The sequence below is a fragment of the Trichoderma breve genome, chromosome 3 (assembly GCF_028502605.1).
Source record: "Trichoderma breve strain T069 chromosome 3, whole genome shotgun sequence".
Classification (NCBI taxonomy): Eukaryota; Fungi; Ascomycota; class Sordariomycetes; order Hypocreales; family Hypocreaceae; genus Trichoderma; species Trichoderma breve.
Window position 1 is genome coordinate 483302 of NC_079234.1, and position 136098 is coordinate 619399.

The 136098-nt window shown below is 50.9% G+C and overlaps 28 protein-coding genes across 28 annotated transcripts; 8 read left to right on the forward strand and 20 right to left on the reverse strand.

Moving 5' to 3' along the window:
* Positions 1–5728: 5728 nt before the first annotated feature.
* T069G_04584 (uncharacterized protein) lies at positions 5729–8665 on the forward strand (the record flags this gene model as incomplete). The annotated part of the gene is made up of 3 exons (XM_056171794.1): positions 5729–6121; positions 6570–7272; positions 7344–8665. 3 exons carry the CDS (start codon positions 5729–5731, stop codon positions 8663–8665), a joined length of 2418 nt encoding a protein of 805 aa, XP_056028652.1.
* Positions 8666–13256: 4591 nt separating this feature from the next.
* On the forward strand, positions 13257–15030 carry T069G_04585 (carboxylesterase family domain-containing protein; the record flags this gene model as incomplete). Its single annotated transcript, XM_056171795.1, has 4 exons — positions 13257–13376; positions 13428–13799; positions 13855–14178; positions 14242–15030. The coding sequence occupies 4 exons, from the start codon at positions 13257–13259 to the stop codon at positions 15028–15030; spliced, it is 1605 nt and encodes a 534-aa protein (XP_056028653.1).
* Positions 15031–15316: 286 nt separating this feature from the next.
* On the reverse strand, positions 15317–16310 carry T069G_04586 (uncharacterized protein; the record flags this gene model as incomplete). The annotated part of the gene is made up of 3 exons (XM_056171796.1): positions 15317–15684; positions 15746–16094; positions 16155–16310. The coding sequence occupies 3 exons, from the start codon at positions 16308–16310 to the stop codon at positions 15317–15319; spliced, it is 873 nt and encodes a 290-aa protein (XP_056028654.1).
* A 1330-nt stretch (positions 16311–17640) lies between these two features.
* On the reverse strand, positions 17641–18533 carry T069G_04587 (uncharacterized protein; the record flags this gene model as incomplete). Its single annotated transcript, XM_056171797.1, has 4 exons — positions 17641–17644; positions 17704–17767; positions 17827–18207; positions 18269–18533. 4 exons carry the CDS (start codon positions 18531–18533, stop codon positions 17641–17643), a joined length of 714 nt encoding a protein of 237 aa, XP_056028655.1.
* A 1910-nt stretch (positions 18534–20443) lies between these two features.
* T069G_04588 (uncharacterized protein) lies at positions 20444–21379 on the reverse strand (the record flags this gene model as incomplete). Its single annotated transcript, XM_056171798.1, has 1 exon — positions 20444–21379. The coding sequence occupies one exon, from the start codon at positions 21377–21379 to the stop codon at positions 20444–20446; it is 936 nt and encodes a 311-aa protein (XP_056028656.1).
* Positions 21380–24722: 3343 nt separating this feature from the next.
* T069G_04589 (uncharacterized protein) lies at positions 24723–26831 on the forward strand (the record flags this gene model as incomplete). The annotated part of the gene is made up of 3 exons (XM_056171799.1): positions 24723–25475; positions 25559–26186; positions 26245–26831. The coding sequence occupies 3 exons, from the start codon at positions 24723–24725 to the stop codon at positions 26829–26831; spliced, it is 1968 nt and encodes a 655-aa protein (XP_056028657.1).
* Positions 26832–27434: 603 nt separating this feature from the next.
* T069G_04590 (NAD dependent epimerase/dehydratase family domain-containing protein) lies at positions 27435–28599 on the forward strand (the record flags this gene model as incomplete). The annotated part of the gene is made up of 3 exons (XM_056171800.1): positions 27435–27478; positions 27528–27825; positions 27883–28599. 3 exons carry the CDS (start codon positions 27435–27437, stop codon positions 28597–28599), a joined length of 1059 nt encoding a protein of 352 aa, XP_056028658.1.
* A 71-nt stretch (positions 28600–28670) lies between these two features.
* On the reverse strand, positions 28671–29699 carry T069G_04591 (short chain dehydrogenase domain-containing protein; the record flags this gene model as incomplete). Its single annotated transcript, XM_056171801.1, has 2 exons — positions 28671–29337; positions 29413–29699. 2 exons carry the CDS (start codon positions 29697–29699, stop codon positions 28671–28673), a joined length of 954 nt encoding a protein of 317 aa, XP_056028659.1.
* A 1561-nt stretch (positions 29700–31260) lies between these two features.
* Positions 31261–32190, forward strand: T069G_04592 (uncharacterized protein; the record flags this gene model as incomplete). Its single annotated transcript, XM_056171802.1, has 1 exon — positions 31261–32190. One exon carries the CDS (start codon positions 31261–31263, stop codon positions 32188–32190), a length of 930 nt encoding a protein of 309 aa, XP_056028660.1.
* Positions 32191–32683: 493 nt separating this feature from the next.
* Positions 32684–33259, reverse strand: T069G_04593 (uncharacterized protein; the record flags this gene model as incomplete). The annotated part of the gene is made up of 2 exons (XM_056171803.1): positions 32684–32784; positions 32854–33259. 2 exons carry the CDS (start codon positions 33257–33259, stop codon positions 32684–32686), a joined length of 507 nt encoding a protein of 168 aa, XP_056028661.1.
* A 3415-nt stretch (positions 33260–36674) lies between these two features.
* On the reverse strand, positions 36675–37478 carry T069G_04594 (phage lysozyme domain-containing protein; the record flags this gene model as incomplete). Its single annotated transcript, XM_056171804.1, has 1 exon — positions 36675–37478. One exon carries the CDS (start codon positions 37476–37478, stop codon positions 36675–36677), a length of 804 nt encoding a protein of 267 aa, XP_056028662.1.
* A 1230-nt stretch (positions 37479–38708) lies between these two features.
* On the reverse strand, positions 38709–40366 carry T069G_04595 (fungal zn(2)-Cys(6) binuclear cluster domain-containing protein; the record flags this gene model as incomplete). The annotated part of the gene is made up of 5 exons (XM_056171805.1): positions 38709–39347; positions 39399–39435; positions 39565–39792; positions 39864–40154; positions 40242–40366. The coding sequence occupies 5 exons, from the start codon at positions 40364–40366 to the stop codon at positions 38709–38711; spliced, it is 1320 nt and encodes a 439-aa protein (XP_056028663.1).
* Positions 40367–41124: 758 nt separating this feature from the next.
* Positions 41125–42159, reverse strand: T069G_04596 (alpha/beta hydrolase fold domain-containing protein; the record flags this gene model as incomplete). The annotated part of the gene is made up of 1 exon (XM_056171806.1): positions 41125–42159. The coding sequence occupies one exon, from the start codon at positions 42157–42159 to the stop codon at positions 41125–41127; it is 1035 nt and encodes a 344-aa protein (XP_056028664.1).
* A 1680-nt stretch (positions 42160–43839) lies between these two features.
* T069G_04597 (subtilase family domain-containing protein) lies at positions 43840–46778 on the reverse strand (the record flags this gene model as incomplete). The annotated part of the gene is made up of 5 exons (XM_056171807.1): positions 43840–44055; positions 44128–45855; positions 45913–45995; positions 46088–46177; positions 46226–46778. The coding sequence occupies 5 exons, from the start codon at positions 46776–46778 to the stop codon at positions 43840–43842; spliced, it is 2670 nt and encodes an 889-aa protein (XP_056028665.1).
* Positions 46779–48427: 1649 nt separating this feature from the next.
* On the reverse strand, positions 48428–50838 carry T069G_04598 (HMGL-like domain-containing protein; the record flags this gene model as incomplete). The annotated part of the gene is made up of 18 exons (XM_056171808.1): positions 48428–48551; positions 48605–48701; positions 48761–48804; positions 48887–48900; positions 48960–49036; positions 49088–49222; positions 49283–49309; positions 49409–49452; positions 49584–49664; positions 49720–49767; positions 49901–49942; positions 49998–50127; positions 50179–50211; positions 50281–50296; positions 50353–50461; positions 50521–50536; positions 50593–50648; positions 50702–50838. The coding sequence occupies 18 exons, from the start codon at positions 50836–50838 to the stop codon at positions 48428–48430; spliced, it is 1230 nt and encodes a 409-aa protein (XP_056028666.1).
* Positions 50839–51379: 541 nt separating this feature from the next.
* On the reverse strand, positions 51380–52899 carry T069G_04599 (alpha/beta hydrolase fold domain-containing protein; the record flags this gene model as incomplete). Its single annotated transcript, XM_056171809.1, has 6 exons — positions 51380–51471; positions 51544–51798; positions 51886–51961; positions 52046–52568; positions 52619–52770; positions 52816–52899. 6 exons carry the CDS (start codon positions 52897–52899, stop codon positions 51380–51382), a joined length of 1182 nt encoding a protein of 393 aa, XP_056028667.1.
* Positions 52900–56981: 4082 nt separating this feature from the next.
* Positions 56982–57281, reverse strand: T069G_04600 (uncharacterized protein; the record flags this gene model as incomplete). Its single annotated transcript, XM_056171810.1, has 1 exon — positions 56982–57281. The coding sequence occupies one exon, from the start codon at positions 57279–57281 to the stop codon at positions 56982–56984; it is 300 nt and encodes a 99-aa protein (XP_056028668.1).
* Positions 57282–63440: 6159 nt separating this feature from the next.
* On the reverse strand, positions 63441–64550 carry T069G_04601 (2OG-Fe(II) oxygenase superfamily domain-containing protein; the record flags this gene model as incomplete). The annotated part of the gene is made up of 2 exons (XM_056171811.1): positions 63441–63841; positions 63890–64550. 2 exons carry the CDS (start codon positions 64548–64550, stop codon positions 63441–63443), a joined length of 1062 nt encoding a protein of 353 aa, XP_056028669.1.
* Positions 64551–65124: 574 nt separating this feature from the next.
* T069G_04602 (uncharacterized protein) lies at positions 65125–69337 on the reverse strand (the record flags this gene model as incomplete). The annotated part of the gene is made up of 3 exons (XM_056171812.1): positions 65125–68657; positions 68745–69058; positions 69285–69337. 3 exons carry the CDS (start codon positions 69335–69337, stop codon positions 65125–65127), a joined length of 3900 nt encoding a protein of 1299 aa, XP_056028670.1.
* A 1098-nt stretch (positions 69338–70435) lies between these two features.
* On the forward strand, positions 70436–71077 carry T069G_04603 (snf7 domain-containing protein; the record flags this gene model as incomplete). The annotated part of the gene is made up of 1 exon (XM_056171813.1): positions 70436–71077. One exon carries the CDS (start codon positions 70436–70438, stop codon positions 71075–71077), a length of 642 nt encoding a protein of 213 aa, XP_056028671.1.
* A 628-nt stretch (positions 71078–71705) lies between these two features.
* T069G_04604 (f-box-like domain-containing protein) lies at positions 71706–74760 on the reverse strand (the record flags this gene model as incomplete). The annotated part of the gene is made up of 3 exons (XM_056171814.1): positions 71706–74199; positions 74254–74518; positions 74589–74760. The coding sequence occupies 3 exons, from the start codon at positions 74758–74760 to the stop codon at positions 71706–71708; spliced, it is 2931 nt and encodes a 976-aa protein (XP_056028672.1).
* A 4991-nt stretch (positions 74761–79751) lies between these two features.
* On the forward strand, positions 79752–83226 carry T069G_04605 (pleckstrin homology domain-containing protein; the record flags this gene model as incomplete). The annotated part of the gene is made up of 5 exons (XM_056171815.1): positions 79752–80333; positions 80462–81007; positions 81074–81316; positions 81378–81564; positions 81626–83226. 5 exons carry the CDS (start codon positions 79752–79754, stop codon positions 83224–83226), a joined length of 3159 nt encoding a protein of 1052 aa, XP_056028673.1.
* A 1679-nt stretch (positions 83227–84905) lies between these two features.
* T069G_04606 (uncharacterized protein) lies at positions 84906–85260 on the reverse strand (the record flags this gene model as incomplete). Its single annotated transcript, XM_056171816.1, has 2 exons — positions 84906–85072; positions 85149–85260. The coding sequence occupies 2 exons, from the start codon at positions 85258–85260 to the stop codon at positions 84906–84908; spliced, it is 279 nt and encodes a 92-aa protein (XP_056028674.1).
* Positions 85261–87282: 2022 nt separating this feature from the next.
* On the reverse strand, positions 87283–89053 carry T069G_04607 (uncharacterized protein; the record flags this gene model as incomplete). Its single annotated transcript, XM_056171817.1, has 3 exons — positions 87283–88526; positions 88595–88903; positions 88969–89053. The coding sequence occupies 3 exons, from the start codon at positions 89051–89053 to the stop codon at positions 87283–87285; spliced, it is 1638 nt and encodes a 545-aa protein (XP_056028675.1).
* Positions 89054–89406: 353 nt separating this feature from the next.
* On the forward strand, positions 89407–90172 carry T069G_04608 (AAA-ATPase vps4-associated protein 1 domain-containing protein; the record flags this gene model as incomplete). Its single annotated transcript, XM_056171818.1, has 4 exons — positions 89407–89523; positions 89580–89864; positions 89933–89994; positions 90052–90172. 4 exons carry the CDS (start codon positions 89407–89409, stop codon positions 90170–90172), a joined length of 585 nt encoding a protein of 194 aa, XP_056028676.1.
* Positions 90173–95406: 5234 nt separating this feature from the next.
* T069G_04609 (uncharacterized protein) lies at positions 95407–96777 on the reverse strand (the record flags this gene model as incomplete). The annotated part of the gene is made up of 3 exons (XM_056171819.1): positions 95407–96248; positions 96312–96571; positions 96731–96777. The coding sequence occupies 3 exons, from the start codon at positions 96775–96777 to the stop codon at positions 95407–95409; spliced, it is 1149 nt and encodes a 382-aa protein (XP_056028677.1).
* Positions 96778–103469: 6692 nt separating this feature from the next.
* T069G_04610 (uncharacterized protein) lies at positions 103470–105510 on the reverse strand (the record flags this gene model as incomplete). The annotated part of the gene is made up of 5 exons (XM_056171820.1): positions 103470–103658; positions 103713–103938; positions 104063–104791; positions 104840–105037; positions 105116–105510. The coding sequence occupies 5 exons, from the start codon at positions 105508–105510 to the stop codon at positions 103470–103472; spliced, it is 1737 nt and encodes a 578-aa protein (XP_056028678.1).
* Positions 105511–133326: 27816 nt separating this feature from the next.
* Positions 133327–134547, reverse strand: T069G_04611 (NMT1/THI5 like domain-containing protein; the record flags this gene model as incomplete). The annotated part of the gene is made up of 3 exons (XM_056171821.1): positions 133327–133953; positions 134026–134404; positions 134471–134547. The coding sequence occupies 3 exons, from the start codon at positions 134545–134547 to the stop codon at positions 133327–133329; spliced, it is 1083 nt and encodes a 360-aa protein (XP_056028679.1).
* Between the last annotated feature and the right edge of the window lie 1551 nt (positions 134548–136098).

A 136098-nucleotide genomic window follows, 5' to 3' on the forward strand; every position in this document is an offset into this window, starting at 1 on the left:
ATCCCCGCCAACTACGTGCTTTTGGGTGCTCCCACACTTTTCTTGGTATGTAGCAAAGACGTACTGCCAAGTATATATTTCTCGCAGAGGGGGAGATTATTGCTTCGTTTGGCAGAGTGTTACATGATTGGGGTTCAAGAAACCACAGCATGACGGCTCGGACCGGAATGACACAGCACTTTCGTTCCTCGGGGTGTGAGGGAAAAGGTGCAGCGAGTGGTACCGACAAATGCAGAAGAGGGCAACACAGCCCTTGCCAAGAAGGAGGGTAGGACAAGAGCCGGCATGTGCTTTCGGCTAGAGCTGCAGCTGTTCATCCCGGATGAGCAGAAAAGCCCCCTCAGTCCAAGGCAAGATAAGCATACAGATGGCTCTTGTGGGAAGAGCAGCCTGTCATCCAGACGACAACCCCCGAGCTGCATCTTTCAGACGATGTCTGCAGATTGTGGATGCAGCAAGTTAAGCCGTTCTAGCAACCCAATGGCACCCCAAAGAGTACATGGAGTCGTATAGACGACCAATCGGTTGTCCACGCACCAACTCGTCAACCTCGTCTCGAGCACGCCAGGCAACAGACGGTCTATCCAAGATCTAGACTGACTCTTTAAACGAGTCCACGCCACTGCAATGTTAGTAGTCATTGCAAGATGCTGCTAATGCCACTTCGTAGTGCTTCGCACCACAGGCAAAACTGTGGATTCTAGGCTGGTCAGAAGTCCCCCGTCCATCCGAGCAAATCCCCATCAAACTCCGTCCATGAATTCCCGCCACTTGCAAGGGCGTTATCAAAAAGTCCAGGCCATCTCACCACTAACCTCTTCGTACATATGCAAGAAAGAAACTAGGATTTTGACCAAGCGGTTAAACGGAGTCAAGAAGCCGAGCATGTTGTCCCCCGGAACTGACTTCTAGTTGTGGCTGTAGTCGTTTGAACAAAAGTAAACTACTCCGTAAACTCCAGGCACTAATAACAAGATCGAAAAGCCGCACGGCGCAAGCCAACGCAAAAAAGATACAAGTTTCTTCTTTAGCCCAGGTCGCGTGCGTGGAGACTGCCAAAAACGTGGCCCCGAGGGCTAGACAACCACAATCTTTTGACATCGAGGGCGCTAGACGCATTCAAAGGGCCCAAGTCAACCGCCTCAGTGGGGCCCGATGACAGAGAGGCGTATCGCTTGTTCAACTGACGTTTTTTGTTCAGATTCCCCTTTTGGAGCCATCATGAGTTAGGTAGTCAAGTGTTGTACGAGAAATGCAACCACTGGACGCTGTGCAAGTGCAAGTGCTTGAAGGGAGGTGATGGCGCTTGAATCTGGGGATTTCCCCTCGCGGGTAGGCTGTGCAACGAGATAGGCTGGGTTTACCCTGAAAGCATGTGAAAGGTTACCCGTGTTTGCGGTGGCGAGGATTTGTATCGTCGTTCGCAGTGGTGTCCGAATCCGGCCGGGTTCGAGGCGTAGTTACATGAATTTGGTATCTGGACTCGCACAAGCAAAGCAATATCGCCGATTGGAAACCTTGATGTTTCGTGCAGCCGGTGTACAAGGTTGATGAGGGTTGTGCGCCGAGCAAAACGTATCAAAGCTGTAATCGAAGTGGCACATTGCAATTTGGAAAAAATTGGAAAAAAACGAACATGGGCTCTGCCAACAGCATCTGCAATCGCCCAATGGCTAAATGCAATCCCCCGAGTGGCTTCAGTTCATCCAGACCTCTCGAGTCGAATAGCGTGCCAAGGTGATACAATTGTGCCATCCACCATCCATCTCGGAACCCGCCAGTGTGGTCGGGTCTAGGAAGAATGAATGAACCTGGCAACCTGGCAACATGGCAACCTGGCAACCTGGCGAGAGCCGTTGGTGGCCAAGCCCCAAAGATGCAAGGATTCGCGCTCCGGAGATGGCCTCCTGTTCCCAGTGCCGGGGGATGCGCTGACTAACCCCCTCTGGCTGGATCATCGGGACAAGGCAAGGTCTGGGATGCTACGGGGAGAGATATGATATAGAGTTCAGGTGGGATATCAGTAATGAGATGCCCGGTAGAAAAGACAAGATGACCTGCACAGAATACGCGTGTACAGGCGGAGCATTTGATTTCGTGCATTCAATCTCAGTCCTGTCGGTCATCATGGCACAATCCTGAGAGACGGAGCGATTTCTCCCGACTCAATGGCGTTGGTTGCTCTGCGTCCAAGAGTCAGAAAACTCCTATTGTTAGTAGCATACCAATCACTCGTCTGACAATGACATGATCCTTTTTCGCGACTCCTTTTTCTGGCTCTGTGAAATGCAACGTTGGCCGTTAATGGGAATGCTATATCGTCCTGTCTGGTCACCCCCCAGGAAGCCGCCAGACGAACTGCCGACCCTAGGCTGATCTGAAACAGCTGTGCATAGGGGAGGCGAAGAAAAAATTCAAGTCGGCGCAGCCGGGTTGTGCAGGGTTGAGAATAAAGGAGGCTGAAGAAGTTGCCAAACTTATCCCCCCCAAAGGCAGGCGAGGAAAGCATTAGGAAAAAAAACCTTTCAACCACCATGGAGCCCTGCTCGGGTTGAGCCGTGATCAGGTCGTGAGCCCCTCACTTCCCACCCTCCCCTGTTTCGAGTCTTCCGATTTTGCTTGGATGCCAGAGTCTAAAGGATTGGGCCTAGACAGAGGGCCCGATTGCGTTGGCACTGGGCGGCGGATCCAGCTCAAAGACCCTTGCAAACCCGCTCTTTGAATTCTTCTTTTCAAGCTCTTTGCTTTTTCTATCCTTCTTCTCAAGCTAAACCAGGGGGTCAAAGTACCGTACCAAATGGCGGGATACTTGCTCGAGTACTTTGCAAAAACACACCGGTCTGGCAAAGGTGCATCCGGGTAAGAGGCTCTTCGCATCCAGAGCGTGGCGCTAGGCCTTGATTCGGCATAGGGCTGCGAACACACTGAGATGTTGTTTGTGCTAATGCTGGAACAAGAAGCTTGATGGGTTTGGTACGGGTCCTCTGGATGTCACCGCCGCCGCCCTTTTCGCTCTGGAGAAACCACGTTGATGCTGTTGGAGAGCATCATGTACGAGATCGAGACGATGTGTAAGCCCGCATGTGGGAAACGAGACAAGAGCCCGGCGTAGTTGTTGTCACCTGAATAGCGAGCGATGCCGGCACAGGACCAGGCTCCATGTTAAAGCCAGGTTATGTCCATGCCACTTGTGTTGGCCCCAGCGCCCAGTGAGTTCGAGGCGAGGCGGAGGAGCCTCCCGCTGCTGTCCCCGAAATTCGTCCCCCCGATTTCCCCGGGGCTCAAGATTCTGCTTGCTCTGGATGACTGCTTTGCTTGACTCGGCCGCAGCCGTCGCCACGGCCGCCTCCTTGTCCCATATTTGCTTTGCTTTGCACAAGGCGGTGGGCGATGGGGGGTCGCGGTGTACACGAGTAGGCATTCTGCGTCTCTGGTTTGCGAGGTTGGCGCCATGTGTGTGACATTGGTCAATGTGAGCGATGCATGCCTTGCTCAACTGTACTTGCATCCGAGCACTTGCAGGCGGGTAGATGTACTTTGCAAGCGCTGTAGCATAGCAGGGTGTAACTCGTAGATGAGACAATGACAATTTTTAGCAAATCAAAAATAGAAGAAGAATCGAGTGGCCGGCAGTGAATGAGTGGTGTGGCCGTTTCGATTGGGCAGATGCTCGCCGTGATGCGCTGCCTCGGCGAGAGAGGGATTGGCAGTGGCAGGGATCGCCAGCAAAACGGCTTTTCGTTGCATTCGCACCACGTCAGAATGGCCCTCTGACCATTTCTGGCCCTCACGTGTAGGCCTAGGACTTTGAACTCTGTGCCAGCCCAAGCCTAAGCCCACCTCAGCATGGTCACTTGTCTCTTTTGCCGGGTCTTGTCTGATGATGCTGGTGTCAGTCAGTCAGTGCTGGCGTCTCGCTTCCCAACCGCCCCCAGATCGACCCTCTTGCCGCTGACTTGGCCGCGACTTTGTTGACTGGATTGATTCTGGCGGTGCTTTGCTGGCGCGCCCCAGCCTCGGCCTTTGGAGGGGCACCAGAGGGACAATTGGAGAGGGAAGACGGTCGTGAGCGAGGCCGGCCAAAGGGGGGGTCGATTGGAGCCAGACTCCAGACGGAAGACGGGGGTTGGCAGCCACCGCAAAGCGCAGAGAACCGCTGGCGCAGATGCGAAATCTGGATCTTGCTGACGAGTTGGGAGTAGAGCGAAAGCAAAAAAAGGCGCCTATTCTATTCCATCACCATGACCATGACCGGGTATGAGAAGCGGGCGGGGAGACGAAGAGGCGGCTGGACGGGCTGCATGCGTGCTTGAGAAGCTGCAGCTGCATCTGCATCCAGAGGCCACAGAGCAGAGCTCATCACACCGGGTTTCCAGCAGGCGCCCAATGTGAGCGCGGCAACACGTGGACGGGATGTTCCCCGGCTGTGCTGTTTTTTGTTGGATTATGCTTGTGCTTGCGCTTGCTACTCTGGTGGATGCTGTGGGATGACGGAGAGGAAGAGCGGTGATGGATGATGATGGCGGGCAGAAGTGAGGGGAAGAAGGGCAATGGAGCATGTACTCGTATGGATGATTCAACAGATGACCTTTACAGCTGGTTACGTGACGTAGTAGGTGGTTGTTTTTGGGGCCGAGAGGGATCAATTGATATCAGTTCAATGGCATTTCATGCTGGAAATCAAGATTAATCAATCAAACTAGTATACGAGGAGCATCAAGATGCAGTAGCTTAGTGTAGATACTGAGCAGCCAAGCTGATGACAGCTAGATGTGATGCCTCATCTGGATGGTGGCGGCGCAGACTTGCTGCTCGCTAGAGGGCCAGTGGCTTCAGCGCTGCACCTGTCACTAGACGCCCCGAAGGCGGCTGGGTACATGTACCTACGGTGCTTGTAGACGTCTGGATGCATGTACTCCATAGGCCTGGCATTATTCATCTGAGCATCACCCACACGCGCGCGCATATCGGCAGCAAACACATCGATAAACAAACAGCAAGCAAACACGCCACTGTTGGGCGCCTGGCCTCTCTCTTGCTCTATGCAGTTTGTCTATGTTGTCTTGCCATCGTCTAGAGGTGGGCGCTTAAGGCCGATCATCTTCAGCGCTCCGGGGCAAATGTTTCTTTTCTTAGCAGCTTGGCCGAGGTCTCGTGCGTCTTCGGCTTCTAGCGCCCTCAGTAATTTTTTTTTTTTTTTGCCGCTCAACTACGGAGTATGGACTGGATAGGTGTTTTCTCCCTCCCATCGCTGCTTACTAACTCCGGTCTCTAAGCTACGCCGCTGATTGCATGGAGCATGCATTTGATCCCAGCGAAGTTTTTCTCTTCTTTCGCCGCCCACTAGCATGGAGGAGCGCGAGGAGGACCGCTGACACTGAAAAAAAAGAAAAAAATGGCTGGCTGACCTGACCGATACAGCCTGGGCTGGGCTGCCATGGCCGGCCCGCAGGTGCGAAACATGGCGATGGGGTATCCGGTACAGCCCCGCCACGGCTGCGCTGGCAGTGCTTCCGGGTCCGTGGTACTTTGTGCAGACCGCCGGTAGCAGCGCCGCGGGACGTGCGCAGGCAGAGAGAAGATGCGTTGACGGCATGTGCTTGCAGGGAGAGTAGAGTAGAGGGGAAGAAGAGGCTGGCTGATGCTGCTATGGTGCATAATGTATTGCGTATTGTATATTGTGTACTGTACGGGCACGGAATTCTCTACATATTCTACTCCATATTGTATGGGCATCGGATATAGGCCTTGGAGGTCTTTGTCCCCGTCCAAGCACTCGGACTTGCAAGCCCAGCACAGATCAAGGACAACAGCAGAGCCCAGCAGAGCCCAGTCCGTCCCAGCCCAGCCATTGTTTGCCAGCCAGTTCAGTAGAGGCCCTTCACCCTGGCCTCGGCCGCAGGCAAAAGCGCAGACACGCCACTGCTTTCTAGCGCCTGAGCAGCCCAGCAAGCCCAGCCAAGGCCCGCTGCCGGAGAAGCTGGGAGACGAGAGCGAGAGACTGGACGCTGGAAGCCAAAAGAATCAGAGCAAGCCTAAGCCACTGGACAGAGACTGGCGGTACCGGTGCAGTGCAGGGCAGAAGACAGCCAGCCCAGAGACCCATACGGGGCTGTTTTGGGTACGTACCGTTGGGACCCAATTCAATCCATTCGACTCAGTCCAAGGCCAGTCCAAGTGCTACCCACCCACGCTAATGTCGCCTAACCAGCAGAGAGTCCTGTGTCCTGTGCTCTCTCTCAATGGGTCTGTCCCCCATGTCACCTTTGTCACCATGTATCGTTGTACCCAAGTATCTTTGTACACTCGCGCTAAAATGGGCTTTGTATCGTTGTATCTTTTGTAGCTTCTGATGCCGACCTAATCCCTGCTGGTGGGGTCCCCCCTGCTAGTTTTAGCAGAGGCCACTCGCTGTAACTTCAACTTGCTGCTACCACACGTCCGGAGCACCTTTTAGCCTTGCTGCCACACACACACAGGCAAAATCGTCGGTCTCCACTTCGTCTTTTCCATCCGTTGACTCTTTTTTACGTGCTTGTTCCCGCTTCCTTTCGTTCCCTCCCCTCAAGACCTCGATATCCTACATAGACCGTGTCGACCGCGATAGAGCCATTGTGTTTCTGCTCTTCAATTTCTTTGTCCTCGACGTCGACTGTCGCTATACCCCCCCGAACACCACCACTGACTTGACGCCCCGGTGCTCCGTACTCGCGCAAGACCAGCTTACAAACAAAGCAACCCGTCCTTCTATCTCACCAGACCTTGATTACCCCGTCTTACCCGCCTGCTACCGTTGCTGCTACGATATCCAATATCAGCTTCGACTTCGACAACCGACTCCGACCTCGACCTCGCCGCTGTGGGAGGGAGGCATGTCGCCCCAGATTAGAGACCTGCTGCTGCCGCAGTTGGCTCAGGATCGCAAGAGCGGCGCCATGGACGAGGGCGTCTCTCTCGAAGCATGTGACCTTTCATACGTCTACTATACTACGAATTCTTCGTCCTCCGACGTTGCCTCGCCCCTGACTCCCACCTTTTCCAATCGAGGCGTTCCCCTGCGCTACTCCAGCTCAACCTCCTCTCTCGAGTTGCCGCAGATCACCCCGCAAGAGGGGCCTGCTTCACCCGTGGCCCAGCATGCCACGGCCTCCAAATCCAGCATCCGCCAGCTGCCTGATGTCCAGGAAGAGCCTTTGGAACGAGAGGAGGAGCTGGAGGAAGAGGAGGAATCCGACGATGACCTGAGCGACAACCTTGGCATGTACTGTCTATGTAAGTGGTGCCCTCAAAGCCTATGCTGGTGGGCTTCCATGACTGACCAATCTGTTTTCCCCATTATGTAGGCGACCAGGCATGCGAACACACCAATACCTCCCAGGAGCTCCTGCACGGCGAGATGGCGGGCGAGCTCGACATTGACTACGATCTCGGCTTTCTCAGCGACAGCGATTTCTCCGGCGATTCCCAGTATCCCAAGAAGAAGCGTATCATGAGCGGCGAATCGACCTTTACTGCCATCACCTCTCGACTCGGCAACCGCTTCCCCAGCATTGCGCGATGGAAGTCTCAGCGAAAGGCAAACAGCATCACGGGCCTCATGACCTCGCCCACCACTGAGCGGAGCATGGAAAACGTCTTGTCTGGAGCCGCTTCCAGCCGCTCGTCCTCCATGTCCTCTCCCACTCGCCAGTTCCCCGTGCTTCTGGACGACTCGCCTATGCCCCCGCCGGCCATGCCATTCTACGAGACGTACGAGAGCACCGACAGCCTGGACATGCACTCGGGCGAGTTCAGCCGCGAGGAGCGGTCAGGCATCGAGCGCGACAGGGCCATGGCCACGACCCCCTTGCTGCCTCCGCTCATGACCGACCCGCTCGGAAAGCCTCCGCAGCCCTCTCCCCTCCAGTCGCCCAGCATTGCGCCGTCGTCGGCCGCCACGGAGGTCCACTCCCCTCGCGTTGTCCCGACTCCCCGGCAGTCTCTCGGCTCCAAGCCGTCCATGTCGTCTCTCCGCCACGTCTCGGTCATGACGGAGCTTCCACTGCCCCTGCCGCCGTCCATCCTACAAGACCAGGACGAGTGGTCCGACCGCCTGGGCCACGCCAACTTTACTATCACGCCCATGCCTTATGGCGTTGACGAGCTTACAGCCGAGTCTGTCACCAAGTTCTGCGACGACTGGGACGCCGCAAGGGTTGCTTACACCAAGCACCTGGTCCGCACCGGCGAGCACTACGGCCAGACGAGCAAGACGTACGGCATGACGGAGGCCAAGTGGGCCGAGATTGAGCGCAAGTGGAAGGGTTTCTACACAGACATTGTGCGCCGTACCCAGCCAATGACCACGGCCTCAGTCATGTCTCGCAGCCGCAGCCGAGGCCGCGGACGTGGCCGCTCCGAGAGCGCCAACCCGTCCAGCAAGGCCCAGAGCCAGAACCGCCACGACGACATCTACGCAGCCATGCAGTGGCGGGGCAGGAGGGGCTGTTTGCCCAGCGCCGTCCCGCAGATGCTGGAGGCCCTGGACGCCGAGGGCAAGTTCCCTGGCCGCGGTGACGAAGACATTGTCGGGCCCATGCAGCGGGATGCCTACATGGTGCGAGCCCGAAGCGAGGAGAAGACACCGCGATTCTGGAAGAACCTTGCGGAAAAGCTACGCCTCTGATTTTGTTTCACATTTTTTCTTCTTTTTCTTACCATCTGTTTGGATCTCACCGCATTTTCCAACAGAACGACTTTGCTATATTGATTGACCCACGACTTGACGACCAACCACCATAGAACATTGCAGCGCCGGCAAACAACCATGAACATTGTCTCACGCGAAACACTTTTTTTTCTACTTAACGCCTTATTACTTAATATGAACGAAATGATACCCGACTCTAGTCACTCCTTCCGACACTATCCACACACCACCACGAGATGCTTCATGTCTCGCAGCTCAACCTGTCCAGCAGCGACAACAAAACCTGGACCCGGCGAGCGAGGAAACCTCAGCATGGAGCCACCCGTCTCGCGCCCTTGTTTTCTCTACATGCTCTTTTCATCATGTTACATAGACCACACACCCACCTGTAGATAAGCGGGGGTCGGCGTTTGATCATGATTTGGGAGAAAAAAGCGTGCATAATTTTTGTTATTCTTCTTAGACACGACACGACACGACCACGCACACCTGCCATATACACTGCGCTACAACTTACACTAAAAAATTACAACCACCACACACACACACACACTACGCCCCGAATTCTGGGGCGGGGAAATGGGACATGCATAGCACCCTTGGAGTTATTTTTTTTTTTCCTTTGCAGCTTTCCCGGTTTCGGGACAGCAGTTTTCTCTAGTTAGTCATATGGCTACTGCGCCGTACGTCAGACCAGCTCTGATTAGTTGGGGCTGTTGGATTGAATGGCCACTAAAGAAACGAAAAGAGTTGGAATGATGCATCAACAAGATGTCATTGAAAGTATGCGAATGGAATGGCCCGAAAAGAGAAAAGAGAGACCTAATGATAGAAGGAGGAGGAGGGGAAGCAAGGATAAAAAGAGGAGATGCATTGGGATAAGCGAGCGATAGGATTTTTTTTTTACATCGTGTACAAAAACAAAATAAATTCAAACAGAGAGATTTTTTCTGTCAATCTAACCTTTGTCTTCTTCTTTTCGCAGTGCTTGACTTGATTGTGACGTGCGCGATGCTACATTGACGTGTGGGTGTGGGTTTTTTGCGGGTGGTGGGTTAGTATGACGCGAGAGCTGTTTTTGGGGTTCGTGGAAGCTTTGTTGCATTGGGGTTTCTTTTGTGCTGTACAGTAGCATGGGGGAATCGGTATCGTATCGTATCGCTGTGGTAGCACGCGAGTGACAGCATAGGCAGGTTGGAGGAGAGTTGGAGACGTTGTATGAACCGAGGACTACTACTAAGCTATGAGGGCTTTTTTAGGAAGTTTGTATAGCTACGTGGTATCTACGCCTATACGTTACTTGAGTTGGAATTGGTACTTTACCATCTTGATTGTATATTTCTAGATGGGAAATGACAATGTCCTATTTTCTTTACCCGGTTATTAAAGGTAGGACTGCGGATGAGCGGATAAGCGTGGATTCTCTCGGTGCCGGTACGCTGCTTTGCGTTGCTTCTGCTTACTTGCGTGGTGCGGGCGGGATGCAATGTACGGGTCCGTGGGCTTTGGGCGATGCGGTATGTAAGTAAGAGAATATGTATGTACGAATACGCACGCATTACTATCATTTGTTACGCATGTATGTATGTATGTGTCTCCCAGTAATGTGCGTTTACGGCGAGGCAGATGGAGTCTTGGGATGGAGTGATAGGACGGTGAGATTCACATTTTTGCGGGGAAACAAGACAAGCAGCCAGCATGTTGCAGTTTTTTATATGGGGATGGATGGAGGATGCTGGCGCTGTATTTTCCTAAAAAGAAGGTAGACGGGGACATGTGCATACATGGGTGAGAATTGTCACCAGGTTTTCTTTATTTTGTGTTGATGCTACTCCATATTTTTCTTTTTCTTTTCAGCTGGCCCGGGTTTTGGGTATCAGAACAATGACAAGGGCGATTTTCGCTGTACCCAAGTGGCAAAGTCGTGCCCAAGAGCCTGGGATTTCCTGTAAAGTTCGTATCCGAGGCCGCAGACGGACGGGGGTCCGCTTTGTGCCCAGTGGGTTGTGTATGTATGTACAGATACCTGGGAGGAGTATTTGATATGGAAGATGCAAGGGATTGTTTAATGGGGATTTCTCGGCGTCGATAAATACCTTACATGTCGATAGATAGAGAGGGCGGTTTTGTGGTCGTGATGAAACGTGCCCTGTATCTGTATGTTGTAATCTGTATAATCTAATGCAATACTGCTTGCTGCTACCTTGTCCTATTTTTTAATATGGGAATAGGACAATGCCCGGTCTTTACATGTACGCTCCGCACAATGCAACATCCACCCATTCCAGCAACCAAAACAGGACATATGTTAGATATCCATCTCCATGCAGACAGAAAATCCCACGTTTTTTAGCGAGCCAGTCGCACGGCATCGGGAGCGGGCGTCCGCCGAAGCGCCGTTTCGTTTCGTCTATATTCGCTTTTTTTATATTTGCGACGTATGCCATCTCCCGCGAGGGATCTTTTCTAGTTTCCTGTTATTGAGTTATTTTTAATTTATTTTTTTTCTTCTTCAACGGGTACGTGATTGTAATGTCGCTGGGAAGTGATTTGCTGGGGCTGGATGGGGAGGTGCCTCTAGAGGCTAGCCACGTGGCGGTGACATTTTGGTTGGGCTTGTTGTATGAGTGTCTAGTAGGTATAGTTAACTAGGCTTTGACATTCTTCTAGTTTTTCTTCTTATTCTTCTTTTTCACTAAAGAGGTGGGGTGATTTGGTGTTGTGGATTGTAGAGAACAAAGCATACTAAGTATCCTAAGGCGGCGATGTATACCTCGAGACAGCATCAACTGATCAATGTTGGACTACATGTAAGCCAGGCGTCAAACACAAAGGAAACAGCGCACACATATGTCGTAAGATCAATCAGTCGTGCTTGACTCTCCCAGCGATGGGGAAATCGGGTGACTATCCCGTGTATGAGTCAGAAAAGAGGGACATGACAGCTATCAACATCGAGACACCTCGTATGCATGCACCTCTCGAGCCTGTCAACGCTCGACGTATGTGCTATTCTGTTACATGACGCCAGTGATGCGCTCTACTATCCACACCAACTAGCTCGTGGGCTCAAGCCGGTCCACCTTTCCCTCCCGCTGTGGCTTTACTGCTGTGGTGGGCTTTTGTGTACTTTGACTTCGCTTCGCAGGTGAATGATTGGATGGCCATGATGGGAATGGGTGGGATGACACAGGCTCATGTTTGTGTCCGGGTAGATGCATCGGAATGGTATTGCATCGGTGATTTGTTTGATGGGGGGCATGTATGTAGCCGAGGGGAGATATTGGTTGGATCATTAGACGGGCTGTGTCACCGTGATGATGGTGGAGGTGGAGCGTTTATTGAGTTGTGGCTGATGCTGTGGTCATATTGGGTGCGTGCGTTGAGGGTTGCGCTTACACTGCTGGATGACTTGGTTTTTTCATTGGAGATGTCTTCTTGATGGAGGATTTGAGTTGAAAGGTAGTGTTACTTTGGGGGAGGTCATTTCTTGGAGGTACTTGATTCGTGGATAGCGTTTGGCTTGGCTGGATTTGTGGTTTCCGTTTCAAATGAGTGTAAGATTAGGAGTGAATAGACTTTTATCATACTGGTCTTGTAATACAGAAAGCCATGGTGATAAGATATTGTTCCTATCCTGATTATATGTGTATCTAACATGAGATAAGGACTGAAGGACGTATTTATAGGATGGACGAATGAGCAAGACACTTTCACCAGTATACCATCTATAGCAATTATCGATCAATCAGTATAATGCTAACAGTTTAACATTTCCTAAGCTGCTATACCCAATGATGAAACGTCAATACTAACCATTGCTGACAAATGCGTCAACTAGAGCAAGGCAATAGCGTCGTCATCACGACCACGAACCCTACATATTTTCCTTGAAACATATATTAAAAGACTACACTGTGTCGATACCTAGCTGTTTTCAACATCATTCGCTGCATTTAACACTATTATATAACGGACTGGATTGTCGGGCTATTCGAAGAGACCGACGCCGTCGGGGATCCGATCTAACCAATGCAGTCAAAGCTTTACATTCATCCACGAACCTCTGTTTTACCTGAAATGGCTTGGTTCGATGCTATTTCAGACTTAAATAGCCTCGTCCTTGTCCCGCAACGAACTGCCGGAGAACATTTGTAATGCCTATAGTCGTTTGAATAGTGGCATACCAAGGATCAGCTACCTGTCACGCTAATTAGGACCCATCGATAACCGAGGGCCGGAGAATAGTGAAACTTGGCTCCTCATTAGTCTTCGATATGCTTGTCAATATTCTCCTGCGTATGGCTGCCTATTGCAGATTTACCCATGCAGTGATTCGCTGTACCCCTGAACATGTATTGCCAGATTTGGAAATACCCAGCTATGAAACGGAGATGATTGTTGGTAATGTACTGCCGTTATAGGAAATATCTAGTCATCAAAGACAGAGACTGTGATCTACTCGTTGGATATAACAAAGTTCTCTACGTATATAAATGCCACAATCACTTGCCCTTCATATGCTCAAAGTCTTCACATCAGAGTCGGATCCGGAAGACGCCTCAAGATGCACAGATTCGATATTCTTCTGCTTTCCACCCTTGCATTGGGAGCTCATGCCACGAGCCATCCATCTCTGCCAATTGTTGATTTGGGATACCAAGTCCATCGTGCCATATCATACAATGTCCGTCCCTGTCACATATCCAGTCACTCCTTAGGCTAACCAACTCTCTAGGACACAATCAAGGCCTACAACTTCACCAACATCCCTTACGCTGAGCCACCGGTAGGATCTCTACGCTGGAGAGCTCCCATCCCACCCAAGGGCGTCAAAAAGACCATACAGGATGGCAGCATTGGCAAAATCTGCCCCCAAACTTCCCCTAACTGGACAATCACCGCGATACAGTTTGCAACTGCATGGGCAACGAACCAGCTTTCGTCTTTCAACTACACCGAGGCTGAGAAAATCGCCAACAGCACTCCTCAGACCACAGATCCGCGAACTACAGAAGACTGTTTGGTCTTAGATGTGATTGTTCCCAAAGCTGTCTTGGATAAAAAGAAGTCCCACGGTAAAAAAGCTCCTGTTCTAGTATGGATTTATGTAAGTAAATCTGACATCACATTTCTTGCTCAACAGCAGCTAACGACATAACCAGGGAGGAGGGTACGTAAGCGGATCAAAGGAGTCGTGGGGCAGTCCCAATCGTATCATCTCTGCTTCTCAAGAGGACGGAAGCGATGGAATTATCTGGGTCGCCATGAATTACCGCCTCGGCGCGTTTGGCTTTCTTGCAGGACCTACGATGCAAAAGGACGGCACAGCCAACGCAGGATTGTACGATCAGCGCCTTGCTCTGCAATGGGTGCAGGAGAATATTGCCAAGTTCGGTGGAGACCCTGACAACGTCACTGTCATGGGCGAATCAGCTGGTGCAGGATCCATCATGTTCCATCTCCTTGCCCAGGGAGGCAAACAACCCGTTCCATTCAAGAGAGCGATTGTACAGTCTATACCGCTGACCGTCTTGATTGACCCCGCGCAGCAAGAGAGCAGCTTTCAAAAGTTTCTGAAAATCCTCAATGTCAAGTCGTTGAAGGAAGCCAGACGACTGCCTTCGAGTGCCCTCATCGCCGCCAATGTCCAACAGATTGGAGCTGAGCCGTATAATGAGTTTGCCTTTAGCCCTTCTGTTGACAATGTCTACATTCCTGGTCCACCTGCCAAGTTGCTGCTTGAAGGTGCATTCGCCAAGGGCATTCCGTTGTTGTCCTCTCATACGAGCTTCGAGGGTACGTTATTCACTGATCCTCGGACTATTGGAAATGAAACGGCATTGGCAAACAGACTTCAAACTATTTATCCGCTCATGGAAGAAAAAGACCTCAACTACGTGCTCAACACTCTATATCCCGCCGTTTATGATGGCTCTCATCCGTACGCAACTAGTGTTGACAGAAACATCTTGATGGCGAACGAGATGTACTTTGCTACTGCCCACCAAGCCCTGCTTCAAACTACTATCCATCGTGGAACAGAAGTGCATGCATGGGAATTTTCAGTGCCGCCGGCTATCCATGGAAGCGACATTGCATATACATTCTATGACGGCGCTGCAGGTGTAGATCCTCATGTTGCTAGCATCATGCAGCATGCTATTGCTGGATTCGCAAAGTGCGGAGAGCCTGATGCCGGGCCGCTGGGATTCGCATTTCCTCGCTATGGAAAGCAGGCGACGACGGTCAATCTCAACATTAATTCCTCCGTCACTGTTTCCGACCCGACGTGGAATAACAGAACTTTGTGGCTGGCGCAGACCTCGTGGATTGGGTGAGCTTGTGAAGCAGAGACAGAAGCGTGTCCAAGTGTGAGACTGGAGACGGAGTTTACATGTACTGTTGTGGTTCATATTCAGACTGTATTAATTGTGGTGTAGGAGATGGCATAGATCTACCCTTCGTATTTTAGACTTCAATTTATGAACTTTATTCTGCTATACTGGGAACCATGGTTCTGAATTACATCATGAGGAAACCACCTCGTTAGAATCACAAGTTTAAACCACTAGGTAGAAAACTGAACAATCAAGCAACTCCTTGAGGTCGCATCTGCATTGCGCGTTACTTGGCCGCCGCAGCAGTATTCAGAAATAAAGCAGGATCCAGTCCCGCATTAGATACCTTCAAAGCCTCCGTGATTTGCTTCTTAAATGAAGGATGTTTCAACCCTGATTTGTACTGACATCCAGTACGTGTCGCATATTTGAACTTCTGCATTTTTTCCTTCAGTACTTGGCATGTAATATTTGCCCATAGCTCTGACGACTCTGATGCAGGAAGCTGGTGTAGAAGTAGGTTGTATTTGAGAAAACCAAAGTTCTGCGCTCTGCATTCCCAACAAAGGGTTTCGTCTTGCAGCTCCTTTTCCACGGTAAAGAGGTACTTTAATTGTTCCTTCATCAAAATTGTCCGCTTCTCTTCTATGGCATCTACCGTTTCTGTCAGTAATGAAACAAAATAGGAATGAACAATACAGCCCTAGGTACTTACGGAGGATCTGCTGAGGAACAGGGATACCGTAGCTGGACACTTTCTTTAAAGAGTGAATTATCGCAGCTTGTGTTAACCAAGAGAACTTGTCCTTCAACTGAAAGACTGAACATATGAAAATCTTCCTGGACAAATCGATCCATGTGTTCGATGCTGACCAAAAGTCGTTATTTGAACCCCACTGTTGAGCAAAATGTGCGATTGGGTCGCTGCATTGCAAATCATCGGCAATGATGGCAACTTGTGTCATCGTGGCGAGTGATAATTCCTTCGGGAGCTTGTGGAGTTGTGCGTGAACGATGCGCAGAACAATCTCAAAGGCGTCGGGATCGAACATGGGATCGAACTTCTAATGGCGAAGCCCATCTGATACTTGTGGTGTAGCCTCACTGAAGCATCCCTGCAGCACCTTCTTTGCACGAATAGATGCTAAAGTGAGATGCTTCATGGACGTTTTGAACGTCACTTGGGATGGCTCATTCTTGTCATCGCCTTCGGCCGTGATTCTGGGGAGAATAATCAGCGTGTCTCCATCTGGATCGATGTCAACGTGACGAGAAGTCATGGTTGCTGCAGTCGGTGGTGTTGCCAGAAAAGAAGCTTCAAGGAAAGAAGATGCTGAATTATGCGTTTGATGGAGTTGCACTTCAGCAATTAACTTGTGCTAGCTGCTCGCTGCCTGAGGCAGCTTTTCTTCTGCATTGATTAGTCATCCGCATTGTGCATGCATTTTTGGACTTGACAGCTGTTTGGCATTTCGTCCGATGTCTTTCTGTCAGAAGTCGTTGTCGTTGGAGGTTGTTCTTTGAAGCCAGACAATTGGTCTGCAACTGTTCCCAATTTAGCGCAATGTCAAACTACATTTTAGTCCCTGTATTCATATGGGACGCTAGTAATGACATAGACGTTAAATCTCCACTTGTTTCCGACGCCGTGGAAGGTACATACTTATCTACCATAAGAGCAATCAATACCAGACTTCACTGCTGTCATCACAGAAGGGAGTGCTTCCTTATCTAGTACCTCAACTCGAACATTTAGCAATACGGAGACTAAGTAGTACAGAAGATTCGTTGTAATGAGATGGAGAGAAAACAATGGTTACCTACCTGATTCTTCTATCTGGTTGCATCAGCTGCTGTTACTGCCTTCTTCTAGTACAGCTACTATCGTTACATTCTTCACATACCAAGCCATAGGTAGTATCTGCAACAATCACTACTTACCTGTAAACATAAAATACGTGATATGGCATAGCTACATAGGTAGCTTAGGACACTGAATCGCGGCTGCCTCCACGAAATTGATGTTAGATAGCGGTTTATGTTCTGTTGATCAATTTGCCTTTATTACTAGGTCCAATTATAGGTGCGTGATATCTACCTCATTACATTAATGTTGAATTCTCATCAATTTCGAGCATATGATCCTAAACGATGATATTTCTTAACCCAATGTCAGCATTTCTTTCGCTCATGATTGATGGCCCCATTGCATGCCAGAACTAATAAAGGCTGCTGATTGCTGAATTTCAAGTTTGACAGCATATTCAGCGAAGCTTTAATTTCGGAATGTTTGTGTAAAAGTGCTTTATGAAGTGATTGATATCTTCCTCCAAAGAGGGATGCAGTCCGTGTTGCTTGTGTGAAGCTTTACACAAGTCTCTGTAATCCACTTGTGGATAGGCAAAACATTTGACCTTTATATCAAGTTGCTTCAGAGATTCATTAGTCAGCTCTTTCGAAGAATCCATGGGAAGATTATTCGCATGCATGTTGACGTGCATTAACCCGAGGCTTCCAGCTCTGCATGAGAGACAGAGCCTAGGGTTTTTATACTTTTCGGCAATTGTTAGCAATCTTCTCAATCTCCTTCTCAATAAATCCTTGCGAGCATTATCTATGGCATCTTTCATCTTTGTTAGCTTTCAATTGCAATCTGTAATCGAAGATTCTCACCTAAGGCGTCGGGAGAAATGGGCAATCCAAAGACCGGCATGGAACCAGTTGAGCTGAGGATCGCCTGCAATGTCGAGCTTTCATAGAGCCCTTTCAACCCAAACACTGTACTTATCAAAATACACCTTGCCAAGTCTACGTTTATCTCTTCTGGTGGCTTGATTGCCAACTTTTTCGCCCACAACGAGGCGAAGAAGTCAACCGACTCTTGGCATTGCAAATCATCCACAATGGCTGCAATATTCGCTAACTGTTCGAGCGTTACCTCTTCAGGAACCTTTTTGTTCTGTGCATGAACTATTCGCATCACCGTCTCAAAAGCTGTTGGGTCAAAAATAGGTGCAAGCTGCCAGTGAAGAAGGCCATCGGATTCATGCGGCGTGGATTCTTTAAAGGGACCTTGTAAAACAGCCTTTGCACGAGGAGAGGCCAGTACCAGATGCCTCATCGAAACTCTGAAATGAAATATTTCTTGACTAGCTTCGGTGGTACCAGTCTCTGGCTCTATTGAGCTTTAGTATTCGAGGGTCCAGCGAGCTGGGTTACCCAAGCCGTTGACACTTACCTGCATGGGATCCATCTGATAACTTCAGTCTCTTTGCAGCGCGGATAGACTCATTTGCTGTTGTCCCAGTTTCCTGATTTGCGATAACTTTCAGGTCCGTGATAGTCTCAACATCTGCCCAATCTTTCTCGCCATCCACTACAGATTCTTCATCTACCACAGCTCCCACGTCAGACACGGAACCCCCTGTGTCTGAACCATCCCCAACTGGAATGATTATCAACGTGTCGCCGTCGGCAACGATATCAATGAGATTGTGAGACATGACTGTTTTAACTGGCGGCCTGTCAATGTCGAGATTGCGGAGACAGAAATGGCGGCAACGCGGATAAAAGGGGAGTAACTAGTTCTGTGGATTATTTCGCTCTCTTTGATTAGTCAGCCGTCATTAACCGGATCTCGGGATTCAAGATCATGAGTAATCTATAACTCTATCGTATTTCCAGCCCTCAATCTCCAAATTCCCCATCACGAATCTGCTTGCTTACGAGTTTCTATGTCTGTTGCAACATGTTATGTAAACAACATAAGTAAATATGCACTTGTCCTAAAATAGAGCCACTGCTAACTAAGGCGAATAACCACTAATACTAACAAGATTGCATTCGACCAGTCATATCTTCATATAAATCGCCACTCTTTACGAGTTACTATATTTGACTAAAAGCCAGTATTCAAGCCAATCAATGCCATGTCTCTACCATAAGAGAAACAGATATTCATGTCAAAACCCACTTTCCTCAAGCAGCAGACAGTCACGAGCCATTTCATCCATTCAGCTTCTCCAAGCTAGTGGCAAAACGGTAGTACTTCTGGCTGCCCTTGGTCTTGGCTGAAGACAATCTGCAGCAAGGACTCTGCTGGGTCCGGAGGTACCTCCGGTGCATCCTGACCAATAGAAACCAAAGAAATGCCACAACTTTCAACTTCAGATGACCGACTATCAGGGGGTATATGACCTCAATGATGCAATGGGCACTGCCTCATACTTTCTTAGGCCTTCTTGGTACCTCTCAGCCTTTGGTGACACAAGGGAGGCAAGAAGAACCCAAATCCCTCAGTCTCTGATATAACATATATCTTCCCAAAGCAGCAAGCCTGTGTCTCCGGAACCTGTCCGCAAATTGCTTTGCCTAAACTTCTTTCATATGAATTCCGCAACAAGGGGTGACTGGTGGGCAACCCTTATAGGCCTAAGACGACGCGTTCTCGTAAGATATCAAGTTACACATGGCTTAGCTTCTGTGTAACTATTCCAAGGGTCACCAATGGATATCCAGAGGTGAAGCATGATACGTGTCATGGCTGTAATAATGTGCCCACCCCTGACACACATGGCTCAAGGATGGGAATCCTAGAGGGGGGAGGGATATAAAATGGCCTCATCCCCCCCAGGAGGATGTTGAGAACTCTCTTCTTCAGCATCTCCTCTTGATATCCATCAGAGTCCAGAGGGCTTGGCAAACTACCCCCTGCTTTTTTACTATTTAGATTACCTGCCACATTTCAGTTATCTTTCTCTGTCATCTATTAATCATCTGAGAAGTCTCACATACCGCTGTTGACTTTATCGTCTACGCGCGTACGCCGCTCATCAAGTTGCTCAAAACGGGGCCACCCCCAGAATATGGTCACCATCCTGCCATCCATGGATCTTCACCCTTGTCCAGTTGCCAATAGTTTGTCTGTGGGCAAGGTATAAGTACGGATACTCCCTCCCTCCCTGGCTAACTTGACAATGTTCATTCTGCAGGCCTGACTGCCAGTTTTTGTGGATTGAGTCATTGACTCTTCACGAGTCTGCCTTGTCTTCACCAAGACAGAAATGTCACCAGGTTGGGCAGCAACCCTAATCACAGAGTCTCCATCTTCATCAAGGTCTTTGAGAGGAGCAGGTGAATATCATAAAAACGAAAATCAATTGAGTGACAATCTGACATCCTAGTTAAACTAATATCCTGAACAAAGGGAAAATAGGCACACAAATTTTCTTAGATTCCACACCAAATCAACCAAACATGAGGTTTGATTGTGCATCGAACCATTCAAAGCTCTCCAGAGCTGCAACCCCCGGTACTGATGCAGAAAGCATCCTTCTCCTCCTCCCTAACACCATTGTGGCCCTTGTGGCACACCATTTTGTATCGTGGCAGCCCTGGAATCGTGTCCCACGGCTTATTGGCCGGGATCGTTGCCATCACCGTAAGTGTAGTTGTTGGTGCCCGAGGACTCACCCTGCGAATAGTTGGGGAAGAGCATCGGGTCGAACATGAGCAGAGAGGGATCGATGTTCGTCAGGTCCCCCTGCCACGCATCATCCTGGAATTCTTGCTGAAATGGATCCTGGAAGCCACCTTGGGATACTTGAAAGCCATCCGGAGATATTTCTGGGTAGATATCCATCAAACCCTCTTCGAAGATGTCTGGATAGTCGTCTGGGAAGACACCCAGATAGGGGTTCTCGTAGGCGTCCACAGTGACGTCCTGGAAGATGTTTGGGTAATCTTGCATCTGAAGGGAGAGATCATTGAAGTTGAATTCAAGCCCATCTTCAGGGGGTGCAACCGTGGGTGGCAGAACAGGAGGAGCTGTGGTCGTGGCCGTGGCAGTGGCCGTGGCCGGGGCCTGATTCGCATGGCTGCTCTTTGATTTTTTGCGAGGGTCTACCTTGCACATGCCACATCTCACGATGAGCCAGATAACGTCTTGTCGAACGATGCCGCAGTATTTCTTGCTGACTCGTCTCCATGTTGCATCCCACCCCAGGTGGTCTTTGATGTGTACTGACTCCACAGTTCGGAGAATTTCATCCACTGTAACGACAATCCTGTCACTCTCCTTGCCATTTCGTGCCTTGGCCAGGAGTTGCTGACGATTTGCGTCCCATCGGTAGGTCTTGTGAGCGTAGTTGCGTCGGCTGTAATCCTTCTGACAGGTGGGCTTGACGCTGGGATCACTGAGCCACCTGACCAGATTATGCTTCTCAATGGCAGGAATACGTTTTTTATTCGGATTATTTTTGAGATACTCCGCGAACGACTCGGGTATCCCAGGCATTCTACTGAACGGGTAATAATCTTGTAGTTGAGATTTCTTCTTGATCCACTGCATTGCAAATCAAAGCTTTCTCCTTAATCGTAGCAAAACCATCCTCGATCTCATCCTCGATTCCCATCCTTTCTAAAGACTTTTCCAACTGTCTCAGAGCTCGAACAACCCATTGTGAACTCGAATCAACTTCAATTATTGACGGCGAGAGTACGCACCCCATAAAGCGGCGCCTCTCGACGGCGGGAGTACAAATGACCAATCAACGGCGTCCAAATTTCATGTCTGAGATTGTGATGCAAAAAGGAAAGCCACGCCAGGGCAGCCATGCTTAAATAGATTGATTTAATATCCTAGAACGTGTACTAGTGGTCCCAGAACCGATGAGACCTGGAAAATTGTCTCAAGATTGAAGAGATCTGGCGGTGCATGCGTACAAGACATCTTGTTAGCTGAAAAGAGGCCTTGTATGATATGTGATAGATCCACACACTCCTACAATTTAAGTTGAAAATAAAAATAAAAATAAAAATAATAAAATGATAAAATAATAGCAGGAATTTAATCAGACGTCATTAAATTTCGTAGATCCTTACGAGTACGTAGCAATTCCTTGAGAGGGGAGTGCGCAGAGTGGAAGCCGCCTCTCCGTTAATATTATCATCAACCAAATTACCATGACAGCACAAAGTATTAGCTTGGCCATAACTTTTCTACTTTTGGACGAACCGCTACATCAGACAACATATGCGATTCGATTGGCGTGATTCATGTCGTGGATTGCTTCCCGGCTTGGTTTAACGAGCAACAGACGATACATCTTTTACACCGCACTGAGGTGCTATTCTTTCTTTTTTCCCTTCTTTTTATTTTAATTTTTTATGTTTCACTTGTATGGGTAAACCATGTGCACACATGATGCTTTCTTTCCGCACCAGGCTTTATTTATACAGCACCGCGGTACAGCGGTGCTACTGCCCAAGCAAATATTGAGCGACTCTTGCGTAATTGAGCTTGATGAATACAGATTTTTTTTCCCTCTTGGCCATCTATAATGAAATTGAATTGAAGATTTTATTTGACCAGAACTCCAGGTGCAAGAGCACGTTTTGGCGGGAGAAAGCACACAAGCTTTATGCCCCTTGTAAAATCAGGGTCCACGGCCCGAAGAACAAGGGTTTACGATCTGCGTTTTTTGGAGTTTGTATCAATTTTTGCTTCTTCCACTAAATTGCGGCATTAATTTACAGAGAAAATGTCTTGGGTCCCTTTGGTTTGAAGTTTAGCAAGCAGAAGCATCTTGTCGGTGTGCATCTGATGCGAGGGATGAACGGGGAGACGGAAGAGCTTCAGAGCAGATGTCACATTACAGAGTGCTGCAGTTATTACCATTTTATAGGTGTACATACGATGTTCATAAAATATTAGTACCATGTAGTATAAACGTATAAACTGAAGCATCTTGTCAAGAGGAGCTGCACCGCATAGGGATTCAGCCCATAGCCACTATTCGCTTCACCGGCCAATGCTGCCCAACGAAGCTCTCGTATTTTATTCGCATCCAAAGCCCAGCCTCTCCTCTGCAGTCCTATTCCTAAACCAGCAAGGCGTCTAATTGTAGCTTAATTGTAACCTCAGACTCTACCATTTTTTGTTACTCTCGCCTTCGCTACTTCGCTGCTTCGCTACTTCGCTATCGTCGTTGCTTCGCTATCATCGTTTACCGTCCTCTTGGGAGTGTGTCATCTTAGCAACCGTGAAGCTTGTTTCACCTTAACCGATTTCCTGGATCCGGCGATTAATTTTACGGCGTCCGATCGCAGTGAGAGACAAGATCTATCAGGATCGCGAGACCATTTAGATCGCCCGTGTCCACAAAGAGTCTAGAATCCCGGCAATCATTACTCTTTGGTGAACCAACAAACCCACATAACATAACGTAACACTATTCAGACTTGTCGCGGGCTATCGCCAAGACTGGAATCCCAGAATCTCCCTTGGCGATCTGGTGATGCCCTGAATGCGGGGAACTGAGCCGTGGGCGAAACACCAGGTCTTACCGAAAGAATGACATCGGGTAGACAAGGCTCTACGCGTGGATCCGCGGTACGAGTATTGCTGGCGCGACTGCATCAAAGTACGAGTACCTATACGTTATTTTGGGGGCCAGCTTGGGCGCCTCTTACTCGGTGAAGCCTCATAGGTTTATGCGAGGTGAGTTGTTCACGCGTCGACCCTTGTTGTGTCTGACATTTGTCCACCACACTTATCAGCCGCTGCTCTATCGATTATTGGGTAAAGCGGGTTGAAAAATAAAAGGGACCGCAAAATGAAGACGAGTATGTGCATACATGAGGAGGACAAGAGCACCATTCTAGATGAGCTTAACATGGTGGGTATGTGCGGATAATCTGTCTCTGTATGCTGATCATTGGTCGACTCTCTCTCTCTTTCTCTTTTTTTTTTCTGATAGCTTGTGTGGGTGATTTTGGCGTCATATTCGTGAGTATTTTTACTTTGTTAATACGATCGCATGTAGATAATTTCCGTTGTAGGACCCCTCCAGGATGCGATTTTGGATCGCGGTTTTGTTACCCTGTATTACTTCTGAAGAGGACGTAGTCTAGCTAATACAAGCTTTTGCCTCAAGATATATAACAAAATGAAGAAGAATTCAACAGTAATTTGCCAAAGAGAAGCGTATCATTCATGTAAAGTAGTGACCATCGAATTTTTGGCTCCAATGGCTCCTAATTGGTACACCAGGACCGAGGGCACCAGCCCAAGAGCACTAGAAGTATCTGAGATCACCAGAGGGACACGGAGGAGGATGTTAGAAAATTTGGATGGAATTCTTTCTTAATTAAAGCCAACTATTTCAAACTTGGAGGTTAGTTTGTAGTAGTTTTGCGCCATGAGCGTTGGTGGCACCCATGTGCTATCCGCCCGCAATCCTCCACTTCCCTTGCGACGGTAAGCAGAAGCAATAGCTCCATCAACTCCATCTGGCAAAGTAATCAATCTGAAGCTGGCAGCTATTCTTTTATCTGTTCCTTTATCTATTCCTTCATCTTTCTATCATTTTATTGTCTTCGACTCTATTCCCCCTCTGCACGGCTTCATCGCGATTCATTCCGGCTGTGTAGGAGGAAAAAAGACGCCGATCATCGCCAATTCCGCCTAACCTGGACCAGAGTCAGTGACGTCAACGCTGCGATCCAGCTCCAAGCAATGATTCTGACGTCGGCGGCAAGATCAAGGCCCAGCTGAAAATGGATACCAGATACGAGTATATGGCTGCCATGATGGCATCTTTTCTTTATAGGTGAGAGAATATTCTTCAAAGTGCATCATTTTGCGTTAGCGATAGACTCTTAACACACATGGGACGTTCCTCCAGTTCGAAATGGACGCTCCAGACCAAAGCAGCAACCCGTCCTCTGTTGGACTCGGCAGCGAGCCCGAAATAATCGAAAGCTACGATGAACAAGTTCCAACTGCCAGCCATGCCCTCGCCGAGGAAAGCATCCAGACCGAGGTCGAAAACAAAGGCGCCAGCCAGATTGACCACGACGAGATCGAGGTGAAGAATATCGGCTGGAAAGAAAAGGCACAATGCGTCCCGCAGCCAGTGGTCGGCGGAATGAGAAACGAAGAGCTCTGGATCTTGATTAGACGCTTCAACAAGCAGGTCTTTGAGGTCAAGAGCATCGACACCGTTCCGCTGGCTGACCTGGATATGAATGTTGCGGATGACGATGCCTTCTCTCCAGACAAGCTGCGCGCGCAGTTGGAGCGCTTATACATGACGGTGGTAGTATCTATCGTTTCTCTTTGGAAACACATTGTACGCCTCCGCTCGTGGAGAGAGACGAAGAGAACAGCAGCATTCTTGGCCGTGTACGGCTTTGCGTGGCTGTTTGACCTGCTGATACCGGCCATCATCATGTTTCTCATCGTCTTGATTGCCTATCCCCCCGCGAGGACAATCTGCTTTCCTCCAGCACCACCGTCCATCGTCGACTCAAAGACGGGAGGCGTACAGAAACCGCCTTCTGGTGTCCTTGCTTCTGATACATCCATCACTGGTGCGCCGGAGAAACACGAAGGCGAGGGTGTTGAGCAAGAAGCACACAGTTTCGTCAACAGCATCGCGTCGGTATGTGCAGGCGTAAGATCCCGTGCCCCCTTTGCGGCGTCAATAAAAGAATTGTTGCTAACATCTTTCTTCTTCTTCTCTAGGTTGTCATAAGTACGAGCGCTGGGAAGCACCCGCAAGGTGATCCATACGACGATAACACTGCCCCCGATCCAACAAACATAACATCGGACATTTCGGCCGCCAAGGACGCGACAGACGGAAAAGAAACCTCTGTAGAGCATGACAGGACAAAGAAGCCCGTTTCCAACATCGTCTGGACCAAGACTGGGCCTGTCATGCACCTCATTTCGGAATTGGTCGATACTTGGGAGCGCTTTGGCAATGCCCTCAGCCCGACACCACCGTTCCCCGTCGAGCAGCCGAGATTGACGCTGTCTGCCTGTCTTTTGCCTCCACTGTTTCTTTCCTTTTGGGTTTCTTCGTATATGCTGCTCAAGGGTCTTGGGTTTGGCGTTGGATTTGTCCTCTTTGGCGATCCAATCATCACACCAGCCCTGCAGTTTGCCAACAGGACATACCCGCGCTGGGAGAAATTCATTGAGCTGCGAAACACCATCTTACGAGGCATTCCAACCAATGCACAACTTGTAGTCACGCTGCTGCGCATCGGCGAGAAGAACAAGACGCCAATTCCTCCGCCTCCATCATCTGATGCGCCACCACCTCCCAAGATTGATCCTGAAGCTGCACAGCAGGTCGACAATCTAGGTACATGTACTTGGTTTGCGCACTCCTACTTTGTTAACTACATACTAACGAGTTTTAGGTGTCACCGAAGAGGAAGCGAGGGAAGCACTTCAACCTGATTTAGATCACGCATCAGACGTCAAAGACGACGGCCAGCAGCGAAAGCCTAAACGGTCACATCGGATCCTCAATATGCTCAAAGGCACCGCCAAGGGTGGCGTGCATACGGCTCTCGCTGCCGACAAAGCCAAAGCTGCTGCTGGCGCTTATCACGCACGAAATCGCCTTGGTGTCGTGAATAAACCTTCCGACGCTGATTCAATGTCGGGTCCAATCTGTTTCCCTGCCCGGTGCCGTGGTAAAAAGGGCCATGCATACATCACGGCCACCGCCACGAGTCCCGCGTTGAGTTGGACCTCGGATATTGAGGACGTAAATCCAGCGTGGACAGTGGCTATTGAAGACATTGGCCAGCTGAAAAAAGTTGGAGGCTTGGGGTGGAAGACCAAAATTCTTGTTGGATGGGCTATGGAGAGAGAAGTTGTGGATGGATTGGTTGTGAGAACTAAAGACGGAACTGAGCATCACTTGACGGCCATCACAATGCGCGATGAGCTGTTTAACCGATTGATTGCGATGGGGCATCAAATGTGGGAAGCGTGTTGACGCAATTATTTCTCTAATAGACAGTAAAATTTGTAATGATATTGTGCTTTAATAATACATTCCAGTTCGTGTTGTTATTAATTGGGACTCAACAACTCCAAAGTTCCAGAAAACCTGATCAAAACTGGATGTCCCAACCCTTGAAAAGCTGGACTGAAGCAACTTTGGCCGCACTTTGGCCGCACTTGGTACGCAAGTACCTTAGCATGGGCTCTCTAACAAGATGTTCGATTGGTTCGAGAGTCTTTTGGATCTGCCGTTCCCGTCTTTTCATGTGGACCCAGCCAAAGCTAATCGGAACGGACAGCTCCACTGCGGCAGCCGTGGTGAGAAAGTATGGCCGCACCTGTTTTTGGACATTATTTCCAATTGGGTAGCTGAGTCTGATGAGAGGAGAGAGTTGCTGGGTGATGGGGATGAAGAGGTTGGCGAATTAGTAATTGGTGACGAGTTGCGTTGGAAACTTGTTGTCTTACTAGCATTTACGTGGTGTAGCTCTTTGTTATAAATGCAGGCTGTGGAACTGGTTTGTTTGCTCTAATCGGCACTTACAAATTACGCTTGATTAAAGACATCTTCAAATTTAACTTTAAGGAAGAAACAATGGCTCCGACAAAGGTACTCGTCACCGGCGCAACTGGCTACATGTAAGTCTAATCAAGTGATGCTCAATTGAAGAACTTCGGGCTAACACAGAACCAGCGGTGGCTCTATCCTCACTCGGCTCCTCAAATCAACCCATCCCGATATCAAAAATCTATCATATACTGTGTTGGTGCGAAAACCTGAACATGCAGAGTATTTCAAGTCCATTGGCATGACGCCAGTCATGTTCGAGAATCTCGACCAGGTAGACCTTTTGAAGAAGGCGGCGTCCGAGCATGACATTGTCATCAACTCGGCCAGTGCGTTCAGAGCCCTGGGCGCGAGGGCGTTGATTGAGGGATTGGCAGAAAGAAGAAACAAGACTGGCGAATCAGTTTGGTTTATTCACGTAAGTGACGATGACATGCTGTCCTAGTATGCCGTAAATACTGACTTATTGTTGTAGACATCTGGTACATCTAGTGTCGGCAATCGTCCTGTTAGCAAAATCTACACCGAAGAAGATGCCCCGTTCGAGTTCAACGACAAGACTCAAGATATTCACGCCTACGAACTGAAACGCGAAGCTCACGACTCGTATCCTCAGCGAGCATGTGATGTTGCCGTCGTTGCTGCAGGAGAAGAACTCAACGTGCCGACATACATCCTCATGGCGCCGACAATCTACGGTATCGGCTCAGGTCCGTTCAACAAGCGTTCAGTTCAAGTTCCCTTCTTGTCCCGACGGGCTTTGAAGAAGGGCTACGCAGAGTACATTGGCGAGGGAGCTGGCGTGTGGGATCACATTCACATCGACGATACCACAAAGATTTACGAGCTACTATTGGAGAAACTCTTTGCAAAGGCAGACGTGCCTTTTGGAAGAAAAGGCATTTACTTTGGCGGTAGTGGACGCCACTCGTGGAAGCAGGTCGCAGAAGGCATCGCCAGGGCTGGCTTTGCGGTTGGCGTCTTGGAGGCCGAGCCGCGGGCGATTGCGCTGGAAGATTTGGCGAGAGATACGCCTGGTGCGGTTGAGCAGTACTTGGAACTAGGATTTGCATCGAGGTCTTGTACAAATGCGGAGTTGACGAGGGAAGTGTTGGGATGGAAGCCGGAGATTGGAGAGGAGGCGTGGGAGAAGGGCTTTGCGGAAGAGCTTGAGGCGGCTTTGGCGCAGTAAATATTAGATTTGACATTTAAGCTGAGCAAGTACAAGAAGCTATAAGAATTCTACATCTAGGAATTGACATCTTACTCTTCAACTCCAGCGACGGCAATGTACTTCTCATACTCGGGCTTAAGCACAAACTTCCTCGCGTCGGTGCTTGCGCTCACATCCTTCCATTTCTGCAAGAGCTGAATCTCCTCCGTACGTCTTTTTGTCGCATAAACTAAGCTATCCGACCCCAAAACGACACGGACTGCCCAGGGCCGGCCCGCTGCAGGTCCTTCACGCTGAATAACTTGCACCATGGCGGATGCCGCCTTGTCGGGGTCGCCGGGGATAACCCACGAGTGATCAGGCATGAACAGGTTGAGATACTCCCCAAAAATTCCCGCATAGGGCTCAGAAACGGGAGCCTCAGGGATAGCCACGTCGTTTGGATTCACTGCGGCGCCGGCGGCGTCTTCGCCCTCGCGAGGCTGAGCCAGACGAGTTGGAAAGCCACCAATGTCAAATGCAACGCACTTGATGCCCATGTGAGATACTTCCTTATGCAGACTCTCGGCGAAGGAGCTCAATGCTGCCTTTGTCATGCAGTAGTGACCCAGGAAGGGGAGTGCTCCCCAGGCACAGCCGGAGGAAGTAAATGAGATGATGCCGTGGCCTTGGGCGCGGAAGAAGGGTAGGATGGCTTGAGACATGTGCAACTGGCCGAAGACGTTGACTTGGAACATGGTGTTGATGTAGTCGTCGCTATTCAGAAGTTGTGATTAGAACTACCTATCGTGGGTCTGACGTTGTAGAGAAAGGAGTATAAGCAATACTTACTCGGCATCTTCAATAGTCTTCATAGCAGACATGCCAGCATTGTTGATCAAAACATCAATGTGTCCGAAAATCTCCCACGCCTTCTTCACCTGCGCTTCCACGACGGACTTCCCAGCTGCAACATCGAGTTCCAGAAGAGCCACGTTTTCGGACTTGAGGTGACCGAGTTTCTTTTCCACACTTCTGCCAGAGGCGATGACTTTGTCGCCGCGGGAGATGATGTGGTTGACCAAGGAGGCACCGATGCCAGAGGTGGTACCGGTGACGAGGAAGACTGTTTGAGGCATTATTCTTGTTGAAGTGGGAGTTTTATATGTGGAATATGGGATTGAGATGGTTCTTGAGTGGATTGTGCTACTCGTTTGGGGGTATTATGAAAGATGAGACTACGGGAGATGGAAGCATTTTATGGTCTTGATATCCTTACTATTCTACATGATTATTCTACAGAGATACTATTCTACATGATATGAACCTCGGAGTTGCTGTTGATGTCAACGTTATGTTCCCGGTATCTCCAATTCTGCCATCATGGATCACGGACGATTAGTCCGTAGAGTTGAGGATTTAGCGTAGCACTGTGAAGGAAATGTCAAGTGTGGAGTCGTAACATCCAATACTTTTGGTCCGCGGACGAAGGACGATCTGTCCGAACGCATTGAAAACCAGCCTCTTTCAATCTAAATTGGTAATTAGTTCGTAGATCATCAATGTGTTAATGCCGATTGGTCAATTAATGGGGTTGCACAGAAGGATTGGTTACATACACCAAAGAAAATTGCCGACGAAGGGGGGTCTACTTCGTGTAAATATCTCGGTGGTCTAGGTGCTTGTTTCACGGAGATGCGGATTTTACGGATGTAAAAACACTTTACTGGTAATTTCTGACAGAATGAGAAATAGGAGAGACTGATGTGATGGTCGTGTTGTGAATTGGGAATACGACGAGCTCCGAAATCTCGTCCGTTGAGATGGGGGTCAAGCACGTATGCATGAATATGGACGGACTTGTCTACACGGGCACTCATCAAAGAAGACCATTCGGTCAATTCAATTGAAACACGAATTTGTGTAATGAAATGTTAATATATACCATTTTTGTGAAACCGCTGACACTCTACCTCGTCCTCTATGTCTGTCTATGGAGGTTCACATAGTGACATCTCTGTAGACACCGTGATCGGCGCATCTAGTACGCGCCATTGCCGCAGTAATCGACAGACAGCTGCCAGTTTCATCATCCCGAAAAGCTACTTATATATAGTCATCATGAACTAAACTAGCTATGACTGTGATGTTCCTCTTATCATCTAGATCTGCGCCGTTTGGTGTCTCTGCATGACGTCTGACCACCCGTGAATTGAGGGATGATGTCATCGCACTCTGTGAAACTGTATTGAATTATCGTGCCGTTGGACAGACGAAAACAAACATTGAACACAACCTGACGGAACATTTCAAGCTTATTAGGGTTACAGCTATGGTTCTACGATTTTTCAATAATTTGTTTTATATACATGCACAGCTATCGAATAGAAAGCACCAGCTCAATTCCCCAAGGCACAGAGTTCTGACTGTTGGCGGGCAGTAATACGGCGCCATCATTTGTCCCGGCTTGGCAACGACAACAAACAAATCCCATCTGAGACAGAGAGAAAAACAAAATAGACCTCATCGTTATACAAAATCGCCTCGGTTTCCGGGAAGCATCGGCTGTAGTTTCATCAAAAAGCCGCGCAAAGTCTATTCTCCAACCCCGCGCGCCCTATAAATAACATGAACAAGCTCAGCTTCCGGAGATCCCCAAATGTCGAACTTCGACTTCATCGCCACTAGCAGCCCGGCATTATGGATTTCACTCCAGAGCCTTATGAGGAGGCCGTTTCCTCCTCGTGGTTGATATGCAACACTTGTGGCACGCAATTTCCGACTGCCGACCGCAATGCTGTCAAGACGTGCTATGTCTGTGATGATCCTCGCCAGTATGTCCCTCCTACGGGTCAGTCCTTCACCACTATGGCCGATATTCGCGCCTCGGGACATGTGAATGAGTTTGAACCCTACAAGCATGACGACCGAGTCACTTCCATTCACACGGTGCCGCGCTTTGCAATTGGGCAGCGGGCCATCTTGATCCGCACTCCGCAAGGCAACATCCTCTGGGACTGTATCTCGTATCTAGACACAGAGACGATTGATAAGATCAAGAAGCTTGGGGGACTCAAGGCCATTGTTATCAGTCACCCTCACTTCTACAGCACGCATATCCAGTGGGCGAGAGCGTTTCAATGTCCTGTATATACTTCATCCGAAGACTTGCGCTGGACGACTACACCGTCAGCTCACCGCAAGCCCCTCACCGAAATCGAAACGGACATTCTACCTGGAGTCAAGGCTATCAAGCTGGGCGGACATTTCCCGGGGTCCATGGTGCTACTATTTGATGGGCGGCTCTTCACTGCAGACACGTTGATGGCGACACCGGCAGGTATTGGGAAATGGGAAGTAGACGCCCTAGGAGAGAAGCGAGAGAAGCCGCCTGGCTTGAACTCATTTTCATTCCTATGGAGTTTCCCGAACAGCATCCCTCTGCCCGCGGATGAGATACACAGAATGTGGGGCATTCTGAAGGCATACGAGTTTAGATCAACGCATGGCATATTGGTAGGGATGGATATCGAGGATGATAAGGTCAAGTCAAGGGTGCTAGATAGCATGAAGATCCAGACAAGGGCCATGGGTAATGCAACCCACGCACTGCTGGATGAGACGCTGTAATGGACGAGCACGCGATGGGCTGACCAGCGTGACCTTTTTTATATGATAGCATATGCACTGTAACATGGCATCAATGTATGATCGTCTGACTAGGCACCGCGGAATGATATTTTGTGTCATTTTAGTATTGTATTTGTAAAATGGTTTGTGCTTTGATGCATAGTATACATGTAAATTGACATGGGCATCAATCTGTGTTGCGTTACACATTACATGTAAATGAGGACAGGGTATCTTGAGAAAATAAAATAAAAAAGAAGAAGAAGATAAAGCAAAATGGAAAATTTGCCGTGAGACAATGAGATGAGATGAAATGAAATGAAATGTAAAACCCAAAGCGCTTCGCCGAAATTTTGTGTCCAGTCCAAGAAAAACGCCTTTCTGAAAAAGTATACCCATCATATCGTCCTCATCTACCGCGCTTCATTCGAAGACATAACAATTGCGGGTGGTAGTAGTTTGTAAGAGTGTCAGGTCGTATCAGGCCAAGGATTTAATGCCTGGGCTGTCGGAGACAGCGATTGAGCATCTCCCAGCCCTCGTCGGGCAGATCGACGACAGAGTCGTTTAGCGTATCGAGAATAAATGGATTTGCTGTATTTTGTCATGTCAGCACTTCCGTCTTTCTTTGCGTCAGCGGGTCTTTTAAGGGCAAAAGCTTACGCATAAGAGAGAGGGCCATGTCTCCCGCTCCAACGGCCATATCCATTCTGGCTGAGGTGTAGCATCCATATCGCTCTTGGAGCTCCAACATGGTCTTCCACAGCTCCTTGGTCGCATCAGGGCTCATGCCGCCGCAGCTCAGTACGGAGCATGTGCTTCCCTGGCGACTGCGCTCATACTGGGGGGTGGAAGGGCGGCGCTCAGACATTGTGTGGACTGAATGCATAATTGAGGGTGCAACAGAGGCAGATGAAGATACCACAGAAGAGTTGCTAGCGGTAACGGTGGTGGCGGCGGTGGTGATGCTGTTGATGTGGATGATAGAGTTGAGCTGGCCGATTTCAAGGTCGTCGCTTATAGAGGACCACTGAGAGCTGATTGATGAAGAAGAAGAGCAGCGGCGCATTGTATGCCGGAGATGGCGGATCGGATCAGCGGGCTCTTTGTTGTTTCCGGGGGCGTGCGAGCAGCAATTGTGGTTATTGTTTTGGCTCACGCGCACACACAAAGGGAGGACTCTGAAGCTTTCACGCAACAGCAGGATGGAGCAGATTATAAGTCAAAGAGACTACAGGACAAAGAGAGATTGTTCTACAGTCAGACCACTTTTTCTCAACGAGCAGAGCAGAGTAGCAGCGAGAAAGAGGAGGTGAGAGGGGGACTGGCGCTCGACTTATACGCAGACGTCGCCTCGTGCCAAAAAGGGCGCCAAGTTGCACCAAGCAGATGCATGACAAGCTCGGCAAGACGCCCGATTTCCTTTCCCTGCTTGCCTGACGTCGATCCAGAGCGTGTCTCAGTTCACCAGGAGGGAGTGGGTCACGTTAAGTCGATGCCGAAGCTGGGCTTGAAGCTTGAATACGTGGCTGGCAGTCATGCTACCTCAGATTTGGAAACGGGTAATCCGCCATGGAGCTTGTAGCCGCTGAGTAGCAGCATGTACCCTCTCTGCTGTCTCCGTTTTGTTTTCTACTTTGTTGGCAGAAATTTTGAATTTGCCAAATTCTAAAAAAAGGAGTCATCCATCGCCAGGGATGAGATAAAAGGGAAAAGAAAACTCTGCAAACTGGAGAATGGCTTTGTTCAATTCCCACCGCACTTGACTATTTGCGTCGTTCACGTTCCTGTGCCCCTTGACTAGCATCGCAAGCCATCAAGGCACACACACGAGCTGCACGCTGAGGATTTCTGCATCTTATTTGGCCTGCCCTTTTCCGGGATCCCTGGACCCCCCGTCTTGTTTCGTACGGCCGCATTACAAACCTCGCCCAGAGCGGCAAGGACTACGCCAACAGAAGGAAAAAGCCAGAAGAAGGCGAAGAAGATGGCAAAGAGAATGAATAGAAGAAAAAAAAATTGATAAAAAAACGGGTTGGTGTCGTCAACGAAGTCGCGATTGGCTCGGTGTCCAGGGATTTTAATTACGGCACGGAAATGCGTGACTAGCATCGAGTCACCAGTGCCCAACCAAGCTCACTAGACAGGGTTCGACTCATTCGAAAGATGCATGCGCCAGATGTGACGCTCCAAGTGCCGGCCAGGCGGCATTTGCTGGATCCATGGATATACCGGCTGGATCGAGAATCGTGAAGCCGTAAAGCCCGTGAAGAAGAAGAAAGAAGAAGCGGTCGACTTTGATGGGGCCACCACACCATCACGACCAGCATCCAGAGTCATCTACAATTCCAGAGTATCCAGAATTTTCCATCCACAGTCTGTCGACATTGTCGTAAGGATGAGGCGAGAGAATGCCAGTGGGTGCGGCCGGCGTCACACGGGCGACCGGGGTGACCTCGCAGACCGAAGCACACGCAAAGAGTTGACGCTTTTCTCCGTCTCCTTCATATCTTTTTGGTGTTTTGCCCTCCTTCTTTTTCGTCCCTCTCGTCATGCACGAGTCGTACATCGTGCGTGATCCGGCATTGCTATGAGAGAAAATTCTGCGTTTCACACTCCGTAACCAGGGGAGGGCAATCATACCACACCCCCATGAGCGCGAAAAAAAGAAAAGTCTGCTTCCCGTATCAACCGGCCGGGCGCGGGCGCGGATACGGCATGACTCTAGTGATTCACGATGGACTCGTCTTGTCGCGGATGGTTGTCACAATAGATCGGTCATGTTGATGCCTACGGCCGATAGCTGCATGTATTTGTCTCATCACATAGTCCTTCACACCCTACTTTGCACATCCAAGGGCGGATTGAATTACTAATTCTCACCCGCTCCTCGTCGTATCTATGGCTGCCTTGGTTCGGGGAATGGCGGCGATGATGCGAGTATAGCCGACTAAAGACAGTTGCTCTCGATCCGTCCAGTCCTTTGACAGAGACCCGAGACACAGGAGGTTCGTAGCATTAAGCGACAAAGGGAGCACTAACACGAACAAGCATGAATAACCGGAGCGGGGGAAGAAAGGAAACAGGTCACCGCGGCGCTGATCTTTTGCCGTTTGGAATCTACTGGATTGCCTTGTAAGGAAGCTATTCAGATGCAAATGCAGCCGGCCTCGGAGATGCAAATGCTTAGCTAAAACGGCATGCATTTTGCTAAACGGCATCTTCGATTTTACCAAAGCACATGTAAACACATGCTAAACAAGTAAACGAAAAGCTGAGCTGAGCTGAGCGCAGAACAAGCTTTGGAGCGAGGTGAAGCTTGTGCTCTGAGCCCCGTTTGCCGCTTTGCCCTAGGCAAGGGAAGAATCATGTGAGAGCCCGGATGCACGCGGGAGGGGCCTTGGTTGGAGCGGATTGTGGATTTTGAGCCTGGTTTACTTGGGAGCCTAAATCACAACCGCGTCCATGATTCTCCAGTTTTGTTAGCTTCATGGTATGTTGTTTTCTCCAGCTGATGCTGTTGTGGCTGCTGCTAAGCCATTGAAAAGTCCACAAGTAATGAGGAAACAGCTGTTTGACACGTATCAAGGAGGGCAATGCTAAATAGTTTAATGCATCATATTCCTCCGCCCGGCTTCAGCCCTGACCAGGGGGGGCTTTACCGTATACTCGTAAAAAAACAGCCAGGGTGGGGGCACGTTTGTTTGGCAAGACGTTTGAGTTGAGGGCTTCTTGCATAGGAGTCACTACGTAACCAATCGCCCTGCAATTCGAAGCACACGGCCATCCCGATTTTCTGGATCGGGAGGGCATCCGATCGAGCCGCCTCGACCAATTCAAATTCAAATTGGCATTTGATTTCCTTGAACCCTGAAATTCGAAGGGCCCATTCATTTGCGGTCTAGGGCGAGAGGGCTGATCTGATGCTCGTCTACCGCAAGCCACGCCCGACCCTTCCGTAGCCGAACGACGAATGGGATTCACACTTTGTGGTAACGTGATGCCAAACGTTGACGTTTTCTCTTCTTAATGGGGGCAACACGTGCGCAAGGCGTTGCTCTTGGCGAGGGCTTCACCTGGTTGCTGGGACACGTAGATTGTGGTGGCTCAATCCCATCAGCTCGACGTGTCTGTCTGTCTGTCTGTCTTGATAGGGCCTGCAATTGCAGCTGCAGCTGCTTACTTGGCTAATATATGCACGTGTAAGCATATCACAGTTGAAGGATTCGATAATATGATGAAGCTGAAAAAAAGTGCAATTCAATTCGTCTATTTCTGCATGAGGAATCCCCCAGTAAGCCGCGATAAAGAAACAAAACACAAAGAAAAAGAAGTGACTTCTATCTACTTGCATCTACCTCCTGGTCCCCTAAATCGCCCCAAATCAACACTTCGCCACCCTGGGCCATTTTATCCCAATTATTCAGCAGGTAGGGCTGAGTAAAGTAACCAAGCCCATCAGCTCAGCTTACTTGACCATTACTTCACTGGCACTTTGGATAGGCCTGCTTCGATGACGCCGTCTTGAACAGCTTGACCTCGTCCTTGCGGCGAGCCTCGAGGCCTGGCAGCACTTTTCCTCCTGCCATGCGCCACTTGGGAAGTTCCTCTGCGGCAACGGTGTTGGCAGCTTCGCCGTTGTTGAGGCGCTTCACGAGAGTCGATGTCTTTGCGTTACCGCAGCCGACGTTGAAGACCCAGGAGGTTAGGGCCGCCCACTGGTTGGCATTGAGCTTGGGCTTGTCGTTGAGATAGTCGGCGAGGCACTTCGTGTACTTGGGCAGGTCGTCCAGCAGCAGCTCCTTGGCGGTGGTCTTGGTCAGGGGGAACTTGTACTTGACCTCTCTGCAGTTCTTCTGCTGGCAGAGATGGCCGTAACCAACCGTGGGCAGGCCAATGGGGTCGGGCTTTGGGCTGGCGACGAAGCCCTCCCATTTGGCGATGAGATCGACGCCGGCGGTGTTGATGGTCTTGCAGTAGCTGGAGGACGAGGAGCCGCCGCCAGAGGAAGCAGTGCACTTCTTGGTTACGTAGCCGCTGGAGCCCGTCTTGACGTAGTAGTCGGCGACGTAGCAGCCGTCGGCGGTCTTATCCCAAATGCTGTTGCCATTGACGCTGGTTCCCGCTGTCTGACAGCTTATGGAGATGTCCTGGTTCTTCTTGTAGGACTTCTTGATGGCGTAGCTGGTGCCGGGTCCGGTGCGGCAATTGACAACATCGCCAGTGATGGGGTAGGCGCTGACGATGGATGCCAGGGAGAAAACGAGAGCGGCAAAGGCAGTCTTCATTTTGTAGGTTGTAGTGTATGTGGTATGTGTTGTAAGGTGAATATGTTGTAAAATGATGTGCTGGGGAGATGTGGTTGATGCTTCTGTGGTATTGATGAGTCTTTGTTGTGATGCTGGATGCTTCGAATCAACAACTCGAGGGCTTCATCATCCTCTTTATATATTCGCATGATGGCCTAGATCGCTGAAGATATTTCCATCTCGCATTCATCGCATCCTGAGCAAACTTGTCCATTGCCGTTGCCAAAGACGAACAGTTGCCTCTTTCGTGATGCGGCTGAAGATCCATCAACAGGACCTGCATTAGGCCTGATCTGAAAATAGACATGAAAGCGACGCTGACTTGTGAATTCTCTCTCCAATTTCGCACTCAATGCCTGGCATCAAAGTGTCCGTGCGACGAGATTCGGCCGATTGATTACTGCTCTCTGGCGACGCTATTTGCCGATTCAGTATGCTCCGCGATATGTCGCATCGTCAAGTCCCCAGAGAAACAAGTCAGGTCCCTGGAGAAACAAAACATGGACCATCTATCTTTAGCATCAGCACCCCATCTAGACCTTCAAATTAATTTAAAAATTGCTATTTACAGACCTTCAGCTGAGTTGGGGGATCTGCCCGATCTCCCGCTTGTTTATGGTTATGGTTATGGCTTCCCGTAAGACGGGGCAACACGATGCCGCGTTTACTCTCAACAAGGATGTTGTCTGCCCATGCTTATTTATCCGCAAGGCTGCAAAGGTCTTTGTCGGTGGGTCCAATCGTAGCCTTTTCAACTGTTGATCATTATTTAATTTAACTCTCTCTTCTTCCTTTACAGTCTGGAGCGACTTTTGCTATAATTAGACAAGGTAAGGCCGAAGGCAATTGAAGCGGCGTGATTCAACTCACGAGATGCCCATGACAACGAGTCAAAGGATTATTTTCCAAGTTTCGATTTGTCAACCCCAACAGGGGTATGTATGTCTGTCTAGACTCTAATACAGTGAAATATATGACACAGTCGGCCCAGTTGGTTCCGCTCTTTCATGTGTCCGATAAGCAACGCTCGCAATTCCATTCCAGCATCATGCTTGTCGCTAAAGCATGCCAAATAAACCGCATATCGCTGCGCATCCAGAATGCATTATAACTGCTATTCCAAAAACGACAAAGGGAATCAATAACAAGAGAGGAGAAGTGAAGAAGAAATGAAGAAAAGAAATCAAAGGAGAGGAGGATGCTCGCTGGCTATGCTTCTAAAAGACCCGTCTCTCTACCAAACTGCTGATACACAGACACGCTATTCAACGGAAACGCCATGACTTCTTCATAAGAGTGAAACCCGTTACACCGCTGGCACAAGAAGCCCGGTTCGTTTTTCAAAATGTTGCAGATTTCGAGAATCGCTCGCAGTCTGTACTTTGCGAACAGCGGAACGTCGATGCGCGGCAGGGATACTGTCAGCGAGACAACAACGGCGTACATGTGCAAAAGGAAGACTAGCAGGAACGGGTTCTTTGCGCTGAGGGAGACGTAGGAGGCGGCTGAGTTCTTGACGAACCACGCGGTGAAGGGGTAGACGAGGCGGTATTGGTCTTCGGCGGAGAGGTCGGAGCCGAGCCGTTCATGGACGAGCCGCATGACGTCTCGGAGTTGACGGAGCACAGCTGAGAGGTCGCGATCGCCCTGGAAGCAAAAAGCTAGGCCGTTGACTGAGCCGATGCCCTCGGCTAGGAGCGTCTTGATGAGGGCGAAGCGATGTTCCATGTCTCCTGTCTCGGGTGGAGATGCGGCTGCTTGCTCTTCGGTTTCGTAGTGCGTTGGCTCGAATGTAAAGATTTGGTGAAAGGCCGACCGTTTGAGCCAAGGCTTCATCCGGGTGGCCACCTGCTCTACTGTGAGCGGTGTGGAAGAAAGAATGACTTTGTCGAGGCTTACTGTAGAGATGTTTCCTGCTAGTGTCATCAGGGAGCGACTATTGCAAGTAACGGTTAGCTAATCCATGGTTTATGTGACACGGGCTTGTGTTTTTGTAGTGTTGTTTGGTTTAATTAATCGTTGGTTTGATTAATCTTGTCAGAGGTAATAATTTCAAGTTACTTACTGGTCGGACATTATATATGAACACCCTAGTGACGCGGCTAGGATTGCATCAGCATTCTCTTTGGAAAAGCACCCCATTGCTCGATATAGTCCGTGAAGAGCCTGTTTCCGGTATTGATATGCATCCTGAGAAGCCTCGTGTGACTTTGTGGTTACTGCAAGTCGCTGGGCCGATGTAGCAGCCAAGGTATGTGCAACAAAGTCGTAGTGTGTTGCCAGTTGGAAAAGCCTAATCAAACAGTCAGCCCATCAACTTGAAAGTCTCTATCAAGACTGTTGCTATTCAAGCTCAACACTTACACGCCCATCTCACCCCATAATAGGCAAATGTTAGTTGTGTTGCTCAAGTCGAGGATGTTGGCAACCAAAGCCATCTTGTAGATGTACTTCAAGTCCTTCATGTCCATGTTGTGCCAACTTGGAGATGGTGCCAGCGATACAAACGGTGGTTCCCCTGATTCTTTCCATTGCTCGCATGATTTTTCAATGTCTACCGGCCACCACAGAGCTGAGGCCTCCTTTTCGTCTGGGTCTTCCACCTCAGTCTGGTCGGGGTACTTGCATGTAATCTTTGACGAGAGGCATCTGTGACTGCAAAGAAAAACAAAACTCGAGTCATTAGCATGAAATTAAGTTGCTTTGAAATAGAAAAAAGGGGGAAAGAGAAGAAAGACAAACCATGTTGGTCGAAACTCATCACACTTGACATGTCGCTGCTTACAAGCTTGACAGCCAAACTTTGATTTCGTGTGACTTCGCCGCAACACAGGTTTCACGGTCGCCATGTTTCCAAGCAACTCCATTTGCTCTGTCAAGTCAACTTCTGAACTGGGTTCCCTCCTATTCATTAATGATTGCATGTTCTCAGCCCTGTCCCGCCAGTTTCGCCTAGGAGGGAACCAAGGGGAGATAGGGCTTGTGGGGGCGAGGGTTTGCCACAACGAGATGTATGTCGCCTAGATAGATTTAGATCCGCATGGGACTCTATTCCTCCCTTTCGTAAAACACTCCGTGGTTAGCACAAGAACCTCCGCGGGATCTAAAGACTTGGGCCTTTTGGGGGCTGGTTGTACAGTAGCGCGCCCCCCCTTGGCAATGACAAATGCACGTTTAGAAACCAGCCTAGCTTATTTGTGTTTGTTGTGCTCAACTAGCTCCCAAGACTTCGTATTTTGGAATTCGATAAATCAAAAAGGATTCGAAAAAAGCACGCTTTCGCCTTACCAGCAAGACAAACGACAACAGCCGCGCGGGTTCTCGCCTGTTAGACTGTGGGACTTGTGTTACTCCACATATTAAGCTATGGGTTGCTTTGTTGTAAGAATTGGTTTTCCCCAAAAGGAACTTGCATGCTGACAAGAGCAAGAGAGGAAAAGGGAAAAGAGGGGACCGTGGACCGGTTTATATACATTGTAAATTATACCCCCCTTAAAAAGATCATTTCCGCTATTGGCAGTAAGTTTGTAATCGCAGCATTTGCCAGACCCCCATATATCTATACACGTATAATAGAAAACCGGGAAGGGATCATACATGTAGTCTCTTACACGTCGCCAGTTTTTTAATGGTGATGATTTCCCAGGGCCGCCACCTCGATGACCGCGTCTGCAAAAACCTGGGGGCTCTGTAAGGGGATGTTCTCGCCACACCCATGCACAATGTGATGCACCCGAGGCCCTGCAAAGTGCTGGGCCGTGGACGATCCATCGGTTGCAGGAAAGACTGGCGCTTGGTCTGGATCCAGCGTCACGGAGGGGGCGTGGATGGAAGGCAGCGAGTCGAGCCTCTCGGCCAACTCTGCGTAGGCCGGGTCTCCAGGCGCGTAAAGCAGGCGGTTGCGGTAAAAGTTGGTCGCGATCTCGACGTAGTCTGGGTTGCGAAACGCCGGAACCGCAGCGTCGAGCTCAGCTTGAGTATAGTTCCACTGTGGGCTGTTCTTGGACCACAGCGTCTCAGCCCATCCCCGCGTGTCATTGGCGAGGCCGCCGAATCCTTGCGGTGTGAGAAAGACGTAAAAGTACCAGCGGTTAGCCAGGGACGCGGGAGGCGCGATCGCCCACGCCGTCTGGCGATTCTGGATCAGGTATGAATTTGCAGCCACCATGCCGGAGCATCTACCCGGCCACAGGGCTGCTGCCGCGTTGACGGCCACCGTGCCCCAGTCGTAGCCGGCGAATATCGCCTTGTCAATATGCAGAGCGTCCATCAGGTCGACGATATCCTTGCCGAGGGCGGCCTGCTCTGCACTACGTGGGGTTGTGGGAGACAGGAAGGTCGTCGTGCCGTAGCCTCGCATATACGGGACAATCAAACGATATCCCTGCACCATCAGCTTTGGCACCACATCGACGTAGGTGTCGATGGAGTAAGGGAAGCCGTGGACCAAGATGACTACCGGCGCGCTTGAATCGCTCGGTCCCGAGTCATAGTAAGCGATGGACAGAGTGGAAGTGTTGGCATGGCGGATGGGCGTCAGCGTTCGTTGGAGGCCTGACTCGAGCTCTATCGCGGTTGAACAGCTCGACAAACTAATAAGCAAACCAAGAAGGAAAACGCCTCGGATAGGCTTTCTGAGGAAAGACAGGGGGTACAGCATAGTTTAGTTGCAGAAAATAGACTCAGAGACAACGTTGTATTATCAAGATGCCAGAAGTCCCTGGGGCCTATCGAGATGGGAATACTCGGCGAGATTAATCAAAGCAAAAGTCTTTCCGACAGAGACAACCAAACAGTTCATATATATAACAATTGTTACAAGCCTTGCCCATCTTTCTCTCTCCTATGACCGATGGAGGTTGGACTAACACCGAAATTACACCTACGGCGATAGTACACAATCAATGTCGATTTTTCTGCATGGAGATGCCTAGCCTCGGCGTTCTGAAGCAATGTTTTGCGTTGAGACCCCTCAGAAATGGCCAAAGCACGATGCAATTCACAGCAGTAGTTTGCCATACTATCACCATACGAACCAAAGTTGAGCTAACAAACAACATGATCTTCACTATGAGGCTCCGCTTGAACAGGGTCGGCAAGCCAGCCTGGTAGGGCGCAGCATAGCTCTTTTTAGATAGCTGCTTTTGTCAGCGTGTCAGATTTTAGCGGCGGCCGCGACAATTGGTGGAGCGGAAGTCCGCACAAAAGAATCTCCATCTGTCGATTGGGCGATCTAATGGCATAAAGGTCTGGGGAGGGCCAGTTCCGGAAGTGGATGTGTTGAGCAGGTTTCTTGGAATTTGGAATATAGGCGGTAGGGCTGTGGGATAGTTGGCCAAAGCATCTCAACTGAGACAGCAAAGAGGTGTGGAATCCTTGTTCAACTCGCTCCCCCAAATAAGGCGGAATGGTTTCCGATCCCTGTTCTCCCAGTGCCATATCTTTTCATACGTGTATATATGTATTTTGGGGAACCGATCCCTGTAAGCAAATCCTCCCGCTAGACTGGCACCAATTTTGCCTCCAATGAGCCAAAGTCAGTGGCACTTGGCACTTGCATTGAGACTAATAAGACCGTCAACTCAGGTCAGAACCTTGGATCCTGAATTGGACCAGTCAGACACAAACTGTCTCTTTTACCCCGGCTAATTGGCCGGTGGCCGGCGACTCAGGTGCAACAACTCGTCCGAGTTAGCCATGCGAAGCAACCAGACTTCGGGAGATGGCACGGGAGAAGGGTCGTCGATCAGACTAAACTACTAAGAGCATTCTTTGCGTTGCATTGGGCACAAAAAGAGCAGCCCTACGCAACCTTGCGGCCTCCTTAATATCAATTACGAATGGAACCACTATGGATTACGGTGGCTTATTGCCTTGGTCAGTTAAAACGTGATTATTAAACAACAAAAGAACCCTCTCATCCTCTCTTCAACTTGCCTCACTGGGCCAGACATACAGACAGGGGTCGGGCACAGACCGACAAAGCTTAACACTTGTTTAGCAGGTTTAGCGCGGCTGTCTATCAGTTTTCACGCAAACTAGGTGTTCGGAGATTGCAAGGGAAAGAGACCACAACTCGGAGTTGGTCAGACATATTTATGACTATCTAACGACTATTATGCCTCTGTCAGGAATAGTCAACGCCGACCACTCTGGCTCTTAGTCATGATCGCGAAACCGAATCCGAAATGGCCGCCGAGTGCCGCAAAAGGCCGAAGCCATATCCCACTCCGCGTGCCGTCGCCACTCACCCAAAGAACTACACTACTTGACTTATTACTTTTTTTGTCTTTTTTCAAATCCCGAATAACGCAAAAATATCCCGAAGAAGCAAATGCCCTTACGTGTCGGTAGGAAACTCGTCGCTCGGAATGTCCGCCCGAATAACTGGCCCCAGCCAGGATTCGTAGTCGTCGGGGTTAGTCTCGTTACCATTCCACCTCAACGCCCGGAGAAGCGGCCGGTAATCTCCAGACGAGATGTTGTACGACACGTTGTCATCGTTTGTCAGCGTAGGAAGCAGAAGGGCCTGAGCGAAGAAGTGGTTAATCAAGGGCTGCGACAGCGTGGGGCTATTAGAAGGCGCATCATCGACAGTGATTGAGAACAACTGGCCATATGTGGGTACGCCGAGAAAGCCGGGTAGAATGGCCTGCGAAGGGGGCTTGTAGTCGATGTGGACATCTGGGTCGAAGCCGTAGATGGAGGGCACGAAGGAGACGTTGGCGGGCACGAGGTCGAAGCGGATGAAGCGCGAGGGCAGCAGCACATCCACCCGGAAGACGGGGATGAATGACTTGGACGGGTCTGTCGACCAGTTGTACGAGTCAATGTTGGGCGTTGGGATCTGTCCGTCGGCCAGGAAGAGGTCGTTTGCCGGGAGCTTCAGGATGCCTGGAGAGTCATACGGCAGCTGGGTCGTCACATTGTGCATGATAGGGCCAACCTCGGTGCGGTTGTAAGGCACGCCAATGTATGGAATCGAATAAGCTGCATCGTCAGAAGTGATCTTTACGAAGCCGCCATACACGGGCAAGGACCACGGCCAGTCATCGTGCTGCGGCTTGATCTGGACCTGGACCGTAGCAGACTGGCCTGGCCCCAGAGTCAGGGATGACTGCGAGAAGCTGGCAGAGGCAGGGACGTCGAGAGGAATGACCTCACTGCCGCCGTTGTAGTCTGTGTTGCCGGTTAGATAATTATAGTAGACGCGATAGAAAGACCCCGGGCTGTGCTGGAAAGAGTACTTCTTTCTCGACTTGGACTGGTTCGTGATGGTGATCTTCCGAGGCGCCGGCGTTTCCGAATCGTGCAGGCTGAGCTCAGATGGACTGATGACTGTATCCGCCTTGACAGCCGCATAGACGTCGATGAGGCCTCCTCCCTGGCGAGCTGTAGAAGCAATCTGCTTGGAGTTGGGTTCGTTGACGGGGCCGGCGGTGGTCATAAGCCGTGCATACAGTTCCGCGACGGATAGATGCGGCTGCTGGGACTTGAGCAATGCCAGACTTCCTGCAGCAAAGGGGGTGGCCATTGAAGTCCCTGACAGCACAGCATATCCGCCGGCTTCCAGTGGCCATGTAGCCAGGATGGTTCCTCCCGGTGCCGAGACCTTCGGGGCCAGTGACATTTCAACCGTCGGGCCAAAGCTGGAGAAGTCATCGGGCGTCCTCCCCAGCGGGTCCGCAGAAGAGCTGGGCTTCTTTCCATCAAAGGTGAGGTAGTATTTCTGGCCAGCGGGCAGCTGAGCCAGATTGTTGACGATTTGCTGTGAGTTGTTGTAGTCCAAGTATAGAAGAGTCGTTGGATCCTCGGGCTCGTCCACGACAATGAGCAGTTCTTCGGGTTGATACGCCAGGATTGCTTGAGCTCCCAAGTCCACGGCCGTCCCCCAGTTCGTGCCGCACCAGCTAACCCAAGACACCAACAAGATGGTGTTGTTCCAGTCAACAGATGCCGCGGCCAGAGCATCCCAGGCAGGCTCGTAGCATCCGCTGGAGACGTTGGCATCGATTGGGACGTCTAGACCAGTCCCCAGCTGGTAGACCTCGACACGGCCCAGACCAGTTGCGGGAAACACTGAGACATAGTCGATGGCCTTGTGCTTGTCATCGTGGGCCGTATAAACCGTCGGGTAGACTTCGTTCTCAATCGATCCCACGGACAAGGCATTGGTGGATATACCCGGCGCAGCAGTCGAGAACACTCCGGCGGTTCCAAAGTTTCCAATGGCAGCAACAACGGCCACGCCGTGGTTGGCCAATCTCGTGATGACTTCGTCGAATGGATTGATCTCCTCCCAGATATCGTACCCGCCGATCGATATGGACACAACATCCGCCCCGTTCTGCGCAGCCTTAAGCATGGCCGAGATTATAAGCTCATTGCTAGTGCTTCCCTCGCAGCCAAAGACGCGGTAGGATGCCAAGGTTGCCTCGGGAGCGACGCCGACGAGGCCGAATCCCACATTATCGGGATCCTCCATGCCCACGATGCCTAGAATAACGTTATTTCGTTAGCTTGCCCAACGCTCTGACCCGGTTCGTCGCCCTTCATTTACAGTTATGACATGTAACACTTTGACTTACCGGCAGTGTGAGTGCCGTGTCCACCATCCACGCATGTTGCCAGGGGGTCTGGATCCGGCACAGGAGTGTTGCTACCGTCATAATCGTCGCCTACAAAGTCGTATCCCAAGGCAATCTTGTGTCCTCGTCCGAACCCGCCGCCCAGCGCTGGATGGCGATAGTCAACTCCAGTGTCGATAATAGCCACTTGCACCCCTTTGCCCTTGATGCCCTGGTCGTGAAGCTTCTGCACGTTGCTCATGGCCAGCGGTTGGTTGACCTTGGCACTGCCTCTCAGATTCGGCAAGGATGTCCCCTGGCTGATTTTCGGAGCCCCCCGCAAGTGATATGGCTCCGGCCGGGGCACAATGGCGACTTTCCAGGCATTCTTGACGCCGGTGCTTTGACGCAGCGTGCCAAGGTCGACGTGCGTATTAAACGATACCGATACGCCGTAGAAGAAGTCGGTGCTGTTGTACTGCTGGCGAACGCGGTACCCGATCTTGGCCCCTGGCGCTGTCTTTGCAAACCGCTCCTTGGGCTGGAGGTCAGGGTGGAAGTCTGGTTGCAGCTCGACTATGAACGTGTTGGGGACCACGGTTGTGTTTTGGTTCGACGCCAGCGGGTTCTTGTTGGTGTTTGTTGTGATGGTCAGCGAAGACGATGCTCCGCCGACAAGGGCCAGCAGGCCCAGGGCCGCATTGAACTTCATTGCTTCAACTTCCCACAGAGAGAGACTCGAGAGTTGACAACTCAAGAGTCTTTGAGACGAAGAGCCCGCTTTGAAGCCTGTTGATCAAGATTCGGGGTGATGTCTGGCCATTTATATACAAGGACGGCCAGACGTCCGCGGATCGCAAATTCACGACTTCTTCCCCCTCAATGACATTACCAAATGTCCCCGATCATCGACCGATCATCGAGGTATCATCGTGTCTGATGACAATGCATCTACTCATTTGAGAAAGGCCCAATTGTTGAATCAGGAAATACGAGGAACTTTTCTCCCCTCCAGATACGAGGCCCCGTGCCATCCGGCTGGCTACAACTTCGTATCCCATCGCAATTCCTGCAACAATGCACACCATACAGACAGGCATCTCCGCAATTAGATGTCAATCGGCAGATACGACAAAGTCCGTCGGCAGAGAACTTTTGTCTCCGCCTCGGCAGACGGCAGTCCGGGGTCGTTATCTTTGGTGCTATTTTTAAGCTTCTTTTCCTGCTGGCTTTCGTTTCTTGGTGATTTTCTTTTCCAAGCTTGCTTGATTTCAGTAACGGGCTGTTGCTTTATAAGGTAGGCAAAGTGATGGTGCACACGCTCATGCTGAAATAGGGATCTTCACCGCATACCCCTGCTGTGATGAATAGCCGGAATATACCAAAGTAGAATAGCAAGATATAGCTCAAATTCTGGGGCTCGCAAAGACTTACTGGACTTGGACGCATAATGGTTAGCCTCGATAGCTCACTCTTATCAACGACCTATCTATCACTTTTACAGTACGGGACGCAAGGTGCAAGGTTGTATCTTGCCGAGGATGTTGTCAACGGCTGGGCTAAGTGCGTATAAGTTGCGTATTCCAGCGCAACAGATGTCTGAATAAAGAGACGCCCTGAACAATACGAGGCCACCCAGGACCAAGGACGAAAGCAATTCCTCCTCCGACGTCATGCGCGATTTGTACACCGTCTTTTACGATTTCGAACGTGAGATGCAAAGTAATAGCTATTGGAATTGGTGATGTGAGGCACCAAGTCTATCATGCTTACCTATCGAATGTAACCGCAGACACCCTACACTGAACGCAACTCTCCCAACATCTACAACTGCAGACGACCACACGCACTTCAGGACTTTTCTTAGTCTTTTTTCTTTTTTCTGTTTTCTTGCAATCACATCATACCCTATCAAGGAAAAAAACACACCTTCATTAGAGGTCCCATATCCCTGTTTTGAATTGACTAAAGAGACAAGGAGGACTGGCAGCTGTTCTCGAAATGGCGGGGTTTACATTCACTGGCCCTAGCTTAGACTCAACTCTCAACCCTCTGCTACAGCAGCCGTATTCCGCTTATTTAAGAAGTAAAAGGCTACACTAACTACAGACACAATGCACAGAGTCGTCTAAAGCGCTCAAAGCGGCTTTGGAAATATACAATCCGTGAATAGTTAATAATAGCATTTCTCTGTTTCAATTAGGTCTGGGATTGGTGAATCAACGACAAGCAGCGGACAACACAATGAGCAGCGTTGCAAGTCCAGTGGAAACAAGTCAAATTCACCCCAAACCTTTTATCTAACGCCAAATTTCGAATGCAGACATTCTTCCTTATATCCAAAGTCATTTTTTCCAACATCTAGTTCCCCCAGATCTCGGTAGTGTCTCTCTCTTGAAGATCGAGGTGGAATGCTCTGATGATGGAGTCCGCATCGTCGATGGCCAGGGGACGTACATCCGCCATGGCCTTGATCTTGGTTGTTCTAATACACAGTCAATACCCAGCTTTCCAGGGGTTGAAGAAGAAGCAACTCACAATAGCTTTACTTGAGCATCTGTCATGTGAAGTCCTAGCTGCTCGACTCGGCTCTTGATCGAGTTCCATCCGGTCAGACGATGGGCAAAGTGGACATCTACGAGCCAATTAGTCTCAAAATATTGATAGATGCTGGGGAGTATCGTAAAAACGCACATCTGCTCATGCCGAAATCCTCGGGGTTGATGATCTCATATGTCCTATGTGTTTATTAGTTCTCTGCGGGTAATTATGAGCCCGAACTGCATCATTGAGTTGATGCAGCTCTCGAGGGAAACTCACGAAGGCGAATTCAGCTAAAAGAGAAAATAGGTTAGCATGACAGCACAGTCTCCTATGAAGGAATGGAACTTACAATAGCCTTGCTGTGGATACCAGCCTTGTGGGTAAAGGCACAGAAGCCGGTCACCGGGTTGTTAAAGGGCACATTGACTAGTTACGTGATGAGTATACCGACTCCAACACGGATACAGAGTGACTCACTGTGAACAGCCTCGGCAACGATGTTCTCAATTTCCTTGAGACGGTGAAGGTCGTACTTGTGCTTCACATATTCGGGAGCCGCCACAATCATTCTCGCAAGAAAAGCTCCGAGAGGAGCAATTCCGTTTCTCTCACCTACAGTCGGGGTTAGGGGAAACTAGATCTTAAGTGACAGTTTCAAGACGTTATGCTTACCAATACCCAGAACACTGGTATCAATGTCTAGCAAGAGTGTCAACGAAAAATTACCCGCAAAACAATAGAGTCGTCAACTTCCCCAAACAATGAGTGTGGGGAGTTCGATCGTCAAGGATAACTTACGAGTAGCACCAGCCTCGAGAGCAGAGTAAGCGTTGGCAACCGCGCTTGAGTAATGTTAGCATCCATATAGCTTTTGAGTTGTGACAGCGAGAGGTTGTTTTACCAGCTTGTGTCATCGTGGCTATTTTATGTTAATCTACATCTCCTGGCAAAAATACTTCCAGAAATGACTTACAAGTGGCACTCGATATCGCACTTGACAACTCCGCGAAGAGTTCGAACGAGATCATAGACTTGTCTCGGCGAGGCGCAGCCACTGTGAAAGTGTCAGTAATCGTCCATATCTCACTTGTGATGGGCACACGACGTACACAGTGTCTGCAATACCGACCCGGTGGACGCCAGCGTTGTCGACGGCTCTGTATAGACTCAAAAGATCAACGAGATCACCTGCATTGTGTTAATATTGTATTTCTGTGAGGTCACTAGGATTACTTACTCCTAAGCCAGTGTTAGTCGTCATGTTCCGCCGAGCTATAAGGATAAACGCACCTGAATGAATCTTCGCTGGAAAATCGGACTTCGACACCTCGGCTTGAAGTAATGTTAGCATGAGAGTCAAGAATGATCCAGAGTTAAGTCAGATTACCTCTTGATGTAGTTGACGACCTCCAGGGCCTGTTTGGTGATGGCAGCCATGTCCTTGCCATGTGAGTGCTCCCGGAGGAAGCTGGATGTTCCAATGACGACGTCGACACCGTCAACACCACAGTCACAAGCTATATAGAGTTAGTATTGTCAGTTATTGTTGGTGGTGGACCACGACGTACCGATCTTGGCATCCTCCAGGGTGCATCGGGTGTCTAAGTGAGCACAGTCAATATGGTGAATCGATTGGGAGAGCATAGGACATGGCAATTGGTCCAACTAACGAGTAAGGATCTTAGCCTGCAGAGGAGGTTAGTAACAGCACATATGAGGATAGAAAGTACCAGATGGCGTACCTTAAGGCCGAGCTTGCAGATGGCCTCGCAATCGGCTCGGCTGGCGGGAGAAGCGCATGGTGATGTCAACTCAATGTAGTCAACACCAAATTCAGACAACGCAGTAGCACTAGAAGTAGTTTTAGCTGTCAGCTATATCGAACTGTGAGGATAGAGAGGAAGTCGTACATCTTGATCTTGGTCTCTGGTCGCGAGTAAGTGGACGAACGGACAATGCGCAGAGGTGGGGTTAAAAAGTACCAGTATCGAAGAAGGCATTGGCAAACTGCTCGCCCTCCCTTAATGTTGATTCGATGCTATTTTGAGTTAGCAAGAGCCCATTTTCTGTAGGACTCAGATGTCAAAGTACATTTTGAACTTGCCGACATTGGAGATGAAGTCGGCGATGTGTTGGTAGGGCGATGTTGTAGCTGTAGCTGTAGCATGCGCGTTGTGACTCGGGACAGGAAGACCTGCAGCGCCGTTGGTTGCGGCTCCGATGCTCATATTGATCAATTTAGATGTGAGGGAAGATTCGTGAATGGTTCGTTGATCGTAGAGTCCGAGGCCAAGAAGACAACAGAGAGGCAGAATATCTAGTGTACTGAAGTGTTGAAGTGTGAAAGTAACGAAAAAAGAATCTTGGATGGCACACAAGATGGCGGGAACGAGAGAGAATAGAAATTGGATTGATGGAAAATGGAAACATTCAGCGCAAAAGGATGATACAAGAAGAGGTGCTACTACGATTAACCGTTTACACGATAGTGGTCAAAGGTATTGGAATCATCTAAAGCATGCGTACATGTTACAGCATACACACAGCATGTATCTTTCTTTAATACTACTAGACACTGCCAAGAAGCCAATCTAATAGTAATAACATTGATTCATCTAAACAAGACGGACAGACATTCCCACATCGGATCAAGCCCGTTCCTTTGCTACGGACTCCGAAATATGCATCTAATTAAGCCCACCCCGGCACGAAGCGGGGTTGTCAGCTCCGAATGTAACCCGGCCTCCGGGAAGCGCCCGGAATTTACATTTACGGCTTGAAATATTTTCCAATCAATCGAATATCACTTGCCAGCGCTGTCGGGTTGTCCACACCAGGGAAGTGGCCACCGAATTGTACCTCTAGTTGCAGGGATTGATTCCATCAGCATCACATATTATCTCACAGTCTCGGGTACATCTAGTTAGACTCACTGTTGTAGTAGACCAGGTTGCCAATCGTCGCCACCAGCTTCTCCGGGTAAAACAGAATGTTGTACTGAAAGTTGGTGAACAGCAGAGGCTGCTTGCTCCTGGCGGTTCGGTAAGTGTGCGAGAAGCCGTCGGGATTCTGGGCGTAAACAAAGGCGGCGGAGTCGAACGTCTGCGTCAGATAGTACAAGGACACATGCCTGAGAATCTCATTGTCCGTCATGAACGACGGGCCGGTGCCTCGTCGTGGGTCGGACCCTGTTGTATTTGTTGGCATCATTGCTCGGATATATTATATCAATGACTGGGGGTGAGGAACATGACTCTTTGACGAGATGCACTTACAGATGACAAACTTTTCAGCAAGCCATGCCAGTTGCCCGACGGGGTTGTCATATAGAGCAAGGCCAACCGTATTCACCTAGAAAGAGACGCATTGTCAGCCATTTCTCCTGTTTTACAATAGTTTAACCGTGACTCAGAGAGAGAAAGAGAGGTGACATACCGTAGTTGTCTGTTCAATATAGTAGCCCGTGCCCGAGTTCTCAAAGTCCATGGCCCTATCCTCCAGCTCAATCTCGTCCGCCGCAAGCGCAATACCCTGCGCTGCCAATTGCTCCGGCGTCAGCGCAAAAAAGGGCAAAAACGCAAAGTGCACCGCCTTGACGGTGGTGTTGAACTGATCGTACATGTCAAACGCCACGCCGCTGCCCCAGTCCGTTCCGTGCACGGCATACGTCTTGTACCCCAACACCTGCGTCATGAGCGTGTTGAACAAGGTTGCCGTGTCGGAAATTTCCCAGCCATTGGGCGCGGGAGAGGAGAAGCCGAAGCCGGGGAGAGATGGCACCACGATGTGGAATGGCTGGCTGGAGTTGCTCTTCAGCTGGTCGACTAGGTGTGTCATTTCCAGGAACGAGCCGGGCCAGCCGTGGAGCAGGATGAGAGGAATGGCGTTGGGATCCTTGGACTTTTCATGGATGAAATGGACATTTTGAGCTCCGATTTGAACTGTAAAGTGGTTGTATCTGTGTATTTGAGTCAGCTTGTGAATGCATCTTGGCTGATTTATCCATACGTGTTGATCTGCTCTTGTTCCTTCGTCCAGTTAAAGCTAGTTAACCATTCATTCTGCAGACTCTTGAGCGTAGAGAGTGGAATTCCCGTCGTCAAGCTCATATTCAGGTTTGCATTGGCGGCGGGGAGCTCTGCTGCTGGAAGAGCAGTCCTCTGGATGAGATCAAGCATGTGAGGCACCCGTGAAGAAAGATTGACTGTGAAGGGCTTTGCGACTGGAGCGTTTGCCGCAGCTGCCTTGGACAGCAGCCCGAGGGAGCCAAGAAGAAGAGAAGTCTTCATCTTGAAATGTTGCAAAGATGCTCGAATGCTATTAAGTGTGTCGAGGGAATAGCTGTTTTCCTATCCAGCCAATGCTTCTGTCCTGAGTAAAAGTTCTATTTCGTTGAACATTCATGATCCTTTTATAATATTTCGATGCTATCGAGTTTGACATCTTCATCTCGATCCAGGTTTGATTCCCATTGGCTCCTTTCTCTACGGGCCGCCGTAGTAGGCATTTTACTATTTGGGAAATATGATTGTTGCCTTTTCCCCTGCAGGCCCCACGATGCTTGGTCCCGTTTAACAGTGGTCAATGCAACAATGCTGAGTAACAGATGCTTTTTCTTTGCTCTTTGCGCGGGAAAGGGGGCATTTGGCCGCGGAACATGTCCATACGATGTTATAAACCGCCGATACTCCTCATTTGTTAATATCGCGAGCCGTGTTGATGCATCCGCTAGGTACAATCGAGACTCGGCGGGTGATACTTTTTTCCTATAGCGGGCGTGAGTCTGGCGGGAAGGGTTTGAAGTCAGGGAATAAGCAGCCTTCTAATGGAGCATTTTCATGCTCTTTTCACGCCTGAGCTAGGATTGTGTATGAAGCCATCGTGAACTGGGAAAACTTCGAGGGGGAGACACGGCACGCAAGCCGCCGTCGGAAAGACTCTCTCGGCAGTTGAGCAACTGGTCCCGGTTTCTTTGCGGGGTTAGGCAGTGATGAAGGGTTACTCTGTATTGGGGACATATTTGAATCACTCAAGTAGAACCTAGACAAACATACTAGTATATAACCAACACGACACCAGAGAGTTGAAAATGCCTCTGTTATGAGTGCAAAGCTGTGCGGTGGAGTCTCGAGGAGAGACGATCTCTTGAGCTTAAAGGTCATTAGCCAACTAAAACGCGCCGTGTCCGGGCTGGCCCGTCAAATGTTCCTCGGGATGTCTTGCTCTAGCTCGGGGCATTGCTGCACTAGTGCATCTGTGCCTCAGGCTGATTATGATTTATCTTGGTGTGAGTAAGCAGTTACGAGAAGTTTGGTCAGGTTTTGAGCTTATTTTACAAAGAATAGTCGAATTGTAGGGTAATCCCATGAATGTTTTGGCGTTTACGGCATCCCATAGATGCAAATGTTAGCTTCTGCTCGTCTCTGATGCAGTATCATGATAATAAGGGTTGCGTGCGAGTGTTTTATAAACTACTTTAACAAAGTTGTCATTGACACATCAGACAACGTATTAAATATAAGAATTCCCAATGATGTTGAAATCGTTCACTCAAACAATGGAAACGTGATTTCTATCCTTTTTGGGAATACTCTCGTAGCCATTCAGACGTCCCAGTGCACATGTCAGCATCTACACCGTTTCTGCAATAAAACGGAACACCCAACTTGATACTGCAACTTTACCAGATTAATCCCCATATCCAATGTAGCAGAATCAGCCACATCTCCGTCTTTCATACGGAGAAAGAGCACATCAATTGACCAACCGAAATGTTCCAAACCGATCAAAAGGCTACAGTCCCGGCACTGTCCTGCACCGCCAGCAAGCCATGCCCCCTTCACCGCCATCACCGCTCACATGTAAACAGGATGGCAGTCCCCAATATAAACCCACAATCCCCCATAAAGATCCCCGTCACTTCTGCCAACGCAGCAACGCATTGAGAGCAGAGCAGGGCCAAGATGGAAAAAGGGTCAGCTGAATCCCCCCGTTTTTGGGCTGCCACGCATACAGGGCGTGAGCCATGCCATTCCCCATGCACAGGGCCTTGGAGAGCCCGCATGGAACAATGACAGAACTTGCTTCTGGAAAGATACAAATGTTCCACGCATGTGGCCCCCCTTATTATGTATTGCCAGCTGGATTACGGCGTGCATGAATACTTACATGCACTCATGCGAGGCACCTTGTCAACATGGTACTGTATCAATGGGGTCTTTGGGCAGAGGAGCAGTACGGGGTTGCATCGACACGTGTGCACCCGCGGTAGATGCGTCTCAACTGCCGGAGCAAAGAAACACGAAAGAGAGAGAGAGAGAAGCCAATTGAGAGAGTTGGATACGCTGTGCTATATCTTTTCAATTGACTTGCTGGCAGGAGTACGAGTAATAGTAGCAATACGGGTTGAACGCTATTATTAGAAGCTGATACGATGCGATACGATGTGACACCAACAACACGAGCCATCTATCACGAAGACTGAAATGAAGCCAACCCTCTTCCCCGGACAAACACTTATCCACAACGTAGAACTGACAAGTTAGTCTCGTAAACTGGAAAAGCCACAAAACGGGTTACCAAAACAGACAAACCCGCTGTCAAAAGGACAAAATAAAAGAAGAAGCCATCCACACCTCCTTTACGCCAGTTTTGCCCACGTACTGTACAACCCACTCACACCTTTTCGATTTTTTCCCCCATCCCGCTTCATTCACCGGGGCGCCCCCTTTGTTCAAAAACGGCAAGAAAACGAACGAGCAAACCAAAGAGCCCAAAAAACAAAAAGCCACAAAGAAAAAATTTTCTCTTTCCCTCGGTCTGGCTTGCCCTGCGTGTCTTTTCTACCCCAGAGCCCAGCGGCGATTACTCTTGTTTGTCTTCTTGAAAAGCCGAATTCTTTTCCCGAGAGGCCGGTTTGCCTCCCCCAATTTGGAGGAGCTCTTAGTATCTTTTTCCGGCATTCATCTTTATTGTCTTTTCTTTTCGGTCGCCGTTCCGGTGTCGCGATGGGGTTTAGTTTAGTTTGGAGGTGGCACACGGGATGGAGACGGCTGAAGACGCGCTGAAGCGGCACAGGAATTTTACGAGCTGAAGAAGCTGAAATAACCCCGTAAGAATGAGGCGATTCGACTTTTTTTGCCTGCATATTATTGGCGACAGTATTACGTCGTCAAGTAAAAAGATACATGTGCGCATCATAGGTCCATGTAGAGACTTCGGTGAGCGTATCCTCCATATCGCGTGCATCTCAGTAGAAAACTTGCATGAATCATCTCAACAACCACAACCATCGCAACACGCAAAATTCTTCCTCCTATCATCGGCGGCAAGGACGCGCGCTCATCCCCGAAACTACGGTCCGATCTCCAAAAAAAGAGAGCGAAAAAGGAGCGAGAATAAAAAGAGTGACAATCATGACTTGGTAGGGTAACCCGCGTGGCGTAACACTTGCGGCCAGCCACATGGCACCGCAAAATGCTCCATCCAGGCAGCCATGATTCAACACTCAAATGTCACTGTCACTGTCACTGTCACGCACATGTCATTCAAGAGTCATTTTTGTGTGGATTTTAAAATTTGTTATTTGCATTTGTTATATTGTTATGGTATTCCTGCCATTCAGTTGTTTCGAGACTTTGGGTATAATCCCCGTTCCCCCACGACCTCCCATCCCCATATCGCATTATCCTTTCCATCGTAAATATAAGTTGTAACCAAAAGATATTGTTCTACAATAAATCCCGTAAAAATAATAAACAAAACGATAAAAAAAGACACCATCCATATTTTCCCATGGGGTATAAGAAACAACCAACAGCGAAGTCAGTCGCCGAAACCATGTGAAAGCCCGATTGGATTTGAACCCCTTTCTGGCGATGCACCCACACCAGCCAGAATGTTGTTTGTTGGAAGAAAATATTGAAAGTTCAAGCCCGCGCTCCCGATGCAACCAGTGAATGAAGTCCATGGTGATGGAAAAAAAATGATGGAGAGATAAATGATATAAACGCCAGTGTAAACCCGTTATGATGAGGTAGCCGAATGATTGGAAAAAATGATATTCTTTTCTCTTTCCCGCAGTCGATGATGGTCTAAAGCGATGAATGTTGTAGCTGGGTATGTGATGATGAAAGAAAGGCCGGCGTAGTCGTGATATAAGATGAGGATGGAAGTGATGGTGGATATGGATGTCGAGGTCGAGTGGGCGCAGATGAGGATGATGATATGTGTAGGGTGTATTAATAGCTTTCATCTAGTTAAAGAGAAGCCATACACGCAGGATGGAAGCCATGCATCAAGCAGGCACTCCCATCCCCCGTTACCCAAAGACAGGTCAAGGTCGTGTAGTAGAGAAGAAGGTATGATTGATTCACTTTCGGTGAGTCTTCTTCAGCGCCTTGCCGTCGTGGTAGTGTCTCCTCGTGCGCTCTCGTCCTCGGCGCTCCTCCTCCTCGTAGGGGCTCTGGTTGCCATCGTCGCTGCTGTTGCTGCTGGTGCTTCGCGAGCGGTCCTCCTCGTACCAGGCGCTCAGCGGCTTTCCGCCAAACATGAGGTCCTCGTCCTCGATGATGATGGGCTGGATCCACGCCTGAGCGTTGAGATCAAGCTCGTGGGCGGAAGGCTCCATGGTTTGTAGGTGGTAGTATGAGTCTGACTGCTTGGGAGACATGGCTGGATATTTGTGTGGAGTTGACGCGACCAGCGCTGTTTGGGATTGTTGGCGGTGGTTGTTGGGAGAGGGAGAGATAAGATGTCTCGGATAGGTGGTGGGTTTGGTTTAATTTCCCTCGCGTCGATGTGGACAGAAGAGTTTGTTCGTGTGTGATTCGGGCCGCGAGTTGCGTTTGGTGGGAGAGTAAGGTGTGAGTGAGAAAAGGGTATATGTGGATAACAGTATTGATTATTTGTTGTTGTTCGTAAAGAGGATCCTGATCCTGCTATGAGTCGTGGAATCTGATTATGGTATGTTGTTTTCGACGTGATGGTATAAACGATGTTTGTGAATCTGGAGAAAGCACAAGATCCAAAAGTCTGGGGGAATTAGGGAGCATTATAGTCGAGTCCTCGATGGCCGCTCCTCGGCCCCGGCGCTCGAGTCAGAGCCAAGAAACTAGCTGCGTCCCACCGAAGAGCCTCGCCTCCCTCCCTTGCCCTAGCCTGGGGGTGGGTGTCGCAGTAAGAAAAAGGACGGGGGGTGTGTCCTGGCCGGGACCATCCGGAAAGGGGTGATGATGTTTCGAGCATGTCAGGATGACCCACGGCTGTGCTACGGCGCTACCAAGGCAGGTTTTCTGGTTTATCGAGTTTGCTATGCTAGGGGAGATGCAAATCCAGCTGAGGCGGTCTTTGTTTTGCCTCTTTGTTCAAGAATAGTAACTGAGTGATGTCGAGAATGCGCGCACAGCCTCTCGATTAACACTCTCTTTGTTCATATCGAGACAACTCGACGCAAGCATTCTCATCTACAGATATCTGAACAACTATACACTGATGAAAGAGGAAAGAAAAAAACGCAGCTGCCAAATAAAGGGGGGGGGAGGGGTGAGACACGGACCCAACGAAGGAGTGTGGCCAGCAAGGGACAAAAGAGAAAACGGAGTTGGGCTCTCCGACTTTTCGGACGGTGGCGTTTTGTCTTTATTCCTTTTATTCCTCTTTTCCTCCTCCATTTCTCCCTTCAGTGCCCAACCCGGTCCCGAGGCCCGAGCCCCGGCTATACCTTCTGTAAACCGCAACTCGAGAGAGCCTGAAAGCATCATTGATCCTTTTGCCACGCGGCACGCAGTTCACAGCTGATGCGCTGGTTCGCCTCTTTTCAGCTGCGGAAAGCCTTGCTTGCTGCGGGGACACGTAACGAATGCGTGCGTTGCGTGTCTGAGTTGTTACTACATACTACTACTGTAAAATTCAATAGCACGCGCATGTTAATTTACCGCCTTGTGTCTGGAACCCTTGGACTTGCAGCGATACTATTTGCCGGGGAACGGGAATGCCTGCACCGCCAATTTAACAAGCTTGATTTCCTTTTCATTTCGCCGTCCCACTGCGGCGCGTTGCGGCAGGGATGGGGTCCATTTGCGAACAACGCAAAAAAGCAAAACGGCGGTAAATGGTTCCCTCACTCCGAAATGGCGGTCTCCCTCCCCAAAGAGCCGGGGATCGCTCTTTTGATTGACACAAAGTTGGGGGTGGCTTTCCAAAACCCACTCCGAAACTTGTGAGCCACACAGTCCTACATACTGTAAGGGCCTCAGTTTTAGCCCGAATTGAGTCAAAAACGGAGAGCGGAAAAGGGAAATTGACAAGAAAGCTTTCGAAAGAAATCTGTCACCCGCCCAATCGCCCTTGAGCTGTGGCATCTCTCGCACCCGTGACGCTCGATTCGAGCACAAGACGCGGCCACCCTCCATCACGAATCGATTCCGGAATCCTTCTTTGACACAGACGGCTGAAGCTGCCCAACAACTCCTTAACCAACCATTCAGGTCGCGAGGGAGCAAACGGTGGCCCGAAAAGGACGTGCCGTTTCCGCTAATGCAGCTTGTGCTTTTGAGTTGATGCTTTGCCTCCGGGAAAAGGCCCTAGTGTCTAGTTTTTCGATGTGGGCGGCCTGCCATTTCTTTGTTCTTATCCGGACCTATTCGTGGTGGTACACACGGAGTTTCTTTGTTCACGTTCAGTTTGGCATGTGGTTGTGTGTTTTTCCTTTTATCCTTCCTTTTCCATCCAGCCGGCATCTTTCTTTCATCCATGCATTCCATCCATCTCGATTAAAGGCAAAACACCAAGAAAGATGAAAATAAAATGAATAGAATGACAAAAGGACCGGTGACCATACACACACGCACACGCAGACACACTCCCCATCCCGCCCAGCCAGCGCCATGTCTGTGCTCGACATCCCGTCCCTTCTTTCGCCTTGCCAATCACAGCCTGCCGCTACTCCTCTCGTACATGAAACAAAAAAGCGTCACATTACGAGCTGGCCATACGAACAAACCAGTGCCGTAAATGCAAAAACATTAAGCAAAATAAAAGGGCCGCTGATTCGACGCCTCCCCGGATCGACAATGCGGTCCAGACGTCAGAAGAGCGGTCTCCAGACTCTTTGAGTCTGTTTAATTTCACCTTTCTCCGTGCATGTGCTGTTCTTTTGATAGACGCCCCGTTGGGTCGTAAAATGTGACTGGTGTCCTCGGCTGTTCCAGCCCGGTTGGCAGTTTGGCGAGAAAAGCACAGACAGGTACAGAGATTGCATCTTACCGTATTCTTCCGTATTTTACCAAACTAAAGCAAAATATCGCCGTATTCTTATCTTCTTACGCCCACGGGAATTATATCTCGCAAATGCCCTTGCATCGTCCCAGGGTGCGATATATTCATACGGTATCTATCTTTACACATAGGCACCCCGGAGGTTGATTCCGAGCAAGGGCCGGAGTGACCATCTTACATACATGTGTGATGCTTGTCCTGTTCCTAGCTGCGAATCTACCCGCTCACGTTGCCCTGTTTCCCTCTTGGGCAGGTCGTCTCTCTTTGGATTCACATCCCTCCGGGCATCAGGCAAGTCGAGGGCAAAAAAAGAGCCCGGCTGGTGAGCCAATCACCCGTGCTGCAACTGACGATGCCTGCCTTGCACTGCCCTTTTTGGCTGCCTGGATGAAAAATTGCTACTCATCTATGCTTGTCTGCCTATCCCTCGTCGTAAGCACCGTTGCGCCGTTTATCATTTGCTCTTCGCTTCAGTTTTAATCTGGGCAATCAAATAGGCTGCCCAGCAAGGGCTTATGCCTTCCGCCCATGTAACAATCCAATCGCCTCGCTCCGTTGCCCACACACCACTTGTTCGGAGCGCCCAGCCCAGGCAACTCAACTCTGACTGCATGCACGGCCGATCGCCTTTGGCTGCAGGCAGAGCCACACAGGCATTTTTTATTTTTCAGGGTTCAAGCTCTTCCAGTGGTTTAGTCCCGGCATACCCCGCGATCCAATAGCCCATCAAAGCGAGTAGATGCAGTAGCACATGTAATATTCCACATATGTCAGGTAGCTTGTGGTTGTTGAGAGAACGTGATAGGCGCCCGGCAAAGACTCACCGGGCCAAGAAGACGCCCAATCATTAAAACCCCCGTTAACAACGCCGGCTTTTTTGCCTAAACGACTTTGGCCAGCTGTATCCTTCTGATTGAAAGATTTCGCTCACCGGCGCGAAATCACCCGCATCATCTGCCTAAGCCACCTGGTCGAGTTGGACATCAAAATGTTTGAGGGTGGGCATCTAATACAGTTCCGGAGTAAAAGCACCAGCGGAGCAAAACGGGGCACAGAAGAATAGCCCGTCGAAAATGTAACCGCAGATGGTTTGATTTTACCCCATACTTTTGGACGGAGCATCTCGGGATATCACAGCATCTGGGGTGGGAGCTAAACAACCCACGCGTGAAGCTAGCATCTCGGAGCTCCAAGCTATTCTGACTCACATGTCTTTCTTTTCTGTTTTGATGTTCAGCCCTACCTACTCTTAGCTGTAGGAGGAGGAGGCATTTGTTCTTCACTCCCTCCGTCTTGTGCTCGTTTGCCTTGCGCCTTTTGGTACGTCCATCACTTACACACACCACCATTTTCTCTTTCGCATACCGCACATGTCGCACATGTCAGGATGCTGACCCAATCTCATGGATCCCTCGGTGGCGATCCCCGAGCGTGCACGAGGAACATTCGGCAGATGAACAGCGACAAATTTAATTGATAGCGACACCGCCAGTCGAGATGGATGCAGACACAAGACATATTAAACGGAGCTCGCATCTTTCAATCCGCCCGTTTCCCAGCAAGACGGGCGTATAGATATCGACACTGTATCTCTCCAACATCAAAATACTCGGCGATTCATTAGCATATAATTCGCCGTAGAGGACGGTATCGGGTCCTCTCTCGGCGCAATACCGCCGGCTTGGCTCTTCCCTCTTCTTAGCCGCCCACAATCATGATTTCATCCTCGAATTATCCCCCCTCAAGATACACTGTAAAGCCAACCCTATCAGTCAATGACTCGTGCAAACAGCCAATACTTGCCATAGCTGGCATATTGCTTGGCTCTCTGCTCCACGAGATGCCCCAGAGATGGATCCATAAACCTCCATCGATGGGCGGGGGTTCCCCGCATATTGAGCCCCCCGTTTTCGAGTCCCTTACTCGTATCATACGAGTTGATCGTGAAGCTATCATATCAAAATCCTGATCTTGTATCCTGGTGCCTACAGTAGAGACAAGAAATTACCAGAAATGGTATCCCGTAGGCGCCTTCGAGGCTGACGACTCATATCTGATGTCTTACTTATCCTTGTAGTAAGAGTTACATCTCCAGTGCCGACATGTCAGCAAAGTGAGAGACACAGCCTTCTCTCACGTAAACCTATGTTGCCAATCAAGATCATCTTAATCAAAATCCGAGGTCAGATGCAACCACAGCCCTGTGATCGCTTCTACTGCACCAGAAAGCGTTTATTCCCGGCTCTTGTCCTTCCCCTCGGAGATCAAAAACCCCCATTACCCTCCCCTCCAGAATCTACCACTGTGTAACCCCTGCAGCGCAAATGTCTCTCATCTCGCCAACCTTCCGCCTCACTTTCAACAACGCAACTTTCTCTCTTCGCACAGTCCAGATCATGCGCCCTCATAGCAAAGCAACGCTCACGTCCACGTCCACGCGCACCCGCGAAAAACCGAATGCGATAACGCGCATCCGCACAATCTAATCGAGAAGAATACGCTTGCGAGATTTGGCATATGCTGGCCAGATCCGAGACGGTGATCATGGGATGCCGGGGGGGATCATTGCATTCTCACATGCCGCCGAGATTTGATGGCACGCACACGCTTTTCCCACCGTAACACAACCACTGCAACAAATAGGTCAAGATAAATAAGGAAGCTCGATTAAACTAAAAAGCAATTGCAGGCAGTTTAAAACGGTCGCAAAAAGATCAAACCCCCCCAGTCATCCGCTCCAGGTAAGTACAATTCATGCGCCATCTTAATTAATTCAAATCCCCCAAAACCCAGCATCGCAATCAATGACATCATCATTCTTCAACACTTGCAATTCCATCAAAAACACAAACCCAACAACCCAAAAACACAATCGCACACCCCCCCGGGCGTCTTCCATAAAGCCCGCATCCTGTTTTCCTCAAAACAGATTTAGAAAACCCGCATCCTAGATTAAAAACCATCCGCATCTTCATAACGATGACGAACGTCAGCCACGCCTCCCGCCGCTGCTGCAGGGGCGTAACGACGTCATTGCGTCATCGCTCTTCACCCCAATTCCTCAGCTTCCTTTAGGTCGTTAAAACCGTCGCCGAGAATCGCCCCCTTACCTAGAATGAACAACTAATCTATGCTCTTGGTTCATTTTCGTGGCAATGGATTCGGTATTCTATCTATAGCTATTCAATGAAGCTCCGTACATCGGCCGGAGCTTCCCCCGAACGCCTCTGTCATGACGCAATAGTTATTCACTTGGTTCCCTCGAAGGCGATCTCCCGATCCAGATGCTCAGAATCTGAAATAATCTGAAATGGCCTTTTGCTCGCTTTTGCATGGTTGACAGTCACCCGGTCCGATGTGTCTCATGGCAGTTTCGCCTCATGCTCAGGTTTCGCCCTCATGATGCCCTCACAGCGTCATTCATCACCTACCAAAATCAGGTAGTCTGTATCCCCCCAAGCTACATCCCACCACTAGTAATTCCTCACAATAATTTCAAGAAGAAAACAACAACAGTTCAGCTAATCCATAGTAAGAAATCCCAATAACATCTTCACTCCAGCTGCTTCATCCCCCGAATCCGCATCATAATCCAATCCGCACACTTGACATCCTCATACTTCTTCTTCTCCCCTCCAACAACAACACTACACGTCTCATGCAGTCCAAACCCCCAAAACACGGGAATGCTCACCCTCTCCTTGCCACTGTAATTCCTCGCTCTATGAACCGTGCTCGTATACTCATCATTCGTAATTCTTTGCATGCAGTCCCCCAGATTCACAACCAGCGTGCCCTCTATCGGCTTCGCGCGGAGCCATTGGCCCTCCTTGTTGAGAACCTCAAGCCCACCATGTAAATCCTGCCATAGAATCGTAAATAGCTGAAAGTCCGTATGCGATCCAATCGACACCTTCTTATCCTCCTCCTCCTCATTCTTCCCTACATCTTTTTCTGTAGAAGGCTCAATCGGGGGGTAATAGTTAATCACGTACGACGAACCCGGATACCTCACCTTCTCATCAAACAATCCCTCCTCCAACCCCAACGACAACGCAAAACATCTCGTCAGCGCCCTCGCCAACCTCAAACACTCCCCCATATGCCTCATCATGCTCTCCTTCAACCTCGGCAAATTCCTCGTCTGCTCCCACGGATAATCATCCTCCCAAGCCAAATACTCCCTCGCCTCCTCCGGAATATTCCCTATCCCATCCTCCCCAACAGTATCATCATACCGTGGATCATACTGATACGAAAACGACTCCCGCAAATCGACACTCTCAACCGGATTCAGCCGCTGCGTATTCGGCCCCTGATATCCCTTATCCCACCTCGTCCCGCTCGAATCCGCCCTCATCTTCGTTTCTAAATCTTGTCTAAAAAACTCCAACCCAGCCTCGTACACGTCCTGTATCGCGTCTTCGGGGATGCCGTGGTTCTTGATGTAAAAGAAGCCCATGTTCTGCGCGGCGGCACGAACTTGCTGGGCTACGGCCTGCCTCTCTTCGAGCGACGAGCTGAATATCGGCGAGATGTCGATGATGGGGATTTCGGACGGCAGGGCGTCGCGGAGGGGAGTGCGAAGAATCTTTCGTGTGACGATGCCGCTGGGCGATGCGAGACGGAGTTCCGTCGTTGCGGTGACTGTTTCTGTAGCCATAGTGGACGACTTGCTTTGCCCGCCTTCTTTGTTTGTCTGATGTCGAATCGTATCCCAAGCCTCGTTCGAAATGGCTTCACGTAGAGTCAGTATGCAATCAAATTCTAGTCAGGAACAAATCTTTGCTAGCTACCAGCGATCAAGAAGCGGGGGTTACATCGAGTACCATCCAGCCCATGTAGCACGACCATTGGTCGACACTTCAGCCAGCATATCTCCAGATCTGCAGTCACATAGTCAAGTACTACTCAGATGTCGTGTCACATTGCATCTTGAGAAAGCAAGTCAGGAGCAAATAGTATCATTCAATTCAATGTGCCAACCCCCAAACTCCGCGTGCCATGCCCTTAAAAACTCGAACAAAAAAAAATTACGCAAATGCCCCCCCTCCCCCTTCCTGGTATCTTGTTTTCAACGCCTCGCAATGCATGATTTTTTTTATCTATTTTTTTATATCCCCCTTTCCTCCCCTTCCCCCTCCTGCCCCTCCACTTCGTCGGAAGTGATGGGAACTGTATAGCTCAACCGGTGGGAACCTTGCGGCTCAACCACCGGGAACTATACAGCTCGACCATCACTTCCGACTCCGTGTTGACGCGCGAGTCGCGCGCTTGGGGGCAGGAGTCCCGTTCCCTGCCATTCCTAGGCCGGCCGCGATCCTACTGGACCGCTGCTTCTGCGCCGCCGCCGAGGGTTTGGCCGCGGGCTTGGAGACCCGGCTCCCGACCACCGTGGCCTTGGCCTTGGCCGGCCGCCCCCTCTTTGGCTTCTCTTCCTCCTGGTACGAGGCCAACGGCTCCTTCCAAACGACGCTCTTGCCACGTCCAGCCTTGGAGGTCTCGGTTTCGTCCTGCTGGCTTGCCTCTTCCTCTTCCTCCTCAGAGTGCCGAGCCAAAAATTGGGCAGGATACTCAGCATTCCCCTTGTTACGGCGAGTGTTGGCGCGGGTTTGGTGGACCAAGTCCTGCTGTTCGTTGCGCACGGAGCCTAGGGTGTTAGGGGGACGTCCACGACCGACTTTGGTGGGTGCTGGAGTCGACGGCTTGGGAATGGCGCTTGGCTTGGTCTTCAAACGCGAGGATCGGCGAGATGCAGCCGGAACGGGGGCCTCTTCCTGCTCTTCGTGGTTTGCCAGCTCGTCGACAGCATCACTGGTCTTGACTGATGTTGGTGCCACGTCCTTGGCGAGGGGATCTTCATCATCTGAGTGATTCATGGTAGCAACAGGCTTTGGCTTTGGCGGGGTGGTTCGATGAACACGGCGAACTCGCTTGGCAGCAGGCTCCGGCTTGGCCTCTGGCTCGTTCTCGTTCTCTTCTCCTTCGCTGCTCTCAAACTTGCGCTTCTCCTTTGGCTGAGTCTCCATGTTAGGGCTTCTAGCTCCAAGAGGTTGACGCTGCACAGGGGCGATGGCGATGGGGGAGCCGGTCTCGGTGGTAGAGAGACGTCGGGGCTTCGAGCGTCTGATGAAATCGCGCAGATAATCGCGCTCAGGGGTATCGTCGTGGCTGATGGGGTATGGCTTTCCGGATTCTGGACTGGTAGAGGAGCCTTGCTTGTTGCTAAGGGTAGGGCTAGCTGCTTTCTTTTGAGCGCTGGATTGGTTCACGGGTGTAAATGAGATGGGTGAGGTTGAGAGAGGATCGTTGGTGGTGGTTGAATCGGCGGGCGACGGTTCGGCGTCTGCATAGGCAGATTGCTCTCTTTCGTTCTCGGCGGCCATGATGGCAATGTTCAATGCCGATGATTCGTTCAGAGGAGGCGTATTCTCAAGGTCAGAGAGAGACGAGCTGTCGGTATTAACGGCAAGCTCTGAGTTCATGGGAAGCTCTGGGATTGTGGGAAGTTCCGGGGCTGCGAGAGGCTGCGAGTTCATGTCAGGCTTATAGACCATGCCAGGCTGATAGACTTTTCTCTCAGATGTGGTCACGTAGTCGGGAATGATGAACTGATCGGCAGGTGTGAAAGGAACCTTTTGCGATGCAGGGGCGGGTGAGCTGTTGGCGATGCTTTGACGAGAAGACGAGCAGCGCTTGGCAGGCGAGGTAGCAAAATCGGAAACAATGAGAGTTCCATCACTGGGATAGAAGTATTCAGGGTCGGGAGATGTTAAGGGCATCACAGGTGAGCCGAAATCGGAAACAACGAGAGTCTCGTTCATGGGATGAGATTCTTCATTCTCAGCCGACAGTGAAGCGCGCTTGCTAGGAGAGCCGCCAAAGTCGGAAACAACAAGGGTCTTATCAGCGAGATGAGATTCTTCCTCTGCGAGAGGCGATGAGCTCCATTCAGACCTCTGTCGAGGTTCAGGGCTAGGTGTTTCTCCTGGGAATTTGCGCTGGAAGTAGTGTGCTTGAGGGTCTGGCCGCCAGGGGTCTCTGCCTGCCTGTGAGTCTTGGGGGAAATGCTCAATGTACTTGATCGGCAGCTTAAACTGAACAAGAAGCCTTTCTCCCCTCTCAGCAATTATGACGCCAGCCTTGTCGTAGCATCCGGTCTCTGCCATGCGGGCCAGCCGCTCCACAGGGTTATGCGGGGGAGGAGATTCACGGCGGTATCTGTCGTTGGGGTCGTCGAAAACATCGTCTGGATGGCGAACAGGAGGAGGGGCATTTCTTCTCTCTCTGAGCACATCCTCTATCTGCGCCTTGTAATCCCACGAGAGGCGGTGGAAATCGTGTGGATCTTGGGGGTCCACGCCTTGGGCGAGCATGTCTTGGGCTTGCATGTCTTGGGCGTCCATGTCTTCGGTTTGTTCGGTAGCAGCGTTGATGAGAGTGTTTGACTGAGTCGCAGAAGAGTTGAAGGGGTTAGAAGTTTGAGAATGCTCGGGAATTCGAGAGATGGAATTATCGCTGGGAAAGGCTGGTTCATCAATGGTGGGCATGGCCCCAATCGATCTGATCTGAGCTGAAAGTGAGGTTCGTCGCAAAGTGTGGGATTTGAGCATGTTTCTGACCAGCGGCTCACTTTTGCGTCGCCTGACAATCTTGGTGCGCTCAATCTCAATTGAGTCCGTTGGGACATTAACCCACGAAGCTGAATTGGTGAATGATGGAGAGGAGGGTCGGAATTCAATGTGGCTGGGGTCGTATTTTTCGAGAGTTGCGGGTGACTGGTTGTGCTGCATCCACTCAGGCAAGGATTTGACCAAACCGAGAGACGCTCCGTCATTGGCGGGCGTGGCAGCTGCAGAGGAAGCCTTTTGGCTAGGGGTCGAAGGTAGAAGGCCGCTCCATTTAGAAGGAGTAGGGGCGTTAGGGCGAGGCTGGTGCGTAGGGGATCCAAACATGATAGAGCTGTCTTCCATGCTAATGTCAAAGGTGGAGGAGTCGTTGCGAGGGGATGAAGGTGTTGTCGAGAGGCGAGCGGGTTCCGATTTGCGCTTTGGGCGCCATCGAGCAAAAGGCGATTCTTTGGAAGAGCGGTTGGACCATCGAATGAGGCCGGGAGTAGAGTTTGCCGATAGTAAAGGCGACTTGGATGCACTGGGGCTCTTGGGAATGGTAATAGAGGGCGTTTGCTGACGAGGGCTTTCAAAGTCCTTGCTGGGTGTAGGAGGAGAAGACGGCTTGATGGGAGAAGGCTCAGCCCGAGGGGAGGATCCTGGCAACAGTCTGACAATGGTGTCGCTGAGTCTCTTGCGGAAGCTCTTGCTGCTCTTGGTAGGGCTTGGGGACTGGGTAGAGGCTCGCTTCGTGGGAGACTTGGCGTCTGACATGGACTCGTTAGGCTCCAAGGTCAGGACGCTGGACGGCTCGCTGTCGTCGGCGATATCTGATAGCTCTGGCATGCCGCTGGCAGCCAGAAGAACTCGGGGGTTGCGAGACATAGATCGTAGGTGGACTCCAGCCTCTGTGATGGATGCCATGCTGACGTCGATTTCGGTGACGCCGCTCTGCATAGCTCTGGAGAGTATAGGGTGGAGCTCGCTGTAAATGGCGTAGCCATTGCCTCCGCTCGCGTACTCGAAATCGACTGAGGAATAGTTGCTGAAGCGGCGCTTCAGGGGGACAGTCTTCTTGGTGTACTGGCTCTGCTTGGCCAGGTTTCTCTGCTCTGATACGTCGGTGTATTCTTCGTGGAGGTAGCAGTTTGCAACGTCCACTATGAAACAAAAGCAGTCAGCAAATTGTAGCTCGAGCGTCGTCGCTTTGACGGGGATGTTGTAGGAAAAAGAAACGGGAAACAAACCCTTGGCGCGCATGACGGCGCTTGCCACCTCTGCTCTGGACAGAGACTCTCCCACCAACTCCAACACGGCGTCAGCCGTCGACACAAACGAGTTGAGACGGCGACGGTTCGCCTGCTGGGCCTCCTCGAGGTCTTCTGCCACCTCGATCTCTGCTGCGGCCTGGCTGGCCGCCACCACACGAGCCACTCGGCCCACCCGCTTCATGATTGTCATGCCCTTTCGAAGAGTCGAAGAGCCGGCCGAGACGGGCACGCGGCACCACGCACGCAGAATGGTCGCTGGCTTTTGGGCGACCAAATTGTCCGCCCACGAACTGTCCACCGGAAATCGCGTTAGTACTCGGTTCCAACAAGGTGATTCTAACAAAGGCGAGGTGGAAGTCGTCGTCGGTCGGTGTGATACGCACATCTCTGTCTTGGCCTCGTGGGCCGCCGGGAAAAACGTCACAAACGCCGCTGGGAGAGGATTGCTGCCACGTATCATTAGCCCACGATCAAATTCCAAAATGAAGTTCAATGCAGTTCAGCAGCAGGTCTTACTTGTCGACGGGCTCGTGCCCGCTTCCCCATCCGGGGTTGGTCGTGCCGTCCATTGCGCAAAACGGCTGGTTCCTGGTTCCACGATTCGAAGATGTTGTGGTTGAGGCGTCGGAATGCTTCGAATTGTGGAAATTGGCGGGTGGGCTTTAACTGCACGGAGCAGCGAAGTGAATTGCTACCCCACGCGCGCGCGTTTAACTGTGAATCATGAAAAAGTCGCGTGTCTTGAAGTGCGTGCGTGAGGCGCGATAAGAGCTGCGAGCCGAAATTATTCAAGGAATTATGGCCCATCTTTGTTTACATTGGGCCTGAATAGGGATGCAACTGGGGAAAGCTAGTCCTAATTAGGCAGTGAAGGCGGTACGTGCTCCCGTAGAGGGGCATCAATTAACGGGCTCGTGACGCGTTAATGGGCTGGCCGTTTGTCAAGAAACATGTACAATTGTTGTTTGAAAAGACCAAAACAATAATAATAGTACAGATAGTACACAGAATCTTACAGTTGGCGTCTGATCAAAGTGAGATAGTATTATTTGGTAGTGTTACATTCTGCAATAGAGTACGACGTCGATATTAGTTGATGCTATTTACGGATGCTTCATTCGAACTAGTTCGTAGATCCCGCCAACTGCTCCGAATCTACAAGGAAGTGGCTTGCACGGGTTAATGAGACATTGATTGATGTGTAATTTGGCGACGCAGCACAGTGAAACATTGACTCTCTATGACTTGCATCAAGATCAAACAAAGCCCGTAATCGACGTGTAATCAAGTGTTCACTGTAATAATTAAATGGATTTCCCTTCTATAACTGCTACAACTGAGTGCTTGTCTCTCCATCAGACAGTACACGCAAACTCAATTGACCAAGGTAAGCCTTCCGCTGACTCATCATCTCAGCCTTGCAGAAATGCACCAGTGGGGTCTCGCCCCGGCTGCCCCTCTGAAACCCTCCGACAGAGCCTACGGAACTCCCTGAAGCCTCGTCACTGTCCAACGTCATCCCAGCCCTCGTCACTGCATGCAGGCAGCACCTTCAGCCTCGCCCTATCCCCTCTCATCACATCGAAAACCCTCAACTCTCACCGCCGATAATACCCAAAACTGTCAGAACAAGTAAAAAGAAAGAGAAGGACAAATCAACCATCACCATGAACCGCCTCTTCGGCTCCAAGCCCACGGGCCCCAAGCCAACCCTCACCGGCGCAATCACAAACATCGACACCCGCATCGCCTCCATCGACACCAAGCTCAAGGCCCTCAACGGCGAGCTCTCCGCCTACCAGGAGAAACTCTCCAAGATGCGCGACGGCCCCGGCAAACAAGCCATCAAGCAAAAGGCCCTCAAAGTCCTGCAGCGCCGCAAGGCCTACGAGGCGGAAAAGGACAAGCTCGAGAGCCAGGTCTGGAACATGGAGCAGGCGCAGAGCATGCAGGATAACCTCAAGAACGTCATGACCCAGGTCGACGCCATGAAGACTACGAACAAGGAGCTGCGCAAGCAGTATGGGAAGATTGACATTGATAAGATTGAGCGTTTGCAGGATGAGATGGCGGATTTGCTTGATGTTGGGAACGAGATTCAGGAGAGTTTGGCTCGCGGGTATGACATTCCTGATGAGGTGGATGAGTCGGAGCTGGATGCTGAGCTTGAGGCCTTGGGTATGGAGGCTGAGCTGGAGCAGGAATATGGCGCTGGGGCTGTGCCGGGATTCTTGCAGGACGAGGTCGTGCCCGAGTTTGTTGATGAGCCGCCGCAGACAGAAGAAAAGGTCAAGCAAGCTGCGGGCTAGCATCGTCTTTTGTCAGTTTAGCTTCTCTTTCATTCAGCATCTTGATATCAGTCTACTGTATTGTTCCGTGGCGTGGCGTGGCGTGGCTTCTCGTTTGTCTCCTCGCAACCAAGAACAGCATCATCAAGCATAAGTCCCTTCACCCCAACTCCATGACAGTATCACACTATTTCCATTGTTTCACATCCAAGACTATGTAAATAAAGATCACAGAATAGGCAAGGATTTATTATGTTTGAGATTCATGATGCTATTCGTATTTCTCCCCCAACAGAACGACAAAGTATCTAATGCCATCTACTACCTAATTACCATCCTACCCAAGCCCTGTCCGTAATGTGTCCGCACATTCGAGTAATTACAACATGATACAAACGCCGGGCGAACTGTTGAAACGCCGGGAATGCAAGTTACAGTAATGTAGTCCCAACGCTCTGTTTTTTTGGTTTTCTTTTTTTCTCTTTCTTTTTGTATGAAGCACAAAAAAAAGACGATGATGGATATGCTAAATCTGTGATCTCCTCCTAAACTCCTCCCGACGATATGTTGCATTTTGGGCCAAAAACGTTGCGTAAAAACCTTTTTGTATTTGTTTCAGTGGCAATCTCCCTGAGCCCAGTAACGCCCTTTAATCAATCGCTGCGAAGAAGCGAGCAACCTCCTCTAGCTCCGGATCACCGTTGCAAAAGTCCCAGCCGACAATGACTGGCGCCTGGCTACAGCAGATGATCTTGCGAGCATCAAATTGGAGCTTGAAAACGCGTGCCGGAGGGTTTTCAGCTGCCACGATGCGCGGGTGTTGCTCTGGAGCTGGTGCGGCGTCTGCCATTTCGACCGTGCCCGGCTGAGCGCTGGTATGTTCAGGTTGGACGATGGGAGGAAGCTGAGGGGGAGGCCCCTGGCCGGGAGGGATGGAAAGCTGAGAAGGCTGGGGTACAGGTGCGTGGAGAGGAGTGGATGGGTGTGCCTGTGATGCTGGTGCTGGTAATGGGGAGTATGCCGACTGTCGAGGGTCGGTGCTGCTGCCGCCGTTGATGTCTACCGCTGCGGCGGAAGAGGGCCCTGCCATTGCGCCGCCAGCATATCCAGGAACCAGGCCTGCGACTCTCCCCTCTATGTTAAGAGGAGCTAGGATGTGGGCATTACCGCGAGCAATGAGGCGCTGTCTGGCCGACTGGTTGTTTTGTATCGCAATCAAGCCATCCGCCACCACCTGCCTAAGGTGCGATCTGACAAAGGGCGAGGGCTCTCGTTCAATCGCGGCTTGCAGGTAGCCATGGTAGATGAGCACGGATGGATGGTTCGCCAGTGCCTGCCTCAGAGCTGCAACTCCAATGGGGACGACCTGGTCTATCATGGCCTTGTAGATGCGCGCCGCCTGGCTGTGCTCACCGCTTGGATCGCGGATGGGCGACGACTGCATGCCTTGCGACACTCCGGGATGCACCGGCGACACCGCAATGGCTGCCGACGCCAGCTGAGTGCCCTGTCGATGGGCGTTGGTCAGGGCGACTTGCCTGTGTGCGGCCTCGGCGGCCTCTTCCTGGCGCAGATGGTGCGCAGGCTTCCACACACCCTCCTTATCGCGCCGCCAGATGATGATGCTCTGGTCATATGAACCGGAAACGATGCGCCCATATTTACGTCCTCCGCCTCCGCCCGGCGGGACCTTGGCACCAGTTGCCTGGAGATCGGCCGGTCGAGAGCTTCCTGCGTTTATTCTCCTAGAACGACGAATCCTTCGGTCGCCCTCGTGGTCAATCTCTCCTGCCTCTACGGCCTTGAAGTACTCGGCGTCGACTCTCTTGGCCTCAGCCGCATCCTCCTCCCGGCTGTACGGCAAATCACCGAAGCCCGCCTGCACTGTTCGGACGAGATGAGCGTGTCCTCGAAGGGAGGCCACCTTGAGGCCGGTCGGCGCGTCGAAAATGCAAACTTCGTAGTCGCTACTACCACTCACAATTCGGCGCTCATCAAACTCGACACAGGCAATGCCCTTTTCGTGTGCTGGGATGGTTTGTGTGCAGACCTGTTCCGGCCAGTTCCATACTTTGATGTGACGGTCGCCAGAGACGGAGACAATGGTGCTGCCTCGAACCTGGATGGCGTTGACGGCAGCGCCATGTCCCTCCAGTCTGCCGATGACGGTATAGGGGGGCTTGACAGGCAGCTCCTGGGAAAGATCTGGTTCGTAGCCGTAGGGTTTGACGCTCATGCCGACGGGGTTGACGGCTGCATCTACTTCTCCATAGCCCAAGTCACCGTACCGCAACGGTCGGCGGTTGAAAATCTTGATGGTTTTGTCCTTGGAAGACGTGACTAGGACGCGCTTGTCAAACCTGACGTTGAGGACAGACTCGCGATGGGCGTTTGTGATTCTCTGCACCAGCTCTCCGGTGGAGAACTTCCAGATGAAGACGTTTGAATCGCTGCTGCCAGAGACTAGGATGTCCTCAGCCGGGTCCGCGTCAAATTGAAGACACAGGACGGAGCCTGTGTGGCCGGTCAGAGGCGGGCGGACCAACCGGCGTGTATGCATATTCCAGACTCTCATCGTGCGGTCTCGGCTACCGCTGACGAGATAGTTTGCGTCGAACTGCAAGGTGTAGACACACTCTTGGTGGCCTTCCTCCGGGTAGCTAGGGTGCGGTAGCACAAAGGTCTTGTACTTGCCTAGCTCCCAGTTCGATTCAAGGCGCCGCCTCATGTTATACAGGTACTTCCAGTTGATGCGATATCGCGAGCTGTTGATATCCCAAGTCCAAAGAGTCGACTTGATCATGGATGCCGTGGCGTCGCTTGCCTCGATTGACGGCAGCGTCATCTCGGGGGTGCCGCCGGGTTCCTTGCGCTTAGCTCTGCTTTCCGACGACGACGACCCAAGGCCCCGATCTACAGCCTTGCCCTTGGCAGACGAGAAGCTATCCAGGTGCATATCACCCAAGGAGGGCAGCGTCTGCCTCGACTGTAGCCCACCGGCAGACCCAAATAAGCTGGCGCCAGCACTGTGGTCGACGATGCTGGGCAGCCTGTCCTGGTCCGTCATCTCCAAGTCCTCGTCGTCATCGTCATTGTTGAGTATGGCACGAATCTTGTTTGGGTGGTGATCCGACGTTTGCATCCTATGCAGATGCCCTATCGAGTTGCTGACGCCCGTGTTGACCCTGACCTCCCACGCATCGATCTCGGTTTGCACAGCCTTCCAGCCCTCAAGGTAGTACAGTCGCTCCCACAGCTTCCGATCCACGGCCAGGTCATACCACGCCCGACAAGTCTGCAGCACGCTAACAAGGGATACGGGGTCGAGAGAGCTAAGGATCTTGAGGCAGATTTCGGCGGGAAGGTGGCGGATAAAGTCGATGTAAAGTCTCGGGCTCAGGCGCTCGACGATTTCGACGATGGCAGACGTTGGAAGCTGATCCAGGAGCGTCATGGCCAGCTCTGCAGCGACGGAATCAGGTCAGGGATAAAGCTCATCGCGACCAGCACCGGAAGATGGGATAAAACTCACTTGATTTGACGGATACGGGGAGGAGCGCGGCGTTTGCAGCCAGCCATTGCGGCAGCTCGAGGGGGGACTTGAGCGTCGCCAGAGTAGAGAGTTGGTCAGCCAGGCCGGTTGGCCCCAGAGGATCCTCGGAATAGCCTTCGTCAGGCTGGTGGGCGGGAGAAAAAGGCCCCATGGCGCTGTCTCGTCTCGACATGGTTGGGGGGGCTCAGGCTCAGCCTTGCCCAGATGTGAAGCTATCACGCTCGTTGTTTGTCGCTCGACACGGCCGGAGGATTGCGAAGCGCTGGGACGCAGACGGCGGCGCAAACTCCCATATCGAGCTCCAGCTGGCGAGGATTCGGGTGCCAATACCAATAACAGGGCGAGTTGGGCAGGCTAGGCTCGAATGCAGTGGCAACGAGGACGAAAAAGAAACTGTAAGGCAACCAGACAAACGGGAGAGTCAGACGAATGATCGCGCTGCTGCAGCCCGGGTTGCAGCCTGGACGGAACGACTTCCAAGTCCAATGGCAGTTGAGGCTAGAACCTGAAGGCTTCCGGCGGGGATGGGCCAGTGCTGGGTTCTGCCTCCAGGCGCTGCCAGGCGTTGCCCAGGCTCAGCCCGCCGAATCCCAGCGCTGTGGAAGTGCCGTAGTGCCGTTTTGGGGGGCGGGGGTCGCTTTATTCAGCAGCGCTACAGAGGGCTGAGGTACGTGCTGGGTACTGGCCGGGTACTGGAACCCGGCTGGGAGTCCGCGGTGGATGGCCTGTACTGGCAAGGTAGTGCGAGCAGGTAGAGTGCCGGACCCGTGACGGCGGCGACCGGGGCTGGCCCGTCCGTTAGTGCTTCAAAACGGCTGCTGCGGGCACTAGGAGGCAGCTGGAGCCCCTGATGTCGGAACTGATGGAACTGAGGCTTCAATCGAATCGAATCAGCGTCGAGTTGTTGGAATGGATGGAGGCTGTTCTGGCGGTTGGTTAAGCTTATTTGGGATTGTAATTTCGACGAGGCGGGCGTTTGTGCTGAGCCGCGTGTAAGATGGCCTCTGTTGGTTTGATTTGGTCTGTATACGAAGCACACAAGACGGCTTGCAGCATCTCAAACGACAAACAGAACATTGGAAATCCATTACATGTCGGTACACGCTTGCTTACACGAGCAAACGGTCACGACGCATTTTGTATCCGTAAGAAAGATGTGCATCTTGTTTGCTCACCCTAGAGACTTGATCGCGCTCAGTTGCCTGTACAAGCTGTAACTGGTCCGAGCATTCAATCTCTCTGCTTGTTGCTACCTACGCGATGCCTTCATAGATCCCAATATCTTGGCTTCTATCTGTATTTACCATTAAGAACTTATATTACCCTTCCGACGGATCAGCTGCCGAGCCTTCTCCACAGCTCAAGCAAATCAACCAAGGCTACATATTGCATGTATTTACCCCATAACCAACTTCCGCACGTTCGGTATTCGTCAGCAAAAGGCAGTGCAGCAAACCGGCACTGGCATGCAGCTCTAGTGTTTGTTTGCCTATTCGGAAGAGATAAGGCTGATGGCTCGCAGTGGCCGTTTGGGTACATGTACCCGACTCTGGGCATGCATTTTAGCTCTTTAGGCATATCGGCAACCTTTACAGACAACAAGCAAACATCTCTAAGGCCATCTGCACCTCATGCCTGTGGCCCGCCCAAGAGGCGCCGATTTGCAGACTGCCCGCCAAGATATGGAGGGATCGATTACGAGTACTCTGCTGTAAACAAAAGCTCAGTACAGCTGCAGGTCCATCCAATTGGCTTCACCAGTCTAACAACTCAGATAAGATACCGTCTCACTAAGACAAACGCTATGTACGGGCGCGCGTTTCTTTGCTGTTGGGTCGCATGAAGGGTCTCGGTCCTAGAGCTAGTGAGATGCAGCTCAGCCCTACAATATGACCGCCCGTCTCAACTCGTCGTTGCACCTGTTCTCCACCCCTGATTTCAGCTCTTCGCCGGGGGTGTCTTTTTTTTTCTTCTTTCCTGTTTTTCAATTCGTAGCCATGGAACAGCTCCAGTTCTGCAGAGTAAAGCCCATTGACGTCAGTCGCCATCTTTCAGCTCGATGAAAATGAGGTGGCTGGCTGGCGATGTGACGGTGAACGAGATACGATCTTTCACCGCCGTTGTACAAATGCCAACAAGTCGAGAAGACGTAATACTATCTGTTGCGAATCCACAAAAAAGACACTCATGTGATCAGATTGAAATCCATTGGGATTCATACGATAGTAACTCAGGTACAGTACGGAGTAGCCATGTTAGCGATGTTCAGCTGAAAGGAGGCTGATGATCCCAGCTCCGGGTAGGCATTACAGTTGGGACTTGGCATCTGAACTGGCTTTTGACAGGAGTGCCTGCACGGAGTACCTAGTGCTGTCGAACTCGTACGTAGGTCAGTTTCCCAATCGACCTTTTTGCTCTCGCTTGCGTCAGGGCAGCCCAGCAGGAGTTGCTCCTCAGTGGTGGGTTAGTGTTTAGACGTGAGCGTGAAATGTGAAATGTGACGAGCTCTGAACATGGGGTTGCCAGGCCTATTTCTCCGAGTAATAGAGAGCCTGGAGCCTTGAGCATGCGTTGAGCTACTGTACCTACAGCCTGCCTGCAGACGCTATTGTTAGATTGGCGTCTCCTTTTTTTTTTCTTCCCTTGCCGAGAGCTGTACGGCTGAGAAGAGACGACGGATGCCAACATGTACATATTCAAGAGGCATCACTGGTGCAACCTTAGACCAAGGCAGCCTACAGGTAAGGTGATGAAGGGGCAGGGCAGGGCATGGCGTACGAGGCGTACTATAGATTAGGTGATGTGATTACATGCGTATGTCTGGTCAATAGCAATCCATGAAACGTCCAAGAGCTGGGCTGGAGCTGACGCAGCTAGTGTAGGTACTCGTATGTGCCTACCCGCGTCATGAGATATCGGATCCCATAAACAACTGGTAAACAAGCAAAGAGCAGCGGTGAAAACGGCTAGCCAAGAAGGGAGCTGCTACGATGGCTTAGTTGATTTGATCACAGAAATGTTTTGTCGGGAGCCAATGCACGGGAGATTGCTACAAGAAGTGTGACGATGCGGATGGCCTCGTGGGCAGTGCTGAGACGCGGGCCGTTGACGCAATGCGACGTCGTGGGTGGTTTTGTTGGTTCAACAGCCGCCGGTGGGTGCGACTGAAACAGGTGGGAGGAAGCATGTGAGAAGGGGGAACTGGCCGTTTGGTTTGTTTGTTTATATGTGAGGCTTTTGGTTGGTTGGTTGATTGATTGGTTGGCGGGAGGAAGAGTCTGTGTCTTGTTTGGTTGACGCTCTGTGTGAGAGGTTAGAGCCAGTTGTTAAGTCATGCATATCGGCATTTGAAGATGGACGGTATTAGTGAGCAGCAGTTGGTTGATTCATATTGATACAAGCCACTGCTCTCTATTGTCATCATTATCATTCTTATCGCCGTCCCGTGGCGCCAGACAACAGACATTCAACACAAGGCATGATTTCTCAATTTCCCTCTGGTCGTCCCATTTTAGCCTGGCCAGGCCTAGCGCCAGCTCTGGCCATTGTGAAACAAGACACCGGCGCACTTGTGCATGCCACCACAGCCAAGGGTGCTAGGCAAGTACTGGTACTTAAATCCGTGGGCGCTAGCTGCAGCCAGCCCGAGTTCTGGGTACAAACCGCTGCAGTCTCGCCGTTGCCGCTGCCACGGTGGCAAAAACGGCGCGCTGGCACAAGACATTGGCTGCTCCAACCACCCGCAGGGAAGGGAAACGAAAGGCTATCATCACTAACAAGGGAAAATACAAATCTTCAGCTGGAAGAGAACACATTGAAGGCAAAGAAAAAAAAAGAAAAAAAAAGGGTCCCGAAGCGCCCCCCCCTCCTCTGCAGCCCCCCCAGTTGAACCCCCTGATTTCGAAGCCCAGCACCGCACAAAGTCTCCGCGCTAAGCCGCCCTGAGCGCCTGTGGCCCCCCCAATCGTCCCAATTAGCAGCCCCCCAGAGCCTGTAGATCAACTGATGCCTCCAAAAGGCCTGATACTGTACTCGTACTTGTACTAACGTGCCCTCAATTGCTCATTGGGTACCTGAGCCTGAGTATCTGCACACCACTACGCGCAGCAGCCGGTACCGTCCCCGGCAGTACCCCATAACAATCCGAGTCGAGCCTGTCCCATCTCCAACTCTTTGTCAGGACAGCCTCTCAACTCTTCTCTTCTTCCCTTGCCCCTTTACCTCCTGATCCTGCAGCCTCTGCAGCCTCGGCGTGCAACTCGTTAACACTATCCCCGCACACCGACTGCATAATATCCGACCGGCAGATCGCAACAGTAAAACTGCGCTGACGAGCATCGCCCTCCAGAGCTAGGGGGGCCCTTTCGATACCCGTCCGAATCCTGACACTGTTTCCCCCCACCAGCAGGGCAGAGCCGTCTCGAGACGCTGCGCCGTTTTGCCATCGCCTTAAACCCGACGAAACGCTCCGTTTAGAGTAGAGAGAAGAGAACAAGAGGAAGAAGAAAAAACATCGTACAGAGAGAAAGGAGAGATAGACGACACTGTTAGACGCCCACAGCCAAGCCGGCCATATAGAGAGAGATAGAGACTTAGAAACCGGGAGCGATCACGATACACATACACGTACACGTTTCCCGATTCACCGACGACCAAACACTCCGTCACATCGTATCGTTTCTTGCCGACTCAACTGCCCTCTCGACAGCCTCGTCGAGACTCGAAACTCAGCCTCCCCGTAGCAGGTCAGCCCGACTGCGGCTCGTGAGGCTCTTACCAGCGCTTGAGCTGCGACGTCCAGTAACTCCCCTGGCGCCGGCCAGACGCAGAAACGACAGGTCGCCGACGGCAGCAATCCATTGAGACAGGCCCTTCGCGTTAAATGACGTGAATCCGTGCTCATTAAGGATCCGCAGCCCACGGACAGTCTTCCGCAAGAAACTCGTTCGCCAAAACCCCCGCCTTCGGCCTGGACCCCCCCTGTTTCCTCCTCTTCTCTGCTTCAACCCCGTCCCCGACTTTTCTCACGCTCGCCCGAAGCCGCTCTTCGTCCCTGGAACTGACCTGACCTGACCTGACCTCGACCCTCAACGACCTGCAAGCCCTAGATATCGGGCCCCCGACGGATGGAGTAGAGAGGTCATGGCTCATGCACCCCTGCTCAGAACCAACACGGCCCCGGTCTTCCAGTCTCATCCAAACGGAGCGGGCGCTTTACCACAACAAAGTATGAGCAGCAGTGCGCCGCGCACTAGCCAGCTGTCTGGATCAACAGCCTATGCTGGATCTTCAACGTCGCTCACCACACTCAATAGCGACATGACGGTGGTTGCCAATGGCCCGGTTGTGGCCACGAGCAACATCATCAACCAGAAAGCCGACGCCTCTCGATCCCTCTACCAGATATGCATCTCCCTCAAGCAGCGCCTGGCACAGGTGCCGGGCTTCGAGCCCTTCCTCGAGCATCTCGACCCGACAGATCCAGTTGATCCCCTCTGGAATCTCTTCCGCTCTGGCTATCCGCTCCTCGTCATCTACAACACGCTTCAGCCGGCAGAGCCGCTGGCCATCGACGATGCCAATGCCAATGCGTCCGACTCCAAAAAGTCCAAAATCGCAATCTTCAAGTTTGTCCAGGCCTGCCTGAAGGACCTCCAAGTGGCGTCTTCCGATTGCTTTGTCATTACAGATTTGATGGGCAACGACACGAGCGGTTTTGTCAAGGTATGTATACCTTTCCCCCAAGAAACCAGTAGAACAGCTTGTGTGTGTCTTTAGCGCATAGTGCCTCGTTCTACACCAATTTTCCGACATTTCCCTATCCTTCTTTTCAGCCTTCTAACAACCAACAGGTTACCCAAGTCGTTAACTACGTTCTTGACCTTGCGGAACAGCGTGGATACCTCCTTCAGCTGCAGTCCTATCCCGATGGCGAGCCTACTGAGGCCGGCGCCGGCTCCAAAATGACCTATCGAGATCACGTCGTCAAGGAACTCGTCGATACCGAACGAAAATACGTCCAGGATTTGGAGAATTTGCACGACTTGAAGAAGGCCTTGGAGCAGAAGGGAGTGATTCCCGGCGACGTTGTCCACCAGATTTTCCTCAACATCAACTCCATCCTCGATTTTCAACGCCGCTTCCTGATTCGAGTCGAGACTACAAACTCCATGCCTGCGGTCTCTCAGCGATGGGGCCAGCCTTTTGTTACACACGAAGAGTTTTTCAGCATCTACCAGCCTTTTATTGCCAACCAGCGCAAAGCCGCGCAGATTGCGAACCAAGTTTTCGACCAGATCCAGCAGTCCGACCACCCCGTCGCCGCCGACTTTAACACTTTGGATGGTTTCCTCCTGAAGCCCATGCAGCGTCTAGTCAAGTATCCACTGCTGCTCAAGGTATGTGCTGGTTAAACTCTATCTCTAAAAGTATTTACGCATGTTCATCTATTAACTCGCCATTAGGATCTGGCCAAAAAGACGGAAGAGCAGGAGACAAAGGAGGATCTTCTTGCCGGATGCGAGGCTGCCGAACGCGTTCTCCAGAAAGCCAACGAGGCCGTTAACCGCGACCTTCTCGACGATGCGCTGGAGGAACTCATAACCAGAGTTGACGATTGGAAATCACACAAGATCGAATCGTTTGGAAAGCTGTTATTACATGGTGTCTATGGTGTCATCACTGGCAAGAGTGAACAAGAGAAGGACGTACGTACACAGGCGTCTCTCATGCGTCTCCCAACAAACAAAAAGCTAACCGTGTCCCCAGTATGAAATTTATTTGTTCGAATGCATCCTTTTATGCTGCAAGGAAATATCGCCAAACAAGAGCAAGGACAAGAAGGACAAAGCCCGACAGCAAGGCCCAAAGACGAAGAACAAGAATGCCAAGCTGCAACTCAAGGGCAGAATCTTCATGACCAATGTCACCGATGTTGTATCATTGTCAAAACCTGGTTCGTATACTCGTCTTTTGGGCAAAGGGGTTTGGCATATAGCTGACATTTCTTTTCTCAGGTTCTCATAGTGTTCAGATCTGGTGGAAGGGAGATCCTGGTGTCGAAAACTTCACCATCAAGTTCCTCACGGAGGAGATGATGAAGAAATGGGCCAACGGCTTGGAGACGCAACGTAAGGAGAATGCGCCACGAGCGGCCACAAGTCCAGACGACAACCCTACCGATTTCGCTTGGACACGAGACCAGGCTGGCGGGCTCGAAAACCCCTACCTGCAACAGGAAGACGATGACGACGACGACTTGGGACCCGCGACCGCTCCTGCTCAGTTCCCGATGCCAGCATCCTCCTTCGGAGGCTCGATCCCTCGAACTGCTTCAAGCTCCAACCTGAGAGACATGAGGCAGCGCTCGGTAACGGCAGAGACGTCTCAGTCTCTGGCTAGCATCGCAAGAGCGCCTCCTCCACGATTCCCATTGCCAATGCCACCCCCGCCACCTGCTCCCCTTAGTCTCCAGACTCAGAGCAGCATGACCGTCCCATCGCCGGGAGTTCGTGGAGGGGACAGCTACTTTTCTCCGATTGGTGATTCGCCCGCGTCTTCTCGAACCAGCACGACAAGCGGCATATTCCCCCCAACCAGTTACCCATTCCCAAAGACGGGTACTCCCCAGCCTGGATGGGATGAAAACAACCGCTACACAGCACCGGCGATGCCACGTGCCCCGTCCCGAGATGGCACACCCCCTACTGGAAGAAACCCTCGCGGCCCTTCTCTTCCTCCCATGGCAATCCAGAATGTCAACAGCAACGGCAACAACGCCAACGGGCAGCAGAGGAGCCGCTCATACAGCACGCCCGATGTGAATGCCCAAGGCCAGCGGCGCCAGCCCAGCCAGGGCAGTATCCCTGCTGTCCCCGGTATTCCCATGCATCTTCACCCTGCGCACGACAGCTCCATCCCGAGATCGCAAACCGGCTCTCCCCGAAACGATGCACCCGCACCGCTGCGGACGAGCACGCAGAGCCCAGGCAGCCAAGGCCCGCGGATGCACAAACACTCTCACTCGGGTAGCGTGGGCGGAACCATGGCTCAGTTCCCTACTCAGCCGATATATCCTCGACAGGCTACTCCTGGACCTCCAAATGGCACCAATGGCCTTCGTGTTGACCCTGCAGTGGCCAACTCAAGGACCGTATCGCCCTCTCTCGGCACTGCAACCATGTCTCAAGGCATGCTTGCTCATCACGGCATGATACCTCAGGGCATGATGCCTTCCGGCATGTCTGGGGGTATTCCCAACATGCCGGGTATGCCGGCCAATGGACTTGCAAGCCCCGACGTGGCCCTGCCGACGCAACTCAAGGTCCGCGTCACCTGCGACACTGGAAACTATGTCACCCTTGTCGTTGCCTTCAATATTACTTACCAGTCCCTGGTTGATCGGATTGATGCCAAGCTAGCGCGGTTCACGACCAGCAGCATCGCACAGGGTGCGCTAAAGCTACGTTATCAAGATGAGGACGAGGACTTTGTCACTATCGAAAGCGACGACGACATCCAGATTGCCTTTATGGAGTTCCGCGACGGCATGAAGAATGCCTACTCCGCCGGTGTAGGAGAGATAGAGCTCTTCTGCGTCGGCGACATGGCGACTTAAAACTATCTGCACACCAGCATTTCTTATTGGAAACCAGAGCACGCCTCTATAGATGGAGGCGCAATTTACCGGGAAAGCATATTTATCCTACGGACTACCACAGACGATTCGCATGTTTTGGTGTATTAGAACCATTGCATAACAGCAAATCTTTTTCTTTTTCTTTTTCTCATATTTTAGAGTGGCACGAGCTGCCATCATATTGACGACGGTCCAAGGCCCAAACAAAAGATACCTCTCGAAATCATCATATAGACACGACACCACACGACATGTGCGATCATGACCAGTTTATTTTATGCTATTTATTATCATCAGACTCCAACTCAGGTCATTCTTTCGCACCTACTCTCCGACGTTGCCGATGGCCCGTTGCCATTTCTGTTTACCTTTTTTGGCTCGAACTTTGAAGAAGAAAAATAAAAAGACGCACAAGATTTGCTTATGCGATGGACATTCATATCTAAACAAGCGCCGGCATCACAAGATGCAACAATACAATCTAGCGAGAACAAGCTACAGCCGGAGGGCGACTCAACGATACACTCTTTCCCACCGATTTTTCCTTTTCTTTTTTCGCACCCCCTTTTTCTTTATCCTCCTTACTACAACTATTATTATTATTGGGAATACACTATTTTTTGAGTTGAGCTGAGAAGCAGATTTTATCCAAGCTCTTTTCTCTTTACCATCATTTCATGGGATTATATGGCGCTAGTGACAAAGACGGGAGGTTTATAGGAGAAATGAGAAGGCTATTCACTTTTATTCTTTTTTTTTTATCACTATTTGTTTGGGCGGATGATTTGTTACTGTTGTTTTGTGTTTCCCCCTATGCATACTGATTTTTTGGCTTTGTTTTTCTTCTTCTTCTATTAGTTCTAGTCTTTCTGCGTTTCTTCTCCTCCTCTGCTTTCTCTTTCCATGTTGAGATGATGGGTTTTTCGTTGTTGGATGTTTTTTGTGTTTTCTAGTATTGGATAGACAGAGGGGATGATGGTGCAAACAGAGATGGTGATGGAAGTATTTGCGTGTGCTGTGCATTGTGAATAGTGAAATATTGGATAGACTCTTTCGTATGTGACTTGAAATGTGGCGGGATGTCATTGGTATATTGGGTAGGAGAAGATGATAGGAATTGTAGATTCTCACACAGAGGATAAGTGTATTGTTCAATCTTTATACAAGATGGAGTGTTTCCATCAGAAATCTTGATTGCGTCTGCTACTCGTACTCGTACATGAACGCTCTATCCGCCCTCTCCTTTTTGCCTTTTAAGCACCCTTTTTATGTCCAGATCTGAGTGTGTTGTACATTTTTACTTTTTTGATATCGTCCCATCCCAACGCCGGTGAAAAAACCTCGCCTATTCATTCCCTGCTTCTTATTGCCCCTCCCTCCCACTCTTTGCTTGTGGTTCGTCAAAAGTTCGTCATGTGCTGTGAGCTGCGCTCTCCCCTTGTTGAGCAGAGTTTCTTGCTCTTCCGCTCTGAAACCGTGCTCGTCCTTCTTTTGTAGTGTATTTGGCCTCTGAATACTTGAGCGTAGAAATGCCGAGGTTGAGAGCATCATATCGACTGTCGAATCATGCGATGCGCAAAACTCTGCTCCTCGCTGTAGAGACATGCCCAATGCCTCTCTAACCTTTCCCCCCCAATCCTGCCTTTCCAGTTGTTCTTTTATTTCTGCTTCCGCGGGCTCGTGACGTACTTTTGCATCCGGGACAGGTGGTAGTTGATCGTGTTCGCGGGGGCCGGCGGCGGAGGGGGTCCGTCCATGCATTTGCGGAGCTGGTTCTCGATGGCGGCGCATCCGGCGGCGTTGTAGCCTGCAGAGGCCCAGCAGGCTGCGAATTGAGTCAGCAAGATATACCATGATTTGAGATTGTCTCTTTTTGAGAGAGAGAGCGAGAAGGTCATTACCTAGGACGCTGGACATGATTGCGATGCAAGGGTTTTCGGGCTGGCGCTTGGGATTGTGGACGCGCAGCGTCTTGAGGGGGGGGAGGCGGATGGCCTTGGCGCTCCCTGACATGATGGGCGATTTTGGGGAGGATTTGGGGAGCGAGGCGAGGCTGGAGAGGGAGAGGTGAGGGTGGTGAAGCTGGTGGTTTTGGGGATGTAGATGGTCTGAGAGGCTATCAAATGTTTGGAGGGGCGTCACGTGATTGTGCACGTGACGTGTATATGGCCATTTGCCTGTAGAACAGATAGATTTAGAAACAGATGATGGTGATGGTAATTGCTTCTTTAATTATATTTCTTTTTCTCTTTTATTCGAAGTGATATGCTTATTGAATGCTGCTGCGAAATTTAGTAACCCATTAACAATCATGCTGCCAATCTTGTTCCTATTGTGGTAGCTCTCATATTGTGTCTCTGCGATGGCTTCTCTAATTGAAGAAAACTACTAAGAAAATTGAAGCACTTTATCTCTCTCTTTCCAAAGGGCCCAAAGATAGATACAATGTTTTTATATATGTAGTCATTAGACTCATTCTATATGTAGCAGATGCAGCTTTTCGACCCTCCTTGCTCTTCTATAGCGCAGACTCATACATACAAATGTACCCTACAACAGCTCCCAGCCTAAGTAAAAGTAAACTATTGAATGCTACCGTAATCACAACGTTGTAGACAGAAATGGAACTTCCAAGGGTAGATAAGAGAGAAAGTCAATATCTTCAATAGCATCTACCTGTATATATAAGACTTCTGATCAGGTACATGGGATTTCGTGTAGTAAAGTGACTGATGATAAAAGTCCAATCGTTTGACAAGAGATCCAGGAAGTAGCTGCCTATAATTGTACAAGGCCTCATATCTCAAGTGCTACGAGAGAGTCCTAGTCTTCCTCTTTCTGTCTTTCATGCTTCATTTATCCCCGTCATCATATATGAGACGGCGCTTTGTATTATACCAGCATGTTATTGTCAGATAATAGAGACATGAACGAAGAAACAGAAGAACTGAGAGAGAAGCTTCAAGATACTTACTTCAAAGCCTCTATCCATTTACAGGATGCATTTGCCGGATCCAGACCTTTTCAGGATCATTCCTCCAGACACAAGTCATACCCTTGAGTGCCAGCGTTGCCCAACTTTATTAACACCAGATGTCAAGTGTCACGGGCTCTGCTCCAAATGCTCCAAGTTCTGTAAACCGGTACAGAGATTCCTACGCCATACTGAAATGTGCCTCCGCCATTCAATTGATGAGGCAAAATTAGACTTGAAAGAGAAAGGGGCGTAAATTATAACATGTAGTATTGACAGAGTCTCCAAGAATCGTTCAGTCAAGTGCATCGGTCCCCAATGGCTCCTCAATGGATGGACAGGCAGAGAATCAACATGCCTGTGTCCCAGCATCTACGGTCGACCTTGGCACTGTAACCAACTCGACTACATTCAATCCATTTTCCTCTCCATTTTTTTTTTTTCGGCACAGACTGAGGGCGCGCAAGTCGAGATACTTGACACATACCGCAAACTAATGCCCCAGATGACAGCAGGCAAGGTGCACAAGCGCAAGCCTGTGAACTGGGATTAAGTCCATTTACTATTCAGGTTACAGCTGATATCATGCTCTATGGCAGAATTCTGATTGGTTCATATCAGCTAATTTGATTCAAGATGTGGCATTGAGAAGTTGAACCCTTGCGGAGTTCAATACTCAAGTCTACAGCATGTGAAACTGGATATGAGCGCGTTGACCATTCGGTGGTTTGAAGTTTTGGGATTATGATACTCGAGTTATAATGTATTTTTTTTTTAAGTTACGCTTTGAGCATACGGATTACAAGCCGATTCATTATTCTCAAGTCATTCATCATATGTGTCATCACCATGAAACAGTTGTGTATTGGAAGCCCTGCTGTCAACAGCGGCTATGAAGCCTTTATGCTTCCATATAGCCTGGACAGAGAAACTTCAAGATCCACATAAGAAATCACCGTGGCTACTTTAAATATGCCTTTTCAACGCCAATAACAACAATGCGCACACAAAGCCCATGAAGCACCAACGAGAGAGAGATCTCTTCCACATGTACTTTTCCATCATCCCACCACGTCAAACTTTTCGTCGTCGTCCTCGGCCATGTCCACGTCGGCTGCTGGCCTGGAGGTGAAAGCTGCCCAACCGGTTCGCACAGGTACATTAGGTGTCTCGGTCTTGACTGGCTTCGCTGCTGGCTTTGGTGCCGATTTTGCAGCTGGCTTTGGGGCTGGCTTTGCTGCAGGTTTCGCTGCCGGTTTCGCTGCTGGCTTTGTGGCCCTTGCGGCCCGAGGTGCTGGCTTTGCTTGCTTCACGGGGGCAGCAGGCTTCGGCGGCTCTTCTTTGACTTCTTCTTCCTCCTCTTCCTGCTGCTCTCCCTCTGCTTCTTCTCCGCCTTCTTCCTCTTCACCGTCGTCTTCCTCATCGTCCTCATCGTCATCGTCGTCGTCATCATCATCGTCAGAGGAGCCAGATCCCTCGCTATCGCCCTCACTACCAGGATCATAGTCTTCTTCATCTTCGTCCTCGTCATCTTGTAGCTGCTGCTCAGCCTCGAGTTGTGCGCGCTCCAACTCCGTCATGCCATCTCCCCCCTCGGCGGCCTCTGCGTCGCCGTTTTCTGCGTCCCCTTCCTTCTTCTTGGGGCCCTTGTTCTCGGCCAGTTGCAACTTCGCCTTCCTCTGCTCAGCCATGCTCCTATCTTGGAGGTTATTCATCTTGATGTAATCGTCAATGCCGCCATAGTTTTGCTGGTCCAGCATCCCAAATTCCAGTTCTTCCGTATTGCCATCCTCCTCGGTGAAGATTTCAACCACTATGTTGAACGTGATTTGAAGAATGTTGGTGTAGCTGATTGCGGCAATGCGATTGGTAGGAATGAAGATGAGCGGCTTCTTGAATCCCCACAAGATGCCGTTTTCAAGAAAGAAGAGGTAGCCATCCTTGGAGCCCCTGAAGCCACTAACATGGACTGCCGTTTCGTTGGGTCGATGAGGTTGGCGAACCATGCTGCGGAACTTGTTTGGATCGGCAGAGACAATCTTGACAGCACTGCCGGCTGACTGTAATCGTTTGGTCAGGGCCCAGTGGAACAAGGACTTGTAAGTATCTGATACTGCAGCCGCAGCCCCGGCTTCGGATCCCCCAATAGTTCCCTGCTTCGGAGCAGTGGCGGGAACGGTGAAGACGAATGGCTCAGCGGATGGGGGAGTGCCTGTCTTGGGAGGTAAACAAGTTCCCTTAGGGAAGAGGATGTAGTTGTATTGAACCTGGGCCTTGTCCGGCACGGGAAGATAGAAGGCATATTCTGCAAAGTTTGTCAACACAAAAGATGATTCATCATTGTTTTGTGGGATCTGAATGGGAAAAACGCACCAATATCTCTCCACGCATAGCTGACGCCTGGAAGAGGAGCTGTTGTCCCAGGGGCTCTGGCATATAAGTGATTTGAGGTGAAGCAAATCTCCAGCTTTTTCCTCTGTGGAACCGACACAGAAATCTCCTTGATCTCCAAGAGAACCGCCTCGTCCGCCGCATTTGACAGCGCTACCTGGCTGCTTGGGCTGCCATTTGCCTGCTCAGCGCCGACCTTCCTCCTCTTCTGCGCCGGCTCGCCATTCTCTTGCAATCGCTCGTAGACGTGATCGGCGATGTCATTGAACAGGGAAATCTGTGCAGGAGAGTCTAGGGCATCGATTAGCAGCTTGATTCGCGCTGAGTCTCTGGCTCTGGGCTTCTAATGTATATACCTGCCGCCTGGTTGATCCTGGCGATGATGTCTGGCCGAGACTGGAAGATGACGTCGAGCCGCTTGGAATTGAGTGACGAGGCCATTTTAATGCAGCGAGGGGATTTACGGCCAGGGGAAAATTCGCTGCAATGGAGGCGAATCGATGGCAGAATCAAGTCGCGTTTGAGGCTTCAGCTTCAGATTATTCGCCGTCCACTGACGCGACTTTGCAGCTGTAGCGACGTCAGGTGATTAGTCATCCGGCTGCCAGTATCCCCCGCCACAGCTATTGGGGGAGCGTTTGAGTCTCAGGCAACAACTTAGACAAGCAGTGCGTCTATCAAGTCTATCACTATCAAAGCATCTCATCTCGAAATACCCGCTGATGAATTCATGATACATACACCGCCATACTGAGGACGAGCAGCGGCTGCATCTCCGCTAGACACTCGCAGCAATGGCAGCGCCTTTCCCCAACCTCTACACACACCGAAAGGTTGCCGAGTCGGCCGCCAAAGCCTGTGATATCTGCTACAAGCCCAGCTCATCGGTGCTCATCACGCCGGACAAAAAGGTACCTCCTCAGTCTAGATCCCCGGGCTGGCACATGGCTTAACGCGGCTGGCCTAGGACTTCTTCTACATCTGCCCTCTCCACCTAAAGGATCGGTACTTTTGCACTCCCAAGATTGATGAAGAGGCCATCAAGGCCAAGCGGGAAAGGGACTTGGCCGAGGAGAAGGACAAGTTGATGAAGGAGTACCAAGAGAAGCAACGCAAGAAGAAGGAGAAGGAGAAGGAGAAAGAGAAGGAGAAGGAAAAAGAAAAGGACAAAGACAAGGATGAAGGAAAGGACAAAGAAAAGGACAAGGACAAGGACACAGAGAAAAAGGAGACCAAAGACGAAACCGAAGCAGTAAGTTGTGCCTGGATGAGAGCGTTGAATGACCCTTTAAAGACAAACAAGTGTTGACAAGATATCAGGACAAGAGTGGTACAGAGACTCCCAAAGAGGAAGACGAACCCCGTGTCTTTGAACTCAAGATGTGAGTGCTTGTACGGAAGCTCACTTTGCTTGCCATCATAACTCATACCTTATACAGTTCCTTCTATCAACAGCGTCTGCAGCGTAAACGCCAAGCCGAAGCCGCCAAAAGAGACCGCGAGAGAGCATCCCAACCCAATTATTTCCCATCTGTACCAACCGAGCCACCGAGGAAGTAACTCACAGCTCATCACGCGGGTCGAGCGGGATCATCTCTCATTGTCATCTTCTTCCCTGCGGCCCCCATGGCTCAACCTGTCATGACAAATTATTTTCAAAACCCCGTTGCATCAGCTTGCCGAGTGCCATTCGCCTTTTCCCTCTCTGAGCGGACACGTAAAGGGAGTTGCGACATTGACAAAGGCCACACTCGGTATCTCCGACGCTTCGGTCCCCTAATTTGCTAACAATTAGCGCATTTGTCCGCAAATTCCTATTGCTTGACATCTTCTCTTCATCGCTCTGAGTAAATCATGTCATTTTTACTCCCATTTGGAATATTCATCCTCATCAAGTCAGATGTTTAGCATGGCTGAAACATGGCTCAATCGTCCGCTCTAGTGGCAGTCTCGCGCCAAGAAGAGGGCGTGCAAACAGGCCATGGTGAGCAGTTCCCGTCAGCATCTCATTTCCAACTCCAACAGGGCCAAGAATAGAGATTTAAACGCAATTAATACGAAGTAACCAATCATCAAGTCTGCTGATGGAAAAGTTTCTTTTTCAGTAATAACAAAAACCTGGAGAGCATGGTGACGAGTGTTTGGTTCGGTCCCGAAACGGAGTTCTCAGTTGCCTCGCTGACATCGACTACCAAATCGGGAGTCTTGCTAACTACGGAAGCTGGTGATCGATCCGTCTGAAAGCTTACTTGTATTACGGAGTAGCACTACTTGTGCAATACAGCGCATAGCTGCAGTTCGTGACAGATGGGGAGCCTAAAGCAACATGATGGTGGCAGCTTTGCTAGTGCTTACACTTGCGGTGTCCCTACAGCTTTCCCAGCTGCCACTGTGGTTCCAGCCAGGGCTGAAATTACACGCCCTCTACAGGATGAAATTCCGCAGAAAAAGGAAAAGGAAGCTGGAGGGGGGTGTGGTGTGCCCTCTCATCCACTGATTTGCTATTCTCTTTTTTTCTGCATCATATGATTGTTGATCCCCAGAGCAGAGCGGTCCAAGAACGAGGACGACCGGCGTTCCACGGAAAAGGCTCCGAGGCGAGGCTGCGGGCGTCGAAAGATGATGAGTTGCAGGAGCTCCAATTATGCCCATCGGCGACCACAAGACAAACTCTAAAGCCTCTTGGTCCCCGATTCCCACCAGAGGGGCTTTACGACCTGTCAATTTCAAAGCGCAAGGCTCAGAGGGCAATCAATACCCGTACCAGGCCGGTGAGGCCCGGGCACGATGATGGAGTGGCTGCAAAGGACTTACAGGTACGAGTACCGAAGGTGCGTCCCAAGAAACTTGGCCCATGCGCATTGCCGTCGCTCTCGCTTATGGATGTACGAGTATGCTACGGGTTACAGTCCAGCCGGCGGACGGAGAGAACTTCGGAGGAGTGCTGTTAGCATCCTTCCAAAGCTGTCTGTCTGTGAGCGAGCCCGGTCCCAGCTCCATGCCTGTCTGTCTGTCTGTCTGTCTGCACATGCACCAGCTCAGTCAGCACATCTCGCAATCAGATTCATACACCCCCCCGCCAGCCAGCCCGACCAAACTGAAATTGAAACCCCCCGTTGCCGTCGACAGGTAGCAATGCTCATTGTGCAACCCTTGCTTGGCGTGCTGACATGGAGACCTCGACGATGCCCTTTCCGGCTGACTCTGCATACACTGGTGCTAGTTGGAGCAGTAGCAGTACAGTACGATACCACTAAACTCGGTACTCCGTACTCCTGGTATGCTGTAATCTGGGGAGTTTTAGGATCTGCCATTCCATTGTCCCGCACTCCGGCGGCTGTTTCAACCATTGGCTGCCAATCTGGCGGCGGCGGGACTTGGCGCATGCCGTCGCAACTTTTGCCCATTTGCAAATTGGTCGCTGTAGCGCCTCACCAGCCAATCACCAATGTCGAAGCAAATGTCTTCTATCTCGGAGGTCGCCTTTATTACCAAGAGTCTTTGTCATTTTCCACCCTCGCCCTTGAACTCTTCGTCTACTGCTCTACAGGTACGATATCCCTGAGAAGACTCAGATTTCAGGCTCCTGACAAGGCTCTCATCGTTACCGCCGCCCAGATCATGTCAGTCAGTCAACGGCAGTGAGCACAGAAACTCAAATCCAGGGCCATGCGCGGTTGCTAATTTACCCACTTGATTGGTAAGAATGTGGTGGACAGATTAGCTGACCCGCGGGTCGTGCTCTACGGATATGTTACGCGGTTCAAGCATCCAGAGGAGATGGCCATGGGGGGAAAGGGCCTGCAGAGATTCACGCCCTGCGAGGGCCCGTGCATGACCCATTACCAGCCTCTCTGTGTCGGGGGAGGGCGTTGAATACCGTTCTGATGGACGGGCGTGAAGACGTGGCCTTGTGGAGGTGCAGCATGTTGTCCCCGTCACACGGTCCGAGCTGTCATCGATGGCAGACGATTCGGTGCATTATTGAAAGGACCCTGAAAGGAGACTCCCTTGGCCGGTACATTTATCGGTCGGCTAATTCTCCATCTAAGACATGGAGACGATGATATGGTCCTGGGTTGCGGTGGGCTACTAGCTTCATGCAAGCAAAGATTGAAACAAGACGGACTTGAACCTTTGGAAAGGGATCTCCTCTGGTTGTCTCTGGCTTTTCCCTCTTTGGGATCAGACAGATCACTCGCGTTGGCCCCAACTAACCCCCCCTGGGACTCTGTTGGAGTTGACTTGGCTACCTATGCCCCCCGTTTGGATATTTGAAATTCAAGTTGCTTACGCCAGCGGGTCATGCGACAAAGCACCTCAGGATCGATCGCAAATAGTTGCTGAAACAGCTACTGTGTGCCTCTAGGTTTATCCTTTCGGGAGAACCCATCGCCCAGGAATGCAATGCAGGTCGCCCAGAAGATCGAGATTCATGGGGGAGAAGGGAAACAGGCCCTAATTGCCCGCACTGCATGGCGAATGGGACACACGCACACACCCCCTTTGCGCCTCCGGGGTCACCGACGATCCCAACTGCGTGGTTTCATCGGATCCTGGTGGCTTTGTAAGACGCCTCCAAGGCAAAGAAAAGGACTCGAGGGGGTTAGGTAATACGCTTGCGCGAGGAGGCTTGCTGTTAGGCCAGGTTCAACTAAGCGACCATGAGAGAATAAGCAGGCAAAAGGGAAAGTTTCTAGAAAAGAGACAAGGGTTCCAAGACTAGCTCAAGGGTGCCTCGAAAAGCCCAGCGGACTTGAAGAGTAATATCGTCACTGTTACTGTTGTCAACAGAGGGGTGTGTTTTGTTTTCGGGAAATCGGGCAAGCCCTACTCGGTAGGACTCGACGGCACTTTTTTTCGGGACTACATCGTGGACCTTGGCAATGATGAAGGATGAGAGAAGCGAGACCAGAGATGAGGGAGTTGCGATGATAATCTCACGGCTCCAGGAACCATACTCGCCCGGGACATGGTACTTCCGGCAGGATTATCAAACAAGCGTGGCTCTGGCGCTCGCTGCTTGTCTTAGCTTCACACCCAATCACGAATCAGGCCCTTTTTATTCTGTTGCCTGGAGCGAAGTCATATGATGTTTTTGCAACTCCCGTTCCAGACCAACGAAGACAACATGTGTATACGGATGACAACGATAGGAAAATCGAAAGCCTAGGGGACTGATAAGCACAACAAATGAGGACCCAGTCACTGGAAGTGGGGGTCAAAGCAAAAACCCAAGCTTTGACAATCCAGATTATTGAGCTTCGGCGTACAGAGAAGCAAACTATTGGACGCTACGCTAACAGACTATTATGGATACTTGGTGTTGGTTCTTTATTTTGCCTCTTGTATTTCGTTACAAATGCCAAGGCATGGCGGTCGAACTCGGACAGCCTCGTTTTCTTGCTTTCTCATCATTGTCTCATGCCAAGTGACCAGCTTCCTGGGTATAGAAAGATCAACTCTTGGCATAAACATAGGCCGATTGGTGGACTTGGACTATTGCGATTGAGCGAGAGCCGGATAGCTCCAAAGCCGAGCCTTTTAGGTCTGATGTGGCGGCCGACAGCGGCCAAAAGAAGTAAAGACGGCACTTTCAAGTCCAGTAAGCACGGCATCAAGCTCCTCTGGGCTGTTGACACGCACAAAAGACCCGTGGCTCAGTACGCTATCCCACCGGTGGCCCTTTGCATCTTGTTTTTTTTTTCTTGCTTTCAAGCTCCGGAGGGATGGGGGGGCTGAGCAGCCCATCAGGAAGAAATGGCCCCGGATGTCGGCCCCGATCGGACCGCGGACGGGCCGGGTTCGTATGCCCACATCCCTTGACAATCCTAACATCGTGCTACTCTCGTAGGGCGAAGGTGCAGACGACGACGCACTCCCAAAGTCGCCGACGGAATATCACACCCGCATTGCCGGGGGGAGAGCTCTGTTCTAGCCTTGCTGCTGGCTGGCCTCATAAGGCTCGCGCGACTTGGGGAGGGGTGAAGGGTCCAGTTCCGTGCATTTTTGCAAGGGCGGACAAAAACAAGGGACTTGGTATGGTATGAGCCATCATGATAGCCTCGCTATTTTTTTACTGAAAGGGGATAGGGTGGGTTTTCTTGGCTTGCAGCGTCTGCCGGCTTTTGACTTATAACGGCGATGTGGGCGAGGTCCAATTTCTGACGGCGGAAACGCCATGGCTTGTCAGCTTCTAATCTGTGTCAAATGCCGGAGAATTACTGACATGATTTGTTTTTCGTCTTTTTTTTTTCTGACCGTTTTCTGATTTGGTCATCATCGAACGAAAAAGTATAATAGTGTTGTAATCACATCATGCCATCTGGTGATGAATGGACCCCTTGTTAAGTAATGGTCTAGAACTGTGCCGTCTTGGCGGCCTAATACGTACAAGTGCTGTGACTTTTTCTCTCACGGGATTTCCTTTCTTTATCCAAGTACCCGGTTAGGAATATGGTCTGATAGAAAGTAAAATTGAAGTATATTGTAGGCGAAGTAGGCGAGGTAGACGACAGGGCAACGCTATTGATTGTTTATTCTACGGAGCCTAAAGGGGGTGCGGCGGCTTATGCCACGGGAAAAAGATATAGAATATACTCCGTACTGCTAGTATGGTATGATACAAGGGGATCTGGCGATGCTGGATAGGCCGGAGTTTAAGGAGTATGCTTAAGCCGCTGACAGAGCAGAGCGTCGTGATGATAGTAATCAAGCACTCCGGAGTCCGGACAAACTGCCCCCCTGATGATGATCCCCGGTTGCCCTGCCGTGTCCTGTCCTATCTTGGTAAATCACAAATTCCCGTTGCCGCCTCGGCCAGGAGGCATCCGCAGAGGGGCCCTGGACAGCTCCTCGTCGACCCTCGCCTTCTGCAGCGAAAAGGCCGGGTCCTCGCGCGAGCCGCACGAGCACGGGAAGCCCTTCCAGTCGTACCGCCCCACGCCGGCGCCGCACTTGGTGTTCGGGCACGACAGCCGGCCGCTCAGCTCGCCCTTTTCCAGCTCGGCGCGCATCCAGCTGAGGGGCTCGATGAAGAAGTGCTGGCAGGACGCCGCAGAGTCATCGCGGGGCTTGTGCGGCACGATGAAGGGGGCCGTGGCGAGGATGCGGCGGCACTTTTTGCAGCGGAGCTTCCTGTCCGGCGTGGGGGCGGAAGACGACGAGTCTGACGGCTTTTCGGTCTGCTCGTCTTCGAACCAGAGCTGTGATGGGGCCTGCCCTACGGCGATGCTCTCTCTGGCGGCGCGCTGGTACAGCCAACGCTGGTAGATGGGCTGCGTCTCAATGTCGTCGTCGGCGGGACAGCCCATCTGCCACCAGAGGTCAAGCTGTTCCATGAAGCCCGAGTTGGGCTCCGCAAGGGGCCTCGTCTGCTTGATGAGGGCGAGGGCCGCACGGACAGGCTCGGCAACGGACTCGTCGGCTTCGGGGCCTTCGAGAGTCGAAGCCAGCTGTGCGCCGGCGGGACCGGTGAAACGGTCCGGGTAGCGCCAGAGGAGGTAGGCAATGAGGGCGGAGATGGACCGGGACTTTCCGGCTGCGCAATGGACGAAGACGGCTCCTCGTCGGGGATGGCCCTGCGGAGGAGGCTGATCTGATTGTGAAGCTGGTGCTGAATCTGATGTTGATGAACCTGATTCCTTGGAGTCTAGGCTAATGCGTTCAACCGCCTTCTCTGCTGCCGCTACATCGCTACCGCTGGTGGACTTTTGGTGCCGGCTTCTCTCGCTGCGGAGGCCCTCGTCGATGAACTTGACGGCCTTGGGCAGCTCAATGAGGAGATCCTCGTCCTCGACGTCGTCAATGTCGATAAGAAGGTGCTTGAAGGGCTTGCCGTACTCGGAGAAGGGCTCGTCCTTGAAGTTTTTGAGACTGCCAGGGTTGAAGGAGACGAGGGAGAGGACGTGTGTGATTTTGCGGTCCAGGAGGGACTGAGAGCGACGGAGGGCCCATAGTCTTTTTGTTTGTGTAAGAGATTTTGTGGTTAGCTGTGATGTAAGAAAATATATGAGCATATGGGTATATTATATATACATATATATGTATGTATATACATACACATATATACACTTATATGAGGAATCTCATCTCATGTAGGGGTTCAAACCAACTCACCCTCCGACGTAGAGATTGGGCACCCCCTCGACTGTGCTCAAGGCCATCTCGACAACGCTCATCTCCAGCGCCTTGTGCTCCTCCAGCTCGAGCCGGTGGCCAAGCTGCTCCCTCTGGCCCTCGACAGGGGGCACGTCAGCCGCCGGTTTATCTGATGACGAGGCCACGATGGATGAAGTTGACCGGCTGTTTGCGGCCTGAGATTTGGGAGTGATTTGGGTTGCTTGATGGATTGTATGTGATGGATGATGTGAGACGAAATGAAGTTCTGTCTTTGTTTTGAGTCGAGGTGTGTATGCTGTATGTCTGTATCTCTGGCTTTAGATGGTGGTGGAAGAGGGGAAAATTCTGCCTGCTCCAGATGCTGCCTCGATGGAGACTTTAACCACTCAGGACCGAAGACGCAAGGAAATGCCACAAGTATGAAATCAACAAACGTCAGACTATGAGACGCAAAGCAGTTTGAAAATCGTGTCCGGGTGGTTGAATCGGATTTGCGTGCTTGGTTGGTTCATGAGGCAGCAATAGAATGTATGTACGTACACACATTAAAACCAGCTGCAGCCTTGAATTTCGCCTTTCGTAAGCACCGCCACATATAGAAATTGCACCGCCACATATTCCCCTCCTCTACCAACTCTTGCTCTCCTCAGCCTTACAGCAGGGCTGCTGGCTCAGCCTCGTTTCCGCCACCCACCTACTAGACTACTGGCCATGTACAGGTACCGTATCCCCCATACTGTATCCCGCTGTATCGTAATAGAGGCCACTGCAGGCCCCCTCCAAATGCCCTGTAGCAGCAGCATCGCACAGGTGCTACAGCGCTATGCCCAGTGCGGCCCTCAGCACGCTCTCGCCCCCTCATCCAACTGCAGCTACATCCATGTATCCTTCGGCTATTTCGCCGGCAACTTGTGCGATTTACCTAGGTAAGTACATGTACCTAGACTCTTACAATATTACAATATCACACACCCTCTCACTAGCACAATCCGGCTCTTGAAGCGACTCGCCTCGTCATCCCTTTGCATGCAGATGATGGCACGATGACAAGTACAAGTACAGGCACAGGTACAAGCACAAGCATCTGTGATTGATGGCAAATAAACAACACAAGATGGAAATCAATAGCTGCTATACAGGGGGTTGAGCCACTAGACCTCATCACGCCCCCCCTCCCCATCGCCCGATAGACCAGCATCGGTGTGGAATCTTTCATCGCCGCATGATTTTCCTGTAATACTTGGTTCATCCCACTTGAACCACGCCCTCGTGCTCGCTTGTCATTATCATAAGAGCTATGAGGTAAGGGGAGAAGTCGGGCGAACTCGTCCGTGAAGGATACGTGTATGTACATCCCTCCATGTAAGTCAGGTAGATGATACTCGTATCTATAATGCGGTATGACAGCAATATCAAGGCCTCTCTATATTTAGCAAACACCGCAAACACCGCAACACCGGACATACAGGTACACACACACGCAAATCCATCATCAATGTAACTCGATGGGTAAGCGCCTTGTCCTCGGACTACGTGACCTCGTTATACACATGCACCTACCCAGAAGCTTACTGGCACAGGCAGATGAACACCGGCAACACCAAGAAACAGAGCAAGGGAGGGGTGCGTGAAGACGCACAAGGTGCAACAAGGGGGATTGGCTTGACCCAAAGCCCTACAAACTCCTAAACCGGTAATGTAGCCCTCTCGGTTCGAATACCCGTACGGAGTTGATAGTGTACCGGTGTTTAAGATCTTTTGGTTCTTCTTTGTCACTTTTCTGCTTATCCCACGCCCTTCTTACAGCAGAGCTCTTAGCGAGGTATTTTTCCTTTTTCAATCCGGATGATCCCCAGGGAGTTAATACCATACGATCTTCTCCTCGTGGTCTATGGTAGACTCCTCGTAAAGATGTTAGTTGGTTAAACTTGGCGTAAAGAAGGTCATGTAGGCAAAAGCGAAAAGTGAAACACGAAACACGAAAAGAAGCTAAACACAACACGAAAGACTTTGGCCTTTAATACATGTATGCATCCCCATCTGGCACTGATCGTGACTTATCTCCGAAGCATCTCCGTACCCATCGGCGATATTACATTAGCCGCTCTCCTCGTCCGCCCTCGACATTACTGTAGAATCAGGGGCCCCGTTAATTACACGAGACTATCGTTCTCTCCTCCCACTCACCGTCCGCCGTATCGGCGCCGCCAATACGGAAAGCTCCGCATAATCTAGTCGCCAACACGGAGAGCTCCATACGCCATATCTAGTCGCCCGACTCCTCTCGTAAACTATTCCAAATCCATACACAAACTCCAGTTCCCTTGGCACCATCATCGCCATGACATTCAAAAACCCAACGGCCCATAAGCCTCATCCTCACCATATCCAACAGAGGGATAGTCCATTCTAAGGAGGGGAGGGGCGTTTGCGAATACTATTCAAACGGAGCGGATGTATTAACTCCTCCTCAGCTCTGCGAACTGGTGTACGCAATAGGCAATCCATCCGACCGACCCAGTGACATTCTGTTCTTGGCAGGACAAAAAGTCAAACGGCATTGATTGGGAAAATATAACGTACAAAGTAAGCATATAACATTAATTTCCGCGCAGCTCCCAACTGACAAAGAAACAAGGAGAAGCTAGCGCTAACATGACAAAGAGACTTTACTTGTGGAAACCAGCAATAGACTCCGAAAAAAAAAAAAAAAATACCAAGCCTCGGCCTGTCATGTTTTTCCTTGTCCTTTCCCCTCCTCCCAAAAATAATCAATTCGAATTCTAAGAAAATAGGCCCCAGAAAAAGATCTTCGGGCTGGGCTATACTGGGCTACACTGGACCGTTACGAGTAAAGATTGCTGCTGACAGCCTCTGCTAGTTCGAGCCAAGAAAGCTATCCTTTTAGTTTCAACGGCTCTCTTACTTACCTCTTACCACATAGTAATTTTCTATCCCAGACTTGGTACTTGTGCACTTTCCTATTTCTCCTCAGCCACAAAGACTATCGGAGTAATAGTCTTACGGATACTCCAGAATTACTCCAAGACAAAGAAACTCAAACCCCCAAACCCCCCTTGGCGCCACAAAGCCTCACAGTCAGTCAAACCTACCATTCAATGCCGTCCTCGAATCCCGGGCGCCCAGGACAAGCAAAAAAAGAAAAAAGCTCTCCAGTTGTCAGCTCCGTTAGTCCCTTGTACCCTGTACCCTGTCCCTCAAGCCAATCAACTGCATCGCACCTGGTACATGCGACATGGCCCTTCTTTTCCCTCCCTCGCTTCAGCGCCACTATTTTCCTTATACGGACTTCTCTTTTCGGTCATCATCATCTGCATGGGACTGCTAGACAGTAACATGTACATGTAAGGTGCAGTGCAGGTCAGCAATTCAAGCATCGCTGAAAGGGCTGATCCCGGCTCGTTGACGTGGGAGACATCCTGCCGGTATTACAACCCTTGAATCTTTTGACGCTGGCGGAAAAGCAAGCGAAACACGGAGCAAATTCAATACCCAAGATAGATCCAAGGCCCCTCGAGAATTCAATAGCCCCCAACTTTCCCCCCATGTAGTTGTAAGCGAAAATGCACATGCGCCGTCCAGGGCACTGTATGCTGTAATGGGTCAATCAATATTAGCAAGGCCACTCTCCTCTACTCGTACATACGCAGACCAACCCAAACACCAAACAGACAATGAAGACAAAATAGCATGCCCGGAGACATGAGAGATCCCGGCTTCCGATCCCTCGCACTGCCCAAATCTCCTTGAAGTGGCAGCTCCCCTCCCGGAATTGCCCTTCTAAGCTGCTCTGTCTCTGTCTCTGCATGGGTTCTTCTCTGGCCCGTGCCCTGCTTCTTACAGCATTGTATTGTCCTCTCGTCTCTGTCTTTCCTTTGCTTACCATATCCATCTCCATCTCGTCATGTTATTCATCTTTTTGTCATCACAAATTCCCCTCCCTCTACTCAGCACCCAAAACCCCAATAATAAGATCGCAGGGGGGGTGAAAAGATCCAAGAAAAGAAGAAAACAAAAAAAGAAACACATACACATGGGCTATTCCAGTAACAAAAAGCACGACCAAGTAAGCCCATCAATCTCAAATATTCCCGCAGCTTGCTCCCGCGCCAGCACAGAAACGTAAGTAGCGTCTTTCTCCCCGTCATCTCGTCATCCCGTTACCTCAGCAAAAAAAAGCTCAAGATGCCGTTGCCGTACGAAGGGGAGACACAAGACAGACAGACAGACACACCAAAAAGCTCAAGCCAAGTCAAGCCAAGCAAGCATCGGCAAACCTGCCTTGGGATCCACCCCAAGATTGCATTGGTGCATTGAATCCTACACTGACCTAGTACCGTAGCTACTACAGTATGTAATACATACAGTACCTTCAAAGATGTTTGTATATACTTCGTACTGTATCGCAGCGGCGTGCTGTTTTGCCTTGTACTCCATACATGCGAACAAGTAACGTCCTACTCACCGTCGCCGCGCCTCGCAGCAGGCCAGAGTAAGACACTCGGTAGTACAGCACAAGTATGTGTGACTCGGCCATGTCAGTTTTGGTCCAAGTATGCATAAAATTCTGGAACCAGCTTATGCGCGCGTGCTTTTTTTTCTTCGTGCGTTGGATCCTGTCGGGTTTAACATGACAAACACATGCGGGAGGGGGGAGAGAGAGAGCCTTGTTGATGAATGAATCATATTGCCATTTTTTTGGTTCGTATCTAAATATTTTGAAAAATCGTGCCTTGAAACCCATTTCCAAGACTTTTTTTTGTTTGGATGTCTTTAAATCACTTTTTCTACTTCATTTAGCCTCCACCCCTTTTCGGCATTTGTCTGCGTCCTCGTCTTCCCTCTTTCGCCGGCTGGATCCTCCTCCCAAACCCCGGTGCCTTCCCCCCCCCTCCAATTCGCAGCCGGATCGTCTGGGGCCGAAAAGGTCCGTAAAAGCTATTGATGAAACCTCGTCATCCTTTGTCATACACGCCCATGGCATCAAGGCTGTACTGTAGCAAAAAGAAGGGAAAAAAACCAGCATAAACGGCGAGGCAAGGAATGAAACATCTTTTTTGGCTGTTCCCTCGCTCGCACATGTGTGGCACCACTTTCAAGCGGCTTCCCATGCCTAGCAGCAGCCCGTCCCAGAGGGCAATCTGTATGTCAGCTGTTCCGGTCTGATCTCTTGCCAATGGGCATCCCATGTCTCGTTCGCTGGGCTCCGTCACACGACGGCTGGCTGAGCATCTGCTGTCCCCCTCCACCTAGGCCGAGGAGGGTAGGGCTTGGGGCCAGCCCGTGCCATGTATCTGGGACCGGGGTCTCATGCCTCAGCCCAACCAGAGCCCGTTCATCGTCAGCCACTTGCGTACAGCCCAACCTAGTGTGAAATTTCGCTCGGGAGTGGTTTGCGACGGGCTCCCACGGCCATGGGCTGGCTTTGCTTAGTTCCTCTGCAGCTCTGCGGAAATCTGCGCGTCTACGGATTTCCTTTTTCCATTCGTCTCCAGGCGTCGGCCAACGACGATTGCGTCAACATTCCTTCTCTCGCAACAGGTGAGTTCGCCTTTTGTAGTTGCAATTCGCCCCAGGGCCGGTACATAGGGCATGTCGAGTCCCACAGCGAAAAAACGGCAATTGAGACGCAAACCCGGGCTCATCTAGACTTTCGGCAGAGGGGAGAATCAACGTCCGCCCCGAGCCCTGGTAAACGCGGGTTGCCTGGGAGCTCTTCCGAAGATTCAGCTAGCCTGCAATTGGACAGTAGTAGTGCTCCGTAATCGTAGCAGCAAAAGAAAGAGGCAGCCCTGCGATGAAGGCACGGGGGAAAAAGAGATCCTGAATCCTGTGTGAGGCCCGTCTTAGCGGCTGACATGGGGAGCTGCCTCTCTTCGCCGAATTCGGCGGCACAGGCGCAACAGAAGCATGCGCACGTCTTACTCGTCGTGGAATCAGCCGGGGGGGAGGATGCTCTACCTGGGATTCTCTGCAAGCCCAGCTGCGTGCCGTGGTTTTGTCAGCCTGACCTGTTTTGCAAATGTCCAATGGCATCTTCGGCTCAACCTCCTCTCCTTCAGACCGTTGTTAGGCTGGCACCAATGCATCTTCGCCATATTACTTTCCAAGGGCACACAAAAACACCCTGCGAATTTTGGCATTCGTGTTTTGGAATCACCCTACCTCCATCGGTGGGCTGAGGCCATGTGCCCAAGAGTGGCGACATCGTATCCAGCCATCATCATGTACCCTGGCTATATTTTACTTGTGGAAAATCACACATGGTTCCCTCCCAATGCTGAGCCAACAACATGTTTGAGAGCTCAATTTTTTTTCTTCTTTTCGTAGTGTTTTTCTTTTCCCCTAGTTTGACACCCAAGCGCCCAATTATATGAATCAACTGATTGTCGTAAAGTCGTTCGTTATCAAAGAAAGGAAACGGAAGAGAGAAAAAAAAGCCTCGGCCAATGCGAAAAATATTTATTTTGACTGTCAAATGCAAATGCAGAGCTCCACTATATCGCCTTCCGGAGCGGGTATTCCTTTTGTTTAACAAAAATAATAACGGGAAAAAAATGTGAGGCTATGCCGTCTTCTCAAAGAAACGAGAAGAGCTTTTATGTATAAACAATTCGTTAAGTAAATCGTCATGAGAGCTGCTGCGCACGGCCGATCCTTGCAGTGAGTGCTTCGAACACAGCCGTCGAGAGCCCAAGTTTTTTCTTTTTTTTCTTCACCTCGGCGAAGGGTCCTCCTCCATCAAACAGGCATTCTCCAACATGTTTGTCCACTTGCCGCTAGTGCCTGCGTGACTGTGCTTGAGATGCTGGCGAAAGTGGTCGGCCCTGTAGAACTTCTTGGACGAGTTGCACTCTCGGAACTTGTGCACCTCTTGAAGGTGTCGGATCCGCTCCTCCCAGTCCTGGTCAGTAGCGTGTCTTGCCTGGATACCACCGTTGAGTAAGCCGGCCCTCGCTCCAAGTCCCGATCGAGGGAACTCCTCCCCACAGTAACCACACGCATCGGCCTCGCCGGGATGCGTTGTCGATTCGTGAAACGCCCGATTGTAGCCCGACAGCGCGGAGCACGACCATGAATGACGGCGCACATGCAGAGAGTTCTGGTGTCGCTCGGCCTCATTCTTGTTCTTGAAGCGGTTGCCACAGAAGCTGCATTCATACTGCTTCTCGGCTTCGTGAGCACTAGGGGTTGAGTCAGCGCGCTGGAATGGTATAACAAGCAAGACAGCTTATAAAAAGGAAACTCGGCCCAAAAATAAATGGTGGGGCATATAAAAAAAGAAAACTTAGCGCATTGTTTACGTACCTCAGCTCCTCGGCTGTCTCAAACTTCTTGGGCTTTTTGGGACAGCACTCGCACATGTAGAATCCTTGGAACTTGGTGCTGTTGGGCTTTTGCATGTCAGGGAGCTTCCGTGGGCTGGCGCCAGACGCGGTTCGTGAATGCATAGGTGCTCTGCTGGCAACTGACGTCTTGGGGCTTGGGTTGAGGGATGCGGGCGTGTTGTATGGAGAGGTGCATGATGTGGGAGAGAGGGCCCCTGGTGAGACCCCACCGGGTGAGCGGTGGCCGTATGAGCTAGCAGAAGGCGGGATAGAGATGGAAGACATGAAGAAGCCGGGTCGCGAAGAGGCGCTGCTCAGCATTGATGTCGCGGATTGAGGGCCCGATGACAGGCGAGGAGTAGGAGAGCCGCGGGAGGCACCTTGGCCGGGCATCATGTGTAAGCCAAGGTCGTCCGATGCAGGGCTGGCGGCCCGGCGCTTCTGACCTGCGCCTGCGTATGCATCTTCAATGTGAAGTCTCTTGAGAGAGGATGTCTCATCAATCTCCATATCGTCAGCAAAGCTGCCCTGGGTGGAAGTGGCATCATCGCTGTTGTTCCGTCTTGACCTGCCTCGGGGTGAACGATCTGGTTCTGAGCTGTCATAGGGAGAGCGGTGGTCAATTGGGGATCGGTGGAAGGGCGTTGAGTTGGGGGAGACGGCGGAAAAGGTTGGTGAGTCTCGGGGTTGCGATTCAAAGGGTGCGCGGCTGTGGATGGGGAGTTGGATGGGTAGGTTGGGTAAGCTAGGAGCAAACCGATCGTTCTGCAGTCCTCGTGAAAGATCGCTGATGGGGCCGCTGAGAAGTGAACGGGGGGGCGACCTGTCCACCACCGTCCGGATAGGAGTCAGCATCTTCTTCGCGCTGTCGCCATGAAGGTCGGCTGCTGATTGGTAGTGAAATTGGTTGTGATGAAGCCAAAAGGGTTCGTTGTTGGAGAGGGAATCGCGGGACCTGCCATATGCAACATGTTAGTTTTATTTTACTTTCTTTTGTTACTCTGCGAGGTTTGCGCAGGCAATCAGTTCCCACCTCTCTGTGGAAGCATAGCTCGCATAGCCCTCATCGCTGGTAATGCTTCCAGCCTCCCTTCTCTTGTATCCAGATCGATCATCCAGGTGACAAGGACTCATGCTGCCGTAGCCGCTCGCAAAGGACGAGCGACTGGCAAAGGAAGAGCCACGAGAGTAGTCTCTCTTGTCCTTGAAGTCGTCCCGGAACTGGGTAGGTGCGTCGCCAAAGGGGAGGTTTCGTGGCGGAGGTAGAGGAGGAGGCACGTCGTCCCGCGTTTCGATACCAGGAATGGCCATTGCCGGACTTCTTGAGAAGGGAATGTCTTGGTCTCTGAATCGATTGGCTCCGTTTCCAGGCACGACGATGCTTGGGAGAGGAGCAGGGACCTCTCTATACTGCGGAGGAAAGGCCATTGTTGTGATGTGAGGTGGGAGTTGAAAGGCTTTTGAAGTTCGGCAAGAGATGTCGAGAAGAGAAAGCAAAGGCCGAGGTGGGCCTTTGGAGTGGAATATGTGAGCAAGAGGTGTTTGCCGTTACACGCCCATTCGAGTCATGGAAACGAATTGTAGCTGACGGGAAGTCAATGCGCCAGTGAAATGGCAAATCTACTGCTTCAGCTGCGGCAACGGGGTCCGTCGTGCGTGTCGCGTCGGCGAAGCAGGGAAGAAATGCGTAAGTGGCAATGGATTCGGAGTTTTTTTGCGTCTTCCAGGTCCAGCTCTATGGGCCGCAAAGATGCTCCGAGGCAGTGCGTGCCTGGGTGTGGTCTGGGGATGGTAGCTGAACAAAAACAGGAACAGACAAAGAGGCAAACGTGTAAAGGCGAATAGGATTGGAGAACGAGGATTGGAAGAATGATACACGAAGCCACTAGAGGCAAGTTGAGGGGACCAAAGACATGGGATGCCCTCGAATTATAACAAGTGGGAGGTTAGGACGACTTTTAATGTAGGGGCGAGAGGCGGGAGACCAAAAGAGAAATATCAAGCTTGGTCTCCGCTGCGCTCTCTGCTCGGCCCAGCCAGAGAGACAAGACAGTGAGCAGGGCGTGGGAGTAGGAAGACGAGAGCACGGTCATGGGGCGTGCAGATAGATAGGCGACCAGCATTGAGATGGCCTCCAACAAGTGCCAATCCTGTTAGTGCGCGGGTGGTCGTTTGGCTAGAGGAGAACCAGGGACGTGGTTGGACGAGGGGTGCCGTGCGTTGGAGGAGCCATGTTTGTTTCTTGTGTCCAAAAGTAGCCTATCTTTTTTCCTCGTCCTCTCTCGCCTCCCTATCTTGTTTTTTTCCCCAGTGCCGGGGTTGAGTCAACGAGGCGATGGCAAGGCAAAGGCACACCGACAAGGCAACCAGCCGTCGATGCCACTCACGCTGTAGCTGCCGTTGACATGTTCCCTTTTGATACCAAGCAAAGGCCGCTGAAGGCGCGAGAAGCACCAGCCTTATTGGAGCAGAGCGGAGTAATCGAAGGGAGGGGGAGGGGCGTATCCATGCTTCCGTTCCCTTGAGGACTTTGCAAGCGTACCAGCAACAGGGGCCAAGAGACGATGCAGAAGTGCTAGTAGTAGAAGCAGAAGTAGAAGCCGAGCGAAGAGCGTTCCCAGAGGATCGGTTGACTTGAGAGGTGCGTTGGACTGCAAGCCCCTCCCCAGGTGTACATACAGGTACAAGCAAGACTCGAGAGCCAACGGTGCTCGGGTGCGGCTGCTCTAGCACCGTCGTACAAGCCAAGTAGCAGGACGGGATGCGCGTGGGCAGCCCTGTCTTAGTGCCTTATGGTCCTTTAGCCTGGGGAGGAGGGGTGTGTCCATGGCTGGGCTGTAGGGCCAGCACTGACGCTCTCTCGAGATGAGTGAGAGCGAGGACGACACCCCAGTGGCCAGGAGGGGGCGTGGATGATGCAGGCAGGGACTGGTAGGGTTAAGCACGGTGGTGTGCATGTATGTAGGGCCATTGATCCCACGAGTGGAGCGCCTCTTTCTTAGGCTGGGCTGTCTCTCCCAGGGCTGGACGAGGGACAAGGGGATGAGGGGGCGTCTGGCTTCGGCGAGGCGTGGCTGCTGTCCAGTCCCAAGTCGGCGCTAAGCAATTAAGGTAGCCAGGCAACATCCATCTCAGGTTGTGGTGAGCAGCGCGGTCTTGTTGCTGGGAATGAGTGCTGCTTGGAGAACTGACTGATGATGCCGGACGCTGGACATGGCGGCCTGCTCCATCTTTCCATCTTGTCCCTCTGGCGCTCCACTCGTCTTCCATCCCTACAGCACTGGATTATGCTCGTACTTGCATTCACTCTCCCCAGTCCCTCCTATCCCTATCTGTAATGGCTGCCATTACTGCTCCATGAATGCAGTTTCCAGGCCCCTGGCGATGGAAACGGCAAAAAAGGGAAAGCAACAAGACCGGGGTCGTTCGACCTGCGGTATACGAATTCCGTTCCAGCACGTCGTAGCTAGGCATGTACTGTATTGTATGGCAGCACTTCCAGAACCCAGCGGCAGGAGACCATATTCCTCCGACTAGCAGGACAAGAGAGAAGTAGCCAGCTCCATCCAAGGAGAGGGGAGGGGTGTAGGGCTCTGTTATGGCAGCCCTGCGCTCAGGTGGTGGCAACGGCGCCATGCGGATGCCTCGCACTTCCTTGTTGTATAATGTCCACGTCTCTGGTCAAGGCCGTGAGATCAAGTTTGGCAGTCATAACATGACCTAAGTTTGGCGCCTTAGCACTGGACGGACTGCCAAGACAGCGAAGTGATGAGAAATACCAGCGGATGATGTTTCAGGCGTGTCCTTGGAGAAGCATTCGTAATTAGTCGTCCTGACCAGGCCAGCATCGTGGCCAGCTCTTACGTTAGCGATGGGATGGCCTCGGCGAACCAGGCAGCCTGCTGATTTGCGGGAGATGGTTCGCTATGCTCGAGGCTCAGCTCAGCTCATCCTGAAGGCTGGAGATTTGGAATCGCCGTTGGAGCGCAAGAAAGACAGGGTTCGGCTTGTTGAAGGCAAGATCAAATGCTCACTAAGTCAGGGAGATGCCGCATGACAGCGGTTTACGGATATCTGTTGGATTTGGTACGAGATGTTCGTTACAAGTCACCAGCTCCCAAATTGCGGCCCCGGTACTGGGTACGGCGGGCTAGTGGGCGATCTAGTGCAGCTGTCTCAGGAAATCTCAGTCAAGTCCAAGTACCTGCTACCTAGGTTGGGCAAATCCCACTGTCGGCACCAACGATGAGATGGTACCACGACTCTGGTAAGTTGGGTGGGAAAGAGCGGCCACAGCCAAATAATACCGCTCAACACCGCCTTTTATTCAAAAGTACCACCAACCAGTCAATCAACCCAGCCTCACCAACGTCCAGTAAACGTCACCGGCATTTCTTCGTCTTTCACCACAATCCTACCCAACCCGAAAATGCCTTGGGTTGAATCAGGTCTCGGGTAGCTCATCCTCACACGCAGCGTCTCTGGCATGTCGGCTCTGGGCTAGTGCGTGCTGCTGCGTCAGAATCGCTGCTAACCCCCAACTTCGCCTTTGCATCACCAACAAGTCGCTTCAGCCTCTCAGACCCGACTGCAATCTCCGTGGACAGATGACCAAGGTTCTTGGATTGTGGCTTGCAAGACGTGTCAAGATTCCGCGGTATGTCACCTAATACTGCCTCGCAGCATGGGGTTTCAACCTGTCAAAGCCGCTTGACTTCAGCTGGGCGGATCCATGAGGCCCAACTAATCGTGCCTGCAACAGGATTCACGCAATAATTCCGCGTCCTCCATGGACTCTGCGCCCTACCGGTCCGCCTACGCACGAGCTTCTGCTCCTGGGAGGGCTGAATCGCCCTAAGACTAGCTCAGAGCTCAGCTCGCCGTGCTGACTTAGCATAGTATGCTGTTCCCATGCAACGAGTCACAAGCGGCGCTCCGTGCTTCCGCACAGAGGCCAGCAGTTCCCTGGAGAAATTTTTAGCTCTTGTGCTCCGGTACGTGCCCCAGCAAGCCACTAAGCCCGTCCGAGGACATTTGGCTGATCAGCTTGTGGATTTCGGCCGCCCTTTCACGTCGCCGGAGCCGACCCACGAACAGCAAGTTTTGCTGCGAAAGACGACGATGGGAGATTCCTTGCTTAGCTCGATCAGCCTTGACATCGCCCAAGTCGAGGTTTCTTGAGCCATGACACCGCCTAAAAGGCCCCCCCATACGCCCCCCTCTTTGCAAGGACCCAGCTACGCGGACTACATGGACCTGGAGTTTGCTCAAGATGAGATTTGATATGCAACTAGCTATGGATACTGCCCCGCAATCCGAGTAATATGAACTGCGAGGCAAGCCGTCACTGGTGCAAAGAGATCTGGATGTGGGCATCAGTGCCACCTGTAAACCCGTGTCGTCAGCGCCTTTCTCAGCCCCAAGCCAGGAGACGGGAACTGTTGAGGCTGCAAACCACAATCAACTCCCTACACTGGTTCGGCTTTGACTGTCCTCGTCGTTGAAACAGGTAATTAACGCGATGCCTGACTAGCATGTGCCAGCGGAAATGTGCTCTTGGCATTTTGCCGTACAGGAGTGACAGGTGTTGTCACGTGACAACAATGGCGAAATCGCCTTTTCTGGACATTTCATGAGACAGATTTCGGCAAGCCCTGCAGAGTCTCATCAATTCTGCTCTCCTGGGTTGAGCCATACAGGCCTCAAGGCTCAAGGTTTTAAACGAACGCTTGTGCAATCCCCTTTCTACCGGTAAACGATGGCCTCTTCAGGTAAGGTGTGTCGGTCTTTCGTGACAGGGCGTTTTTCGGAGCCGACCACATTTCCGTGTCAGTACTATGGACCGCACCAAGTCGACAACCACGATTGTCCCAGCAAGGGTAATTCAAGATGCTGACCGGGAAGTTTGAGCACCCACTAGTTCACACTCACAAGAGGCACTAACCCTTTCAGCTTTTGCGGTACATGATGTCGGCAATTGATGCCATTCCGCAGACCTTCCGCAAGGCGGCACTGTATCTTGACGAAAGGGCGCCGCAGGGCGGAATAGAGCAAAAGGCAACTGACTCCCACAGCCAATCGTCCACAGCAAGGCTACAAGATCTGCGTGAGGCGAACAGACAAGCAGCGAATACGCTTATTCATACAGCTTACGCCATGGATGAGATGGGCCGCCAACGCGCATGCACTTTGGGTCGCCCCCTCGACTAATCGATGTACCATTACTAGTACATAGTTAGCTGATGCTGGTGATTTCCGGGCATCCTGGGTTTATTAGCATAACATTGCCTTACGACACGAAACAAATGGTAGGCTATCCGGCTCTCAGCCTTATGGAGAACGAGCAGGGCTATGCTCCCAATTCCGCGTTTAACCACCATCGCTTTTAATCGCCATATTCGTCAACAAAAGGGTAAAAGGTGGGCCGAGCTTGGTCAGTATGCCGCTTCCCCGCCAAAAGAAGGCTTAACAAGCAACGGATGTAGTTTCTACATTTGGCATTCAAGCCAGGTGTCGTGGCTCCTGAAAGCGAAATGAAGTCACCGTCCATGACTCTCTCGGCCGGCATGAAAGAAGAGGGAAGAGGAGGGGTGTGTCAGAACGTAACCTGTTGAAGCCCGTCTTTGGAGTCATCAAAACACAAGCTACAGTACGCCCTGCATCTATTTCTTTTCTCCAGCTACCATTCCTCGCCGCTAGCAAGATCAGCCTAGCGGCCTGAATTATCGGCCGGCGCATCGCTCCATCGTTGCGCATGAGTCGGGGCAGCGACAATGAGGAAAAAAAAAAAGGAAAAAGGGGGAAACGGATTGTTCCGTTTCTTGTACTCGTGAGTGCACAACACAACGCAGCTTGGCTTCTCTACCGCGGCCGCGGCCCACTCAGCTGCGCCTTGTGAATGGTATGAAGCTTCGAGAGGCGGATTCAATCGCAACGCACACCCCTGGCATCCTAGGCTAGCCAAACCAGTTTTCACCCTGTGGTTGGACAGAATATGGTGCGGTGCCGATACGGCAGCTAAGCCTCAAGAGGCGCATCTACCGGTTATCCTGCGCGCATTGCGAGCTGCATCACCTTATTGTCGTCAGATCCGGTTGTGCTCTGGGTTTGACGTCCGTCCGATATCATATTTATGGGCATTTTTGATGAAAGAGTCGCTGCAGCTAATGCCAAAAACCAAGGGGCAAATCCCAAGGATGCCCACAACCAGTCCAAAGCATTGAATGAGCCTCGGCATCTGGGGACTATCTTTGCCGCCACCAAGAACACGGTCAAGTAAACGACTCGGGATCGATATTACGGTACGGAGCACATCTTACCGTTGTGCCAATCCCCCACCTACTGTTACGACATACTGGAGGCCCTGTGCGGATGCGAAATGGTCCATGCTCTACTCCGTATAACGCTGTGGAAACACTTTTACAAAGCGGCGTGTTATACAAGTTGGTCGACCGAGGTTTCCGGCTAGTGCCCTACTCTAGCTCATATCATCAATCTATCTAGAAAGTCTCCGAGCACAAATGAGTTTACTCAACACAAGCGCTTATAAAACACGAGCGGAAACGAGACCCTCTTTACTATGATTCTAGCCGGATCTTCCAGAAGCCTGCAGTCCGGTTGGGCCTTGGCGGAGATTGAACGATTAGCGTGGATGTCACAAGGCTAGCCGGCACCAATAGAGGGGGTGGTCCGCAAGGCTGAAGCATAAACTCCAATTAGCAAAGATTCGCAAGAGAACCAGGTGGCCTGGCGCCAATTACAATGCCCATCGCAGCGATTTACCGCCCATCTCCCAACATTTTACGTCTTCGGACGAAGGGAGACGGGAGATTTTCCTTGCAGTGGAAGCATGTGGAGAGGGTTTGAGTCAGGACTTGTCGAGCAAAGGCGATGCATCATATTATTTGCGAGGGCGGCCTGGAAGGGTGGACTCGACAGCAAAATCTCATTCAACTGGCCAAACGTCCGGACGAACCGGAGCATCGGGCGATTATGCAGCATACCGTCATTAAGGAACGACGATGCCCCAAGGGAGCGGCTAGGTTCTTCTTACAACCCTTGGGGCCTCCCTCAGAATGTGGCGCGAACTATCATCTGCGCTTCTCCACTAAGAGAAACGTACATGCGCCTCCTGTGTCACAGCTCTGTCCGTAGGGCTGTAAGTCTGCCAAGGGGCGTGGCACGTGTTATCGTCACAATGGTGGTTAAAAAGAAAATTAAAAATAAGGATCAGCAACAATGAGTCGGTGTTGGCTAATGCCATTGCTGGACGCGCCTACGAATGTGACAAAACGCCTCGTCTTTGCATTCACGCCTGGTCAGTGCCTTGCTGATGGGGTCCAGCAACGCCCGCAAGATAATCATGATGGCGGGCTAAGGGCTTTTGAGAGGCACGGCGTGTCTTACACAAGGAAGCCGAAGATGTGAGCGCAACCACGTATACAAGAGAAATCTCATGAGGGTTTGAGAGGTCGCCGACCAGGATGTCTTCGAGGTCCCCGTAGCCCGGGTCCACAAGACTCAGGAACCAAATTACTCTCCAAACGGAGCCGAAGGGGGAAAACCGGGGCAGCTTGACGCAAAGCTCCAGTTTATATGTCAACGGCTGCTTCTTATTCGCACGCTCGTATGCATGTACGGACCGAACTTGGTAAAAGAGGGTCCCGAGCTCCGACGACCGATTTGCAAGCCGTCGCCACGGATGCACGCCGTGTCAACTGCCGGCGCCGCCAGCCCTTTTTTCATCCGGAAACACCTGGGATTTGGTACCAAGAACCAAGATGGCGGTTGAAGGTGCAGATTGTTGCCAGAAGGTGCGGAGTACATACGTGTTACGTAGGTCTGCATTTGCCTCGGGGTCGGGGCTTGCAGATATGCCACGCGCTACGAACCGCACACAAGGCTCCTCTCCCGTCGAGAGCGAGCAGCCGATGGCGGTGTTAGTGATGAGGTCAGCGGAAAACCCTCCTCACAGCCGCATCACCACCGTCCTCGGGCTTAAGCATGGAGCCTGGGAGCGCTCTTTCTCCTTACACGCGGGCGAGGTGGTATGTACGAGTAATAGCAAGCTGCTAATTATACAAGACATACACGGCACGAAAGATCTACGGATGGGACCCGCGTTTCAAGTGGAAACGATAACCAAACGCACGCCCAGGTTAGGAAGGACATGACGGAAAACAACGACAGTGGAAGAAGATGACAACATGGCCCGGTTATCTTGCAAATTTCGATAGATGGTCTAGGCGGCATCTGGTCTAGCAGAGAACGCTAGAAGCATTCTAGACGGCGGTCTGACGATTCGCCTAAGAACTAGACCACTACGGGTAGCCTGGGAGAATCATGCGCTGCACCGCAACCGGCTCTAGTCCATGAAAACATGGATGGAAAGAGGGTAACAATGCCGATATGAAATCGGGGTTCCCCACAAATCGCTCGCGCCGCGAAAATGCTGCCCAAAGGAGAAGGGGTCAATGTTCTTCTTGGTCCCGTCACTAGGGCTTCAGGTGGGTGTCTGAAGGGGAGCGCAAGGGGGATGGCTTTTGGTTGAAGCGGTCCGGGATAAGCGGGGTGGGACGGAGAGTGCATCTTCAAGCGTGCCTCTTCTCCGATCGCTTAATATTGGGTTGGTTAGAGATATATGCGGAATATAGGTACTACGGCCTAGGCGCGGACGTTGGCGCAAATCACCTAGGCGAGATGCAACACCGGGCTGTGTCTTTTTACCTTGGTCCGAGTATACGGAGTACGGAGTGTGCAATGCAGAGAATCGGAATCCTAGCGCTAGATCGCCTGCTCTATCCCTTCCGATGCAAGATGAACCCCCCTGAAGATCCTGTGAGTCGGCCACGGGCTGGTTTCTGTCGGTCCTACTGCGGGCGGGCCAAGTGTCGAGACACAGCGAGGCACGCAACACAGCGTTTGGAGAGTCAGGTCAGCTATGATTGCACATTCTGTCCATCATACCATCATCGTACCACTGGTGAACCACAAGTGCGCATTGAGGATATGCCTTTGCCAGCAGAAAACGCGTTCAGCCGTGGGCGCAGGGATGACCATTTCGCTAAATGTCACTTGTCAGATTGCCATGTATCTTACGAATGATAGGCATCTACGGAGTGCTAGCAGCAGCCTTGGCTCCATGCTCGCTCTCTGCAACAGGTTTTCTGGATTGCTTTCACACGCGCTTTACATCAATATTTTGTCGATCTCCAGCTTACTAAAGGAAATCTAATTGCCATGTGCCCGCGCGGGAGATTGTCCTATTCTGGGAAATTTCTTTGCGGGGATTCGATTCTGCACGCTCAGAAGCGTGGCTTGGTTCTTACGTGGCAGACTAATGAGTTTCAAGGGAAGTGGCCGCCCGGCGTCTCAAAGCAATTACCATCATCCCGAGATGGGTGCCATGGCTTGGGCGGGATGAGGTATCATGATGACATGTCGGTTCGGATTTGCCACGACGAAGCCTGGAGCTTGACTCGCATCAATCGAAGGACTGAGACACAGCTGTCCGATAGCCTACCTTTGCCTACGTACGCCTGGGCTATTGCATAAGCAGGCAGCGAGTGGCGTGTGGGGACCTGAGCCAAAACCAGCAAGAGTTGCATTCCAGAAAGGGAATAACTTGGCAGACTATCCCAGAGGTGCCGTCCTCGCGCTGATTAGCAAAAGCCGAGCTGAGGTTGATGGTTGAATCTTTAGATTTAACGCAAAATATTGGCCGACTATGCGCGCGCACTACGGAATAACATGTATACGGCGTTAAACTATCAACAAATGGAAAGGGGTGGGCGAGAAGGGGGTGAGTAAGACAGGCGGGAAAGAAGAAGAGACAACAGACCTGGATTTCAGCTGGGCGTTTTGGAAGGATGAGTCTGGCGCAGGAGATGCTGGTCATGTGGTGCCCTGTGCTGCCAGTCTGATTGATTGTCTGTCTCTGCCTCTCTCTCTCTCTCTCTCTCTCCTCCCTTGGTTTGCCTGGTTGATCCCACCCAAACGATAGTTCAGCTGGCCTAGGCACTAATCACACCACAGGCACGAGGCACTGAGCCGAAATGGTCGGACAGGAGAGATGAAGGAGAAAGCCTCGGGCCCGAGATGAGGATGGAGCTTGTTGATAGGTCACTCGCCGCAGCTCCCTAACCTCAGCCCCTCCAACCACAGCCCAGCCGGATGGAGGGGCAAAATCTGCGTTTATACGATATGAGGTTTAGCCCGTCGTCTCACCCAATTGAGTTAAAGCAGCCCTGCTGTAGGGCTTTGCAGGAGGCTTTGGGGTCTCATGCTCTCTCAGAACGTACGGCTGGTCCTTGTACTAGGCGGTATCTGTCGGCATTCTAACTTGACTTGGTACAAGCAAGTACTTAGTATTCCTTCTCCTCCAAGTGGACCTTGGGGTGTGTGAGGAGACAGCATCACAAGCCCGAGTGATTGGCCAAGAGTGACACGGAAGGGGAGTCCATTCCCAGCGCTAAAACGGCCGGGTCCCAATTAATTGTCCTTTCCGTTTCTGTTTTGTCTCGGATTCCTCTTGGCCCTGGGATGTGGGCGTGCGTCTGTAGGGCCAGCAGTCACAGGGCTGAAAAAGCGGTCCTGGAGCCATGTAGCTGAAGAGTGACCGCCTTAGCAGTCGCAATAACTTGACGGTTTACAGCCGGATTTGTCTACATACGCCTCAAGCGTCTCTCTTTCTGTTTCTGACTGACTTGCCGACCTCCAACGTTGCGGTAGGGGGATGGGCGTCTCTTACAGCCGTGAGATCGAAGGGTGGGAAGGGTGCAGTATTTGTACTAGTATACGCTCTCGAATCCAAGAAGGCAACTAACGGCGGACTTGGGATCTATTCGAAGCCAGAAGCCAACATCTGGGCAGGGGCATGGGATTAGTGTGCCAGGTTTGTGCCAGGTTGTGCTGTGTCGCTGTTGCATAACTGCTGCCTACTCTGGCTTTGTTCCAACATGGGTCACGATACACGCCCTTTTGGCGCGGTCTCTGCTCGGCCGAGGAGCGGCCGCGATGCCTCAATGTTCGGCCGATACACGTCCATTACAGCCACCTACCTGGTAGCCAACCCATGCACAACCCTTTCAGGGGAGATTGCTTCGTAGGTAACCTGATGCTTGCACTGCGAGTACCAATACTAGCCCTTTCCATGGAGGGGGATGTCCAACGGCATTCTTCTGGTGGTATTATCTCCCCAGGCCAATCAGAAATTAAGCACCGATTCAATTTCCTCTCGTCTTGTCTTATTCCCGCTGCAAGGGGGTATGCAGGCTGCCGCATCTGGATTTTGAGAGACACGAGGACAAATTAACTGGAGGTGGGGATACGGAAGCCGAACACCTCTCACTCCTACTCGGCATCACCTATCCGATGGTTGAGAGTCTCTTTCCAAATTCTTTCCGTCCACCCACCTCCCTTTGGAGAGATCTAAGCGGAAGGATCTGGCTATGACTGTACGGATGCGGCATACTCTGCGGCAACTGTGGCTCTCCGCGGCAGAACGAATTGCGTGTTATATTTAAGGTGGTACACTAGAAGGTTAGTTGGAAGCTCCGATTATCTCCTATGCCTCGGAGCGATGTGATGCTCGTACTCTGGGCCAAGCAGCGTTTGGCTCGACTAAACGGTGGTCGACGTAGCGTCAAGGCCCCTCGTCTTACAAATTCTTACACTACCATTATCTGATATATCTCACCTTGGGTTGTGAGGGGTGAGCTACTGGCTACGTTATACGTGGGGGAAGCCATCTGCACCGGCGTGTAAATACGATGCGCTGCTGTGGATATGATGTCCGAGCTTGTCTTGTAAGGCGGCGTAGTGTCTCTGCGAGATGCTAATCCGTTCCTCAATCGGTAACACAAGTACTGGCAAGTACTCGTATATTTACAGATTGCGGTGAAACACGTGTTGAGATGTTGTTGAGGTTAGAATATGGAGGTGGATCTCTTCATCTCCAAAGCCTCGGATAAGCAGCTGCTACTCGAGTCAGTTGAACGAGGAATAGGCTATCAAGACATGAGAGAGCCCGCAAAACATGCCAATTCCGGCTATCGCATATACTTCCCCAGGGGCAAACCTAAATCTGGGCGGCCAAGAAATTCCAAATTGCTGGAGTCTGGTTAATTTTTGCGATTTCCCTTGGGTCTAGAGACTATCACGATGCGATGGGCACGGGAGAACTGTAAGCGGCGTGTCGTTTATGATTCTATTCTACGGTATGCTTAATGCTTACTTCACTGTTGGTCACACACCCTATGGCCTAACCAAGGCTCATGATTCAGGCGAATATGGGACATGGGAAGACGATGAGGGATAGGGAAAAAAAAACCTCAACTTAGGATTCAGCACTCGCCGGATGGTGACCGACCAATGGCTGGGACATGCAAGTACATGCGAGCTCCGCGCAAAAGTTCGCCCATGCCCATTCCGCCAAAGGATGCAGGGTAGGCGAATGTACTGCAGGATTGGGTATGCGCCTTGACGTATGCTCCGTATGTAGGGCTGTTGTCTGGGTCCCCAAGCTAGGCTTACTCGTGTGGAGTTTCTTTACTGTTGCGTTGGCCATGCAGTAGGAACGTGCTGGACGGCGTGGAAACGGAGGAATGCGGTTGTCAAGCTGTGTTGATCCTACCGCCTTGTCTTGCAAGCATACCGCTGCTGGCTTACTACAGAAATGGAAGCGCAATCGGAAGGATTCCTCTCTGGTAGGGAGTACAGTCAGCCGGACTCGAAGCATCCGACCCCGCCATCAGATGTCACCGCTTGCTCCTCGACTCATCCATTGGGTATACATGGATCTGGATCAGCTCGGTACGGAGCATGGGATGTGTTGTTTCTCTGTCTTCGTCGAGGAGATGAAAGCCGGCCAGGGAGAGGGGAGGAAAGACAAAGACGGGTCGCGGCCGGGAGTGTCTGCCGCCCTTGATGTAACGTCGGCACTGCGCCCGCTCTGCCGTGTCTGATGGGACATACATGACTCTACCGCTTTTGCCCGTGATTTATTACTGCATCTAGACATTGCTTCACATTTGTCTGGGACATTGACCCGGACTGTCGGGTGCGCGGGTGGGCTTGGGCTGGCACGCATCGCGATTCATTCATTCATTCCGCAGCCGCGGCAATTAACCAACAGGTTGGTTACGGAGGGATGTTGGGCGCAAAATTGCAGTGCTTCCAAATAACATTCCGCGCGGCTGAGAGTCTATGACTCTAGGGGCTACGGAACGGCGTCGAGTCGAGACAAGAAGTGGCGGCGGCACGGCAAGGGGGATTACCGGCCCTCGCTCGGTTCGCCCTACTCCGTATTACATGCTGCAGATATCCTCTGCCCCGAAGATCGAAAAAAAACGATGCCATCGTCTCGCATGATTCACGCCCTTTCTTCGCTCTGTTTGTCTCCGAGCCGCCCTCGGGAAGCAATTGAGTTGGGGTCCTAGATAGTGGGGAATGGCTCCAACCCAAATTGTCGGAGCAGAACCGCCCGAGCGGCGCCTACAGCGGGAGTATTACTAAAAATGCCTAATAGGGGAGGCATGAATATGCGGCGGTAGCTTTTGATAAACAAGAAAACACCAAGCAGGCAGAGACATTGAAGGACGAGAGCGGAATGGTTCGATACCATATTCCCAAAGAAGCAAAAAATTACAAGTAAGACGATGAATGACTCGGGCAAGGACAGCAACACCAGAGCCAGACTGTGAACGGTAAAGTATGGTTCCTCTATAGGCTTTTCGCGAAAATCCTTCCGCTGCACTCCCTTTTTTATTCCCTTCTGGTCTTGGAAATTGTACTCGTATACGAGCAATTCGACTGAGGCTAGGATCACTGAGGCTACCGTCGCGCGCTATAGTATGGTTAAATAAAAAAGCCTGACGATTTGTCAACTTGACAAAGCTTACCTTTAAATATCATCGATATAGAAAACGGCATGGCGATAGTAGAAGTCGCCTACAGCAAGCCCCGTAACGTTGACCAAGGGATGACTAAGGGATATAAGTCAGGCAAAACCACAAAAGGTCTTGGATCTGAACTGATATTCGAGTTTGCACTACTTGTTTGGCCCCCTCTTACAACTCCATAATCCTAAGCAACACGCCTTCTTTCTTGCTCGAGAGATGGGGGTCCTACTGGGTCATTGAGGGGATTTACGAGGTTGAGATGATTTCGTGGGCTGAGATTCAAGCTTCACACCCAAAAACCGGTGTAATGAGGATTCAGTGCATTTCGATATGCGGCTGGCAAGGTTAGCTGCTATAATTCCGCAACTACCATCAGGCAAAGGAATTAAAGTAATTCCTATCCGATCCTTCTACGCACGTGTGTCCGGTATAAAGTAATGCCAAGGCAAGATAGGAGACCCAATTGCCTGCACCGGCCGTCTGGGAATGGGAGTCGAGATGCATCCCGGGTCCGTATTGCATCGTATATACTGGGATCCATAAGGCGTGGCGACGATTTGCTCACCTATATTTCCGGGTCCACTATGATGGGGGAACCGGGACAGAGTTTATGCCCACGTCGTCTGCACGTGTCTTGGCCGGGCCTATTTGCCAACCCAATACTATGGAGTCCGGAGTCGGGGGACGGGATGAATAGTAATAACGATTCTGTACGGGTGCGGGAGCGGCGATTGCCTACAGTAGTAATACTACAACAGGATGGGGGCAATTTGCTGGTTTGTTGGTGGCGTCTGGGGCTGAACTGATTAGCCAAAAGCTGAAGCTGCTACAGGGCCGGGCTTACATTGTTTCTCTTGCTGTGGCTTGCCGTTGACTAATACTGCTTGGCTTACAGACTCGCGCTTTGTTGTGTGGCAGGCAATAACCAAGCAATACGATGCGATAAATGAGATCGGCCGAGAGGGATATGGCCTAGACAAGGTTGCATTCGCTCAATCCAGGGACTTGGACCACCCCATTACGAGTAATCGCTCTCCTTGGCCCACGTCTTCTCCCCCATATAGATCTGCCCCAAGGGTCTTTAATTACGGTGAGTTGGTCTAAAAACGGGAGCTCGGATATTACTACTCTACTCGCAAGGCCCAAGCAAAAATTAAAATAAACATAAGAGAGAACGAAAGACACTAACACGTTCCGTATAAGCAAGGACAAATACGGGTGCTACCACGAGGGGGGTTTGTTTTCTTTCTTGGTGCTAGGTTTTGCACGCGAGAGTGAAAATGAAGGCGCCTTCGCCTCGTCTCACACCTCGCGGGTCTGTTTTTTCTTGGCCGGGCGTTACATCGGTTTCCCGTACGAGTTTACGAGTGGCAACGACGTTTTTTATTTGATTTGATTTTGGCTCTTTTCCTCGGAATAGTTACTAGCAATGGTGCTAATATGATGCTGCTGGGGAGCTTTGCCCCGAGCTAAGGGGGTACGTACTGCTCCGGTTTCTTTCCGCCTTGTACGAAGCAACTGCATGCGAAGAAGCGAATCACGCATTCGTGCAGCGTACACGTAAGCTAGATAGGGCAAGGCAAAGTACGGAGAAGGGGGCAGGGCCAGGCAAGCTAGTTAGATGGGGGTCTGTGGTTGGTACGTAGGGCTGCGGGCTCTGATTACTTATAGTAGTACGAGGCTTTGGTGGTGCCATGCCAGCCTTATCATCAACATGGGGTCATTGCGTGGGCCCTTTTTCTCTCTTTCAACCTTATACCTAATGGATGTTGCCCTGCGGCTGAGGACTGGACACGGCCGGATGGTCGGACGGTCGGTTTTTGGTGGGATGTGGGAGAGGGATGGGGGGGCGTGGCCTTGTTTTTGTCTTTTGGTGAGAAAAAGGGTATGAGTATATTAACATTGGTGTTAGTGCCGCTGCGTTTTCGTACGAGACGCCCCCCCTCACCCTTGAGGCCTGTCATTGTTCTTGTATAACATGAGGCTTGGCTTGGCTGGGGGTGGGAGGGCACAAGCCTCGTTTGGGGACGGGGTTTAAAAAGCCGCTCGCTTGATTTTATTATTTGTCGTTTTCCCCGTTCCATTTCGTCTTATAAGTTTGAAAAAGGGAAAGCAAGAAAGAAGGAAAAAGAGACGGCGCGCTATTCTTCGCAAGACAAGGTTTGCGAAAGGGGACAAGGCGGATGTTGAGGGGGGTGTGTGCGGACAAGGGGCGGATGACGATAGCTCAGCAGTATGAAGCCAAAAGAGCAAACTTAACAGAGAGAGACGCAGAGAGCGTAAGAAAAAAATTGAAAGCCGTTCGAGGGAAATAAAAAAAAAGAGGGGGCCCATGTAAGAGTAGCGCCATCGTAGATCGGGATGGCTGAATCTCCAACACCTGATTCGTGAGTTTTACGAATGGGAGCAGTTGATTCGCAGAGACTCCGGGATTTCAGGTTCGCCTGGCGTTTTCCCTTTACTCTATTCTTTTTTTGGCTTGCTGCTGCTTGCTTGCACACACACCCTTTCACTCTCCGTCTGTCTCTCTATGTCTCTGTGTTTCTCACGCCTTTCCCCAATCCATCATCTCAGTTCATCATCCCAGCCCATCCCATCCCCCGCGGCCTCGCTCTTTCGCGCTTCACAAAACACGCGGCATTCCGGAGTTTGGGGGTGGTTTGAGCTAAAGTCGGAGCTTACCCGAAATGCATATGCAGAGCACGCGATTGACGTTGCTTATTGCCGTTTGGCGATGATGGGAATTTGGTGTGTGCTACGGGATGTTGTTGAGAAGGCGTCACATTTGGAAGTAGTGCAATGCAGTGTGTTAGTTAACGGAGTAGTGTAAGTACATGTATGATGGCGACAAAAGGGCATGGCTGTTGTGTTGCGTACACACTCTCTTCCATGTTTGTCCTTTGTGTGTAAGTTGGGTTGAAGAAGAAGGTGGCCCGCCATGGTTCGTCATCATCATCGTCATCGGCATCATCTCGACTCAGCAGGTTCTCGATATTAAAATTACTATACAGGATGGAGTATCTTGAAAAAAAAATAAGGGTCAATGCTACTGTAGCTTTGCCGGAGAGCGATGCTTTTTTTGGGTGTGTCTGGGGGGCGGCCGGTTGCTTGGCATTGCCTCAATATAGCATGTGCCGTTTGTCTGGGCTGATGTGCTTGTGCTTATCAACGGGAACGGAGATGCAAGGACCTTGTGTGTGTGTGGGAAAGGACGGGAATCCGAATTCCCCAGAAATAAGACCACATCGGAGAAATGGTCGTGTTTGTATTTGCCTTTTTGTCTTTTTTGATCCTGGCATCCTTGCAATGGGTTGTACTGTAATCTGCTTTTGCCGTTGGGAGCAAGTCTGTACGAGTAATAGCCTTGTTCTGATGTGTGTAGTAATCTCTCTTCTCTGGGCACTGCCACCTCCCGGGGCTGTTTTGCATGTGTGAGAGACGGGAACTTTACGAAGTATGGATGTAGATGGACCACCCACAACAAGACGCTACTGTAGCTCAGGCCGGCACGAGAATGGGGAGGTGTGTTGCCATCTTCTTCGGGGACTGTGTAGAGGCCGACGTCAGTTGGACAGCCTTGTTTTGCAAGGCGCATATGGGCTAGGTGGATATTAGTTAACGGGCCCAACAAAGCAGGGCCGCAAATAGCTAACGGTGCATTTCGGTGCAAAGCCGAAGCAACCTTTGAAAGGAAAACCTGGAAAGCAAAGCAAAGCAAATCAGGGCAGGGCAACTTAAAAAGCATGTGTTCCTACAGGGTAGCAATTTGCGAGGGATGTGTCATGCCCTTGTCGTCATTGGGCATGTCACTGGGGCAGCCTCAGCCTGGCTGGACTAGAGTAACAGCCCGTGGCAATAGCACATGGACCGAACGTGTTTACTAGTTGAATAGGGCAAACAAGGCGACATAGGTCAAGACTTTGACACACAACAGTTGGTTTGCTTGGCTGTATGTAATTGAAGCCCCCTTTTTCTGCTCTGGGAAATACTCACGAGTACAAAGATTGGATATCCGGATGAGGGAAGTGAAGCGTAGACAAGGATGACAGAAAGCGCATTACTGTATTCGTGGGTAGTAGCCTAACTCCGTACTGAGTCCGTACTCGTACACAGTCATCAACAAAGATAAAATAAAAATAAAAATTGTCAACAAATTATTAACAAAACTTACCCAAGAGAGAGAAAAGGAAATTGAAAGAGAAAAGAGCCCAGGAAGCGGGGCAGGCCGCACCGCCCCACTGCCAGGGCGCGCCATGTGCCGCCACCTTCCCGTCCGCTATGGAGGAACCGGGACGTGCTACAACAGGCGCTACTGTAGAGCCGGACTGTGCAGTTGCAGCGCTCCAGCAATGCAGCAGCAGCAGTAAAGTGCACTCCCACAGCGCTACTGTAGGCCTAGCTATGTGCCTAATGGCGCTACGCTACAGCGCATGTGCAGGTACTCCCAGGTACCTGACCTTGCCTGGTGTACTTTGGTAGGGCGCTGTAGGGCGCTGTGCTTGTGCTGTATATCCGTACCTCCCACGGATTTTTGATGACGCTACTTGGCCTTAGGTAAGCTCAAGTGTACATGCAGAATGTTCAGTCCATGTACCGTCCAGTACAATGCGAGTCTGAACTTCTCCATTCAACCGTCATCATCATCATCATCATCATCATCACCACCACCTTACGCATTCATACTGTATCCCTTGCAGATCACCTCGTGGCAGTACAGTACCGTACAGTACTCGTACATACAGTCGCATCTCCCTTCTCAAACGAGGCACAATCAGCAGCAACAAACAACAAGCCGCCAACACCCAGAAGCGGCTGTACAAGCACGCATGCATAAGAGTGGCGCCCCTTCAGCCCAATGAATGGCCCCTGTCTCGCCATCTGCTGTAGAGTAACAGCGCTGCTGCTCTTCTTTGCTCGCTGCTTTGCTTCTTACAGACTACTCGTACTATTCGCACGCCCCCTCGGCCGGGCCGGGCTGGGTTCCCTCCCGCACAAGTTAGTATGGTAAGCTACCCGCGCGGACACACCTGCTGCTGTCTTGTAAGCTTGCCGGACGGTAGATAATTAAAGGCCGGTGCCAGGCGGCGATAGGGTCGGTGCTTTGGGTTCGGCCGCTGATCCAGAGCGCAGCGCAGTTACAGTTCGACCCGCTGCGACGCCCGTCTTTTGTCTCGCCCAGAGGATGCTGTTTGGCTGTATACTGCGAGGTGCTACTGTACAGCCTCGTAGGGCAAGGGAGGAAGGGGGGGTGCTGCGAAGACGAACAATGAATGTCCAGGTTTGTCACCAAGTCTCGAACGGCTTCTGTCTTGCCGGGCCTTGTCCTGGCTGCCTTTGACTTTGCCTTGTCTTGCCTTGTCTTGTCCTGTCTTGTCTAACCAGGTCCAGGGCAACAACAAAAGTGCGAGATAATGCAGGCATCGCAAAAAGTGGAAATGCGAGATGGCTCGAGTCATGGGGACGATCGAACGGGCTTCAACTAGCCGCTGCTTGACCCCCAAACACAAAATACAGTAAAGAGGGACAAAAACCCTTGACAACCCTTGACGTTTCGCGCCCAGGCTATGTACATAGCGGGCTAAGGCTCGCGGAAACTTGACACAAACAGACACTCGGCCTGCGAGCCACCGAGTTCCTGCTGCCGGCATGACGATGCTAACGTTTGGTGCAATTATGAGTGCTTCTAAGCGCGAGTACCGTAGCATCGCGCAATATCCCCGAGGCGAGAAGCTGTGCAGGACATGACCGGACATGGCGCCTGCATTCGGCTACCAAGCAATAAACACCAAACAAATCCGAACGCGATACAAACCAGCGCTTCCTGCTGCTCCAATTGTTGGGCTTAGCTGACGACCCCGCAGACCCGCAGGCTTCTGCCACACCCCTTTCCTCCGTCGAAGGCTTCCAGAAGGCTTCCAGATATTTTCCTTTTCCGGGCAATCCCCTCTTCTCGCGCGTCTGCGAGCTTTCCCATGATCATACAGTACAATCTACAGGTCAACTTACCGGAACATGCAGGATTTGCTTGTGTGCTTGTGCTCGCACTTGTGCCTGTGCTTGGTGACACATTGAGGCATTTTGAGGGGTAAATGCAGTAAATGCAGGGCTTCTCCATGCCTCGTTTGTGCGTTTCCGTCTGTCATCGCTCCCGGCCAGTGGTCATTAGGATCCAAACCATCTTCATCAACAAACGCCCCTCAGACAGAGCTTGGTGTTGAGTCGCCGACTGCAGGGCCTCTGGCAATTTGTTGCCGTGCTAGACGAAGTATTACAACCACGAGCGGCTCTCGCAACCAAAGAACGTCGTGTTCGTCACCAGAAGTGGGAATTATCCAGACGCTCACTACAGGCATCGGAGTTGTAGCGGACAATTGCTTCTTTACTTTGTCTCTGTCTTGTTTCTCTTCTTCACCCCCCCTTTTCTTTCTAAATTATTACAAGATGCCGCATATCCAGAGGGCGGGTATTCGCTCGGCGAAGCCATCGGAATGAGGAGAACAAGGAAGAGGGGGGAGGCCCATGGGATGGGATGTGTGTGTGTTTCCCTCATGTTTGTTGCGACATGTGAGTTGGGCCTGACCTGCTGCATGAATCCCACCGGCAAAATAGGATCGTCCAACGCAAAGCATGACCAATGCTGATTGGAGAGGCTAGACAGAAAAAGACACCCAAACGAGTACACGAGGCTAATTGTCGAGTAGCACAAGGCTCCAAGCAATGATTGCAAAGCACGGATTCTGGACTTTCATTTTACCTGTACAAAGTCCGCACTCCGCAGCTCCGAAACTCGTTGTCGTACCATAATTCGAGACAACGGGCGTAAACGCCATATCGACTCATGCGCTGTCAGTTTAATTAATCAGCTTGATCATACTTGGCAATTGCTTCTTGCCACTTTTGTTCTCAGTCAAACTCTCAAACGGGCGTCAACGACCGTCTAAGCGGGCCCTGCTTTGGAGAGAATATCATGTACGGTAATGAGTCTTTGGGTCGGGGAAACTCAATCCACATCGGGCCGCGTACTCTCGTACCTGGAACGACTCAAGATGGCATCTCCTAGTGAGATTACTCGAGTCGTCGTGGCGTGTTGATATCTTGCGGGAAATATTACATACCACGCCGTTTCTAGGTTTGCGCAGGCACAAAAAAAGTCACATCACACACTCATACGCAGACTGCCGGGTCAAACCCTTTTGCGTGTGCCCTACACCGACACCGTAATTCATCAGAAACGGGTCCGGCTTGCTCCCTCGCTAGGCAGCAACGAAATCCCGTCCTGGGCGTGTGTGTTGCTCTGCTTATGACCAGCACGGCACGATACCAGTCTCCTGATCCTTCTGGAAGCTAAAAAAGCCTCGAGCAGGAAGCAAAACCATGTCCGCTCGAGCAGTGTGACGAGCCCGGAGCCCTGCCGGAGGTGCCGGGCCCTGAGCGGGAGCCAAAGTCGGTGCTGCATGGCACGACACAGATCCGGCGTCGCTCGGGGTCATCGGAGGGGGGGGGACCCTGACAAGATTCAGAGGCAAGAAAGGGACAGTCATCATCGAGATTTGGGGAGGCAGAAATCTGTTTTGGGTTGACGCTTGCCTTGTTTCTCTGCATCATCTGCTTTTTTTTCTCCGTGGGCAGAGATGAGGGCTAGAACTTTTACGCCTGCACGTCGTGGGCTAAAGTAAGCACTACAGCATCTATCGAATGACATTGCCAGCAAAACGCACACACGCACATCAGGAGCAACAAGAAAAATAAAGGCACAACAGAAAAAAAAACCACACCCGTCCCTTCAGGGCCTAACCGTTATGCAGGTTCTCGCGGAATAACGGTATGCAGGGCTCTTTAACCTACGCCCGTCAGCTTGGGCCCCCAGTGGGGGTGAGTCGTCGAAACGAAATTGGGACGATGACTCGTTGAAGCAAATGCCAGGCAGTAGTCTGTTTGATGGAGACCTCCAACGAAGGTTGGAGCCGTTTTGTGTTGTCTTCACGGAAACGCTTATCACTGATTTGTTAAGCACTTTTCTTCACCGGCACTTGAGGAGATTTTGCGAGATCTGATCCTTGAGCGTTCAACGACACTATCGAATCACGCATCCCCGTTCTCCATGCCGCTACTTCCAGAAAGGCAGGAGACAATGCGACGCCCGTGCCGGTTTGCTGGATCTCTAGCCCGGAAAAGAGGTAGCTTGGGTACCGTTACTTTGACTTGCCGGATGGATGTGTTCCCACGCCTTGTATCCGATGCTGCTTTCGGAACTCGCATTCGAATCATACGCTGAGACGATCATGCCCAGTCTGTCACTCTCAAACAACATCAACAACTATTACGTGTCTTTTTGAGTTTCACTTGGTGTTCGTTCTCATTGACGATGCCGTTGTTCCGTCTCCTTAGTCTATGGGATACGGTCCTTTTGCGGACCAATATACTCAACCGACTTACAGACGAAATGGTCACGGGCCTCCTCCTCCAGAGACCAGTAAGCATAAAAGCGAGAGCGAGAACGCCAACCTCAGTTATACGCGGAATGCAACGAGCCTAACGGCAAGAGCGACAGGAAGCTTTCTTGGCTTCCCCAACTCGCGGACCCTATTTACCACGTTTGCAGCCTTACAGTGATGACCGGTTCGTCATCTCATTGACTTTTGGGCTCGATGACGGCTTTGCCGCCACGTTTTTTGTCCTTTCTGTGCCGTGTCAACCCACCCTCACTCACTCTTTCACCCTTCACCCTCACACCCTCTCCCCCTTTCTTTGCCTCGTGGTTTCTTTTTCTGGAAGATCCCGCTAATTAGTCAAGTTACGAGTACAATATGGGGATAGGTGGCTACAGACTCTCTTTTCCTGCGTTTACTCTTCCGGGCAAGTTTAGGTCAGCGGTGCCGTGGAGCTTGTCAAGTTCCATGTCATTATTAATTTAGGACCTGGGGGGGGTGGGCTTCCGTGACTTGTCCCATACTATCGGCTGATGCTGCTGTCACCGTGACCATCAAAGGGGAAAACGCCCGTTATTAGACGGAAATGGAGCAATGTGTTGTCTCTTTTTCCGTTTGTACTCTCAGCGTTTGCTATGCTCAGCTTATGGTGTTTGTTTGTCACCCAGCTTTGTTCTTGCGCTGGTGATTGCGGTATGAAGTCGGCATGTCACTCTCCCTTCGAGTTGAGACATTAGGAGGCCGAAGCCTCCAACTCCCGACATCCACTGCCGTGAATGCCGGGAGCAGCTGTGGAACCCAGCTGTCAACTTTCGCTTACTGTCACTTCTCTTTGCGGTCCGAACGAGACTAAGCCCCGTTCCGTTCACCTTGCGAGACGGATAGCCTATGATTGGGGGACCATTCTTCCTCCAGCCCCTGGCTTTGAACATGCTACTGGTATTTCGAATCTCTCCTCGAGAGATTGTAAGCCTGGGGGAATGGAGTCGGCAACTTCCGTTGAACAAGACGATTATCCGGGCTGATGCTTTGTCATTTCACCCCCCTGGTCTACCACTCAAAGAGAAGGACTATCTTGGGCTATATTACCAAACAACAACTCGACTACCAAGTAGTCTATAAGCTCGTCACCATTCATCCCCCGGCATTGCCTTGACGGTGGCCAGATTAGGAAACAATGACGGAACGATAGGATCCGACCACGTTGTTGCTGACAAGGTGGCAAACGGAGACGCCCCCTCCTTCATCTCTTCCCGCGCGCATGGAGTTTGACACGGCCAGACTTGTACTTACTCGTGCACTCGCATGTATGTAAGCATGCCCGTGGGTCAGGAAGCCTTCTAGAAGCCTGAATGACATTCCGTGAGGAGCAGCTTATGAAGCAACTTACCGTAAACAGTAAATGTCCTTCCGGAGCGTCCGTAACGTCCTTTTGAACCCGTCAACCGTTAGATTCTGCTTTGGAGCTAGCCTCACGTCATCTCAAAGGCAATCCACCCATCGCTCATGACGGTGACAAAACCTGCGCATAAAGATTCCCCTTTTCAGTCATTGCGTTTTACTCTTGTGCATTTAGTGTCTGGAGTTGTCGAGTTGAGAAGGAGTTGCAAACACAACTGCTTGGAGGCCTTTTTTCTCTGTCTTGCCCCCCCTGATTGGCAACGACAACAATAGCAACCAACCAACGTACAAGCACAAAAATGAAGAGGCTTGATAGGGCTGAGGTTTACCGACTGTAACACCGGCAAGGCTGTGCCCCCCTTTGTCAGAGAAAATGGGGACAAAATACGGAGTACAATTAACACTTTTTGGTCGAGCGTTTCATTTTTAGTGCCCAAGTCAAGGACACCACTAAAGCTAAAACGGCCCCAAAAAGCTTGCCTCTGCCGCTCCCTAGCACGGGGATGCTAGAGTGTCTTTAGCATTTCTTTAGCAGTCTTTAATGGGCAATAGAGAGCAAGGGCTATGCACGATGACGGCTTTTCCCTCGGCCGATTCGGCCGAGCCAAGCCAACCCGGAGGGATGGACCGATCTGGTCGAAGCCCCCGAGATGGCGTTTTTTCTTCGTGTCCAGTCTGTGCTTTTTCTCTCTTCTTTTGATGCTGACGCTTAATTCCCCCCATTCGACAGGGTTGCGTGTCAGTTTTGGGGGGGGAGGGGGGTGGTAAACAAGAATTACTGTTGTATTCCGCTCTTCTCCGTTCCCCGGAAGCACCCCCCTACCTTACCCTCTCTCTCTGCCTCTGCTGTCTCCCAATTTTCCTTTTCGTATGCGGATTCAGAATGCGAGGAGAAGCAAAGCGGGCTAGGCGAGATTCGAGAGTAGTCGAGCCCTTCCGCTCGCGCTATCGATCAGTAATTTGGTCAAGAGAGGGGCATGGAGTCGTTGGTTTTGTTGTGTAAGCCTCTTTTTTTCTTTTTTTACGGGATGGATCGATAGGCGTCTGACAGGCGGGCTTTCAGATAAATGAACCTCATCAAAAAAAGACATTGACATTTTGAAAATGGGATCCAAGAAAAGATACACCACAGAAGAGAGGCAGAGAGAGAGAGGGTGTGTGTCCCAAGCGGCGATGTGACATGCTGTTATCCGTTGTGTGGGATACTGTATGAGCAGGGTTGAAGCCTGCTGCTTGCTGCTTTTTTGACTTGCTTGTTTGTTTTCTGCTCTTTTGCTCATCCCGCGCAAAAAAAAAAAGTTGTCCGACACATGAAAAAGGATTTCGGTGACCAGACTGGGAAAAGAGGCAGGGTTAAAATTTCAGAATGAGGGAGGCCACAGCCCTTGCCTTGCCTTTTCCCTTCCAGGCATTGCTTGTTTCGAACAAGCGCTTTTCTCGGATTTTTTCGGTGTATGCGTATTATTGCGCAATTGGATGTGTTTTATGCCGGTTGAATACCTTGCCCTCATTCTCTGTCTCCCCCCACGGGCAAGGGCTTGATATCTCCCCGAAGCTGTTGGGGTCCTTTTTTTTTTTTTTTGCTCTCTGCCTTGTCTTTCTTTTTTCTGTGTGTCTGTGTGTGGGTGTCTCTGCATGCATAAAGAAAGAACGTAGCATTGCATATAGGCGAAGATATGGGGGGCCGGCCGGGCCTCGGGAAGCCAAATACCGGAGCAGAATGGATGCTGCGTTACAACTGTACATGTAGTCTGTGCGGTTGCAATGTGCTGCTTTTTTTGTGAGGACTTTTTTTTTTTTTACCTTCTGTTTAAAAATCCCGATGAATCGCGGCGCGTGACATCTCTGGGGGCCCAATCAGCGTCGATGCAATGTCACGGTAACGGGTGTTGGAAGCTGCCAAATACCGCTTGGTAGGTTTTGAGAGGGGAAGGGGGGAGACCGGAAGGATTACCCTTGGGGTGTGGACTCCCGATGTTTCGGCAAATTGATGCCTGATTTTTTGCTGGAATCGGTGATTTCTTTCATCATTCATTTACCTACTTCATCTGTGTTGTGGTGTTGCAGCACATACATGTGTGTCCATCTCTGGGTATATCAGTCAATATGATGATTCTGAGAGTTGTATTCATGTGTCATTAACGATGTCAAGGCTTTTTGGAAGTTCAATTGCTTTGTGTATGTATAAGCCCGATTAGGAGGTTTTGTGTATCAACAGTGTGTTTCGTAATGATATCTGACGGGGGGCCTTTGTTTGGGGGCGTGGGGGGCTCTTGCATGGAGATTGATATGGAGCTCTAGTCGTTTTGGATGGTATTTTACCGTATTCCGTGGCCTGTCGGATGTAAGCTGTTTAATACGAGAGATGACCGGATGCCGATACCCGTATTCCATTGATCAATATTGGGTGTTTCTTTTGTTTTCTTCTTGGACAGATGTGGCAGTGTAGGGGAATTATCTGCTCTTAATCTTGTTTTTGACAAATTATTTGTAATGGATCATGACCAAGATGGTAGTGCTTTGTGTACATCTTATTTATCGTACTTCAACTATGGCTCCGGGATATGAGATGATTTTTAATGTTGCTCTGTAGAAGGATAATGATACGCCGTTCCTAATTACTCATTTCTGTTGTCTTATCTACTCTATTCTCCGGACGACTTGCATGAGATGTGCGGACTTGCGGGAGTTGTAATGGTGCTAACCTGTATTGCATCTGTCGATGCTGTCAAAGATTGCCGGGAACCGATCCCCAATCAATCAGGCATTGCGATGCTTGAAACGACTGAGATATTCGGCTTTCTGTGAAGCACAAGATCTAAAAGGATTCAGTATTCTAAGACGTGATATGTGACCTGTCATCGAATCTTGGTTGGGGGCCTTCACTATTCGATCATTCTCCGGCGGAGTTTATAAAAGTCGCCGATGTATAGTCATTCGCCAAGGCTCCTTTTCGCGGGGTTCAAGTTAGATACTAGCCTAGAATCGTGGAAAATGTCTATTTCGTAACTTTTGTGGCACATTCCAGTTGAAAAATGTCGGTTGTGATATCCATGAAAATGTCGTTACAAGTCCTCAATCACATAGTTTTATCAGCTTCAATGGTACAAAGACTTTTATTCTAGGTTATGCTATAGGAGTGTTGAAATACAGGATAAGGGTCTATCAGTGATGTTGGAGGATATTGAAAGTTGGGCAAGATGAGGTTCTTTAACAATCCAAAGTCTCCGCCGTGAATCACAAGTGCTCCTGTTAGAGGTTGAGAAGCTAGATAACTGAAGAGAAGCACCTTGAGTTTACTACCTTTTTTTTTTTTGAAGAGCCTTAGAGTTAAATACGGTTTCCTTTCGACCACTAGCTACTAGATTCCAACTAGTCTGCTGCTCGCCTCTTTGTCTTTGGCTTCATCACTTTGTCTCGTGTTCCAATGCCCTGACAGTTCTATTTTCATCAAATTCCATTGTAAAGTAAAGCTTTACTTCCATGTGTGGAGCCACCCTCAATTTTTGATAATCACAGAGGTATGGAACAACGAATCAAAAGGGAACTTATTGGCGGAAAGTTTTGACTAGCGACCTGGAGTCGGCATGCGTGAAGATACTCCGTTATTTTGAAATTGAATACGATCACCTATAGAAAATTGGTCAAAATAAGCTACTGATTAAGTAGAGCATAGAAGATTCAATTATCTAATAGACAAAACAACAAGATTTCCTGGCCGAATATTAGTTGCAGTATACTGAACTATGAGAAATGAGAGTTGAGGCCAATGGGTAGGATTGCATTGCACTGCTAAAGCACTCATCGATCGTATAGACGGCCAACTGGAAGAGACAAATAGATGTGCTTTTGAAGGAAAAATAAAGAGTCATATCAGAAAGCGACTAGGCGACATGAGATGGCCTTGCCACTATATCAATACCATCCATGATATGAACAATGGTTGGAACATAGTGATGGAGCTCTTGCTGCACTCTGCAAGTACTGCATTTTCGACTTGTGATTCTTGACTCTTAGAGCTAATACAGACGCATCTACTTATAGTTCCTCATAGAACGGCTATCCCGAACCTTTCACAAGAATGAGGCACTCACCTGATTTTGAAGAAACCCCTTTCAAGGTATGCATCTCGAAGAATCTCGACGGCTCTCGAATGATGTATAAATTCAAGGACAGGCTTCTGGAGCCCCATTTCGAATTGTCTCTAGCTGGGTTACAACGACTCGTATGCCTTATAATCTACGCATCATTCACAAGCATTCAATTGTAAGAATTCACCTACACGAACATGCTGAGCGTACAGATTCCCGTTATATGACGAAGCTAAGCTTACAAAGCGAGTATTGTTCTGAAATCACATATCGAACAAGCCAAGGAAATCCTGGCTCCTCATTTTAAACGTTGGAAACAATTAGATTAAAGTTGCGGCGTACGAAACGTATCGTAAATATCTATATGTCTATATAGGAATATTAAAGAAATAACAAGCCGGAACCCAGAGCCTCTACAGCCCCTTATGGGTGTGGCTTGCAGGATTGTGTGCAATTGCCAGTCAAGGGGTGCTTCTTGTATTGGGCAACGGCGGCGTTCCTGACAGAATAGTCAATGAGCTTGCCAACGCCCGGAACAAGAGCTTTAGCAAAATTAAAGGTCGCGGGAACGCTGAAGCCGCCAAACTGCTTCCTGATGTCGACGTCGTTCATGATGCCCGTGGGGTTGACGGTGAAGTCGTTGAGCGGCGGCGAGACCTCTCCGGACAGCAGGTTGGTGGCAGAAGCGTACTCCTGCGTGGCAACAGCCTGAGAGACGCCCAACTGCTTGACGAGGGCCTGGATGGAGCACGGCTTGTTCTTGGGGTTGAGCAGGAACTTGTTGGCGGCGTACATGGAGGCCATGAAGCGAGTGAGCAGGGCGTTTTCAGCCTTGTTGCTCAGGGAGGACTGGCGGATGGTGAAGGCGCTCGAGGTGACGGGGGCGACGACGTCGGAGATGCGGGCGAGGATGTTGGGGGCCTGGCCGGGAGCAAGAGCATCGCCCTCGACGGCGAAGGGGTAGGTGAGGATGGTGGCATAGACTGCGGTGCCGTTGGGAAGAGCCTCGTTGACGAGGGCAGAGAATCGCTGGGGAGTTCCGCCGACGGTCTTACATTGCAGCATGTTAGTTTCGTTGTCTAATTGCTCTTCTTTTCTTCCTTGTTGCTCAACTCAACTCACCATAAAGTAGTAGTCGTTGTTGGCCAGCGTCAAGCCGTGAGTGGCCAGAACATCCTGCAGCAGATATGCGTAGCCGCTGAGGGGCGAGTCGACAATGATTGGCTTGCCCTTGAGCTGGTCGATGCTGGTGATGGACGGGATGGACGCGAGCACCAGATCCGGGCCCTGATCCAGCTGGCCGATGACGGTCACGTTCTGGTTCTGGTTGAAGCGGTAGTTGAGCGCATTGTCGACCGTCGCCGTCAGGATGTCGTATTGGCCGTTGAGGATGGAGGCAAAGGCCGCTGTGCTGTTGGGCACCTGGTTGTAGATGACGTTGAGGCCGTTCTCGGTGAAGAAGCCTAGCTGGTTGGCGACGGAGTAGGTGGCCGTGGCCAGGCTGCGCTCTCACAGTCAATGCCTTGTTCAGAGGTCAGAGGTGAGACAGAGATTCTGTAGAACTCACAAGGCGCCGTATTGGACCGTGTCCAGGGCCTGGGCGCAAGCCACGAGACCAGCGAGAGCGAGAGAACGCGACTGCATTGTTCCAATTGAAGAGGAGGGAAAGACAATGAGAGAATGGAAGTTGGTTTTGTGTTTTTGTGTTTTTGTGGCTTTTCTGGTTTCCCCTCTATCTATCCTCTACGTTCTTCAACTACGTAACATGGCGGGCGACACAGCGCTCGACCAACGTAGTTATATGTCTTTCCGATTAGTGACACAATCTACTTGCGACGGGTCGACGCGCAAGGCTCATCTTGGAGTCGGGAGAATCTTCTCGCGAAGCTAGCCCGGTCAAGTAAAGGCATGGTAGCAGACACGTGGTGGATGCGGTTATTTCCAATGCAACTGTATCCATACTACGAGTAACAGGACTAGCAACGGTGACCGGAGCTGGGGACTAAAACGAGGTCCCTGGTTGTTGTTGTTTGCTGGGAGTTGTTGGTCGAGTGTTGCGGTTGATGGCCGTTTTGGTCCAGTTGTGTCTGGGGGACCTGGTCGAAAGCGGAACCGAATTGAGCGATTAGTGGCGGGCTTCGGGCAAGGGTGACATTTGCAATGCATTCGGGGAGATGAGATTCTGCTTCTGGTGCTCATTTTGTCTGCAACGGGGAGATACAGGATCCATCTGTGGGATCTGTGCAGATAAGAACGATCAATGATACCATCTTACATATCTACGGATACAGAGTATACTGGATGTGGCAGACTCAGACTTCAATTGTCATGGAGACTATCTCGGGAATAGCACTAGATCAGATCCCTTGTTAGGCGAGCACTATCCACATCTTCAATGTAATCGACGCTATTGATCGCTTCTACAGCTCACAATTGACGGGTAGACGAAAGCCCTGTCTAAACTCATGACTTCTCCCGTCCTTACCGACCTTCTGGTCCGTATTCTTCAGCCCGTCAGTTCTAGCGCCCGTCGCAACGCGACATTCTGCCATATTGCTTCATCGAGCTGGGCTCCGGAAATCGGGAATACCGCGAACAATGCTTCACCTGGCCTATTGCCATTTGCTCCCCGTCTCGGCATCCCTCCCGTCTTGGCAAATGGGAGACTGGTGGATTTGCCTGTCCGCTATAGGCGAACGTTGACAACCGATTCTAGCCAATTGAGTAACTTTTCCTACATGTGCAGTTGACCGGGTTGTAAAATGGCAAAGCAAAGAACTGCACAGCCTATCCTGATTGACTTCTCACTGCGCATAAGCCAAACATCCACATGCTGCGTTCAACGGCCTGATCCCTCTCTTTATAGACACAAAGTTCTACCCGGGCTGTATACGCGGATTCGAATCGGCTAAAGCCAACTAGCTTGAGACCAAAGTTCTTTAGCAGCCGTTTCGCCTTGAGTCGCCGTAGAGTCTTGCTACCAACACCGACACCCGGACTATGTCGAACACAAATTGGCTAAATCCAAGCACTAGTTAGCTTAGTACGCAAGGCATAGCCATCGAACTTTGGCCTCCGATTTCGTACATCATGGCGCACAATGTTGCCGTTCATCTTGCCATTGATAAGGCCGCCACTTTTTAGTTTAATGACGAGTGGGTTTCTGTTTCCCTAGCCGTTTAAAATGAGCATGAT